This window comes from Malania oleifera, chromosome 10 (assembly GCF_029873635.1).
Source record: "Malania oleifera isolate guangnan ecotype guangnan chromosome 10, ASM2987363v1, whole genome shotgun sequence".
Classification (NCBI taxonomy): domain Eukaryota; kingdom Viridiplantae; phylum Streptophyta; class Magnoliopsida; order Santalales; family Ximeniaceae; genus Malania; species Malania oleifera.
In genome coordinates this window covers 31,296,949-31,441,127 of record NC_080426.1, presented here as the reverse complement: position 1 = coordinate 31,441,127, position 144,179 = coordinate 31,296,949, and the positions used below count along the sequence as shown (strand labels likewise).

At 35.6% G+C, this 144,179-nt stretch overlaps 4 protein-coding genes across 5 annotated transcripts; 2 read left to right on the top strand and 2 right to left on the bottom strand.

Moving 5' to 3' along the window:
• Positions 1 to 1,521: 1,521 nt before the first annotated feature.
• On the top strand, positions 1,522 to 2,578 carry LOC131166109 (E3 ubiquitin-protein ligase ATL4). The gene has a single exon (XM_058124405.1). It carries the CDS (start codon positions 1,569 to 1,571, stop codon positions 2,457 to 2,459), a length of 891 nt encoding a protein of 296 aa, XP_057980388.1. The 5' UTR covers positions 1,522 to 1,568; the 3' UTR covers positions 2,460 to 2,578.
• Positions 2,579 to 17,359: 14,781 nt separating this feature from the next.
• LOC131166449 (uncharacterized) lies at positions 17,360 to 33,358 on the bottom strand. The gene is made up of 2 exons (XM_058125030.1): positions 32,772 to 33,358; positions 17,360 to 17,984 (listed from the first exon to the last, which is right to left on the bottom strand). The coding sequence occupies exons 1-2, from the start codon at positions 32,857 to 32,859 to the stop codon at positions 17,380 to 17,382; spliced, it is 693 nt and encodes a 230-aa protein (XP_057981013.1). The 5' UTR covers positions 32,860 to 33,358; the 3' UTR covers positions 17,360 to 17,379.
• Positions 33,359 to 72,519: 39,161 nt separating this feature from the next.
• LOC131166181 (10 kDa chaperonin 1, chloroplastic-like) lies at positions 72,520 to 80,589 on the top strand. 2 transcript variants are annotated; one of them, XM_058124505.1, is made up of 7 exons: positions 72,520 to 72,788; positions 72,901 to 72,959; positions 73,095 to 73,145; positions 79,496 to 79,561; positions 79,662 to 79,709; positions 80,021 to 80,050; positions 80,298 to 80,589. In XM_058124505.1, exons 1-7 carry the CDS (start codon positions 72,704 to 72,706, stop codon positions 80,364 to 80,366), a joined length of 408 nt encoding a protein of 135 aa, XP_057980488.1. In that variant the 5' UTR covers positions 72,520 to 72,703; the 3' UTR covers positions 80,367 to 80,589. The 2 variants fall into 2 exon arrangements, with proteins under 2 accessions (XP_057980488.1, XP_057980487.1); XM_058124504.1 differs by having other exon boundaries at positions 72,552 to 72,788; positions 80,021 to 80,589.
• Positions 80,590 to 88,513: 7,924 nt separating this feature from the next.
• LOC131166180 (protein TRIGALACTOSYLDIACYLGLYCEROL 4, chloroplastic) lies at positions 88,514 to 112,167 on the bottom strand. The gene is made up of 5 exons (XM_058124503.1): positions 111,716 to 112,167; positions 104,842 to 105,091; positions 100,639 to 101,020; positions 89,792 to 90,105; positions 88,514 to 89,015 (listed from the first exon to the last, which is right to left on the bottom strand). Exons 1-5 carry the CDS (start codon positions 111,985 to 111,987, stop codon positions 88,815 to 88,817), a joined length of 1,419 nt encoding a protein of 472 aa, XP_057980486.1. The 5' UTR covers positions 111,988 to 112,167; the 3' UTR covers positions 88,514 to 88,814.
• Positions 112,168 to 144,179: the final 32,012 nt, after the last annotated feature.

The window sequence follows — 144,179 nt, the reverse complement described above, 5'->3', positions numbered from 1 at the left end:
CCAGATTATCAATTAACCGATGAGATCAAATCAATTTCGACTTGCAAAATTACTGAATGGACACTCCATCGTTTAGCTTTGATTTTTTTTTTTTTTTATTACATAGGAACTCCTAATTATATGTTATTGTTTCTCAAGAAACATCAACCCTGTAGTTTACATTAAATGCCTACTAAAAATTTCACACTTAGACCTTGAAATTAATTATAGAGGAATTTGTAATAGAAGATAAATTATCTCATTTGCACAGTTCAATCATCTATGCAATCAAATCATTTCTCGAGTCAAGCCATCTTTTGATTGAGAATAGTAACCCATCTTTTGATTGAGAATAGGAACCCATGACAATACTCCAAGGCAATGATCATTTAGTACCAAAAATAAAAAAGTCGTGCAAAGACACATCTTTGGAGATTTGATCACTAGAAATTAGAATATTACATTACCCTTCGATGGAGGGAGGCCACCCATAATTTAAGCCATTGTTAGGTTACCATTTTCGTCCTAAATTCTTTCATTGTATGGTTAGAGGAGATTTTTTCAATATTTAACTCAATAATTCAAAATGTATAATTGATTCATTAATCAACATCAATTAAATTAAGTAGAACATACCTAAGATGATCCAAGAGAGTAAAATATACTGCCCCCACGGGCATGACGCGGTGAAAAGGCATCAGCACGTAAGAAGGAGCATTGAGGGTTCAATTCCAGGAAAATACACTCACGGAACGAGCGGTACCTGTGGATGGTGAGAATTTACTCTCTGAGTCAGCTGAGACCGTAGATGGTGAGAATTTACTCTGTGAGTCAGCGGGGACCGTGGATGGTAATGAAAAAGTATCCCGGGGGTTGGGTTGGCCAAATGTCCAACTGATACACGGAAGTCGTGTCCGCATTCTAGACTTTACCTGATCAGCGAGACTTAAGGGGAGGACGCTGATCCGTAAGTTTGGTACCGTACTAGGGGATTCAAAGGACTTGTTGGTGGCTAGAGTTCCCACATAATAATAATAAAAAAAGTAAAATATATTTATTAATTTCTCCAACTTGTGACATTAATCCTCACTAGGCTTCCACTCAATTTCTACTCAATTTAAAATATATAAAACATTGAGAATAATAAAAATTATAGTGCATTCTTTCTTACTTGGTCCAACTTCCCAAATTAATTTCACGGAACTTTCATTTGACTAAACAAAGAAGGAATTAATTAATAATAGTAAGCTTGCAATAAAATATTTTCCTCCATTTTCTCGGAGCCTGTTTTCCCAAGAAGCAAACAAATCTATTTTGTTTCCATAATCATGAAAATATGGAATGGTCTCTCAAGAGTTCGAAATTATTACTCAACCTTAAAGGCAAAAACCCCCATGACAAAATTCCATTATGGGCTCATTCTTTTTTTTTTTTTTCCTTTCCCGTCATTAACCCAAACACCAACCCCTCACGTGCACATCACGTGCATCTTTCCCCTACCTATAAATACTGCATTTAAACTCTCTTTCAGACCTTACGCCCATGGCTGCTCAGTGATCTCTTTTTCTCTCTCTACTCTCTCTGTCTAGATGAATCCCGGAGGCTTCGCCATCGCCGCTTTCGTAATTTCCGGCGCCGTCATCGTTACATCCGCCATCTACTTCCTCCTGCGGCTGATCTCTAACCGATGCAACCCCGACGACGACGACCTGGCCGTCGTCCCCGCCGCCCCCAGCTTCCTCAGCTCCTCCGGAAGCAGCCGCGTCTCCCCTGACGCGCCGCCTCTGGTCGAGGCACTCCCGGCGTTCACGTTCAGCACAGTCACCGGCGCCGCCAAGGACCGCGACTGCGCCATCTGCCTCGCGATTTTTCAGCCGCACGATCGGCTCCGCCTGCTGCCGATCTGCTGCCACGCGTTTCACGCCGGCTGCATCGATGCCTGGCTCGTCGCGAACCAGACCTGTCCGCTCTGCCGATGCGCCATTCACGCCTCCGAATCGGATATTGCGAAGCGCCTACAGTCGCTGTCGGAAAGCGCCGTCACCGGCAACGAGAGCTTCCGTGTCGAGATCGGCAACGTCAGTCTGCCGCGACGACCGGAGGACGATGCCGGAGACGGTTGGAGGTCTTTCTCCATTGGTTCGCTCCGTTACGTCGTCGATGAGGAATCAGAAATTGCCGCCGGTAGCGTACATCGGGCAGTTTTATCAGACAAGGACGAGGATGCCTCTCAGGGCCCAGAGCCGCCGGGACCGGAATTAGCGGGGGAGGTTGCCAGAGAACGGAGCTGGCTCAGGGAGTACGTGGAGAGGTTGGCTTCGACGGCGTCGTCATCCTCGTTCCGGAGTTCCAGCAGGTTCTTCACCGGAAGCAGCCGCCGGACTGAGACTCCCGCTGTCGACGTTGCGCTCTGCGACCTAGAGGCAAACCGGATTGGACACGAGATTAGTGAGATGTTCCGGTGGTTCTCGAGCCTATGATCATGTTGAGGTCAATTTAGTAATTTCATTTTCATTGTGGATATCATAGATAATAACAGTTTTAAGGCTTACCCTGCCATACATTTTTTTGAAAAATTAAACATAAAAATTAAAAATTCGCTTCCAGTGATTGTTTTTGAAGATAAGTTCCTTGCAAATCATTGGTTTTGAAATCGCATATATTTGAATTAAGCTTAGGAACAATTTTTGTTTTTCTGAGAAGAAATGAAAATTAATTTCATATAAAGTAATTAATACTTTTATTATTTTGGAAAGAATTAAATAAATAAAATATTATTTTTAGAAAAATTTAAAATTTGGATTTGTATTGGATTTGAATAAAATTTAATATAAATTATATTAAAATTTGTTCAAAAATAGTAAAATGAAAATTCAAAAATTAAATTTGATGTTCATGCAAAAAAAATATGTTGTGAAATTATTTTTCTTAAATTTTTGTTGTACTAAAAGTGAAACAAAGAACTCAGTCAAATGCTAAATTAAGATTCTTCTAATTAAATGATTAGAGTTTGAATCTTAATAGTTATGATTTTCATTTGAAATAATATTTTAATATTTAAGTGTAGAAGGATGGCAAACTATTGAAAACATGTTCATAGAGGTTTAATTTTTAGTGATTAATTTTTATTTATAGTGGGAATTGAATTGGGGGTCAGATCATGGCATGGCTTGGACTATATATTAAATGGAGATATAAATGGAGCGTCTCAGTTCTTATGAGTCCATTTAATATATATACCCGCACAGATGCCGATGGGGCAGCCCATATTCATTACATGGTGCATTCATTCCCCCTCCCATCTACTGTTATTTTATACCCCAAAAATAAAATCTTATGCTAAAAATGGCCTTTCCCCCTTTTTAAGGTTTATATATACACTTTCATTTCTATCTTTGACCCTTGATTTTAGGAACATCATCTTCTCTCCCCTCCATTCAAGCATAAATGATTTCTCCTTTTGGAAAGAAAATAGATTTGTCCCTTAAATTTATGTATTTATTTTACTCTTTTTACAATTCCTAAGCGTATTACTTTTAATTTGTAAATTTATTTCTTTCTCATCTTATTGCAATTTGCATTTTTCTAATCAGGATTAACTCCAACTTTTTCTAGAGATGCTAATTTGCTTGTCACCCTATGAGAAAAATAAAGAATTCGTCTATATGTTGCCCTAATTTAATTTACCATGCATTAGGATATGTTTGTACACTCCTCCAATTGGGGCTGTCTGTCCTGCCAAACATTCAGTAAGGAGGTACACCTAATTTTTGGTTTGGGAAATTTGTTACAACATTAATTAGTGGGTCGATGTGTCCAAATGGAATGGAGTACGGTCTGCCATTGGGTTTTTAATTTCTAGGACTCATTGTGTTCATCCAGTTTGGTCAAATAATAAATAATGTACTTTGACCTACTTAAGTAAATCATTATTATTGTCCATTAACCATTCTCTTCTATATATATATATATATATATATATATATATGTATTTATGTATGTATTTTTTTTCCTTTGAGATGGATTCAACACTGTCCGAAAATCCAAACTTCAAACTTTTTCTTTATCTTAATTTTGGAAGAAGTATTGGATTTGATTTTATGTATGTTTAGACAAAAAATAATATAAATTATATTAAATTTTGTCTAAATTTATCGAAATCTGAATTCAAAATTTGAAATTGATGCAATAATATACATATTTGATAATATAATTTTGTCATTTTTAAATTTTTTAAAGTACATTTTCTACAGTAACATAATTAAAACTCTGTCATTTTATAAAAATCATGATTATATCTTTGATATTTTAGTAATCTACATAATATTTTAAGTGATCTTATTTATGAAGTTTTTGTCAGCAGCTAACTGTAATTTAATTGTATAACAATATTTGTATCCTATTTTAGTTGAGAATGACTGTTAATAATATGAGTAGCAATTTTGCATGAAGTTCTAATAACAACTTACACTTTAAATGATTTTAGGTTAAGAACAGTTTTGCACTATGAGAATGTAACTTTCTAACTAAATTACTTAGGTTTGGTTTAAAATTTAATATTATATTAAGATGTCCCGAATAAGCACCTAGTATTTTAGTCAAAAAATAATAAAGAAATTTAAGGATTGTGAGTCGCTAAAAGATTTAAACTTTGGAATAATGTCGGGCCAAATTATGATTTTTATTAAGAGAGATGTTATTTAGATTTAAGCAAAATCACGAAGTAATAGTAGGATATGATAAAAATTTAAAATTTTTATTAGAGACTAAATTTTTATTGTTATAAAAAATAATATGACAATTGAAAGATAGATATTTGACAACCCAATCTTAGACAAATTTGACCATTTCTTTTATGTAGAAATTTAATTAATATCAATGATATTATGAAAAAGTAAATACAATGTATACTATCTATACTTTCTTGCATAGTATAAATATAAATATATACAAGGTTAGAGTAACTCGAACACAGTGGATCTATACTTTAGGAAATATTCGAGTTGAATTATCCGGTCTAATTCTTAAAAATGTGTTCTCGAAAACATTGAGTACCTATATTTAAAAGCTCATTAGAATTTTACGAGTCAAACCATCTTAGATTTATTGACAAATAAATGAGGCTAAAGGTTCAAATCACAAAAATAATTTCTCCCTCGTGTAAGTATAAAACTGCGCATCTTGCCCAAAGTCTCGATGCCTAAGAAATCTTATGCCCTAGGTGCTATTATACATACATACAAAATAAGTATTTAAAACATAAATTTAATTAATTTTTTTGAGAGAGGTTCTACTTGGTGGGTCCCCTGAGGGGCCCACCATTCATGTGAAGCAAAAAAGTACATTAATGGGGTACTCTGTATTTCTTCCTCATTCATATAATTAAAAACTTGAATCATAAAAAATTTGATCTACTAGTGCAAAGACACAATGCCATTTTATTGACATCTCACTTCCCACTTTTATGGTGTGCAGTTGAAAATTCAATGACTCTAGCCAATATTAATATATATAACCAGTGACGTGGCATTAGTACGGAATAGTTGTCAATAATCAAAAATTATTTTTAATTATAAAATTACACGTAATAATTGATTTTATATATTTTCATTTTTATCTCAACAATCAAATTCTTAATATATTATATATTATCATTCTATTCATTGACATTTTATGAGCATGATATATTTTTATGGTTCCTATAGATTTAGGCCTCTCATTGATCATTAATATTCCACCGACTCAATTTCCATATAAGGTATTGAGTTATATAGGCATGCGTGCACGCACATACATACACATATATGGGATTTGACTATTAATTGACTAGTTACCTGCCAAACTTACACATGAAGCCCAGAATGAAAGCTTCCGTGGAGGGGGTATCATGAATGAAACATATATGAATCATAGATCTACTCCCAAAAAAATCATAAATGTACCTTTGATGATACTCATTGACATTCTTCTGAATAAGTGATGTATGACTCCACAAATATATATATATATAGATGTTTGATCTTGCCAAGGTGCCTCCAATATTTACTCAGGAAGCCTAAAATGGAAGCTTTAGTGGAAGGGCATAAGGTTACATATTTCATGAATGAAAACATGTATGAATCATGGTTTTGGTTGAGATGGGAATAAATTTAACTTGACAGTACTCAAAAGCAATCTTCTAAATAAGGGAACTGTATGTGTTCTGTTGAGGACGTGACTCATATTTTGGATGGAACGTATGCATCGGAGGAGGGTATCGTGAAGCGAGGAACAATAAGAGAAGGTTGCAGGAGGCAAACCATCAACAATTTGGTCTAATCGTCAACGGTTTCAGGATAGTCTGTAGGGAATTGCTCTCGGGTTAAAACTGTCGATGGTTTGGCTAAAACCGTCGACCGTTGCGCTCACACACATCTCGAAAATTCAAATTTGACATTAGTAGATTGGGACTTTTTGGAGGATTTTCCTCGGGGGGATCGCTACAAAAGTGTTTTAGATTGAGTAAGACAAAATAAATTATTTACAATGTGTGGCAGTATGAGTTTCGTTATATCATAATATGCCCATTTCAGTGATAATACCATCTGAGAAAAATATACCAATTATACTCATAATCATATAGATATAAAACATAAGCTTTTATAAGTTTTAATTTTATTTTTCAAACTCATTCACATGCAACCCATATTTATCAGCGAAAGTTCCCGAGGATAGGAGAAATTACACGCCCATATATGTAGCTCCCTTATGCTCTGATATCGTTTGTAACCTTACCCGATTAATTCGGGTGAGGTTGCAACTGATATTTATTAGGACACTCGCCTTACTTAGTAAGTCTTAAAGCAGAGAGTTTTATTTTTCCCTAATTATTTATGTTATTAAACTCACACTCTTTCATTCTCATTTCCATTTCACATCTAGCTCATGAGTGTCCTCAGTAACCAATTCATTTGTCGTTTGTAACTCATGGATGCCCTAAACATATTATCCACGCCATGCTTCCTCCCATGGTCAAGGTTGTGTAGTCCGAAGACTGGATCTAAACCGTGGTTAGCCTACCCAGTTAGATCAAAATAAGAACTCTACCTGTCCATTTGTAATACGATTGGCCTGACTATCCCTGGTTCGGACCTAGGGGCAAAACTACCCTTCTCACTGACTCAATCGACTATCACGTCACACTCTCCACGAGACCGTGTGGTTGTACTAACACCTTACTAGCAACAGTACCATACTCTTTATCAACAATCGTCCATCAGGGTTCTCATTTCCACATTTTATTATTCACATTTCATATTCACATTTCAGTATTCACATTACAATATTCACATTCTCATATTAACAATTCAACATTCACATTGTAGTATTCACATTGCAATATTCACATTTCATATTCATATCTCATCTTATAATGGTATATATATATATACAATATTCTCATCATTTTTTGTTTACTTCTCATATTTTCAATACACATTCCATTCTCATAATAGTATATATCTCATTTCGTGTATTTCAATATTTCTCAATAAAATATATCATCATTTCATATTTCCCCATTTATCATAGAAAATATTTCTATATTCATATTTCATATTCCATTACTTGTCAGTAAAAAATACACGTTGGTATAACATAATTCATCATTTCATATATTTCACATCTCAAAACATCACAATTTAGTATGATTCATATGCCATACAATTTTATCTGATATTTGTATTATAATAATAATTTTAGGCAAAATATCATATTCTCATTGTCACATATTAATTCAACCATTATTTCTCAAAATAACTGTTATAATTTATTCCTTTTACCTAGCTTACTGAGAGGCCCATTAAAACCCAAATCCTATGCCCGCGGCGTCCAAAACTCAAAACCCTAAAATTCACATCTTTCCTAGATCAATCAACTCATCTCCCAGAATATTTCTCATTTAACACTTCTTAGGCCCTATATACTCCAAATAAATACTTAAATCCTAAAATACCATACTTACCCTAATTTTGGAGTGGTGCCCAAGAATTCCAAATCAGCAATCCGCTCCGGTTAAGTTGTAGAGAATTTCCCCACGAACCCCGTGGTAGCTTCTGATTGTCAAAATGGGTTTAGATGGAGCGAAAATCGAAGAGAGAGGGAGTTAGGTCCATAGGGTAGAGAGAGAAAAAAAATATGCTAAAAATGACGAAGGAGTTATCTATAGGCCAGACTTCGTCGACGAGTTAAAGCGATTCGTCAATGAGCTAATGAAGACACTTCGTCGACGAGGAGGCTGGTACGTCGACAACTTTAAATTCTCTAAAATTTCCTAACTTTCGGTATCTTCTCGTCGACGAGACCTAGAGGGACATTAGTTGACGAAAACCATTGGTTCATCGACAAACCCCTGCTGATCCCTATTTTTCTTTTTTCCTTCTCTTTCATTTATTTTATCACTTTCATAAATTAAAATTTTCCGAGTATCTACACTTATTAATATATATTTTTACTAAAAGATTATCATTATTATTGTTTGCGGAAAGGCCTTGAAAGAAAAACCCTAGGTTCTCCTACCTCTTATTGAAAAATATTTTTTAGAAATATTTTTTATTGGGTTCAAATCTTTGAAGTATCTTATCATATACATCACTTTCAAAGATTGCATAATTATTTTGAGAAAAACTCGTATGTTCTACTGAGCATAAAGTGTGTACGGCTTGGTTCCACTTGAAAAGTGAACTGAGGTGACTCCGCCTTATAAGAAGAACTGGCTGTGGTTCTACCTTGTAATTGAGTTGGAGAGACTCCGCCCCGTAAGGAGGAACCATTTTGGCTCAACTTAGTAATTGAGCTGAGGTGACTCTGTCTCGTAAGGAGAACCGGTTGTGGTTCAGCCTTGTAATTGAGTTGGGGAGCCTATGTCCCGTAAAGAGAAGTGTAAATGGTTTCTTCTCCACCCGTTAAGTGAGCAGGGTTAGTGGAATCCTTGGGTTGCTGACCCAAGGCGGAGATATAGGCTGGTTTGATAGAACAACGATAACAAATCCTCTTTCTCTCTCTCATTTAATTTTTCGCACTTTAATTTCTACGAGTGTATAAATATTTATTTCTTGTCATAATTATTTTTCATACATGCTTACATTTTAAATGAGATATAATGTGGCGAATCTGAAATGTTTAATTTAGCGAAAAAAAATTTAATATTTAATTCACCCCCCCCCCTCTTGGGATCACATCATTCCCATCATTTAGGATAAGCTCTGTACAAAGATTTTCAAATTCATATCTTAATTTTTTAAATAAATATTAAAAATATAGTTTTGGTTAACTTTGGTTAAATTTAATTAATATCAACGATGTTATGAAAAAGTAAATATAGTGTATACTATCTATACTTTCTTACATAGTATAAATATAAAAATATACAAGGTTGGAGTAATTCGAACACATTAAATGTATAGTACTTTAGGAAATATTCAAGTTGAATTATTCAGTATAATTCTTGAAAATGTGTTCTTGAAAATATTGAGTACCTATATTTAAAATCTCATGAAAATTTTACGAGTCAAACATCTTAATTTTTTTTAAAAAATAAGTGAAGCTAAAGTTTCAAATCACAAAAATAGTTTCTCCTACATTGATACCTGATATCATAGGTCGAATATTTCACACTTTTATGAAAAAACCATGTGATGCTAAGTAAAACACTTTTATTTAACTAGCGAGTCTATTGTTTACCACAATCCATCCACAAAACACTTTTAATGGAGTACTCAGGATTGACCAATAATTATATATATATATATATATATATATATATATATATTTTAGTGTGAACAATATTTCTTCTTCATTAATATAATTAAAAACTTGAATCATAAAAATTTTAATCTACTAGTGCAGAAGACATAATGCCATTTTATTGGCATCTTCATTATCTCACTTGCCACTTTTATGGTGTGCTGTTGAAATTCAATGACAAGTGACTTGGCATTTGTATGGAATAGTTGTCAATAATCAAAAATTATTTTTAAATAAAAATTACACGTAATATTTGATTTTATTTAGGTCATTTGAAAGGTATTCTAATGTCCAAATGTAACAATTTAAGGTTGATTTAGCTTTCTTTTTTTTGGATAAATCATAAAAATTAAACTATTTTACCAAAAATTTATTATTTTACTACTCAAGAGATTTTACATTTTAAAGTACATCATCTACTATAACCCACATAAAAAAATAAAATAAAAAGGAGATCGAGATAATTAGCAATGTTTATTATGTGGGAATTGGAGTGTATTGTGAGTGAAATGAAATGAAAAATTATACGTAATTCGTACAAACTATAGTTTAAAATTTGAATTTCATATTTCTATAGACAAAGTAAGAGTTAGAGATTTAGAAAAATAACGAGAAAATATTTTGCAACTTTTTTTCTATATATATTCGGAAATTTGGAAAATAATATGACATTTTTTGTCATTATTGGAAATATATATATATATAAAAATAAAAAATAAAACAATTTTTACAACCAAATAGTGTCAAACTATTTATTATTATTTGTTTATTTCATACAAGTGTTGTAAAAATAATATACTAGCTAACTTTTTTACAATTTTTTGAAAAAATAAAATAGAAAATGAAAACTACTTTTTACAACTAAATAGACCCTTAACCTTTCTCTTTTATAATCGAAGTTAGAAGCATAGAATATACTTTGATGGAGTCATCAAGGCACACAAGGATGTGTCATGAATGGAATACAATTTTGGTCATAGAATATCATAAATATTTTTTGTTAGACACTCAAATGAAAATCTTCTAAATAAGTGAAGTATGACTCGTTTAATACATTGTTATTTTCTCCTACCGACGCCATAAAAAAAATATTGCATTAGGGGTTGTGACCTCCTCGCCACTCTCATGCAATGATGGCACAAAGTGGCTACCTCAAGGAGAGCTTAAAAACACATCAACATCAATAATAAGGAAGGTAATCAGGTAACGTGAATACCATATCTTTATATGTCTGTCTCAGATAACATAAAGTAGCATAGAATGTTAATGTCAATATTAATCTATTGATGACTTTAACTTATCAAAGCATATGTGCTTAGATTGAGATCTTGTTTTGAAGGGCAAAAATGACAATAGCAAAACCATTTGAGATATATTTCCTCAACAATCATTCTAGTTAGGAACAAAAGTTGTTGGAAAGGATCCTTCTAGTATTTTTACACAGTCAAATTAGTGTGGCAAGATAGCACTTAGTGGAGTCTTGTCGCCTTATCCTTACTAGTGTGCTTCCATTGGGATTTGGATCTCTAGCTCATGTGAGGTGAAGGTGCTATTGAACTTTTAGAAATATAATAATTAAAAAAAAACAACAACAACAACATACACAAATACTAAGACTATTACAATTTATAGGTTTGGTGAGCATTTTATTTGAGGTATTGGAATAAGAAATTGATGTTATATTTGATTCACAAAATAAAACATGGTGAAAATGAATTAATATATAAGACTATTATAATTCATTAAAATAGTATTATTTTAAGTGAAATGGTTTTAATTAAATTCTAATTAACATGAACAAACTATAAATACTTATTCTCAATTTTTATTATATTAATGTATATTCTTATTCTATTTTAGCTAGAATTAAACCAAAATTTTCACAATCATTTACCTTAAACCAACATTATGTTACATTATTTCCTTAATTGCTATATTTTCATGCAAATTGTACTCTATGCTTGTCTAACCAAGTGAACCACCTTGAACAAACAATTCATTGAACACGCTAATCTTTTAAAGATTTAGTTAAACCTATTTGCTACTCTTTCTCTTTGTCCTTTTAGTAGTAATGGCTATTTTATCTTTTGGGTCCGTTTGGTTTAGGGGCTAGGTTAGGCTAGGCTAGGTGTCACGGGCTAAGCTTGTTCAGGGCATTATGCTTGCCTATGACCGCTTATCTCGTGTGTTTGGGATGGGTTTCCATCATGTAAATACTAGTGTAGGGTTATTTCTAGTATTTCTTTCATTGTAAGCCAAATAAGGCAGTATGACTCCTCGGTCACTTTGATGTTTCCTAGTGCTAGAGTGAGAATGGCCTAGAAAGCTCTTTAGGGGAGGGTGAGTGTTCATCAATCATTGTAAAACTCACTAGCAATTGTCAACATGCTTAGCCTACTTGCCTCCCTCGCTAAGTACAACATGTCAACGGAGGATTTGTTAATGAATTACGTTTGCTTCAATATTTATTGCTTGGTTGCCACGGCTTTCATGAATTGATTATTATTTCCGCTGCTATCTGATTGAATGTTAATGAAAGTGCTTCGTGGATGAATGTTGGTAAACAAAAGGCTGGCTAGTTAAGCAAGAGTGCTTTAGCTAGCGCTGCACGGCCCTTCACAACGGTGTGAAAAAGGCGGACCGTGACATTTGGTATCAGAGCCCAAGTCGGTGACACTTGGTGAGAGCCCAAGGTTGAGTTGCTACGTGAATTCGATTACCTTCGTTGTTGGGTTTGGAAAGCTTTGGTAAGTGATCATGGCACCAAACAATGCTGAGAGGATCAGCGTGCTGGAAGCACAGGTTGAAGAGTCAACCAACACTATGGCCGCGGAGGTGGCCCAGATGAGAGAACTTGTTGATGAAGTGAGGGGATCACAAAAACATCAAGCAGGTTTGATAGGCGACATGTCAGAGGACTTTCGCCACACTGTGGAAACTTTGCAAGCCCGGATGGCAGATCTGGATGCAAAGGTAAACGTGATGGTTCTTGCTATGGGGAACTCCAACACTCCGGGAGTTAGCAAAACCAAGGTGCCAGAACCCAGGACGTATGGGGGTGCCCGAGATGCCAAGGAGTTAGAGAACTTCTTGTTTGATGTGGAGCAGTACTTTCGCGTTGTGAGGATGGCCTCAGAACAGGCAAAGGTGGATACTGCGACCATGTACTTGGTTGGTGATGCCAAACTGTGGTGGCGTACCAAGTACAGAGAAATTGAAAATGGAAACTGTGTGATTGATAGTTGGGCAGACTTGAGGAGAGAGCTCAAGGCCCAATTCTTTCCTGAGAACGTTGAGTATAATGCAAGGAGAAAACTGAGAGATCTCAAGCATACGGGTTCAATCAGTGAATATGTGAAACAATTTTCTGCTTTAATGTTGGATATTCGGGATATGTCGGAGAAGGACAAGTTGTTCTATTTTCTAGAGGGGATGAAACCGTGGGCAAGAACTGAACTTCATAGACAAAGGGTTCAAGACTTGTCAACTGCACAAGCGGCTGCAGAACGCTTGACAGACTATGCTGGTGATGAGACCACTTCGTCTAAACGGTTTGGCGAAGAGGGAAACGGTGGAAAGTCTTTCAAGAATGGCAAACCCAAGAGTGGGGGAGCCGACCCTAATTCATCAACCTCACAGGAAGCTTCGTCATCTCGAGGGTTCAACACACCCAATGGAAAGGGGAAGAGTAAAATTGAGTGTTTCTTGTGTCGAGGTCCTCATAGAGTTTTTGAGTGCCCTCACAAAGCATCACTTAATGCCTTACAGGCTTCCATTGTAGAACAGGCAGTGGAAGACGATGGGGAAGAGGATGAAGTCCCGAGGGTGGGCTTAGTGCGGTTAGTGAACGCATTGGAAAAGCAGGCAAAAACACCGAAAGTTACACGAGCAAAAGGGTTAATGTTTGTGGACTTGAGGATAAATGGGAAGAGTACTCGCGCTATGGTGGATACGGGAGCTACTCATAATTTTGTTTCGCAGTTGGAAGCAGGAAGACTCAACTTATCCTTAGAGAAGGATACAGGACGCGTGAAAGCAGTTAACTCTGTAGCCCAGCCTACTCTGGGAGTAGCCAAGCAAGTGGCTATAAAGCTTGGACAGTGGGAAGGTCATGCGAATTTCACAGCGGTGCCATTGGATGACTATCCAGTCATTCTAGGAATGGAATTCCTAATGGGGACGAGGGCAGTGCTGATGCCTTCGGCTGGTTCCCTGTGTCTGATGGGAGATCACTCGTGCATGGTGCAAGTCGTTGCAACGAAAGGAGACGAAGGAAAGTCCTTTTCAGCCATACAACTCAATGAAGGATTGGGTCAGGGTGAGCAGACACGTCTAGCCACGGTGGTGGTAGACAAAGAAGTAGGCCAAGAGCTGGAGCCTACGACCATCCAAGCGGTGTTGGATGAGGATAAGGAGGTGTTGCCGGATAAGCTGCCTCACAACTTGCCTTCACGACGGACTGTGGAGCAAGAGATCAAGTTGTTATCAGGAGTGAAACCACCTGCTAAAAGGCCATGTTGGATTGCGCCTAGAGAGATAGTAGAGTTGGGGAAGCAACTTGATGAAGTGGAAACGGGATGCGTTCGCCCTTCCAAAACACCGTTGGGAGCATCGGTGTCGTTTCAAAAGAAACATGAAGAGCATCTAAGGAAGGTGTTCGACAGGCTGAAGGGAAACAGTCTGAATTTGAAGAAGGAGAATTTCTCTTTCGCTCGGCGGAGCAACAAATTCCTTGGTCAAGTCGTTGAACAAGGTCGTATTCGGAGGGGTATGGAGAAGGTAAGGATGATTCAAAAACGGAAGATCCCCACGACAGTGAAGGAGTTGCGTTCCTTTCTTGGCCTTACTGGATACTGCAGGAAGTTCGTTAAGGGGTATTCGCGGAGAATGACTCCAATGACAGGACTACTGGGGAGGTATTATTAGCCACACACGCGGGATGATGTGGTTGATTATACCAAAACTTGTCTCACTTGCCAACAAGACAAGGGGGAGCGGAAGAAGTATGGTACTTTCATGGCCGCACCAAAGTACTGTTCGGCAGAGGGGACGACACAATTGTTCCTTGTGACTATTGTGAAACATTGGGGTTTTCCCCAAGTTATTATTTGTGACCAAGATTTAATGTTCACTGACAACTTCTTAACAGGGTTTTTCAGGATATTCAGGTCACATCTTGACATCTCTTCGAGTTATCATCGACAGATAGACGAACAGATGAAGAGATTCAAAGAGCTACTAGATGAGTACTTGCGCCATTGTGTCAATGACAACCAGAAGAATGGCGTGCAACTACTTCATGTGGCTCCGTTCTGTGGCAACGCCCAAAGGAGCTCAACAACCAACAAGAGCCCTTTTGAGCTTGTTACAGGCCAGCTACCGCTGTTACCTCACACAGTGGGCAAGCCGTACAGACGAAAGAGTCTCAGGGCGTACATCTTCACCAGTGAAGGAGGACAGAATGTAGAGTTTGCCCAAGCCTATCTGGAGAAAGCTTCTAAGCAGATGAAGAAGTGGGCAGATCAGGAGAGAAAACCGCAATTTCATGTCAATTGCCTCAAGCCACTCAACGCCAACACCAACGACCTGAGCAGAAGTCAGTCAAACAGCGCAGAGTTGAAGACAGTGTAACCTGACAGACATGATGTTGAAGAGATCCTTGCAAAAAGAATGTTCATATCCTCAAGGAAGAAGCGGCAGAAGTTCCTAGAAGAGTGGAAATGCCTTAATGACAAAGAAATCAGCTGGATTTCAGTGGAAGATTTGAAGCCATTCGTGGACAAAGTTGAAGTGTACCTATCGCCAAAAGTCTACGAGGCCGTCAACCGCATAAGTGGGGGAGAATGTCATGGGCTAAGCTTGTTCAGGGCATTATGCTTGCCTATGACCGCTTATCTCGTGTGTTTGGGATGGGTTTCCATCATGTAAATACTAGTGTAGGGTTATTTTCTAGTATTTCTTTCATTGTAAGCCAAATAAGGCAGTATGACTCCTCGGTCACTTTGATGTTTCCTAGTGCTAGAGTGAGAATGGCCTAGAAAGCTCTTTAGGGGAGGGTGAGTGTTCATCAATCATTGTAAAACTCACTAGCAATTGTCAACGTGCTTAGCCTACTTGCCTCCCTCGCTAAGTACAACATGTCAACAGAGGATTTGTTAATGAATTACGTTTGCTTCAATATTTACTGCTTGGTTGCCACGGCTTTCATGAATTGATTATTATTTCCACTGCTATCTGATTGAATGTTAATGAAAGTGCTTCGTGGATGAATGTTGGTAAACAAAAGGCTGGCTAGTTAAGCAAGAGTGCTTTAGCTAGCGCCGCACGGCCCTTCACAACGGTGTGAAAAAGGCGGACCGTGACACTAGGCTAGGCTAGACCCATGACTCTTAACTCGTGTTTGGTGCAACACAATGGTGCTACAGGGCTGGCTAAGAAGATTTGGCGAGCCCCTTATCTAGGATTAGGCAAGTGGTCCTCTCCCACAAGCATACTTTAGTTAGCCAAGAAAAGGAATGAAATGGACGATCATGGCCCCCATCATCTTCTTTTCTTGAGCTGAAATGTTGGATATAGTCTTCTACTAGGCTAGTACACTTATGTGCTACTCAATCCTTTGCCCTCTCTCCTCTTCTCTCTTTCTCTTTGATTTCTGGACCGTCATGGTTCTCTCAAAGACGACATTGGAGTTCAACTTCTTCACCTTAATATCTCTCTCTAATTTCTGATTTTGATCTAATTGATTTTTCCCATTTGATAGTTAGAAAGTAGTTTTTGTTGAAACTTGATGGTGATTGAGATGATGGATAGGAGAAGTTGATTAAGGAAGCAATGTATCAGATAATAAATGACGAGCTGATGTAGGAAGGGAATTCATAGCCAAGCTTGGTGTATTTCATCACCAAAATATTATGCATGTATGTTGGAAGACTCGTGACCATCAACTCCCCGCGAAGAGCCCAAGACAACGGTGTTCAGAGAACATAAGAGCTAGAGATCAGCGCATGAACCTTAGAATGCTTCAAAACTTTTATATATATTTTCCGATGAAAGGATATTTTGATTTTCTAAATAATTAGCCCATTCATGAATGTCCCAATTCCAATAATAAAGATCGCCAATTTAGTATAGTCCAATTCAATCTAATCCAGTCCAGTAATCCTTAACTACCGAACCAAATGCACCATTTGTTAACCAAAGAGTTACATAACCCGTTCCTCAGTTCAATAAAATTTTCTATCGAGAGAAAATAAAATAAAAGACCCATGTTATAAAAGAGAGAAATACACTTTACAAGAACACCAGGCTGGGGCAGACCTAGGTGTTTAATGTTAAGCCTAAATATAATCTCCAATTTTTCACTGAATTCTTGCATTGTGTTTGGTAGTAAGGAAAGTGGAAGAATGGAAAGTTATTTCCTACAATGGCTGGGATTCACAAGAAACAAAATCGTGTAATTCAGACAATAGATAAAACTTTCCTTGCTTCCACTTTTTCTTTATGCCAAACAAAACACTGCATTAAATTGTTGCAAAAATATGCATTTGGAAGGATCCTCCTAGTATTTTCTATAAACAAAAAATGTAACAAAATCCCGTGAGAAAGTGCTTATAATTGTCATGGCCAATTGAAGTACAATAGTTGCAAAAGATGCAGACATAAGAAACCTATGGTGAATGTATTTATTAAGTACAAATTGGTTTTCTTCTGTCCCCCACTGCATGGAGTACTGGATCCACTGAAGCACCCTTTCTTTTGCTTGATCCCCAGACCAAGATCTTCAAGAACAAATGTAGAATTTGCCTGCCCACTACTGAATAAAACACACCAAAGGAAAGTCCCTTTGTGCCCTCCAATCAAGCCTACTCCTACCTCAGTATGTGTTTTATTGCTCAAAAGGGAGAGAGTTTTCTTGTCTCGAACAAGAGCTTGTGAAAATGCTAATGATGGCTCAAGGTACTTGGATTGACACCCTACAATGTGGCCAGATACAGAACTAACAGTAGGCAGCTCCACGCCACAATTGGGAGCAAAAACTTCAGTAAAATCATCTTCTGATGGTTCACAGTGTACGGTATTGTTGCTGCTAGTGCAGTTCTCCTTGCATTCATCTACATACTGCAATGCCATGCACCCGAGACCCGGACTGTTGTTTAATTTTGGAAGCTTTTGTGCAGTTCTATTCTCATTTATTATGCTAACAAGGTCATTTGCAGGATTCCCTGTCCAATAGAAAAGCATTTTCCATGCAAGAGAATGCACGGATGATGGATTAAACATGTAAGAAAAGCATTAAAAAATGTATACATTTCTGAAGAAATTAAGAATGCATATGTTTATTCATTAGCTAATCATGCATTGGTCTTTATTATAGAATCTATGAAATTTTGTTTAGGCATACTTCTTGTTCAAAATACAGAAAATGATTTTAGCAACAACAATGATGTTTCAAAAGTCAGGAATAAGCACCACACCAAGGGGGAAAAGGGGGTCAGCTATAGGCACGACAATGACAACTTTGTAAATAGATTCTTTAGTCCTTGCAGACATTAAAGAAATATACCAGTTTATTATAGTTCCATACGTCCATAATATTTTTTTCCAGTCATGTTTTGATGAAATATGCATGTTCTTGCATAACTTGATGTGATTCTAAAAGGCTTGAAATCAATTTTAGGCATTAATCAGACAAAACTTACAATGCAGGAGCCCATGCAAACACATCTAGTAGGTTATACAAAGAAATTTTAGTCAAGTAGAAATGGCAACATGTGTCCCAAGAGGATGTTTCCTCATTGAGTACTTTTTATTAAGATACTTGCATTTGACATGTAATTTTTGTAGAAATCAATGTGCATGTGACTATTTCACCACAATAACAGGGACTTCCCTGTTCTTCTTGATTTCCTGAATGTAATTCAGTGACTAGTGTTTTAGTTTTTTGTTCTTTTGTGCTATATTTGAATGGCATCTACTTGATGCCCTGTTTGTCTTTAATAAAATTTCTCTGTTGATCCAAAAAAGAAAAAAAAAAATTAGAATTTGATGAAAAGGCACGGTTCAAATTTTTTACTATTATTTGTCTTGAAGGTAGGGGTGTAAGTGAGTCAAGCTTACTCGCAAGCTAGTCGGACTCGACTTATCCCCTAACTTGACTTGACTCAATTCTACTCGAGTTTGAGCTACTCAAGAATTTTAACGAGTTGAGTTCAAGTTCAATAATAGTACTTGAGTCGAGTTTCAAGCCTAATTGAGCATTTTAATTTTATTATTTTTATATTATATATTCATATAATATATATTTTATAACTACATTTAACATTATATATATTTATATATGCATTTAATATTAATTTAAAATCGAGTTGAGCTTAATCTAGTCGAACTCGAGTTTTATGAACTTGTAGCCAAGTCAAATTTGAGTTTAAAAATTATGAAATCGACCAAGTTTGAGTCGAGTTTCGAGCTTATCATTTTCGAGTTGAGTTGAGTTCTAGTATTTTATTGTGTTGACTCGACTCGATTCAACTACACCCCTACTTGAAGGTACCATTTTGTGCAATGGGATCATTATAGAACAAGGATTTTTGACTTCAACAAAGGAAAAAAAATGGAGTGATTTCAGCAATGGGGCATCCAAAGATGATTACAAGCAAAATATTTAATGGACTTCAGTTCCAGCCCAATTATAAATCCACCATTTTCCTCCAGCTTTTAGCATATCATAAATTTAGTAAAATGGTCAACAACTTATAAAAAGATTCATTAAAGGGCAACATGGGGTGCCATCTAAGCACAAAACAAAGCAAGAAATGTATCAACTATTTGTTGAACACTAGGACCGGCGTGGAAAAAAAAAAGAGTATGAATTTACCAACAAATGTTGTTGTTAGACTACCACTTTACCTAAAAGCTTAAGCTGATAGGTTCAAGCTTTAACACTCCCCCGCACGTGCAGCCCAACAGGGCGTGGAAAGAAACACATGATAAATAGCACCCATGGTAGAGAACACAATTTTTTTTTTTTTTTTAAATACCAAAGTAAATTTGAGCAACAAGACTAGAACCCAAGACTTCCTGGTAACCAGCTCTGATACCATGTTAGATGACCACTTTACCTAAAAGCTTCAGTTGTTAGGTTGTGGGCCAACTGGCCAACAATGCATATCAAGCTTTAACAATTGTGATGTCCACTCAGTGCTCAAGGTGGTTGGGTTCAAGCTCAATAGAAAAAAAAAAAAAAAAAACATTAAGACTACTTTTTTAAAAATAAAAATAAAAAATCAATGAATATGCATCAAAGTACAAAACACGAACTGTTTAGCAAGCAAGCTAGTTAGTCATTTCCCATTCAGGCAGTATCTTCCATCAGGCGACCCACTTTGTCCAAAAGATGGCTAACTATTTTTATATTTTAAGCCTTGGACACATTCTTTATCCTTGTCCAACGAGTTTAAGTAGCTGAATAAAAAATTGAATAACTACTCTTAATCTCATAGGAGACAACAAAATACAGGAAATCTAGCATGAGAGCGATGACATTAGTTCCTTACCAAGAAATATGCAATGGGCACTCTAATTAAGGGTTATTTCTCAACAAACGTGAATCTTGAACACAAATAACTACAAAACCACCTGAAGGTCCGGAACCCTGGCTAAACAGTGTTCAAAGAAACTTCTAACAATCCTCCAGCGCTACCTGGGCAGTTCACTTGTTCTTCCAAACTGTAAAAATTATTGTTCTGGACACCTTTTGGGTGACCTAGAAGGACATGTTTTGTGTTCATTCCAACAAAAGAGACCTAAATTTGTTGTGTTATCCTTGCAGTGTTGCCTACTTATGTTGTCATTCTAGACACCAAGATGTTTTTTTCCAACCCTCAGACATGAAATCCATTATGTTAAAAATATTCTGTTAACCCATGTTGTCATTCTGCTAGGAGGAAGCTATTCAATCTTAAAAATTGCTTTTGTGCAACCATGTTTATGGGGGCTATTATATTATGCATTCACAAATTATCAAGGAGCAAGGATGTGGTAGACTATCAAATTGTACCTGACAACAATCAAACATGGAACAGACTGGGAAAATCTGAAATTCCGGTTGGTTGTGATGTTACAACTGCAAGGCCAGAACAGTTCCAAGGTATGCCAATAAACTAATGAGCTACTATAAGCTATTCAATCTTAAAAATTGCTTTTGTGCAACCATGCTTATGGGGGCTATTATATTATGTATTCACAAATTATCAAGGAGCAAGGATGTGGTAGACTATCAAATTGTACCTGACAACAATCAAACATGGAACAGACTGGGAAAATCTGAAATTCCGGTTGGTTGTGATGTTACAACTGCAAGGCCAGAACAGTTCCAAGGTATGCCAATAAACTAGTGAGCTACTATAATTAAGAATGCAATAGAGGAGAGAAGGCTGCTGTTGGTAGGGAACTCTTCGATAAAGATCAAGATTCAGAATGAAAGGAAGCTTCAGTTTCTAGTATTAACAGCTAGTGGGATAGGTTTCTCAAGATCTCTATTATTTCACACTAAAATCATCCCCTGGTTGATCTCAAGTGTGGAGGAGATAACTCAGGAGGAGCAAAGAAAGGAACTTGCAACCAAAAAATGGGGTACGATAACCTACTATACCATGTTTTTATCAGGAAATTTAGAGGGGGTGTCTTGAGATTAGTGGAGAAGGTTAAGGATAAAGGAGTATTCTTTTTAGAATGGACAAGAAAAAGGAGGAATGCTTCAAGCTCAAAGCTGCAATTTCCAGGCTAAGGACTTCAGGGCTAAGGCAAACGAGCAGCAAGGAAGCAAGAAATCACAGTAAAGTGGAATGGAAAACAACTACGAGCAAAACATACTCCCAAGTTGTGCAGGATAGGAAGTACAATACTGGGGGAGAATGTAAAATAAAACTTAAAAGACGCTGGTATATTCCTGGAAGCTGGCGAGTAGAGTACTATGGAAAGAGAGAGGTCCTTGAAAGGGTGTGCCTGATTGGCAGATTTGATGAAGGATATGCAAACCTGCAGGAGCTCAGTAAATGGTGCGTGAATGAGTGGGACATCAAAGGCAATTTTCGGATTAAGAGGTTGATGTTCAATCAATTGCTGTTCGTCTTTGAGAATGAGAAGGTTGCAGATGATGTGTTATACTCGGGTAAAAGGGTGTTTCACAACAAGTTTCTGAGACTTAGAAGGTGGAACTCGGTTGCTCAGTGTCACAAGCCAAGAGAAGCAAGAGCATTCAATCGGCTAATCATTGAAGGACTGCCCTTTCATATGAGAGGTAAGGGGATATTAGAAGCAATAGCAATTAGCTGCGGGGGACAAGATAATTTGCAGAACATAGATTGGCAGGAGGAAAGATTAAGAGTCCAAGCGAGAGTTTCAAAGGTCATACCAGAGTTTGGGGGACAGGATAATTTGCAGAACATAGATTGGCTGGAGGAAAGATTAAGAGTCCAAATGAGAGTTTCAAAGGTCATACCAGAGTTCGTGTTTATTGAAGATGGGGATATTGCATATAAGTAAACCTGAGGGTGGAACAACATGTCCCCATCCTCAAAAACCCAGCAAGGGTAGCAGAACATAAGCAGAAGAGTTCCATGGAAACAAGATTCTCAAAATTGGTGATGAAAGGAGATGCAAATACCAGGAAGGTCCTCAACAGCAACAATGAAGAATCAGCAATAAACATAGCAGAAATCAAGTACAGGCGAGATGCAGTGGAAGGAGGAGGAAGAAGAGGAGTGCGCGACTACGCCCATGAAGGGCAAGCACACCCACAGATTTCCAAGCATATTCGGGTAGGTGGATTAGGTGGCAGAGCTGTCTCTCAATCACAGCTGAATTCAAATCCAAAATTGAAGTTGCAAGAGGCGCCTAAAAGCTGCAAGAGAACTGGGCCAATAAGGAAAGAGTGGAGACCCAAAAGCAGAGATGAAACGCAGGCCCAAAACAAATTAGTGGAAGCCCAGCAGCTGAGTGAGCAAGGCAGACGCCCACCTCTTTACTGACATGGCATGACAGCCCAACACCTCTCGGCCAGGTATGTCTCCCTAACAAATGCAATTATGGACTTGTGGATTTTTCCAATTTCAGGATTAATGTAGAACAAAACAGAAATGAATAAAGAACAATTGAAAGGGCATTAGAAATCAATAAGGTAGTTGGTATACAGGGGGGATGCAACACTGAGCTGCGGGATTTATTCAACCGAAGTGAAGAAGGCAGAGAAGCCTAGAATACTCTTGCAAATATTCAATGAATACCAGAATAATCTCTTGGAATGTTAGGGGTCTAAATTGCAGGGTAAAAAGAAGTAGAGTCAGGCAAATGCCGGGGATATGGAGGTCAGTCATCATTTGCTTTCAGGAAACAAAAATGGAAAGCTTAGAAAGAAATACAATGAAAGCAGTGTGGAAAGAAAATCAGGTAGATTGGGCATGCTTAAGTTTGAAGGGAGCTTCGGGAGGGATTTTGATTGCATGGAAATCGAATGCCTTTAAGCATAAAGAGATTATCAGGGGAAATTTTTCCATCTCCGTAATCCTTCAGAATATTCTCAAGGGCTGGGAATGACTTCTCACGGCTGTGTAGAGGCCCTCCAGTGATCAAGTTAAATCGAATTTCTGGGCTAAATTGTCGAATGTAAAAGAGAAGCTAAACTTACCCCGGTGTGTACATGGAGACTTCAACGAAATCAGATTCCCTAACGGAACACTAAGATGCAACAAAATCACTAAGGCTATGAGCTCCTTCTCTGAATTCATTTCAAAATGGGACCTTGTTTACCTTCCTCTTAATGGGGCTAAGTTTACTTGGTCAAACAACCATGAGGTACCAATCATGTCATGGCTGGATAGATTTCTTGTCCCAACCGAATGGATGGCTAAACACCCTCGTATGTGTTAGATTGCCCTTACTAGATGTACATTAGACCATAACCCAGTATTGCTAGACTGTGGACAGATTAAATGGGGAAATGCACCATTTGATTTGATAACAGTTGGCTCATGATTGAAAGTTTTCCAAGGTTGATAGAAGGCTGGTGGAAATCATTCGAATTCAAGGGATTGGCAACTTTTGTGTTAGCCCCAAAATTGAAGGCACTAAAAGCAAAACTGAAAAATGGAGCAAGGAGCACTTAGTCAATGAAAAGCTGCAGAAACACTGCTGAAGGAGATGGACTTGGAATAAAATGGAAGAAGAAGGTTCTTTGAGTGGTCAGAATAAAGCTTTGAACGAGAAGGCTGAGAAAAATCTTCTTCAACTATTAGATTGTGAAGAAGCTTCTCGGAGGCTTAAATCCTGAAAATTGGCTGAAGGAAGGAGATAAAAATACAAGATATTTTCATAATATGGCCTCTTTGCATAAATGAAGAACTTTATATCAAGGATGGTTATTAAAAACAAGGAGTGTAAAGAGTTTGATGACATTAAATCAGAGGCCTCAAAAATTTTCCAGGATCTTCTACATGAACCTTTTACTTGGAGACCTAGTTCGAAAGGTGAAATATTTGCTTCCTTGGCTGATTGCATCAGAAAGAAATTGGAATCCCCTTTTACGGAGGCTGAAATTTGGAGTGCTGTTAACTCCATGAATGGGGATAAATCTCCTGGACCAGATGGATTCACATCAACCCTTATCCACAAATGCTGGGGTGTTATGAAAGCTTATTTTGTCCTAGCTTTTCAGGAGTTCTTTGAGAAGGGAAGATTTGGAAGGAGTTTGAATGCTACCTTCATTGTAATTGTACCGAAAAAGGGAGAGGCGGAGAATATCAAAGACTACAGGCCCATCAGCTTCGTTTGTATCTTCTACAAAATCCTTGCAAAGGTTCTGTCAACTAGGCTGAAAGAAGCCATACCGTTGAGCATTTCTAATAAGCAACTAACCATAGTCTCAGGAAGGCAGATCTTGAATGCATCTTTCATTGCAAATGAGTGTATAGACTTTTTAAGGAGGCATAAGAAGGACAGCTTTGCATGCAAACTGGATTTGGAAAAAGCAGTTGACCATGTGAATTGGGAGTGTCTTCTTAAAATCATGGAAATCATGGGGTTTGGAGTGAAATGGAGGAATTGGATAAAATGGTGCATTTCCATGGCTTCTTTTTCGGTAGGAGAGGCTTGTGGATTTTTTAAAAGCTCCAAGGGGCTTAGACAGGGTGATCCGTTATCCCCCTTTCTATTTGTCATTGTCATGCAGGCATTTTCAAATATGATCTCCAAAGCAATCATCAGAAATCTTTTGAAAGGAGTAAATATTTGAAACAAGACAGATTCTATCAACTTATCTCACCTGTTATTTGCGGATGACGCTTTGATATTTTGTAGCAGCTTAGCAACAGAATTTAAGAACTTGCTAGCCATTCTTCAATGCTTTGAAGCGGTTGCAGGATTGAAAGTGAACCTAACCAAAAAGCCTCATTTTCTCGGTAGGATCTTCTGAAGGTGTTGATGAGATGGCAAGAATCTTAAAATGCAGATTGGGATCCTTTCCTACTTCGTACCTGGGCCTTCCCTTGGGAGTCAAATCGTGCTCTCTACGTATTTGGGACCCAATAGTGGAGAAGATGGAGCATAAGCTGGCTACTTGGAAATATAAATTTCTCTCATCTGAAGATAGATTGACTCTTATTAATTCTGTTCTTTCCAATCAGCCTATTTATTTCATGTCAATCTTTCCTATGCCAAAGAAGGTTACATGTATCATCGAAAAGTTGAGGAATTTCATGTGGAAAAGCTCGTCTGAGGATTTCAAATATCCTCTTGCGAACCGGAGATTGATATCACAACCAAATTTAGGGGAGGCCTTTTACAGCCTTTTTACTCCCAAGCCTCCCCTAAATTTCATCCGGAAAAACTCGTCTGAGGATTTCAAATATCCTCACTGAAATTTAGGTGAGGCTTGGGAGTAAAAAAGCTGGAGTTTATGAATAAAGCATTAATAGGGAAATGGCTTTGGAGGTTTTGCAGGGATGACAAGTCACTCTGGAAGAAAGTGATCTGCATCAAATATAGGTACAATAATGATGAATGGGTTCCAGTTTTTCCTTCTGGCAGTCAAAGATGGGGATTGTGGAGGAACTTTGTCAAGCTGAAGGCAGTCATTTGGGATCACATTACGATTAAAATTGGAAACAGGAAAAAAACAAAATTTTAGTTGGACAATTGGGCTGGAAAGTCTTCACTTAAAGAAATTTCCTAAATCTTTTTAGTCTGGCCCACCAAAAGGAAGCCAGGGTATCTGAGATTATGTACTTGTCCAATAACAATCTTTTTTGGGATGTGTCCTTTTTCAGGCAAGTTAAGAGGCAAGGAGCTTGCCCAAATGATTGAGTTCTTTAAAGTTCCATATGAGTCTAAAATTAATATGGGGGAATCAAACATGTGTGCATGGGAGCTCACCAGTTCTCAGACCTTCTTGATGGCCAGTCTGTACAATCACCTTTCTCTAAAGAACTATCAGATTGACATTAATGTGCCTCTTAAGGCATTATGGAACCCCTTCATCCCCTCAAAAATCAGTGTCTTTTGCTGGCTAGCAGTGAGAAACAAAACCCTCACATTTGATAATCTGCAAAAAAGAAGTTGGCAAATGGTGTCCAAATGTATACTTTGTAGGAAGGAAAGCAAAGAAGTGAATCATCTATTCCTACATTGCTCTTTCAAAAGGCAGATTTGGGAATCAATTTGGCATCGGACGAAATTGCATTGGGTTATGCTTAGTGAGCTGTCTTCACTATATAGGTGCTTGGAGTTTTGCCAGAAGTAAAGGGTTTATCAGAAATTTTAAACTTGCAATACCAACTACCATCTGTTGGGAAATTTGGAAGGAGAGGAATGGGAGAATCTTCCGGGAAAGGTACTCTTAACACCTCCATAATCTCTCAAAAATGTATGTCAATCCTTCATAGCTGGAGTCGTTTAAATTCAAACCTGAAAGCGTTGAACTAGGAGGAATTTGAGTCTACTATCTCTGCATTGGGGGGCTGATTTGTAAGCATTTTCCCCATCATTTTATGTAGAAACTCGAACCTGGAAAATAAAGAAATGAATAAGAAAAAAAAGAAAGGAAAATTTAAAAAGGGCAAACAGAAGGTTTCGTCAATGAATCCCCTGCTTTTGTTGACGAATGTCCTTCTATAGTTCGTCAACAAATTTCAAGCGTCGTCGACGAAGAGATACCGAGAGGAATTTCAGGTTCATCGACGAACCCCTTCTTTCGTCAACGAATGTCCTTCTACAGTTCGTAGGCGAAGGTCCCATTTCGTCGATGAATCATGCCGAGTCAAAGGGGTATAAATAGAATTTTAGGTTGCTTCTTTATTAAGAAATTTAATTAGTCTTTCTCTCTCTCTAACCCACGAACCCTCACCCCTTCTCTCTTCAATTTTCTCGTTGTTGGTCGCCTAATTCGATGATCGGAAGCCACTGCGAGGATTTAGGAGAAATTCTCTACAAGTCTAGCGGAGTGGATTTTTGATTGGGACTTTTCAGGCACCACTCAAAAATCAGGGTAAATAAGATATTTTAGGGTTTAATTGTTGATTTGGAGTATATAAGGCCTAGGAAGTGCTTAACGAGAAATATTTTGTGAGTTGAGTTGATTAATTTGGGAAAAATGTAATTTCAGGGTTTTGATCTTCAAACACCACAGGGTGTGGATTTAGGGTTTCTAGTAAGCTAGGTAAGCGGATTATATTATGTCAGTTAATTTTGAAATATAGACCGATTAAATTACATATATGATTTTCTGAACGAATTGGGTAGATGAAAGGATGGTTTTGACTATTATCTGTTTTGGGGAAAATTAACGTGATTGGTTTGAAATCTCCTATTTTCTATAAAATAAACAGTTTAAGTTAAATAAAACCCTGGAGATGTTCAGACCCTATTTTCAACAATTTATGTTTTTTCCCGTCAATTTATTTATTTATGATCTATCAGATAAAAAATGTGTGGCATGAGAACAATTTCTAAATGGTATATATATAAGTAGAATGTTTTTACTGATAATACGAGATATGATATGATGGCCGGGGGCCGAGATTTAATATGACAACTGGGGGCCGAGAGTTAATAAATGACAGGTTTTATATGAAATGAGAATAAAGCAGTTTTTATTATGTGAATTGCCATATATGATTTTAGAGCCCTATGAATATGAAATGTGATGTTATGAGCACGGTACAGTAGCAATATGTTGGCAAAGAGTGCAATCACACAGGGATGATAGTGTGATGATGGATAAACGATTTGGTGACCTGGGTCACAGTACTACTTCGAGGTTTTTGCCCGAGGGGGCCCATCCGAGGCAGTTTCTGGATGACCATACGTAGGCGCAATCGTACTTACTACCTTTTCCGACTCAGTTATGGTTGATCGGCCATATGTTCAGTCCAGCCTTTGGGCCGCACAACTCATCATAGAGGGAAACATGTCGTATGAGTTTATGATAGCATGATGACACTAATACAGCAATCCAGGTTGTATCTTTTATGCATATATGAGCAAATTTACTATAAAAGGGCTATATTGAGCCCACGGTTTATTATTCAAATTTATGTATTTTCAGATATACAGTGTAGTATAGTTTAAATGTCATTTCATATTCAGTTAAAATATGGAAGTTTTATATTCACACGAGAACTCATTCTAGCCACACACTGATAGTAATATAATCCGTCTTACTGAGAAGTGTCTCACCCCATCATACAAATTATATTTTTCAGGTCCTTCAGGGAACTGTACCTAACTTACCTTGGGGCAGGGATTAGACTTCTGGGAGTGGTTATCAAAGCTGGTGAGATACCAGATGTCTTATTTTGTTATTTTGGGATTGTAATATATAGATAAATAGTGGTGTATATGTATTTGGGATTAGATAGAACTCTGGTAAAAGTGTTTGGATGTTTTTAGAAATTTTCTGCTGTATGGTTTAATTACAATAATGGCAGGTGCACCCAAGATTCCCGGGTTAGGGCGGGTTGCTTTTATATATGCTACAGGTGGTATCAGAGAGAGATATATATATAGATATTTGTATGTTTTAATTAGCACCCCGGGCCTACGTGGCGGGTTAGGGCGCTACATTTTAGATGCTACTAGATGTATTTTTGTGGAAGCAAGCTCCTTTGTAGCTAGCTTCGTCTTGCCTACATTGGTTGTATTCTTTTTTGAGGTCCAAGCGTCTTGCTTGGCCTTCCTTTCTAATGCATCACCTTTTTTCAAAAAATAAAAATAAACTAGCGAGCCATTGACAGATCAGAGGTGATCATGTGTTGCTTCAACAGAAAACAGGAAGAATGGTTACAATAGAGACTTCTTAGCCACCTGGTTTAGTTGAGGAAGGTTGATACCACAATGGCCTACGTTAGAACTGATAAGACACCTCATAGTTTAGAAATTTCTTGTTGCCATTACTTCTCTATTTTTTTTGCTCATCAGAATGAAGAGGGATTGCACCAAGGAGGTCAACAGCATTTTTTGACCTTCAAATAACCATCACACAAACCAACAGCAGCTACAGAATTTTTTGGCAGTCTGGCTATAATACTGATGGGATTGTTAACAATCTCAGCCACTCAACCTGCACATCAAGTTGAATTATCCAAAGCCTTGTGTTATGAGGGTGTGTGCTAGCTAGTGATGTGGAAAAATTGTGGGTCCAATAGTGCCTCAATGAAGAAAACTTCATTGTATTCAACAATGGAAGTACAATTAACTATTTGAGGCTCACCACATGTCTTGGAAGCTGAGAGATTCCCCACCTCCCTACCCATAACACCACCTCTAATGTCAAAGAGTTCATCAGCCTAGATTAATTTCTAAGTGGTCAAGAGGCAGCCATAAGCCCACCTAAGAAGTTCAAGAGAAAACTGAAATTTATGAGGATAAAAAATCAAATATTAGTATCACTTGTGCAAATTGTTGCATAATGTAGCCTCATGATTACAAAAAAAAATATTAGAAATTTTTTATTCTTCAAAATGGACATGAGTCGTGACTTTTCTTATTAAAATAGGGCGCTAGACTTGACTCTAGATATCATTGGTGCTTCTAGGATGAAAATTGATGTTGACTTCTGAACGAACTTGGTTGTTGAGACTCCCAACGAGCTTCAAGAAAAGCTGCCAACCACTAGGAGTCTAGGACAGATATGTTTGTCAATGACATTAGTCTTCAACCTCAGTAATTTCCATTTCAAACTCAAAGAATGAACAACAATTAGTTGCTCCAGAGTTTGTGCTGAAAATTCTTTAACTATCGTTGTTGAAAATCCCCTTCAGATGATTTCTCCTCCATCCAGTAAATATGTGCATATCCCTAGCATCTTCTCCCTCCACATCTTCTTTAACCAAATCTAGTGATAGGTTTCCATCTTTATAAAATAAGTACCAAATGAATATTTGATTTAGTTTCCCATAGATTTTGAAATTAAATTGACCTCTTGTTTGGAGCCCTTGTTGGTTTACTGGAGGACATTGGAGCCTTCTATGCTACTTGCAGTTGGGGGCTCTTCTAGAAACTCTTCCATGGTGACATGCAATGCAGTTCATGTGACCTCTTCTTCATTTCCTACATGTTCAACTTTGCTCCCGTTCACTCAATGTCCAGTTTTCTCTATCAAGGGGAGTTTGTTGAACAACTATCAATGGAGAACTTTAGATGTTTATCTTGTAGCTATAGCTTCAGAAATTAGGATTTTCTTTTAGTTTGGACAATTTTGGTTATTTAAGAATTTAATTCGTTTAGGGTTATTTTGTGTATATTACATACTTTAGGGTAATTTTGTGCTTATTTGTTTTAGCTGTAACATTGGGTGTATAAGGACTCAGTACATGAGGCTTTGAAAACCCTAAACAAGTGGAAAAAAATAACATGCAAAGCCACCAGCCAAATAGAGCGGCATCTGCCAGATAATGGATCTCCCACTTTGATACAATTGTTAAGGTGTTAAAGACTAATTGAATCAACATTAATCCAGAATGCTTTTAGAAAGATGTACTAGATTTAACAAAATGGAAAATTAAGCATCAACAGATATTAAACATTTATTAAATCTAATTTTAGTTAGTTTTACTTTCCCAATGTTAAATGAGATAGTCTATCATTTTCACAATTGACCACCTCTAGGAGTGCTACCTTAAAAATAAGGACAAAAAATTTAATGAAGTAAATATTTTCCATGTAAATAGCAATTTAATGACTTTACATGCCAAAATATTTCCAAAACATGGGGATTTATTGTTGAAGGGGATTGAGTAACACCGGGTATATTGTAAATAAAAGTATTTTTGGACTAAAAACTATATCAAATGCACTCCTTTTCATTTGTTGTTCCTAATTGCGTAGGGACACGCATCATTTAATTAGACATACTCATTATTAGTGATTTACAATAAAATAAATATTTAAGAAGCCATTTAAAAGTGACTTTATTCATCATGTAAATACCACAAATGAACTTTAAGGGAAATCTTGCTGAATTATAAGCATCCTTACAACTGATGGTAAAGATTCTGTCTCCCAGCTGAAGATTCTGTGATGTATTGATGAAATCATGTGTGTTGTAAATGCAATATGAAATGTTAAAATTACATGCTTTTGAGAACTAGAATTTTGCATTGGCTTCTTAACAGAAACAAGCTCCTTATCATGATTTTTTTCCCTTTTCTTTTCAACTGTTTTCAAGGAAAGATTGGATAGGGCTCAGTATTATTTCAAAGTACTCAATAAACACACAAACTAATGTAGCAGCTACAAGAAGGAAAGGTTTAGTTATACTCATAAATACTTATAATATTTTATACTTTGTGGAACTCGAATTATCTAAAGATCTGCGAAAGCAAGCTGTTTCTAGTGTATGCAAGATGCACAATCCAAGCATTTCTTTGAACTAGTGATCAAGGCTGAATACAAAACCAGGGGTCGCTATACCCATATACCCATTATTTCATCAAAATATGAAGACTGTACATTTAATTGCTTAGTTATACTCATATTAATACCAGTTGCGCATCACTGTTCAGTTAATAGCTTATATTAAGTATAGTATCATTGGCTCATTAATTAGGCTCACCTATTTTATTAAAGGAAATTATTGTCTTGTCCCCTGTACATTTTTTTCCCAACTCCTACCGGTACATTTCATCAACAAAAGAGGACTTGAATTTATGTTCATCTATCTACTATCAATTCTGTACCTACTCAATTTGGTTCATGCTCATCAAAGATATGGAATACATATCAAAAAACAGTCAAGCAAACTTTAATGTCCAATAATCTTCTCTCTCAAATATTAAATCCAATAGCAACATCAAGAAGGTGTTTTTTTCTTGTCTATTAGCAACCTAACTTGCCTGAACTACACAGCAGGGTAGCCTACTCCCATCTCAAACCCCTCCCACACCTTCCCATAGTTTTACCTCTAACATGGATGTAGCACGCTCAAACCATTGGGTCGTCCCCTATCAGAGGCTATGAAGGGCATTCTAGAACATTCAAAAAGAAGGCCCTTTTTACAGAAAGCAACAGAAACTGAAATTTCTCTCTCTTCTATTTTCATAAACCCAGATATCATTCACATGTCAGTCCAAAAACCTAAGGAAAAAAAGGATATATATTTTTTTCCCTTTTCGACATTGTGCTGTGTGGTTCAGAAAACAGTTGTCTTGTTCTTAATTCATTGGGTGTTATTTCTGGAGGCCCAGATAATAAAAATATGAAATTATCAGTTATTTTCTTTCCCAGTACTTTCTCAGAATCCAAACAGAAGATGAATATATAAAAAGAAACTAAACCCTTCGAGACTTCTCACTACCACAGCACTATTAATAAGCATTGTTTTAAACCTAATCAATGAGATGTAGCAAGTCTGAAGAACAGTCAGAAGAAGAAGCCCCAAACGCAAAAAGACAGCTCACAGAATGGTAAAATAGAGTAAACATAGTTTCAAATCCAAAAAAGACAAAGAAGCTGCATCTTACCATGCTCCTTGGAGAAGACAACCCCAACCCCAACAAGCAGCAAACTACAGAGAACAATCCACTCGCAGCACCACAGCCTCTTCACCATTTCTAGCCCCAAAATGGCAAACAGAAAACAAACCCAATTTTCAGTAAAGGGTCCTTGAGGGAGAGTATAAAATGCCCTTGTGAGAGATGCAAAGGAAATGGGAAAGAAAATGGAGTGCAATTTTCCCAGAAAATAGAAAAGAAAAGAAGAGACATGATTGAGTACTGCAGTGAGTGAGGACAAAAGGAGGGACGGCAGTGGTCCCAAGGTAGCCGTTGTGTGAGTTGCTCATAGGATTGCTTTCTGCATAAAATGGAGAGAAGATTGGAAGATTGACTGCAGAATTTCAAACCCTAGCAGTGTGGTGGGCTCCGCCTCCTCCATTGTCAGATTAGGAGGGAAAACAGGGAGGGTTGTTTGGGGAATTTGGGATTTTCATGGATGGCCCACTTTCTTTGGATCCGGAGAAAGCATTTGCAAAGTTGCCCTAGCACCGAATTAGGGTCTGAAATCAAAAACCCTAATTTGTGCAAGTCAGTGTCATCAAAAGAAGAGTCATGAAATTGACTATTAAAAAAATTCAAAATTTATAATTTTATAAATTATTGCAGTGGGCCAAAACTCAAAAGTATAAAATATTTATCAAAGATCATAATTTGAAAATTTTAATTTGGAATTAAAAAAAATCATTTCTATAATTTACTACTAATATGTCTGTTTTTTTTTTCTCTATAGAGTTATTGATGAAATAATATAATTTTTTTTCACGATTAACTTTTTTAAAAATGTTTTTTGAAATCATCTTATTTTTCATTTTTATCTAAATTAAGTGGGTCATTATGTGTAGGACATAAATAAAAAATTATCAATCATATAGAAATATTATCTTACTTCTTATATAGCAAAATAAAAAATAAAAAATAAATAAAAGTTTTTATTAAAGGATCGTTTTGAAAATTATATTATAAATATCGTATCTTTTCAAAAAATATAATCTTAGTATAAAAAACATATCGTTATCATTATCTTTCCATAGTACATTTTTTCATGTCCATTTTATTTTAATTTATTTTTTTAAAGATATCTAGCCTTTGAATTTATTTTTTTTCATTCAAGTTCGACCAATTCTATTAGATGATTGACTAGATCAAAAATAAAAAAGAACAAAAACTAAATATAACTTAGACCTTTAATTGTTTTTATGTAGAACAATTGAAATACGACAACCACTTTTTAATTTAATATAATCATTTAAGTATTCTTTTTATTTTGTTTGAGAGTTTGGAGTTTCAATTTTCTATTCGAGTTTGCATGAATATTTTTTAAAAAAATCCAATACAATATTATATTAAATCTAATTAAATTTACACAATTCTAAATCCAAAACCAAAATACTGCATTAGTGTAAAACTTTTCTATCATAAGCTTATGCCTCATTTTGCTGCAGAAAATATTTTTTTTTATTTCAGTTTTTATTTAAAAAATTATGAAAATTTGCTGCAGAAAATATTTTTTTTTATTTCAGTTTTTATTTAAAAAATTATGAAAAAATTTAGCTAATTTTTCATTTTACAACGTTTGAAAATAAATAAACAACAAACAAATTTTTTATACTATTTTCTTGAGAAGACAGTTTTATTTTTCTTTTCCAATTTTTCAAATAATTGTAGAAATATCACTTTATTTTTCAATTTTCTAAATTTATATAAAAAATTTAAAAATATTTCTCATTATTTTTCTAGATTTTAACTGTTACTTTGCATATGGGATAAATTTTAGATTTTGGACTTTTATTTGTTGTAATTTTGTATGGAGTTTCTTCTAAATCGATGCAAATCCAAATTCAAATCTCAAATTCATTATTTCAGATGTAACTTATATAAAATTTAAAAAATAGTTAAAAAACAAGTTGTCTTTTGTGATTCTTTTGAAATGTAAGTTTTGTATATTTAAACAAACTCTTTATTTTTATTTTTTAAAAATCATAAAAAATTAAAAAAAATAATGTAATTTTTTATAATTACTTAGAAATTGATACTTTTAAAAATTAAAAAAATATATTTTTCACAACTTAATAGACCCTTGATTTTCTTCAAAAAATAATAATAAACAATTGCAATTACGAAAAAATTAGAGAGAAAAAGTGAAAAGTCACACACTCCAACAAAGTAAAAATCATTACGATGATCTTTAGTAGCTTTAGTTTGTTAGACCGGACACATTTTTTTTTTTAACATTGTGTAAAGCTCTAAATTTTTGGTTTTGGAAATAAATAAATTAGTTTTCTTGGATTCAAGAATTAAGAAGATGTGTATAAGAATAGATTAAGGAATATAGTTATATGCGCTCCTACGGTACACAAAGATAGAGTGACAGAAAAAGGTCAAAAGCAAAAAAACTAATGTGCTAAAAAGCCTAGAAGTATATTTTTTTCAATATATATATATAGCATTATTTGAATACATTCAATAAGATTTCTTAGAAAGATGTCATTACTGATTTATCTCTATTTTCATCAACATTTCTTCAATCTCTAGTTAGTTTTCATACTATATAATTTCAAAAGTGTACTAAATAAACATTTCTTGTATAATTACATTGCTAGGAAATCACTTGACACAGAATCTTCACCTGTTGTCCTCATTTAATAAGTTCATCTTCATTTTATTGTTATCAGCTTAGTTGCTAAATTATTTGCTCGACCACCATTCCTCGTGTATTTCGAAAAAAAAAAAAAAACATAATTTAATATAAACAATGCCCCTGAGATCTCCATATTTGATTTCAAGAGAATACTAATTTGTCACAATAATCATCTCTTTAGGCATTGAAATATGTTAGAAAACTAATAATATAAAATGATAAAACTTAGATACAAAAAAAATAAAAATAAAATCACAATTCAAAAATAGGTTGAGGCACGAATATCTCACTCTCTTTAAGGAAATTCATGTTCTTTACGGTTTATTCGCTTAGCGCACGAACGGGTGCAGCAAAACTCATCAAGACTTGTTTCCCCTAACATGCAACAGCCTAATTTGAATCGTATGACTCTCTAATTTCGCACAAATGTAGGAGTCCAATGCTCCACAAAAAAACACCTTTCTTTGCTTGTCAAACTCTCTAAACTCAAAAAACAGGATGATATGATGAGAATGAAGAGAAGAGATTAGTGTATTGTGCTAATGACTCAAGGGTCTATTTGTAGGCACAAAATGACCCTTCATTCTCCATGTACTTAATAAATATGATATGTATATATTAAGTAGATACAAACCTATATTCAAGGTATATTTATATAATTAATCTTATGCATTTATGAAATACATGAATGAATGGCCATAACCTAGTCCAAGGTACATATTTTTTTTCAAAATAATAAATACACTAACAATACAATAATAATATTAAAATACACTAACAATTCCCCCCGCATTTTAATATTATGTATGTACCATGCATGTAGAGAATTTAACAATCAAAGATGAATAATTATGTATAATGAAGGTGTGTTCTGCTTCACTTAGCGAACAATAATCTTTACTCCAGAGTCAGTAGTGGTCTCAGGCTTGAACTATGTCTGCTTAAGAGAAATAAAGTATTACTGCTCACACATAATCATTTAGGTGTTGACATAAGCTTTAATAGTAAGCACGTTTCGGCCTTTTACTAATCCTAGTTTCATAAGCATATTTGAGAACAAGCCCAATTTTCATAGAGAGCAGCCCCACTTCCACACTCACATAGGTGAAATCTGTCAAAGGTACTCCTGTAACTCTGACACCCCACTCATAACAGATACAGATTATCATTAGGAGTTTTTAAAAACTCAATCTCCTCTGTTACAGGATAAATGCACTTACATCATAGTGATGAGTTTAAAAATAATAGTGCATTTCTTACGACCACCATATGATTCGTTCTTCCCATCGAACCCAATTATAGGATCTCTGGTCCTTGGGATAGGTATGCTCATATATGGTTCATGATTTTACGATCTTTAATCCTATCCCCCTCAATGTATTTAAGACCCTTTCTCTGGCTAAGACCTTAATTAATGGATCCGCAATATTTTTAGAAGATTTTATGTAACTCACTTCTCTTCATGAAAGATAGCATCCCCTGATTCAAAGATTTCTCAATGTCTAAAAATCTATAGGTCGTACTATGCATAGAATATCCAATAAAAACACAAGTAGAAGCTCTAGCACCTAATTTAGGTCCTTTAGGATCTGTGAGCCTTACAAAGGCTAAACAACCTCAAACTCTAAGATAATATAAAATAGGATTATGCCCCTTCCAAAGTTCAAATGGAGTAACTTTGGTCTTTTTGTGTGGCACTTTATTCAATACATGACAAGTAGTTAAAATTGTTTCTTCCCAAAGATTAGAGGTGCACCTGATTCTATTAGTATGGCATTAGTCAAACCTATTAAAGTTTTATTCTTCCTCTCATCTGTGCAATTTGATTTGGGTGAATAAGGTGAAGTAACTTCATGGATTATTCCTAAGGATTCTACAAATGAGTTGAATTCAAAATATTCATACTCATGACCTCTGTCACTTCTAATTCTCTTAATTTTTCTACCAAACTTGTTAGCCTTGGTGGCTACATGTTCTAAATTGTATTGTTTTGATTATAATAACCCATTAGTGGTTCTTGGTAAACTTATCTTTGCATAATAAGTTATGGTAAGTCAAACTCAATTGTAAAGACTAAGCAAATTCTTAATAGGTTAGACATCATCCAAAAAGGGGAGGTTGTTAGCCTCGGGGACTACATAATCATGTTTATCGTGTTTTGATGATATTAACCTATTTGTAGTTCCTAGTGTATTCCATCTTTGCAGATCATGTTTAGTACAGGTTCTAGTGACAGGTTCATGAAGTACTGGATCAAAGGTAAAGATCGAATCGAGTAGACGTCGAGTAGGAAAGATCATACAGACACTCACTCAGTTTGGATTCAAGCACACCCAATGAAGATTGAAGTAGAATTGTTTATTTGTAATGGGGAATGTTTGAGGTAGCTTATTTTGTAACTGTTGTGGTTTTTTTCTTGCATGATTTATGAGCAAGAGTTGAGCAATTTGCATATGCTTATTAGGACACTTGAGTTTATAGGTTATCACTAAGTCACAAACTCAATACTCATGGTTTTCAAAGATAAAACAAAGAGTTTGACAAAACATCCTATACTTAAATATGTTTTCAAATGGGACAAGTGTTAAGTGGTATTTGTGTTATGATATTTTATATACTTAGTCCAAAACAAGTTTTATGTCTAAAAGTGTAGAGACCCAAACCTTAATAAGCTGGGTTCTTCGACAAAGGAATTACACTCGTCGATTAAGTCCTTCAGAGCCTCGTCGATGAAATTCAGAGCCTCGTCGACGAGCAAATACCGAGCGGGTTAGAAAAATATCCGAAACTTGGGTTCGGCGACGAAGGGATGGCTTCGTTGACAAGCTGTGTGGTGGATTCGTTGACGAAGACGCCACCTCGTCGACGAGTTGGACTTGATCAAAGGCCCTATAAATATCCATTTTAGTTGCTTAGAAGCTAAGTTTGCTTCCAAAAGCTCTCTCTCTCTCTCTACCAACGAAATTTCTTTCTCTCTCTCTCTCTAAGATTCTTCGTTGTTAGATATCCGTCTCAAAAAATGGAGGTTCCTGCGTGGATCAGGGGAGGAAGTTCTACAATATTAGTGCATCAGATCGTTGTTTTGGAGATTTTTGGGTTTTCCCAAAAATCGAGGTAAGGATCTGATTTCAGTTTTGATTGGATATTTGGATAGTAGTAGAAAATATAGTAAGATTATATTATGTGGTTTTTAGGTTTTGAGGTTCCGGATTGTTGGTTTGGATCGTTTCGTACGAAGTTTCGTTTCGAGTTAAAGGTAAGGGAAAATTGATTACAACAACATTTTTGGAAAAACTAAACCGCTAAAATAGCTAGTTTATATTATTATGTATGATTTAACTGCTTATTTGCTAAATTCTACCAAGTAGAAATGCCGGTTTTACGATTTTACGATTTTTGGTAAAAACGAGGATTTTGGCGTATGATCTCCAAATCTTATGAAAATCACTTATTTGCATTTATATTATAATAGGAGATGCTTGAATCCTTTACTTTTCTTTTTAAATGAAGTTTACTGAATTTATATCATTTAGCGGATTTTTGAACTAAACTCGTGTGATATATGTTGAAATGGAAATGTATGAATTTTCTATACTATTGATATAGATTATGGGAACGGAGTTCCAATTTATTATACTGAGTATGTGGCAAACAAAGGTTGGTGATACACCGAGCTGTATCAGTAAACAAAAAGAGGTAAACTGAGTGGATAGGCACCGGTTTGAACCTAATGTGATTATTTGAAATTTGTGAAAATACTAGAATTGCACATGTTACTATATTTTGCTATAAATTGTATATATGATACTGGAACCACAGCTTGTGACCAAAAGAAGTTGAAAGAAACTTCAGTAAAAAAGGGTTGAAAGATACTCCAGTTCGGGGGTTGAAATAAACTCCTAGGGCTAGGTACTGATGCTGGCAGTACAGTGCAACCATACATGAGAAATTAGTAAGGGTATGTTAGATGGTCGACCTGTGAGGAGTTAGTAAGCTGCTAGTAAAAATAAATTTGGGGGCGATCGAACTATAAAGATGCTCGCCTTTGTCTGCACAAACAAGACACTGTCAGAGGCAATCAGTGCACAATCCGTACCACGGGGTAAACAGGCAAATTGTCATATCAAGTTGGAGGTGCTCTAATAATCATATGCATGATTTAAATACTTGATGTGCAGATAAATGTTATGTGTTACAGTATTATAAAAAAATGTTTCAAATGTATGAGTTTGTATGAAAATGTGCATATATGCAGTCACACACTGTTGTAACACTATTTTCCTTACTGAGAGGTGTCTCACCCTATTATACAACCTTTGTTTTCAGGTCCGTTAGTACGTTGGTCCTAATAGTTAAAGGGACTGGGGAGATTGTATTTTGGTTTAGCTTACACAAGCATTCAAACCATATATTATACTTGGATTAAGGTCCTTACTGGAGGATTGTAATAACATAATTTATTCTATGTCTGGATTTATGTACTTATGGATGTATTAGTAAGCTCTGGTATAAGTCTAGTAGAAATTCCAATGAATGTTTATGTTTTTCTGCAACATTTACATTGTAATTATGTATGGTTTACACCTGTAGGTCCCTGTTTAGGGCGGGTTGTCTATGTATCTTGAACAGGTACAGGTATTTTGTATTTGGGTTGACGGTGCTGGTCTGTATAAAGGGTCGGGTTGTTACATAAAGCCTCAATAAAATTAAGTATATATTCATAAGGACAAGTTTTAAATCATATGAGTGTTATAATTTTTTACAAACTTGGTCTTGATTGGGTTTAGAAACTTTAGTTATACACTTATCAAATTTTCTGAATACCTTTTGGTATTTGGGGCATAACTTTTGCTAGAAAAGTCCAAAAAGGACAAGCTTAGTGTCTATGGAAAGTTAAGAAAGAATCCCACAACTTTTATGTTGATGACCTTTTTCTGATTTGGGGCACTCGTCGACGATTGGGTGCAACTCGTCGACGAATCCATACAGAATGTTAACGATTGCTGGCAGAGTGCTACTAGTCGATGAATGGGGGTCACTAGTTGACGAGTGAGGGCCACTAGTTGACTAACGAGGGTCAATAGTTGACGAGTGGCGTTGGGATTTAGTCCCCAATGGCTAGAAAATGGCTAGTTCTCGAGCCAATCAAAGGGGGATCACTCCCAACGGTTAGATAATGTTTAGAATAGGTTTTTTGCTATAAATACAAGTTCTTAGACTTGTTTAGTAAGGCTTTTGATCATTATTGGTGAAAAACATCTTTAAATCCAAAACCTAAGCACTTTGTACTTTACATTTTAGTTATTCATTTCAAGTGCTCATTCTCTCTTACCTCTAATCTTGTGTGATTCAATCCTTGAGAGAATTGTGTGAGGTTTGATTTGTATTCAATATTAGCTCATTTAAGGAGCATCTCCTTGCATTTCCATCATCTTGTTGTAAGGTTCTTTATGAACCGTTTGGTGAAGGCTCTTGGTGAGCGTGGTAGGGATTTGTTCCCTAGTGTAGGGATTTGTTCCTGAGTTGTGAGACTTCTCCATCGGTGAAGAAGTTTATAGTGAAATCCTTGGGTTAGCCCCAAGGCGTGGACGTAGGCTTGGTGCTGAACCACGTAAAAATATCAGTGTTGATCTTTCTCTCCCTATAGTCTTTATTATTTGTCTTGTACATAATTTACATTCCATATACTATGATATAATTGCTTGAATCTTGTCAAACATTTTGTTTTGTAGAGAAAATTTTAAATATGCGAAAAGAGTCTATTCACTCCCCCTCTGACTCTATACTCCTGGGCTGGTACGCTTAATAAAACTGATTTTCAACTTTGAGAAGGAAATTTTGAAATTTTACAAAAGCATCACTTTTATTTTTCAACAAATACACATGCGTAAACTTTGAAAAATCATCAATAAAAGTGATTAAATATCTATTTCCTCCACGAGTTAAAATTCCTTCAAATTCACACAAATATGGGTGAATTAAGTCTACTAATTCAGTATTTCTTTCAATGCTTTTATAAAGCCCTCTTGTTATTTTAGCTTTACTACATGATTCACATTTTTCAAAATCCTTATCAACATTTGGAATTAATCCCAAACCACTCGTGATTCCTACATATCTACTATTAATATGATATAAACGAGCATGCCAAAAATTTAGCGAAGAGAGCATATAAACAGAACTTGGAGATGCTATATTGTTATTCTCAATGCTAAATTCAAACATACCATCACAAGCATAACCTTTGCCCACAAACATCTCATTCTTAGTAATTAAATATTGGTCAAATTCCATGGTTTGTTTAAACCCAGCCTTGTTAAGGAGAAAACCTGACACCAAATTCTTTCTCATGGAAGAAGTAAAGTATACATCTTTTAATACTAATACTCTTCAAGAAGTAAATTCAATTCGACGTCACCACTTCTAAGTACCTGAGTGGTATGTGAATCACCAAGTATAATAGTTTTGGGTTCCTTAAAAGGAGTATACACCTTAAACCAAGATTTATCATAACAAACATGCTTATTAGCACTTGAGTCTGCCTACCACCCCTCAATACTGTGGACCATATTTATATTAGTAAGCATTGCCACAAATGGTTTCTCAACTATATTAGATTGAGGAAAAGACCCACATTTTCAAAATTTGTATATTCGAGCAATATGCCCACTTTTGCTACAAACATAACAAACATTGTTGTTTTGCTTGTAAGGGGGTACTTGGTTCAAATTCTTTTGATTAGGATTGCCCCTATTCATTTTTTGAGGTCTACTTGTTAGCCTTGGTGGCTACATCATCATTGTTTAAAGTGTTTTAATGATATTAACCTATATATTTTTCCTAATGTTTTCCTATCTTTGCAAATCATGTTTAGTACAAGTACTCGTACATGAAGTACTGGATCAAAGGCAAAGATCGAACTTAGTAGACGTCAAGAAGGAGAGATCAAATGGACACGTACTCGGAAGGACCCAAGCATGACCAAAGGAATCTTAATGTAGTCTTATATGTTTTTGGGGAGTGTTTGAGGTAGTCTATGTTGTAACTCTTGCAGGTGTGTTTCTTGCATGATTTCTGAGTAAGATTTGAGCAAATGCATGAATATTAGGATACATGAGTTTATAGGATTGTACTAAAATCACAAACTCAACTTTCATGGTTTTCAAAGTTAAACTTAAGAGTTTGTCAAATGAATCCTAAACTCAAATATGTTTTCAAAGGGACAAAGTTTTCAAATACTTGGTCCCATTAGTGTCAAAATAAGCTTTTGTCCTAAAGGGTTAAGAAAGTGAAGAATATTTTATAAATGACATATTAAGCATATAAGATATCAAAACAAGTTTTTAAATGAGTTTTTATTATCAAGATATCTTATATTCAAGGAAAAACTCATTTGGACAAGTATTAAATTTTATTAGACTTAATATATTTCATATACTTTTGTCCAAGAATATTTTAAGTGATTAAAAGGCTTTTTGATTGGGTTTAAAATCTCAGTTATGCACTGATCATCTTTCCTAAACACCTTTCGATATTTGGGGTATAACTTTTTATAGAAGAGTCCAAAAAGCATGATCTTGGTGTCCTTGGAAAGTTAATAAAAAATTCCACAACTTTTATGTTGGTGACTTTTTTTGATTCAGGGGAATGGTCGACCATCAATTCCAATAGCTACTTTTCCTCCCATGTCAGGTGAATGGTCAACCATTGGAGGGCAATGGTTGACCATTTGGGTGAATGGTCAACAAGAGAAAGTGAATGGTCAATCAGTAGCCTCATGTCCAGCGCTGTAACGGCTAGAAAAGGCTAGTTTTGTTTGAGAATTGCTCCTAACGGTTAGTTAATGTCTATAAGGGCTTTTTGGTTATAAAAACAAGTTCATAGACTTGTTTAGGATGATTTTGATCATTTATACAAGCATATAGTGAAAAATATCTTTGAATCCAAAACCTAGGCACTTTACATATTTTTTTATTCATTCACAAGTGCTCAAATTCTCTCTTTCTCATTTATCTTGTTTGATCAATCCTTAAGAGAGTTTTGTGAGGTTTGATTTTTATTTGCAATTAGCTCTTTGAGGAACATCATTTGTATACCCATCTTATTGTAAAAATTCTTTGTGAACCAACTTGGTGAAGGTTCTTTGTGAATCAAACTTGCAAGGCATCTTGGTGATCCTTGTGGCTATTGGTGAGCGTGGTAGGGATTTGTTCCCGAATTGTAAGGTTTCTTTGCCAGTGAAGGAGATTGTATAGTGGATTGTGGAATCCTTGACTTGGTGCTAAGACGTGGACGTAGGCTTGGTGTCAAACCACGTTAAAACCCGATGTTAAGCTTTTCTCTCCCTATTCTTTATTTTATTATTTGTCTTATGCATGATTTATATTTTGTATAGTGTGATATGATTGTTTGCCATCTTGCCAAGACTATTGTTTTGTACAGAGAAATTTTTAATACGCGAAAAAAGCCATTCACTCCCCTCTGATTCTACATTGTATATCCGCTGCGGGGCACACGTATATACTCCACGAGTTATGACATCTAACAAGTGGTATCAGAGACAAACGCTTGAATTTAACGGAGTAAAATCCAGAGCATAAAGATCAAATGGAGTATTTGGCGAGTACCTCCTCCTAAGGGCAATTTGTGGCAAGACCGCCATTGTTCAACGGTTCAAACTACCCAACTTGGAAAAATCGAATGACTACCTTCATCAAAGCACACAATTTCAAGATGTGGTGGGTCATCTCAGAGGGAGACTATGAATTCAAAAATGCCAAAGGTGAACCAAAACAACCTAAAGAGTTGTCTGAAATCGAAACTAAGGTTAGTTGAGCTAAACTTTCAAACCAAAAACTTTCTTTATTGTGCTTTAAGTGATGATGAATACAATCGTGTTTGTGTTTGTGAGTCGGTAAAGAAATATGGGAAAAACTTGAAGTCATATGAAAGTAATTCACAAGTTAAGAAGTCCAAAATTCACATCTTAGTCAATGAGTATGAAATGTTTAAAATGGATGAGGGAGAATCCATCACATTCATGTTCACTCGGTTCACACACATCACAAATGAACTAAAAGCACTTAGTAGAACTTATTATATGGAGGATAATGTTCAAAAAGTTCTCCGATCTTTACCAGAGTCATGGCATGCAAAATCCACTGCTATTGAGGAGGCAAAAGATTTAACCAAAGTCACACTTGATGAACTTATTGGGTCACTTATGACTTATGAACTTAAGAAAAATACGACTTTGGATCCTAAAAAGCCTAGGAAGGATAAATGCATTGCTTTTATATCATCTAGTCCAAATTGCAAAGAAGATCTTGAAAATGATGAAGATAGTAAGGATGATATGAAATCACTCGTAAGAGACTTGAGGAAATCCCTTGTAGATAAACAACACTTTAGGAATAAAGAAATAATCAAAAACGAGAAAGAAGCACATCAATGCTTCATGGCCAACGAACATGAAGAAGAAGGAACAAGTTTGGAAGATGAAGATGATACTCCTTCTTATGATGAAATAGCAGAAACTTGTGCTAAATTGTATGATGAATTAGTCTTAGCAAAAAGAAAAAACAAAAATGTTGATAAAGAGCTTGCTATGGTTAAACCAAGGGAGTCCTCATTGAAAGAAGAAAATGAAACTTTAAAAGTCAAAATCAAAGGCTTGGAAGATAAATTGTCAAAATGGAAAGGAAAAGAATCTTGTCTTTGTTTCACCTCAAAAGAGGAAAAATATTTCTCTTAAAAAGGAAAATGAGGAGGTTTTAGAAAATGCTCAAAAATACCATGGATCTTTTCAATATGGGGTAAAAAATTTGAAAAATCAAATTGAAAATGTTTTTAAGGAAAATGCTATCTTGAAAAAGAAAAATGAAAATCATAGTATTGCCACAAGAGGGAAAGAAAACTACAAAAAGTCTTTGAGAACCAAGAAAAAATGATTCTTACAAAAAGAATTTTAAAACCTTTTATAAATCACATCATTATGCCTTAATAAGCAAAAACACTGCAATTAAGTCAAGACCCTCACATGAAAACAAAATTTGTCTATATTGTGAAAGAAATGATCATATTAGATATTTTTACCCATTTAGAGGAGTTAAAGGCAAAGAAAGAAAAATGCAATGGGTTGTGAAGAAAAACCCATTGGGACCCAAGGAGGAATGGGTACCAAAAGGAATCACATGAATTCCTTGAATTGTTTCCTTAGGACCTAGGGTTAGAAAATAGGATTTAGGTAGAAACTTAGGAGAAGTGGAATAAGTGTTGAGAAAGTAAATTGTCTTTATGATAAATAAAAACACTTATTTTTAGGATTGAGCTCAAAATGTGAATATTCCAATTTTTTCTTTTAATTTGTTTAAATTATTTAGCAGGAATTCATTTTTAGAATCATGCCAATATTAATGAATTCAAATGATAAAACTAATATAATGCTTGAATTGTAGATATCCTTATTGATTGGTTTATTCCTTGTTGAAGGTATTGGCTATTGTTTATGGGATGATATAGCATGTATTCAAAGCTTATTCTTTAGGAATAAATTTTTGAGTGACAAATGGAAAAAATCTTGTTTTTCTCTTGTGAATTCCTAAGGTTTTGAATTTTTTTTTTTTAAAAAAACATGCTATGATTTGTTTTGATGATATATGCTCTTGTTTGGATGTTTAGTAGAATTCTTAAAAGCATTGCAAAATATATCCCATACATTGACTTGAGCTTTAGTGAAAGCTAATCATAACAACTTTTGGAAAATTTGCATTGAATGATTGATCTACATCATATGATATTTTCTTAAAGATCATCATCCATGTTCTCGCAAGAAAGTCATTCTTGATCTTCCAATATTATGGTTTAGCAATTTTTTTTTGCATGTGTTTAGCACACACTCACCTCACCACCATGGTAGTATATATTTAGGGGGAGAAATTTTTAGTTATAAAGTACCTCTCCTTTTGATGATAATCAAAGGGGGAGAAAGACATTTAGTGTTCCATTTGTTAGGAACAAGATGTTATGTGTGGGGGAAAAGTGAAATGCATATGGGGTAGAATGCATTTGGTTGTATGAAAGTTATAATTGCTTACTTGTTTTATTTTGAATGAACTTTCAATCTTATGCATTGTATGTTAAAGCTCTAATAGATATGAAAAAATAGTTTAACCTTATATGCGTATAGTACGTAAGGGGGAGCATATTTTAGTCCCATTTTAGAATATGCATAAATTGAAGGGGAGCTTTAAATTATACCCTATAGGAGAACATCAATGGTTTGCCTTCATTAAAAATGGAGAAAATGTTAGTCTTAGAGGCCACGTAAGCTTAATTGTATTGTTTTGATGATAACAACTCATTAGTGGTTCTAAGTTAGCTTATCTTTGCATATTAAACCATAGTAAGTGAAAAACAAGGTGTAGTCCCAAGAGGGGGGTGAATTGGATTTAAAAAAAAAAAATTTCTTTTAATTCTTTTTAAGAATCCCTAACCTCTTTTAATTCTTTTAATGAATTCTTTAACTTCTTGTTGATTCTTCAAACTTTCAGCAAAAACTTATTTCTTTATTTAATCCACAACAACACAAACATTCAATCATTCAAGTAATCAATCAACCAAACAATTTGAAAGCAAACAACCAAACCAAGATTAAAGTATACAACACTTTAGTAATGTAAAAACTTAAGATAGTTGTTTGTTTATATAAGCCCCGTGGATATGAATTTGATTCAAGCCATGTGATTGATGTAATCCCATTGACAATGAATTAGCTTTCTCAAAATGATTTTCAACAAAACATTCACACTCTTTCCAAAATTCATAATTCAAATAAACTCCTAGTTAGTTTATCTTTGGGTGTAAACTAATTAACGTACTCCTTTATGGTTTCCACAAAATATGGTTTAACCAACGTACTCCCTTTCGGTTTCCACAACCCAAATCTAAATTAGTCTTTAATTTTACTTAATTTCCAAATTTACGTAGTATATATGATTAAGAAATTAAATCATCCACGCAATTTATATGTGCTGAAAATAAAGAGCAAGGGAAAGAGAGAGTGAGACCACGACTTTTACAAGGTTTGGCTTATACCTAGCTTACGTCCTCACCTTTGGCAAACCACCAAAGGATTCACTAAAACTAGTTCCTTTGCCGGGTGGAACAACACCTTTTACACACTCCTTCGATTAGGCTAAAGCTCGCCTCTCCGAACAATATACCCTCGTTCGGTCACTCCTTCAATTAGGCTAGAGCCCGCTTCTCTAAGCGATATCCCCTCGCTTAGCCAACGATCCAAACACCTTGAATCATCCAAGAACACTGGAAGAATACAAAAAATAGCTGTGTACAAGAACACTCTCTAAACAAAGTAGATTAGTACAAATTCAGCACTAGGTACTTCAACAATTTAAATATCAATAAGAAATAGAATTGAAGCTCAAATATAGAATTCACCAAGAGTTCTTTAGTGATTGAGAAAACTCAGTATGAGAACCATAGGTTGGCATTTTAGCAGCAATTCAGATGATTTCCCCCAGCAAGAGTATGAGCAATAGAGAATTTTGAGAGAGATTGAAAGATTTAATACAAGTATGTTGTGTATTTGCTTGTGTATTAATTTCTTGGGATTAAGGTAGTATTTATAGGCATTTTAGGATTAGTTTCCTTGTTCCCCAAGTTACTTGGAGTGTCTCCCAAGTTTTTATAACATTCACATTTGAAAAACCAATTTTTAGAAATTTCTCGTTAAGTTCAAAAATTTGAAATCCCGTGGAGTCAGTCGACTGGATAGGTAACTGGGTAAGCAATTTTCACAGGGTTAGTTGGCTAGACAGGCGGCTGAGACCCTTCTGTCTGTCAGAAATTAAATTCAGTAAATTATCAGTTGGCTAGCTCAACCACGTTCAAATATTGTCAGTAGGCTGAACATTGTCAGTCGGCTGACTAAGTTTAGTTCATTTGATCAGTCAGCTGGGCGGCTCATTTACAGTTACATTCTTTGTCAGTCGGCTGACTAATCCTAGTTCATAATGGTCAGTCGGCTGAACATGTTTTTTGTCGCGGCGTCCCGGCGAGCAAGTGTGGCCCGGGCGGCGAAATCAAAAATCAATTTGATATTTTCATGGAAAAACATGGATATCGGAGTCGCCACTAACCTTTAGTGCAGTTAGAACACATGATTACTACCCCGTTAGGGGTAGAATCGGTCTATATTACCAGAGTTGGGGTCGGGAGTTCGGTTACGCGAGGGGAAGGTACGAGCACCCCCTACGCGCCCGTTCTTAAGAACGGCACCTAATTAATTTAAAATTATCCCTAAGTTAATCTAATAAATCTTTACATTACTCCTTTTTATGAATTTATAAATACATAGGAAAATAAATAAATATATACATCTATTCCCTCAGAGCTTAGGGTACGTGATGCCCAAAGGCTAATACCCCTTGCAATTAAATCATAGGGATAGTAATTAAGAAAATACACCCCCAATTTTTGAAATTGTATTAAATTTTTTATAGGAAAATACTAACATGGGAGGTTTTTAATATATGGTAATAGAGTAATAAGCCTCACATACCTACTAACATATTATGAATGTCAAAATAAGTAACTAAATACTATATATATTAATATACTAAGAATACTTAATACTAAATATAGTAAGATTCTAATAATGATTAATACTAAACATATTAATATACTAAAAATACTAGGATACTAATAATTAATACTAACTATATTAATATACTAAAAAAAAAATAATTGATGCTAAACATGTGATTAAAATGCTAATTTACTAAACATATAATATCCATTAAACCCTAAATCACTAAATATATAATATTAAAAAGAAAATAAAAAAATGCTAAATATGTAATATTTACCAATATGCTAATATGTGATATACATATAACTAAAATTATTAATTTACATGTAATATCAATAAAACACCAAGCTTAAGATCCTAATTTACTAAATATGTAATATTACCTTACTACTAAACATGTAAAAACCCTAACTTGATAATATATCATTTAACATTTACAATGGATACAACAAAAATTTAAAATTAAATATTAAGACACACTTTAACCATAACAATTTTGCAATGACAACAATGATTATTAAATAATACATATAGCCAAAATACAAACATGGATATCAACTTAACAAATATTAAAAATCCTATAACAGTAAAAGTTTAACAAGAAAATTCTACAAATATAATCATAAATACTACAAAAGATACAAACATGAATATCAATTATTAAATATCAATGTTAAATAAATAAGTATAACAATAAAAAAAAAAAAAAAACTACCCTAATTACACAAATATTAAACATACAATAATGACAAAAAATAATCCTAAATATGAAAATCAAACACTTAAGATTGCCACAACAATAATAAAAACCCACAACGTGAATATAACAACAAAAACCCTAATCATGAATATTTAATATTAAAAAAAATACAACAACAATTATACAATAATATTAAATATTTAATATGTACAACGAATACAAATATATGACCTTTAAACACAAACTCTGACGATTAATATTTCATAACAGTAATAAATTTATTAATAATAAATTCAAAAAGAAACAATATAAACATGAACATCAGCTAAAAGATCTCACCACAATATTATATATGTAACAAATATGATAAAAATTTAAACTTTAAATATTAGAACAAGTTTAACACAATTAATATAATGGCAATAATAATATCCAAGCAATTTACTAATAACAATATACAAATAATAATAACAATATGATCAACATAAAAAAAAACCTTCAATAACAATTTTAATATATATATATATAAAGAATAAAATAAAGAAAAATTTAAATATTACAACCTAAGGCGTGTGTGTGCCTGTATTTACAGAGGGACTCACCGGGGACTTACCATGGGGGTACCGCCGAGGCTGAGGAAGACAGGGGTTCGGGTCCTGCTGTACTGTGGCCGGAGCAAGGGAGAACAAGGTTGCAGCGGCAAAGGGGCGACTGAACGTGTGCGTCGGAGCTCCTCGTCAGAGGTTGGCCGTGGCTGTGCTCTGCTCAGCTGGTAAGTTGTTGTGGTTCTAGTGCTAGTTCGTGGAGAGGCAGAGGAGTTTGGTTGGCTGGAACGGCTGGAGGAGGACTGTTGCAGAGGGTGGCCGGAGTTCATGGAGGGTGGCGATGGTCGGAGTTGACGCTGCTGCTATGCGGAGTTGTCAAGCCGTGAGTTGGCTCTGCCGGAGCGTGGCTGAGGTCGATTGGTGTGGTGGTTTCTCACGGCCGTGAAGTGTTGCAGAGAGTGGCCGAGCGGCCCGCTGGGGACTGCTGTGCTGGTGGGGTTCTGGCCGTGTGGGTTCCCTGCGGCTACTTGTGCGTGAAAGAGATGGGGAGAAACGAGAATGAAGGAGGAAGAAGATGGAGGGATGGTGAGGTTTGTGATTAGGGAGAGCCCCGGAAGGCCCCCGGGGAATCCCTGGGTAAGAAGAAGAAAAGCAGAATTTTTTTTTTGATTTGGCTGCGTGCTCCTGTGCGCTGCCCCCCCCCCCCCCCTTTTGGCTGGGAGAAAGAGCCTATAAATAGGCTCCTCCACCCCAAAACCCTAAATCACATAAATATAATAATAATAATAATAATATTAATAATAATAATAATAACAAAATAATAACATAATACTAATAATACCAAAAATAAATAACAATAATAATAATAGTAAGAGAGATAAAAATACTAATGATAATAATAATAAGTAAATAAATGATAATAATAATAATAATAACAACAAAATAGTAATAATACTAATAATAATAATAATAAAGATAATAATAAATAAATAATATTAACGATAATAAAAATAATAATAATAATAATCAAGAAAAATAAAAATAAGCAAAATAATAATAAAGTAATAATAATAAAAATAATACCATAATAATAAAATAATATCTAAAATAATAATGTAAATAATAATAAAAAATACTAAAAATGATAACAAAAAAATAATAATAATAATAGTAATAACAAAAATAAATAAATAATAATGAGAATAAGAATAATAATAATAATAAATAAAAATACTAATAATAATAATAATAATAATAATATTTAAAAATAACAAAGGTAATAATAATGAAAATAAAAATGAAAATAATAATAGTAATATAATAATAATAATAATATTGGGCCTGGGTAAAAATGGGGTGTCTACATTTTCAACATATTACTTGTGTCAGTCGATTGAGCCATTCCAGGGTGTTTTGGTCAGTCGGCTAACCAATCCATTCTTTGGTTTTTCATTTTTAGTTTTTCAAAATTAGTTTTGCTCTCTTGATTTGATCTTTCATAAAACATTTTTCAGGGTTTTAAAATAGGTCTCTAAATTCATGTATTTCCCCTAAAGAGCTTCAAAATATTTCAAATGATATTTAAACATTAAAGCACTTACCTAAAGACTTCTAAGACATTTGACATTTTGAAACACTCAAGTCTTCATGCTTGTTTTGCTTTGAGCACTTTGCTTTTCTTTTGGATCTCTTACTTTGCTTCTTTGGTTCCATCTTGACTTCAAGCTTTAACATATCATCTTTAAAACCATGCTTTTGATTCTTTAAGTTTCATTTGATCTTTGTGAGCACTTTGACCTTACTTTCACATATATGAGCCCTGAAATCATCACATAACCAAATATGTTAAGTTCTACTTGTTTGTTAGTATCAAAACAAGATTTTAAGCCTTGTAAGGCCAACAGTAAGTATAAATACGAATGCAAAGATTAAGTAACTTAGTAATAGGATAGACATCTTCAAAAAGGGGGAGAATGTTAGCCTTAATGGCTACACCATCATTGTTTAAAGTGTTTTGATGATATTAACCTATATATTATTTCTAGTGTTTTCTTATCTTTGCAAATCATGTTTAGTACAAGTACTTGTATATGAAGTACTGAATCGAAGGTAAAGATCGGACTGAGTAGATGTCAAGAAGGAAAGATCAAATGGACACGTATTCGGAAGGACCCAAGCATGACCAAAGGAAGTTTAATGTAGTCTTATATGTTTTTGGGAGTGTTTTGAGGTAGTCTATGTTATAACTCTTGCGGATGTGTTTCTTGCATGATCTCTGAGTAAGAGTTGAGCAAATGCATGCATACTAGGACACATGAATTTATAGGATTGCACTAAAATCATAAACTCAACTTTCATGGTTTTCAAAGTTAAACTTAAGAGTTTGTCAAATGAATCCTAAACTCAAATACGTTTTCAAAGGGACAAAGTTTTCAAACATCTTGGTTTTATAAACATTTTCACACTTGGTCCCATTTGTGTCAAAATGAGCTTTTGTCCTAAAGTGTTAAGAAAGTCAAGAATATTTTATAAAGGACATATTAAGCATATAAGATATCAAAATAAGTTTTCAAATGTCTTTTTATTATCAAGATATCTTATATTCAAGGAAAAACTCATTTTGAAAAGTATTAAACTTTATTAGACTTAATATATTTCATATACTTTTGTTCAAGAATGTTTTAAGTGATTAAAAGGCATTTTGGTTGGGTTTAAAACCTCAATTATGCAACGATCATCTTTCTTGAACACCATTCGGTATTTGGGATATAACTTTTACTAAAAGAGTTTAAAAAGCATGATCTTGGTGTCCCTTGAAAGCTAAGAAAAAACGCCACAACTTTTATGTTGGTGACTTTTTCTAATTCAAGGAAATGGTCGACCATATCAGGGGAATGGTCAAACAGAGCAGGGGAATGGTCGACCAGATCAAGGGAGTGGTCAACCAGCAATTCTAGTAACTATTTTTTCTCACATACCAAGTGAATGGTCGACCATTAGAGGGAAATGGTCGACCATTTGGGTGAATGGTCGACCAGTGGCCTCGTGCCTAGCGCTACAACGACTAGTTTTGTTTGGGAATTGCTCCCAACAGCTAGTTAACGTCTATAAGGGCTTTTTGGCTATAAAAACAAGTCAATAGACTTGTTTAGGATGGTTTTGATAATTTATATAAGCATATAGTGAAAAATATCTTTGAATCCAAGACTTAGGCACTTTGCATTTTGTTTATTCATTCACAAGTGCTTAAATTCTCTTTTTCTCATTTATCTTATTTGATTCAATCCTTGAGAGAGTTTTGTGAGGCTTGATTTGTATTTGCAATCAGCTCTTTGAGGAGCATCATTTGTATACCCATCTTATTGAAAAGATTCTTTGTGAACCAACTTGGTGAAGGTTCTTTATGAACTGAACTTGCAAGGCATCTTGGTGATCCTTGTGGCTATTGGTGAGCACGGTAGGGATTTGTTCCCGAGTTGTAAGGCTTCTTTGCCGGTGAAGGAGATCGTATAGTGGATTGTGGAATCCTTGGCTTGGTGCTAAGGTGTGGACGTAGGCTTGGTGCCGAACCACGTTAAAACCCAGTGTTCAAATTTTCTCTCCCTACTCTTTTTTTTACTATTTGTCTTGTGCATGATTTATATTTTGTATATTGTGATATAATTGCTTGCCATCTTGTCAAGACTATTGTTTTATAGAGAGAAATTTTTAATACGCAAAAGAGTCATTCACCGCCCCTCTGATTCTATATTGTATATCCGCTGCGGGGCACACGTATATACTCCACGGGCTATGACGTCTAACACTACTGTTATTTTTCATATTTCTCCTCTTAGGCTTTAATTGAGGGTTTTTAGAAAAAAAGGCCATTGGGCAAAGTATTATGTTTGGAAGCAATAAAATTTACCTTTGTGCTATTATCGTTATTCGTATTACCACTTTCTTGCATAATTGCATCTTGCCCTCTTGCCTCCTCCTCTATGCGAATTTGAGTGATCAAGGTTTCAAAAGACATATCTTTCTGTTTGTGGCGCATGCTCTTATGGAATTTTCTCCAAAATGGGGGCAACTTGTCAATAATTCCAGCCACAACAAGATTATCTCCAATCTTGATCCCTTCCGACGTAACCTCTGCCACTATCATTTGAAAATCTTGTGCTTGCTCCACAACTAATTTTTTGTCCACCATTTGATAGGAAAAAATCAGCTAGCTACATATTTTTTTGCTTTTGCCTCCTCAGTATCATACTTATTCTGCAAAGCTGTAACGCCCCGAACCCTTAAACTCGGGTCGATGCATTATACCTGATAAAATCCATATTCTAATATCATTTATGCAGCGGAAAACATAACTATAATCTTCCAACAACATAATACCAAAGTTTTCTAACCCTATCTAAATTTCACAATATCCATCCAACACCTGCATTTCCATAAATACACAAATCTCCAAAACAATTCAGTATTTTCACAATCATTCCTTACTCAACAATTTTAAAACATAAAGACATAAAATATAAATATTTACATTCTCCAAAAACATCATTAAAATGTTTATACCATTTTTCTTATATCTCCCAATAATGCTATAAAAACCTCGAACTCTCTAAGCTCGATTTCAAAGAAATCCTAAAAAAAAGATAAATTTATATTCGGGTGAAACACATCTCAGTAAGGGAAGAAACAATATATTAAAACTATATGTGGCCAACATGAGTTTATAATCAACATAATATTTAACATTTAAAAATCGTTAACATAATTTTTGAAATCATTCTCTGATCCTATTCAAACACATGCAAATGTTTAACCCACGAGATTACCCGAGGATAGGGGTGATTACCCGCTCATACAAGTAGCACCCCTCTGCTATGATATTTAGGCAACCCAAAGGTCGCAGCTAAAGCATACTAGGGCACTCACCTTACTCAGTAAGCCTTCAAGTGATAAATTGATCTCGTACTCACACAGTTCATACAAAAGTTTATTGGTGAAGGCCCTAAGGATAGGGAAATCTACCCGCCCATATAAGTAGGTTTCCTTTGCCCTAGTACGTTATGCGGCTACTGCCACATCTGTAGCTACTAACGCACTCGCCTTACTCAGCAAGCCCTCAGGCGAAAGGTACGTCTCGCACAATCGTAATATGTTCTACGTACATACATACTTTTAATATCATAATGCATCATTCTTTCTATCATTATTCAATCATACACATTCGTTCATATTCATGGCTTAACATTGCATTGCATTTCACTTTAAGTGACTCTTTTCCATTTTACATTGTTCACATTTCACATTTCATTTCCATTTCATTCATTTCCCTTTTCATTTCATTTCATTTCATACCCAACATCTTTCAGCTGTTTTACCTAGTATTTTCAGCTGTCATACATTTACCTAACCACTTTCAGCTGTTTTACCCAGCATATTTCAGTTGTTACACATTTACCCAGCCACTTTTAGCTGTTACACATTTACCCAGCCACTTTCAGCTGTTACACATTCACCCAGCCACTTTCAGCTGTTACACATTTACCCAACTACTTTTAGCTGTTTTACCCAGCATATTTCAACTGTTACATATTTACCTAGCCACTTTTAGCTGTTACACATCTACCAAACCACTTTTAGCTGTTTTACCCAACATATTTTAGCTATTTACATGGTTGCATTAACACACACAAGCAACATAGTTCATGTCATGTTTTATTCACAGTGCATTACTTACTTAACCTGCATCTCATACATTTAACATATATTTGCACAGAATCTTATGCCACACAGTTTAACAGTAAAATTCATACATTACCAGTAAAATAAGTCAACCAACATTCAACATTTATATACTGAAAATACTTTTCATTTCTTACATAATTACACTAAAAATATTTTTCTACTTTCATCCGTTCATTTTCGCATATACATATCTAATAAACAGCCTTAAACTCGAAAAAAATACAATTTAAACAGTTGACATTTTACCCATATTGAAATATATACACGTACATATAACACAATTTATTTTTCCATTAAATTCATAAAAATTCTGATTTAATATATATTTTTTCCCTTACCTAGTTTCTTGAACTACGCTAACAAGAACTCTGAAAAATACCTACGGCACTCACCTGGACCCTGAAACAAAAATTCTAATTCCATTAAATTAATCCTAAATAAAATATTTATTTAATACTTCATAGGCCCTTAAATACCCAATAAATAATTATCCTCTTAAATTTAGTCAAAATTTTCAAATCTCACTCTCGCTTTGGAGTAGGGCTTAGAAAACCCCAATTGAAAATTTATCCACGTTAAAATGACGGCAATCGCGACTAGGATCACGTGGTGGTACCCGATTGTCGATTAAACAGCAGATTTAAAACAAAATTGAGAAAATGGAGAAAAATTACCTTTCCCCAGGAGTAGTGCCTAAGCCGCTCTCATGAAAAATCTACTCCAATAGAAATGTCGGCAACGGAACTAGGAATCCAACGATACCTTCCGTTTCCCGATCCGCCGCAAATTCATCGAGAAATTGAGAGAATGAGAGAGACGGAGACGTTGGTGGCTGGCGAAGGAGAAATAAAATTTTAGAGGTGGGGTTGCGTGCCTGCGCCTCTGACTTCTTCTTCTTCTTCTTCTTCTTTCTTCTTTCTTCTTCTTTAGTTATCTTTATATATATATATATATAATATATTATATTATAACATTATAGTATTATAACCTTTTTATAAATATATAAACATATAAATATCATATATTTAATTTAATTAATTCAATTAAATAACGATTAATTAATTTATTAATTCAATTAAATAATAATTAATTAATTAATAATTAATCTAATTTTATTTTATTTAATTATTTTTTTTCATACTATTCTTTTTATCTGTTCATTTATTATTTTATTTATTATTATTTTTTTCTAATTATTTTAATCATTTTGATTTTTCGAGTCTTTACAAAAGCTTTCCAAATTTTCTTTGCAGAAGAGTAAGTAGTATCATAATAATTATAAAAATTATCGGCTAAACAATTTAAAATGTAGTACTGACATTTATACTCATCTTTTTCATATTGTTCCTGTAAGGAGCCGAACCTGAGAGGGTTCCTACATATAAATTTTTCAGCGAACGCAAATAAATCTAAATTATTTTTATTACCAAAACACTAATTAGTTTTATTACAAATATGTCTCAACTATTAAAATGTAAATATCTAAAATTCTAACATACACAAACATATTCTAAATTGTATTATATTATTATTATTATTTTATTCTATTCTACTCTTTCTATTCCCATTCATGCACTTGCTATTCCAGATTTCTAGTACACTCCTCAAAATGATCTGAAATGTAACATAATGATTAGGGTGAGACGACGCTCGATAAGTAAATAAGATTATTATTAGTGTGTGGCCAAAATGAGCTTTCATAATTTCATAAAATAATGTTTAATACTATAACTTCAAAAAATGCTTTTAAAATAAATGTAAATTTAAAAATTTCTACCTAAAAACTTTTGTCATCAACTACAATAATAAAATTTTATAATCATATACTATAACTATTAAACTGAACTTTTTAATTTTTAAAACTATAACTATAATACTCAATCATGTATATATATATATATATATATTTTCCGTATTAAATCATTAATTAGGCACAAAAATGCCCCTATTCACATAAACATATACTTTTTCTTCAATTCATCAATAGTTCTGTATACGTAATTAAATATGCATATACACGTACTGTAAAAATCACTCTTAGGCATGTTAATCGTAAGTCATGTTTACCCCCATGACTGGGTTGTGCGGTCCAAAGATTGGACATAGTTGGCTGACTGACCAAACTAATCAACGTACGTAAACATTAAGTAAGATCTTCCTTATTAAGTCCTAATCCGGAATCAGGTGTGCACTTAAGAGAAATTTATTAACATAAATAACCACTCTGTAAACAGTGTGGGTGCACTCTGATCCGTTTAAACTTTAAGTTGCAGTACTGAGCATCTGTAACTCTGAACTTTCGTTGCCATAAGAGATTTTAAAATCATCTTATTATAATTTATGCTATTTAAAATAATATCGTGAAAATTTCATCTTTACTCATATTTTTCATGATACATACAACGTAAAAATAAACTCATGCCACACAATTTTTGTGTTAAAAATATTTATTTATTTATTTTTGAATAGAAAGAAATGCTGAAAATTACCCGAGTAGATTAGAACATTTCTTAACTCAAAAATAAATACAAGTATATTAAAAATAAAACTGGTATAATTAAATATGTGTAAAAATAAACTTAGGGAAATTTCATGAAACTAACAAACATAATCGAAATTCACTTATAAAAAAAAAAACTTGGGTATAAATTTTAACTAAAAATTTAACATAATCAAATTTACTTACCTCTTCTTTTACCTTGTGTTACGAATACAATAACTATCTCTAAGAAATGAAATCGGAAAGAGTGGATGAGTGAGAACGTACTAAAAAATTCTCTCCCCACTACTAATTCTTTCACTCACTAATCATTCTCTTCCTTTAAAATTTTTTATGAAAAATTAAGGTTGAGAGCTTCCTATTTATAGGAAAATTTGGGGGATGAAAATAGAATTTGTAAAGGTGTAAGGAGAGAGGTAAAATTATAATTTTTTTAAATTAAAGAATGGACATGGGATGGGTTAGGTATGAGATAAGGATGAAGGTCATGTGGGAGTGTTTGCCACCACTCTCCTTTAATTAATTTTTAATTATTTATTTATTTTTTAAAATTTTTTTAAAAAATCATTGTTATTATTATTATTATTATTATCATTGTTATTATTTTTAAGGCATGTTTTAGTATATTTTTTTAAAAAAATTAAATTCGAATTTTGAAAACTCATGTGGGCCCCACATGGTCTTGTGGGCTCCACACAACTTCGAAACCCAAGTGGATCTTACGTAACTTTAGTAGTTCTCACACGATTTTATGAGCCCTACATAATTTCGGGACTCATGTGGACCCCACACGACTTCAGAACTCATATGGGTCCCATATAGTTTTGTGGGCCCCACATAGGATACTTATATTATTATTATTATTATTATTATTATTATTATTATTATTATTATTATTATTATTATATCTGTCAAAACACTATTTTGTGTATATATACTTATTTACGTATACAAATAGTGTTTATCCTGTTTATCCTATGAAACTCCATTTTGACCAGGCCGACCTCCAAGGAGCGACTGAGCCGCAATGGTTTCTGAGCACTCGCTAAGATAAGGTCTTTCTTAGATATCAAACTTGAAATCAAGGAACACTTCTATATTGATATTAACTTAATGATCATTTTTATTATTATTATTTTATTATTATTATTATTATGCTTTAATCGTATTTATATTTTTGGGTCATCATAGATCCAATTTCTCGTGGTGATCGACCAACTCATCTTCATTCATTTTCTTGGTATTAATTTTTTTTATCCTTCGTGGTGAGAACATAAGCAACTTTGAAGAGACTAAGGTATAAGAGTACCTTGCCATTCCACCTCTTGAAGTAAGCTCATTTAAATCAAAAAGGCATGTTAAGATCTCCAATATTCTCACTTGGTTTCTCAACTGTAGGCTCTATATTTTGAATCTCCTTAAAATTTTTAGAAAACTAATAATACAAAATGATAAAACTTAGATACAAATAAAATAAAAATAAAATCACGATTCAAAAATAGGCTTAGGCATGAATATCTCGCTCTCTTTAAGGAGATTCAAGCCCTCTACGGTTTATCCGCTTAGCCCACGAATCGGTGCAACAAAACCCCTCAAGACTTGTCTCCCCCAGGATACAACAGTCCGATTTGAATTGTATGACTCTCTCCAATTTTGCACAAACGGAGGAGTCCAAAGTCCACAAAAAATACCTTTCTTTACTTGTCAAACTCTTTAGACTGAAAAGAAGGATGATATAATGAGAATGAAGAGAAGAGATTGGTGTATTATGTTAATACCTCAGAGTCTATTTATAGGCATAAAATAACACTTCATTCTCCATGTACTTAATAAATATGATATGTATATATTAAGTAGATACAAACCTAGATTCAACGTACATTCATATAATAAATCTTATACATTTATGAAATACATGAATGAATGACCATAACCCAATCCAAGGTACATGGTGTGACGCCCGGAATTTCATATCATTTTTTTTATACACAATAATCAATAAGTCAATCATCTGCCACATCACAAACTCTGATATCATATCAACATAACTCGACTTGAAATAGAGTATCGAGTAATCAAACTATCTTATACAAACATACCTAATAGCGGAAGTCAAAATTTACATACTATCCAGAATACAGATACTAGAGAACTATCCATCCATATATACACATATCTATACACATCTCCAAAATCAACAAAAGTCCCTAGGGGATTACACAAACACATCCCTAACACAAAACACTTACCTTAACTATCAAGGTACCAACTCCCTTCTATCTCGGAGCTTTATCTCCTGGTTTGTTACGGTTCCATGAAATATTTAAATATTTGGGTGAGACACCTCTCAGTAACACGGAATAAATTATTTACAGTGTGTGACCATGAGTTTAGTTATATCATAATACACTCATTTTAATGATTATATCCTTTGAGAAAATATACAAATATGTACTCATAATCATATAGTTATAAAACATAATTTTATAAGTTTTGATACCATTTCTTATACTCATACATATACAACCAATATTGATCAACGAAAGTACCCAAGAATAGGGGAGATTACACGCCCATACATGTAACGCCCCTCTGCTCTGATATCATTTGTAACCTTGCCCGATTAATTCGGGTGCGACTACAACTAATACTTATCAGGGCACTCACCTTACTCAGTAAGCCCTCGAGCGAAGAGTTTTACTTCACCCTAATTATTTTTGCCATTAAATTTACACTCCATCATTTCTCATTTTCATTTCACAATCTAACTCATGAGTGTCCACCAGTAACAAATACACATTATGTCTGTAACTCATGACCGCCCTTAGGATATTCACATCGTTATGCTTGCCCCTATGACCGGGTTGTGCGGCCCGAAGGCTGGACCTAACTGCGGTTAGCCTACCTAGTTAGATCAAAATAAGAAATCTTTCTGTCCGTAGTACGATTGGCCTACCCACTTGTAACGCCCCAACCTAGGTCTGTCAGGGAGCACTGTGTCTCTCCTCTTCCACCTAGACTAGACAATAGGGGTGCGGACCTTATCAGACTAATGACTGGCCCCATAGACCAACACGTGTCATTTTCAATGTGTTTTGTCCCCACTCACACACTTCCTAAGAAAAATTCCCAAAATGTCACCCATCCCAAGATTACTCCAAGTCAAGCACGCTTAATCGTGGAGTTCTTATGGGAAGGCTCCTGAAAAGAAATGTGCAACTTGTTGATATGGTAGTAACATCAAATCCTTTTTTAGTCTTTCTTCAACGAGGTATTACATTCTCCCCCACTTACAAAACACAACGTTCTCGTTGTGAACCCACATTTCCAAACCCAGGCGATGTGAATCTCATCACACTTCCAATTGGATAATGTCTCTGATACGATTTTGTAACGCCCCAACCTGGGTCTGTCAGGGAGCACTGTGCCTCTCCTCCTCCACCTGGACTAGACAATAGAGGGACCTTATCGGACTAATGTCTAGCCCCACAGACCAACATATGTCATTTTCAATGTGTTTTTTCCTCACTCACACACTTGCTGAGAAAACTCCTCAAAAGGTCACCCATCCCAAGATTACTCTAAGTCAAGCACGCTTAATCATGGAGTTCTTATGGGAAGGCTCCCGAAAAGAAATGTGCACCTTGTTGATATAGGTAGTAACATCAAATCCTTTTTTAAACCTTTCTTCCACGGAGTATCACACCACTCCTGGTCCGGATGCCAGGTGGCAACACTACCCTTTTCACTGGCTAAATTAACTGCCATGCCACACTCTCCACGAGACCGTGTGGTTGCATTTTCACCTCACTAGTAACGGTACTGTGCTCTCTATCCAACAATCGTTTATGAGGGTTCTCATTTTGCATTTCAGTATTCACATTTTAATATTCTTATTTCAATATTCTCATTTCAATATTCACATTTCAGTATTCTCATTTCAGTATGTTGGTTCATCTTATCACATCAGTAATATTCTCATCATTTTCTGTTTCATTCTCATCATATTAGTACACATTCCATCTCATAATAGTATATATCTCATTTCACGTATTTCAAATTTCTCAATAAAACATATCAATATTTCTTATTTCCTCGTTTATCACAAAAAACATTTCTGTACATATGTATCATATTCCATCCCTTTCCAGTAAAGTACACATTTGTATATCATAATTCATCGTTTCTCTACAAAACAATTATGTATTCCACTTTTCATCATTTTCCATATAAAAAACTCATATCATCACAAATATAGACATAAAACATAACTAAGTTTCCCTTATCTTCATTCCTATATAAAACATTTCAATATACATACATACATACATACATATCATAGTCTCATTGTTCTCAGTGCAAATCACATATCCTAGTATAAATTTGTCATATCAAATTTCTCATGCCACACAATTTTTAACTAATATTCATAGCATAATAACCACAGGCAAAATATCATATTCACATTTTCACATACTTGAAATCATCTAATTCATTTCCCAAAATAGCTGTTATAATTTGTTCCCCTTACCTGACCTACTGAGAGGCTTGATTAAAAACCCTAAATCCATGCCCACGGCGTTTGGAACTCCAAACCCTGAAATTGCATTATCCCCAGTTCAATCAACTCAACACCAAAATATTTGTCATTTAATAAATTCCATAAGCCCACATACTCCAAATAATCAATTAGACCCTAAAATATCATACTTACCCTGGTTTTTGGGTGGTGCTCAAGAACCCCAAATCAACAATCTGCTCTGATTAAGTTGTAGAGAATCACCCCTAATGTAACGACCTGAATAAAAATGGTATTTAAATAATAAAAGAAAGGGGAAATGGAAGCCGGAAATAGAAGGAAGCAGTCGACTTTGTCGATGAACGCTTTGCGTTTGTCGACGACATTGAACTTTGGAACGAATAACGGAAAAAGGGGATCAGCAGGGCTTCATTGACGAATACACGGGATTCGTCAACGAAGGCTTAAGAGAATTCGTTGACGAATACAGGGGACTCGTCAACGAAGAAATACCGAGAGGGGGTTTGAGCCGACTGAATTTCGTCGATGAAGGACTGAATTTCGTCGACGAAATTAATAAAAAATTCGTCGACGAAGGACGGGCTCGTCGACGAAATCCCCTTTTCTATAAATATGGTAAAATCCAGATTTTTAAGCTTCTCTAAGAAGCTAACTCTCTCTCTCTCTCTCTCTCTCTCTCTCTCTCTCTCTCCCCTTCGGTTCTCTCCCTTTTTTTCGTCGATTTCGGGCCAGATCTTCGCCAGATCGACAATCCAAAGTCACCATGACGCTCCTGGGGAAGTTTTCTCTAAATCTACCGGAGCGGATCGTCGGTGAAAGTAAGGTGGAAATCATCTCAAATCCAGGGTAAGACTTTCTATTCAATATTTGGACTTTTGACAGTTGAGAAAAGTGTTATACACATAGAAATATCGAAGTTTAATATTGAGAATTTTCATTTCCAAGAGTGTTGAATTGGGAATGTAGGAAATCATTCCTAAGTTGAGGTAAGACTTTTAAACTGAATTTGACTTAGTGATAGTTATAAAAAATGTTGTACGTACGAAAATACTGAACTTTAATATTGGAAGTTTTCATTTTCAGGGTGTTGAGTTAGAAACCCTGCGGGTGCGGGGCAGTTTTATTAGGAGCTTTCCAGGAATCAGGTAAGGAGATAAATTAAGCTAGTTTTGTTTTGAGAAAATGCATGTAAATATATATATATAGTATCTGGTTTCAGGAAAAATATATATATATATATATATATATGATTTATATTTGGGAAAATACTTTTTAAATGATGTTATGTTGAATACGTGGAAAATATGTTCAGTGTGGCATGAGTATAAAACGTTGTGAAATACTGTTTTCTGGAAATGTGAATGATACGAATTTTATGATGGAAAACCGGCGTACAGGCCGAGGTTTTTATATGTTTTGCCGGCATACAGGCCGTGCTATGATGTGTTTGCTGGCGTACGGGCTGTGTTATGTTTGCTGGCATACGGGCCGTGCTATGAGTGTAGTAACCGGGAAAAAAAATAAAATTTTTTTAAAAATAATAATAATAATAAAATAATAAAATAAAATTAATTAATTAAGTTAACAAGTAAAATGAATAGTATGATAAGGACAATATATATATATATAAAAGTAATTATGATATTATATATATATATATATATATATAATAATAATACAAGTTTCTTCAAAAAAAAAAAAAAAGCTTTGAAAAGTCAAATAAATTCAAATCACAAGCTTAAGCTTTGAAAAGTCAAAAAAAAAATAAAATTCCAATTTGAATTGGATTCATTTGGTGTGCGTGAGTGCACTCTTCTCTCTCTCTCTCTCTCTCTCTCTCTCTCTCTCTCTCTCTCTCTCCCTCCTACGACTCTCTCTCTCTTCAATTCTGGACTAGTTTTACGCCGGATCGACAAACCGAAGTCACCACGACGCTCCTGGCGAAGTTCTCTACAAGTCTGCCGGAGCGGATCGTCAGGGAAACGAAGTTGGATTTCATCCCAAATCCAAGGTAAGGCTTTATATTCAATATTTAGATTTTTGACAATTGAAGGAAGTGATATACGTGTAAAAATACTGAACTTTAATACTGAAAATTTTCAGTTCCAGGGTGTTGATAGGGAACGTTGGGAATCATCCCTAAGTTGAGGTAAGACTTTTTAAGTCGAATTTGACTTAGTGGTAGTTATAGAAAATGTTGTACGTACGAAAATACTAAACTTTAATTCTACGAGCTTTCATTTTCAGGGTGTTGAGTTGAGAACCTTGTGGGTACGGGGAAGATTTTCTTAGGGGCTTTTCAGGAATCAGGTAAGGGGATAAACTAAGCTAGTTTTGTTTTGAGAAAATGTATGTATATATATGTAGCATTTGGTTTCAGGAAAAATAAATATATTTATATATATGATTTATATTTGGAAAATACTGTTTAAATGATGATATGTTGGATACGTAGAAAATTTGTTTAGTGTGGCATGAGTATAAAAATATTGTGAAATACTGTTTTTTTTTTGAATGGGGACGATATGGATTTCTATGATGGAAAACCGGCGTACGAGCCGAGATATTTTTATATGTATATGTGATTTGCCGGTGTATGGACCGTTCTATGTGGATGAGATTTGCCGGCGTACGGGCCGTGCTATGTGATTTGCCAACGTACGGGCTGTGCTATATGATTTGCCGGCGTATGGGCCGAGCTATGATAAAATGTGTAATACTGGCGTACGGGCCGATGATTTTCATGATACACGTATATATGTGAAATGATATGATTGATGTGAAAAAAAATGATATGAGATATTTATGTATCACGGTTTTAGTATATGTATATGATATCAGAATCTGGTTGGCTTGGTCTAGGCTAGCACTTGCACGGTACTGTTGCTATGTGTCCATGGTCCTCGTGATCATGATATCTGTGTTAACGCTGCTGTACGAAGTGGTGTGAGATTGGATGGTCGATGTGGTTATTTTCAAGAAGTGTGCTGTTATCGCCCCTGGTGTACGGACCAGTCTGGGTAGACCCATCGGACCTACAGACTACTGTTTGACTTGGCAATGGTCGGTCAACCATTGTCAGGTTTGGCCTTCGGGCCACACAACCCAGTCATGTGGGGGTAATACATGACAACAACCAGCTAACCTACCAGGATTGTTTTATGTTATTATTAGTGTATGAGATAAGATATGTTTATGAAAATGCAGTATATTCTGCTATGTGTTGATATATATGTATGTTTTCCCAAATTTGATAAACAATATTGAATATGTCATGTATGGTATATGTAGAACACATAATACTCATGTTGCCACACACTGGTATTAGTTTATTTCTCTTACTGAGAGGTGTCTCACCCCTAAATCTTATTAACTTTTCAGGAGCCCCGGATAGGAGAGCGGGAAAAGCCCCGCTGATATAGTACGGTCTATCTACCCTTTTTGAAGGGTAAGTTTTGTAGGGACAGTTAGATTTTGTGGGAAATGTCCCTAGGTTTTATTTTTGAGATGTATATACTGTGAGATAGTAATTGTAGTGACTCTGGTATGTGTTATGCACATTATGATGAGATGTATACGATTTTATGCTTTCTGCTGCGTAGGCTTCTGCTGTATGTTTTGTTATATCCCTGGTGCCCACGGGCCCAGGTGGATTGTGACCTGCTGAGTTCGAATGTATGATGTGATGATAATTTATTTATATAAAAAAAATATATATGTGAAAAAGGAGCAGGTCGTTACAATGAGACTGTGATTTGCTAGCGTACGGGCCGTGCTATGTTTGCTAGCGTACGGGCTGTGCTATGAGACTGTGATTTGCCAGCATACGGGCTATGCTATGTTTTGCTGACGTACGGGCTGAGCTATGATAAAATGTGTAATCCCGGCGTACGGGCCGATGATTTTCATGATACACATATATATGCAAAATGATATGATTGATGTGAAAGTAAATGATATGAGATATCTATGTATCACGGTTTTAGTATATGTTATATGATATCAGAACCTGGTTGGCTTGGTTTAGGCTAGCACTTGCACGGTACCTTTGCTATGTGTCCATGGTCTTCGTGATCATGATATTTGTGTTAACATCGTTGTACGGAGTGGTGTGAGATTGGATGGTCGATGTGGTTATTAAAGAAGTGTGCTATGATCGCCCCTGGTGTACGGACCAGGTCTGGCAGACCCATCGGACCTATAGACTACTGTTTGACTTGGCAGTGGTCGGCCAACCATTGTCAGGTTCCGCCTTCGGGCCACACAACCCAGTCATGTGGGGGTAATATATGACAACAGTCAGCTAACCTATCAGAAATTTTTTTGTGATATTATTATTGTATGAGATGAGATATGATTATGAAAATGCAGTATGTTCTGCCATGTGTTGATATATATATGTTTGTCCCAGATTTGACAAAACAGTATTGAATATGTTATGTATGGTATATGTAGTACACGGAATACTCATGTTGCCACACACTGATATTAGTTTATTTCCCTTACTGAGAGGTGTCTCACCCATAAATTTCATAAACTTTTCAGGAGCCCCTGATAGGAGAGCGGGAAAAGCCCCGCTGACCTAGTGCTGATTATCTGCCCTTTTTGAAGGGTAAGTTTTTGGTAAGAACAGTTAGATTTTGTGGGGTATGTCCCTAGATTTTATTTTTGAGATGTATATATGGAAATACAGTGGGTATAGTAACTCTGGTATATTATGATATATGGTATTTAAATGCACATGATTGTATGTTTCTGCTACTTAGGCTTCTACTGTATGTTCTGATGTATCCCTGGTACCCACGGGTCCAGGTGGATTGTGACCTGCTGAGTTGGGATATGAGATATGTGGTATTGGTTATAATATAAAAAAAAAATGTGGAAAAATGAGTAGGTCGTGACACCTAAATCCTCGTAGCGATTCTTGATCTTCGAATCGGGCTAAAACGAAGCCGAAATCGAAGAGAGAAGGTGGGTTGGTCGTAACCTAGAGAGAGAAAGTGAAGAAGGAATAAATTTCACGCTGAAAAATGATTTTAGCCTTTGTATAGACAAGTTGTCCATGTGTACTCGTCGACGAGAATATAAGCTTTGTCGATGAGTCAATGAAGACCGTTCGTCGACGAAATCAATGGGTTTGTTGACGAACCCTGAAAATCTGAAATTTTCCCTACTCTCGGTATCTCCTCATTGACGAGCGCAGGGCACTTGTTGACGAGTCCCTACTGCTTCGCCCTGCAAATTTCTTCCTTTATTCTTTTCTTCCCCTTTTTTTTTCTTTTCTTTCTTTTTCCTTATTTTCTCATAAATTAAATTTTTTGGGTCTCTGCACATGGTTTTTTTCAAGATAATAAATATAATAATATTATTATAATACACTAACAATATAATAATAATGTTAAAATACACTAAAAAAATATAGTAATGTGGCATATCCACATTAGTTTTGAGAATCATTTGGAAGCACTAATTAATAAATCATAAAGGGCGTCCTTGGGCCATAACGCTCTTTGCTTGGCAAGGGTAAGGGGAGGGTTGTCACAGTATACGTAGCCTTACCCCTACTCTTATGTTGAGAGATCGTTTCCTTAGACTCGAACCCATAACTAACCGGTCACGCAGGAGTTACCTTACCATTAATAAACCATGAATTGAAAAAAGTGTTAAATTATATTATTGCTAATAATAAGTATTGAACTGAATTAAATATGAAAGTCATTAGTACTATTTAGTTGGATCCAAAAAAAATTATTTGTTAAACGTACTTTTAAAATAAAATAAAAATATTTAACTACTCACATTTTTAATAAGTAGTGTTTTTTTTTAAAAAGAAGCTGCCTATATTTTAAGCCTTTAATAAATTTTGCTAGCTAATCTTGTATGTGCAAACAAATAAAATAATTAAATTATAAGAAATTACAATTCAAGCACAAAATTTATTTTTATTTATAGTTATAATAGTATATTGTTAATTTGAGTAAAATATATGAATTACTTAAACTTATCAAAAATATAATTTCTAGTTCTTACGTGACTATAAATATATTTCTCTAAAAATATTAATTATATAATTTATTAAAATATAATTTTAGTTTTAAACAATATATTCAATCATATTAATATTTACCTTAATAATAATTTTAAAATTAAATGTATAAAATTATATATTGGATTTATTAAAAAAATTTCATATATCTATGTACAATCATATAGAAAGTTGTATATTTAATATATTAATTATATAATTAAATATTCTTATTAAGGTAATTATATATTTTAATAATTTGTAAATAAAGTAACTATATTTTAATGGATATGAATTATACTTAGAAATTATTGATATAATTTACAATTCTTATAAAATAAATGTAATTGTCCCTCATGTTAGAGAACATGTACTCTTCAATAAGAATAACAAAAATCCAATAAAATGTTACTCATTAATGAAATCTTTGAACAACATATATTGTCATGACTATGTATAAAGTGTCATGTTTTGACTTGTAAACTGTGTTAATTCTCTAATCAAAATTTAGAATTGAACATGCGTAATTAAGTTAGACATAATATTTTGATACATGAAGATAAATGTATGCAAACATATAATCCTTGACTCTCGATGAAATGAATGTGTGTTACTTGATGTTTCTTACTATAATTCAAGAAATTCTACGAAAGAGTGAATAAATAGATAATGAATTCTCTAAACTAAATGAAATTAATATCATAGTCAAATATTTGAGACGTTGCATCAAGCAAGGAGTTTGATAGTAACTTTTACATCCTTGTTAAGTAATAAGGAACGGGTCACATATTAATGGAATGATTCTTTTTTTCCCCCTATTTTCGACTAATTTAGATTGTCATATTGTTTAACAAATTCTTTAACACCTTTTAGGAGTAAAAGGAGGTGAGGAGATAATGCAAAATTGAGATCCAATGCCTACCCATCTTACAAGTATATGGGCGGTGGTCCTAGTACACAAGGGGTGCCTTTTGAATAGGAGATGTAAGTCAGAAAAATTGTAGAAATCGTGGAAGCGATAAATGAAGGAGGTGACTAAAAATAGATCAGAACATGAAGAAATGAGGGAGGTAACCGAAAGTTGATTAGAATATGAAGAAATGAGAGAGAGAGAGAGAGAGAGAGAGAGAGAGAGAGAGAGAGAGAGAGAGAGAGAGAGAGAGAGAGATAAAAATGGGTCAAGAGCCAAAATTAGATAATTGATCACGTTGTGTGAATGTTTAGAAATGTATCCTTGCATTTTGTTACATGTCTATTGATATGCAACTTGGTCAAATTTCTCGAACCCTATGTTTGGAGACAACTTGAATTTGGATTTAGTTGAAATATAACATAAAATTGTATTAAAATTTTTCTAAATCTATCAAATTCAAATTCAAAGTCCAAAAACTCATATTCCCAAATGCAGCATAAGGTTACAATATCCTCTGATTGATTACCCTTACCTAAGCCAATTCATGATCCATCTAAAAAAGTAGCACCCCAAAAGGTTTCCAACATTTATTACATATGACAATTTCATTTTCCTATTAGGGGACACCCCTTCTTTTGGAAATGCTCTTGCGGTCAACTTCTTCGATAAATATTCTCTATTATAATTAAGCTTAACCAAATTTACGATTTTGTATGACTTTCTAGGTCAATCCATTCTTTTTTGGAAACCTCTATGTCACCAATTTTATACAGGGGTGATCAGTAGCTATGTATGTTGCTCGTCTAAGCGATCTTGTGAAGTAACCTTCCTTTCTTGCTTTATGGCCAAATTGTCACCTTCATCCTTAACCAATCGCATGCCAATGTCTAATTCATCTTCCATGACCTCTTAATTGTTAATTCAACCAATCACAAAGCTACCTCTCAACGTTCTTAGGGTGCACAAAGACGACTTGCACACATAAATTAATACGCACCACTTTGTGAAAAATGAATGTCTTTGAGAATTAATTTGACACAAGTGTTCTAGAAAATAGAGAGAGAGAGAGAGAGAGAGAGAGAGAGAGAGAGAGAGAGAGAGAGAGAGAGAGAGAGAGAGAGAGAGAGAGAGAGAGAGAGAATTAGAAGGTATTCTAATTCAACTAATTTAGAGAAAATGTTCTAATTAAGATATTAATGAATCATACTGCTAAATTAGAATGAGCCTCAGGGGCAAAATATATAATAAAGTTAAGGTATGAATAAGAACGAGGTTTAAACGTATAAGATACATTTAGGGAGAAAATGGTCTTTGGGAAATTCAAGTTGGAGCAAAACCATAAAGGGCTAAAATTTAGAAGGAAAGGTAGCTGCACCGTGTCCCTTAACCCTTATTTAGGATGTGAGGGGCGTAAAGGAAGCTAGCTATACTCAGTAGTCATATATGTTTTCACAAATGTGTTACATTTTGAATGATTTGTTAGCAACTTTTATGTTCTAATAATTTCTCACAATGTTATCAAAATAATATAAACTTAACTTTGTAATCTTCATAATAATAAACAAATGAAAAATAATTGAATGGAGTCATAATCAATTAGGCTCAAGATCCATAATGATGTTAGGCAAACATAATGCTACTTTCATGGTCAAAGGTAAAACTATCACTACATTTTTGTTTCTCCCAATTTGGCTCCTCTTTTTTTTTTTCTTTGATTTACATAGGAACTCTAACCACCAATGAGCCCTTCGAACTCCTTGGTGCAGCACCAAACTTACAAATTTACACCCTCCGCCCCTAGGTCTCGCTAATCAGGGTGAAGTTCGGACGCGGACACAGCTTATATGCATCAGTTGGACGTTCGACCAATCCGACTCCTGGGATACATCTCCATTACCATCCATGGTCCCGTTGGCTCACAAAGAACTTTTACCATCCACGGTTCCCGCTAGCTCACAGAGCGAACTCTCACCATCCACGATTCCCGCTGGTTCACAGAGTAAACTCTCACTATCCAAAGGTATTGTTGGCTCCGTGAGTGTATCTATCTGAAATTGAATTCCTGAGACTCCTTCTTACTTGCTGATTGCCTTTCCACCGCATCATGCCGTGGGGGCAATTTGACTCCTCTTTTTCTTTTACATAAGAGGGTAAGCAATGTGCTTGCACTCAAAAAGTTCACTATTTTTTTTTGTAATTTCAAAATAAAATATAAATTAAATTTGCTATAAAGAAAATAAATATACTTCTTAAAAGCTCAAATGAGCTAGACAAAGAGTTTTTTGTAACTGGCCAACAAATAAAAAAAATCTACTCTATTAATTAACGAAAAAATTAGATAATTCTCAATATGTAATTTTCCTAGCTCTACTAAGAATTCCTATTTTCTTTTACAAATTTAATATTAAAATAAAAGTCCCAATTAATGATTAAATTAATAAATTAATACTCATTCAAAATTACCCAAAACGCCTTCATTATTCTTTCTAAAATTTAGAACTGTATAAAAATAGTTGCAAATTTCCCGAACTCTCTGGAAGCTAGACTACCCGTGTATTTCCAACCAAACAGCGCCTTATGCCTGTCCTCGTATATAATACATTCTTGTTCCTCCCAAACACTCCCGGTAGCGGCTTCCAAGCTCAAGCTCTCTTTCCGTCCTGGTTCGCTCTGCTCCGCTCTTATCCATGGCGTCTGCGTTCATTACAGTGGCAAGACCTTTCACCCCTCACAAGGCCAATGTCCCGTCTCTCTCCAACCAGAAGCTATCGGGTCCGCTACCCTAACCCGCCATTCGCTTCTTCCCATGTAGTTATCGTCATTTTTTTTTTTATTTTTTTTTTCTATGAACATTTTTGCATCTGGGTCGTCAATTCTAAAGCAGGGGTAAGAAGAAATGCTCTCAGAATCAATGCGGTTGCCAAGAATTGGGAACCCAACAAGGTTGCTTTCTGTTCTTAGTAGTTATTGCCTTCTATATTTGAATCGAAACTTGTTCTTAATAGTTATTGCCTTATACATTTGAATCGAAACTTCTATGGGTTTGGATTGTTTATGCTTACTAGCCTTATTTTGCAGGTTGTACCACAAGCTGATAGAGTCCTGATTCGGTTAGAGGAGCTGCCTGAGGTATCACTATTTGTCCTTCCGTTCAACTTACTATATTGTGTATCTCCTTCTCTTTATTTAATAAGTTCTGACAGAGAAATTAGCTTGCGGATGTTTGTTTGCACAGAATTTGAATTAAATTGAAATTTTAATTGTGTACCGGTTGGCAGCGTTCAATTGAAATTGATTGTAGCGTTCAATTGAAATTAAATTGAGACCCTAAATTCTAAATCACATATTGTTTCATCAGCTTTTCTTTTGGAATCATAGATTCATAGTGCATTTAGAATTTCATGTTTTCCAATTCCATTAGACTTATTTTGCATTTCTTACATTTTTTTCCCCTATGGAATTTAAGAACCGCATGGGAGTAGACAAACCTTGTCCTTCTGTCAGCAAAAACAACTTTGGCAGTCCTATCTGTCTATTGCTCATGTGAGGACGCTGGCTTGATTGTTATTCCTTCAAGTGATGCATTTGTGCAATGAAATGGGTTTGAATTCAGCTGCAATGAAAAGGAACCACCAAAATCACCTATCTTCATAGGTCAAAAATTCAAATTTTTTTGGGAAGGTTGCATTTGAGAGACCCATTACAGATGCTAAAACTTCAGTAAGATATATTTGAAAAAAGAAGGGCTATCATGCGTTAGTGGCATGTACCTAGAAATGGGTGTTGGGTTTAGTTTCTTACCGCCAACTTTTGAGGAACAAGATTGATTTATTAGCCTGATTATTAACTGTTTTAATTGATGACAACTGACTCTGATTTTTCTCTTCATTGCAGTTGACAGCACACAGCAAACACCTAAAAATGTTTTTTAAGTTGCAGGAACTTAAATGTACAGTGACACTTCACATTTTCATTATTTGTTCTATAAGACAGCACAACTGTTTTGAACCTTATATTAGGATTGAAGATTTTTTATTTTGGTTAGAAATGGATAGATGGTTAAGTTGTAAATTGATTCATGGGATAAGTATTGTTCAATTTAGCAGGCCTTTCAATTATTCTATTGAGTATATGGAAGAATAAATCTACAAGCTCAAATAGCCTTTCTTTGTGCTTGCACCCTAAAAGAAGGGTGAAAAGAAAGATGCTTTTTCCTTTGTGTCCTGCCTCATTTCTAATGATTGGTCTTGCCCAACTCATGTTTAACTCTTCAATTCAAGCTTACTCTTTATTATATGTGGCTGTTTGGTATATAATTTAGTCCAAATGATGTTTTTAAAACATTACAATGCCCATCAACTTATGTGATAAATTCATGATTGATTTTATTTCAATTTTCTCATTAGGGATGGGCATGGTTTGGTTAACTGAACCATACCGCCATCAATTGAGCCTAAGTTTTGGTTTTCTAGAAAATGTGAACTGAAATCGAACCATTTAAAATTGTTAATTAAAATTTGGTTAACCAGGCTTTTGACTAACATCCATTTGTTAAACGAATCGAACAAAACCAAATTTTCAAATACAATTTAAAATTATAAAGTCACTACAATACCATTTTTTCTTTCATGAATCCTTTTTTGCCAATTTATATGATCATAGGCAGTTTCTCTCGACAAATTCAAGGCTATAAAATCCTTTAATCTCATTTCAAGTTATTTTAGGTCTACCCGTTTTACTGCCTCTTATATTAACTAACTCACTCTTCCTCATTGGTTTACTATGTAGCCTACGTTGCAAATGTTTAAATCATTTGAGTCGTCCCTCCCTTTCCTTATCTTCTATAGGAGTTAGACCTAACTCATCGCGAATATGTTTATTTCTTAATTTATCTTTTAGCGTTACACCACTCATCCTTCTAAGCATTTTCATCTCAACAATTTTTACTTTTTGGATATGTTGTTTCTTAATTGCCCAACAATCTAATCTATATGACATAGCTGGTCTTACAATAGTCTTATAAAATTTTCCTCTTAATTTTAAGGGTATTCTATGATCATAAAACACACTTGAAGCACTTCTCTATTTTACCCAACTTACTTTAAATCTATGCATTACATCCTCTTCAATTTCTCCCTCAGCTTGCATAATAGATCCAAGGTATTGAAATCTACTCATCATCAAGTTTAACTCTGTTTCCAGTATTCCTCCTACTATTACTGAAATTACATTTAATATATCCTGTCTTATTTCTACTTGTCCTAAAGCCTCTAAATTCTAAAACTACTCTCCATAATTTTAACTTAGACTTTACTACACTCCTAGTTTCATCAATTAAGATAATATCATTTGGAAACAACATATACTATAGTAGGTATACTGATATTGTTAAGGATATATACAATGGAGTAATGGCTAGTGTTAGGACTATAAGTGGGGAGATTAGAGAATTTCCAATTACAATAGGTGTCCATCATGGATCTACCTTGTGCCCTACCCCTTTTTTTTTATTTCTAAAATTCACTACAAAACTTCTCTTGGTACCCTATCATAGGCTTTCTCTAAGTCAATAAATACATAGTAATCAACATGTTAATTTAAAATATTCGTCATTAAAATTTAGGCATCAATTTTAGTGCAATGCAACATTTTTTAATTTAAATTATTAAAATGTTATATGATATTACATAATATATATATTTTAATATATGTTTATAGTATATAAGTTCGGTTTAGTTAATTGTGGTTATTGAATTGGCCAAATTGAAACTGAATCAATTACCAAAAAAATAAAAAAAAATCCCAAACCAAAGAAATAGTTAACTGATTTTTTGGTTTGGTTTGGTTCATTTTTATGGTTTGGTTTGATTTTTCAGTTTTTCTTGCCCACCCCTAGTCAATATCATGTTCTGTCTCTATTATATTTTGAGATGACTACTGTATAACAACCATTATTTTTCTATTCTATAATTTATTTACTGTGCTATTTTTATTTCGTTTGGTAAGCAAGCTTGATTAATACTTGTCACAACAATGTCAACCCTAATAGCAGGTTCACAATGATAAGTTATGTTCAGTTTGCAGAATAACTGTTCCTTGGAATAAGATTATAAGATGGAATATAGGGAAAAAAATGTAGAGATAGGAAATCTATTCCTTGTTTATTTTGAATTATTTCATCCTATATGTAATAAGGATGGAGATAGTTATTCCCATGGTGAAATTTGAGAATAGTTATTCTTTTTCTATTCTTTGGTACGAATTCATAAAAAGTTTCATATTGTTATTTGCTTTACAGTAACAACACATTTTTATATTACTAATTATAACTGATCTAATATGATTAACCTATTCCTAGGAATAGACATTCCTAGAACCAAACATAACCTTAGTGTTTGTCCTGTTTTTAAATCTTTTTATTGTCTTTGCTTTTCCACTTTGGCACTAGCAATTATTTTTATTCCCAAGCCTGCAGGAATTTAGCATAATCTTGAACTACTTATTGAATAATTTAATTAGTAGCGTTTGAACTTATGTTGTAAAGGCTACAAAGCATTCCCCAAATGATTATAATGGGGAATAGGTGCTAACAAGATAAAGTATCTGTGAAACATTAATTGGAAATTCTCCAAATTTTTGACATAATTGCCCTTGATCTTCAAGCATTTAGCATCTTTACATAAGTTGGCAGGCCTCCAAAAGGTGCAGTTTGTGCAGTAGAATGGCTATGAGATTCGGCAGCAATAAGAACTAATAAATAACCATAACTTAATGTTAATTTTATGTCAAAATGTGCTCTTGAGGTGTTAATTACATGTTCTACAGCATTGTATGGATAGAATGTTTGGCAACTAAGAAGCGTGTAAGAAAGTATGGATAACTAAAAGAGAAGCCAAAGGTGGACAAACTTTACGAGATAAAATAGGTGAAGGGCAGCTAAGATGGTTTTGTATGATGTAGACAAGTGTTTTGGAGCCAGTCTGGGTGGTTTGATCGGTCTGCCATCTTTTTTAATTGATGACATCTTCATGATATATTTATATAATATATATATATGTATATGTAAAATGTAACAAATATTCTTTATATCATCAACACCTTATGTTTTTAAAAAAAAAATAATTTTCTGATGTGAAAAACATTTTTCAATAAATAATATTTGCAAATAGATCAAACCACTCCCTTCTTTACCTGTTTTTACAGGTTTAATGGGGGTTTGTCTAGTTTGTTGAATGTTTTGGTTAAAGGGTTTACTTGGAGGAAGGTGGGCTCAGTTCTTAGCCTGTCTGGTCCTTCCAGTTATAGTTTTAAAAACAGTTAGGACACCAAATAGCTCACTGCTGAAAGAGTGGTTTAATTGTCATTAGGGGTTGAAGGAGGGGAATGGGTAGAGTTATAACAATTTGGATGAAGCTAGTATGAAGTATTTAATTGTACTTGACTTTTGAAAGATGATGTGCTAGATCAACTTGACTGGTGGAAAGGAATTCATACAGCTGATCCTACCTGGTGGTGCTAAAGGCTTTATTGTTGTTATTGTTTGTTGTTGCCAACTCTCTAGAGCAATGTGGATATGGTAGCATTAACTGAGACTTTTGAACTTTAGATCAGGTCTGTGGATATTCACATTGGGTAAAAATTTGAAGAGCTGATAATATTGTGAGTCTAGCTGGGTTGGGATAAGCATTGTTGAGTTTAGCTTGCTGGTGGTTGCAGTTGTGAATGTACGGAAGAATACATCATGCACATACACAAAATAGGGAAAAAGCTATGCTCTTCCTTAGTATTGAGAGTTAATGATGAAGTTCAGAACTCAAGTCTGTACTTCTGTTTGCTTATGTCTAGGGATACCAGTAGATATTTCCAGTGGTGTTTTAAAAAGTTATAATGTTTATCAGTGTATGTATATTTATATTGATAACGAACTGCCCTTCCACTCATCCTTTTTTTTTTTTTTTGGGGGGGGTGGGTTGGCGTTACCCTGAGTGCAACTGGTTGGACAATCCATGTTAGTGGTTCAGGGTTCATGCCTCCACCAATTACCTGTGCGGCTGGAAGAATTAAGTGAGGACCAAGCTGCCAGAGTTTCTTGATACTGTTTAGATCAGCCTTAGTCTGCTTGTTGGTTTAATTTACAGAGAAAGATGCTGTAGTTGCTAATTCTAAAAATAGTGCTAGATTGAGGCATATAAGAATTGAGAAATTAAATGGGATAAGGGCCATGTCTGACACAAGTGTTCATCTAAGTTGATCAATGAAAACCTACAAGGAAAAACATAATTTTGGCGCTGACAGTTCTGGAAATCCTAAAGAGGGTATTCTTGAAACCTCTGCAGGACTGGAACAATTTGGAGTTAGTCACTACAGGAAGGGATAATGCCAGGTGCCCATGTTGAATTCTTAAAAATTCGTTCATAAATTTTGTTTAATGTTCCTATAAAGTCATACTTCTAGGAAACTTGTCTGGGTTTCTGTGAAGCAGGTTTTTCTGTGGGGCTCTGGACTATTTAGTTTTGAGTTTTCGTGTGCTTGCGTGTATGTGTCACGGGCCGAACACTTCACACTTTGTGAAGGATTGTGCGACACTAATTAAAGCACTCTTGCTTTACTAGTCAACCAAAGTCTAATGCAGTTTACGACAAGAACAAATTCACAGCAATTGGATGAAATGTAAGTGGCAACAATAAGCACTTAACGTGATTATTAACTCTGCTTCCGTAAGCAGCGTGTGTTTAGCAAGGGAGGCAAGTAGGCTTAACACGTTTACAAAGCGCTATTGAATTTTACTAGATAGATGAACACTCAACCACCCCAAAAGAGTTTCATATGTTACTTTAGCTCTGGTACTAGGAAATATCAAAATTTTTGAGGAGTCATACTCCCATTCTATAGTAAGACATTGACACACTCGATTAACAAAATCTATACAACTATTTGTATGATGATAACCCATCCCATGCACACAAGGCAAGTAGTCACAGGCAAGCATAATGCCTTGAACAAGCTTGGCTTGTGACGGTGAGTGAGGAGGGCAAGGATGTTGGGGAGAGGAATAATAAGGAAGAAAGACCATTTTGTGCAACAGTTGTGTTGCATGTGAGGAGTTCTTGGTCAAACTGATCTGTGATAATGTAGTATAACCAGAGAATCAAAATTATTGTTCTTGCCTTGTTGACACTCAGTACAATATATGGCTGTTATCGTGCCAAGGTGATCTTTAAAGCATTGTTGTTTTGATGGTGTATATTTTCCCTTGTATGTAGCCTGATAAGACTCCTTTGATAGAATTTCCTTCCTCTTTGCATTAGATGCTCATATTTGTTCTTATTATTCAGGAATATACACTTTTTGTGACTTCTATTCCTTTGATAGAATTTCCTTCCTCTTTGCGTTGGTTGCTCAGTTCTTATTAATCAATGTGTGTACTATTTGTGACATCCAATCTGTCATACTCATGGATGAGTGTTTTTGTGCTGCAGAAATCAGCTGGGGGTGTTCTGCTACCTAAATCTGCTGTTAAATTTGAGCGTTACCTTATGGGGGAGGTGGGAGAATAGACATGTGTTGCCATGCAGACTTAAGGGCAATATTTTTTTTTAATGTTTATTTTAGTAAAATAATTTTTTTTTTTCTTTCTGGGTTCAGATTCTCTCTGTTGGTGCTGAGGCTAGGGAAGTAGAGGCTGGAAAAAAGGTACGAAATAATTGTGGACCATTTTGTTAATCTCATTGTGGTTGAATAACTTGTATCCTATGTTTAGAGAGGTCTTGAATTTGAATTTGTATTGGATTTGGATAAGATATAATATGAAATTGTGTTCAAATCCACTCAAATCCAAATTCAAAGTTTGAAATCCATGCTCCCAAACGCACCTGTAGTACCCATATTCCATAATGGTTTGGCTTTATTAATGCACTAGCAACTTTATTTCTCCCCGTTCGATGAATTTTTAGCTTGTGTAGTTCGTTAGCTTTATCTAAAAGAAGGAAACACTTCTTTGGCAGGTTCTTTTCTCGGATTTACATGCCTATGAGGTAAGAGGTGTTGCATTGTTGGGATGTCTGCCATTTTACTCTTTATGTTTAAGACTCCCTTTTATTGGCATTTTTATTATATAGAGTTCCCTATTTTCCCATTAACTTGAGTCAGCTGACTCAAGACCGTTGGCTTCTTTAAATGATGCAATGTTTTTAAATCTTATTTTCCATCCTCCTCATCATTATTGTATCACGCCTAATACCATGGGTGTTTTATTTATGCACTTGGTGGTGGCTGTGTTAGGTGGATTTGGGAACTGATGCTCGGCACTGCTTCTGCAAAGCAAGCGAACTGTTGGCTGTGGTTGAGTAAAGGTTTGGTACTCCCAGCCACAAAGATTTTATGAGGGATCTGGCTCCCTGTGACAACAGTCAGTCTGTTATGTGCTTGTACTGAATTACAATAGATGTTTTTGCCTTGCATGCTAGCTATTTATTTGTAGAAAAACCAAAATTTTGCAGTTCATACCTAGTCATTTTTGCCCCACCTTGTGGGATTTTCCGGCTCTTCAGATTGATGATGACTTCTTGTGGTAGACTGATGGTGCATTTTCTGTTTATGGCTTTGCTTTCTTTTGTGTCTGTAGCTTAAACTAGTCCAAACTGTGGAAGCTTTAAAACAACCGACCATTCTCGAAACTTGGCAGAGAATTGTCTCAAATTTTTCCAAATAAATATTTGGTGGTGGAAATATTGCAGAAGTCAACATGAAAAATGCTTTGCTGCATAGACAATAATCATCGAGGTTGAGACAACCATCCCCATCTTAACTATACTATTATATCAAATCTTGAATGCTTTTCTTATAAATCCTTGTTATACATTTCGAGTTGTGTGACTATAATCTTTGCCCACTTAGGCTGCTCTATGGAATTGAAAGATCCAAAGTTGTGTGTCGTTACAGGCACGATAGTAGCAGCTTACCTGGACAAATGGAGGGTGTCCCAAAACTTCAATCGTAACACAATAGTCACAAATAGCAAACTCAAGCTAAATGCTCAAATACTAGGAATCCAGTAGTCCTCTAATTATTCTGATTGTTATATGCTGCATGTTTGGTACATATGAATGGAACAAAGTCTTGGGAGGGGAGGAGAGGGAGAATGAAATATCAAATTTATATTTCATCACTCTCTATTTAAATTTCCATTTCATTCTTTTTTATTTTTTCTTTTTTTTTTAATTTCATTTCATAAAAACCAAACATGATGTTATAAACCTAATCATTGTAGAACATATCTTATAAACTGAATGCCTACTCCTCTTTTGTCTAACAAATTACCTTTTGAAGTTCTCTTTTCTAAACTTCCTTTTTGAAATCAATTACTCTCTATTTAGTTGTTTGTGTTTTGCATCGACTTTATCTTCCTCTTGTAACAAGTTTGATTCTCAAGCTTAGAAGTGTGTATTCCTCAGTTATCCTTTTGCTATTAAAGGTTACCGATTGTTTGATCTTCACTCCCATGAAATTTTTATTTTTCATGAAACCCAATTTCCTTTTTCATCTCTTCCTTAACACCTTGGTTTCTCCATCGAACACCTTGGCTTCTCCATCTAATTCTACTTCAAATGCTTCTAATGTTCCAATTTCTATTCCTCCTCGTCGTTCTACTCGTATTCGTCATACTCCATCATATCTACGCAATTATCATTGTAATTTGGCAAATGTTTCACAACCCAGCCCGTCTATACTTCATTGCTGTCGGCCTTCTTCAAGTATGCCCTATGATCTTAGTTCAATTCTTTCACATACTTCACTATCTCCTTCCTATCACTCTTTTGTTCTTAATATCTCTTCCACTGAGGAACCACAGTTCTATCATGAAGTTGTTAAGCATTCTCATTGGAGAGATGCTATGGCTGCTGAGGTTAAGGCTCTTGAAGAGAATCATACATGGACTGTCACTGCTTTGCCTCTCACGCATCAACCCATTGGTTGTAAATGGGTATATTGGGTTAAATATCGTTCAGGTGGTTCAATTGAACGTTATAAAGCCCATTTAGTAGCTAAAGTGTATACTCAATGTGAAGGTCTAGATTATATTGAGACTTTTTCACCGGTTGCTAAGCTTGTTAGTGTTCGGTGTTTACTTGCCGTTACTGCCTCGCGGAATCTCTTTGTTCACCAGTTTGATGTGAATAATGATTTTCTTCATGGTGATTTGTCTGAGAAAGTGTATATGAAGCTTCCTCCTAGTTTTGTAGCTCAGGGGGTGAATATGGTTTGTAGATTGAATAAAAGCTTGTATGGTTTAAAGTAAGCTTCACGTCAATGGTTTTCCAAGCTTACATCAGCACTTTTCTCTTATGGATTCATTCAATCGAAAGCTGATTTATGCTTGTTTACTCTTGTTGATGGTGCTGATTTTACAGCTCTTCTCATCTATGTTGATAACATTATAATTGCTAGTTCTAACATGTCTTGCATTACTACCATTAAATCCTTTCTTGATGAGCAGTTTAAGATTAAGGATCTTGATTCGTTACGTTATTTCTTGGGTTTGGAGGTACCTCATTCTTCAAAGGGTATTTCTCTTTGCCAACGGAAATATGGCCTAGACATTCTACAAGATTCAGGTCTTTTAGGATGTAAACTAGTTGCTTTTCCAATTGTGCAAAATCTCAAACTTACCAATGAAGATGGTGAGTTACTTGCTTATCCATTGTCTTATAGAAGGTTGGTTGGTCACCTGCTATATCTTACTATCACTTGGCCTGATCTGACCTATAGTGTTCAAATTTTAAACCAATTTATGGCCAACCTACGTACTCATCATTTCCAAGCTGCTGAACGTGTATTACGTTATCTCAAATCTAGTCCTAGCTAAGGATTGTTCTTTTCTCGTAGCTCAAGTCTTCAACTTAGTGCTTTCACTTACTTGAATTGGGCCAGCTGCTCTACAACTTGAAGATCTCTTATTGGTTTTTGTGTCTTTCTTGGTTCATCTCTCATATCTTGGCGTTCTAAAAGGCAAACGACAGTATTTAGATCCTCTGCTGAAGCCGAATATAAGGCTATGGCATCTACCACATGTGAGCTGATTTGGCTAGTATCTTTACTTAAGAATTTCCATGTTTCTCATTTGCAATCTGTAGTTTTATACTGTGATAACCTAGCTACCATGAACATTGCATCGAATCCAGTTTTCCACGAACGAGCGAAACATATTGAAGTAGACTACCATTTGGTTCGAGATAATGTTCAGTCTGGTTTTCTTCATTTGCTTTATGTGCCTTCGCGTCATCAACTGGCAGACTTCTTTACCAAAGCTTTGGGTTCAGTTGCCTTCTATTATTTACTTGCCAAGTTGGGCGTGATTAACATACACTGTCCAACTTGAGAGGGCGTATTATGAATAGCAGCAGCTCACAATTATCCTTGCCAACTCATTAATCAAATTTATCAATAGTTTAGTTATTGAGTTGTTAAGTTTTCTATTATTGATCAAGTAATTGAATTGTTAAGTTTTTTATTATTGATCGGTTCAATTACAGCTGTATATATAAATCTGTTCTAAGCTACTATTTATGTAATGAAGTTGAAACACTTTTATAAATTTGATAATAAGTGAGTTCGAAACCAGGTGGAGAGCCCCATGAATAAAAATTAGGGGTGTTCAAAATCTTACCCTAAGAAAATGGTTTCAAATAGTTTATGGGGTTAGTAAAGTTTCAATTATATATAATCTAAATATATAGGTTGGATTTTGGATTTAATGTGCAGCCTGTTCACGGGATCCAAACTATATGGCAAAGACATAATAATAATAATAATAATGGGACCCAAATATATTATTGCTTTTTATTTTAATCCCAAGTGTATTCTTTTACTTTATTTTTTCTTCTTTAAAATAATTAAAACCACTAAACCAACCTAACTTAGTCGATAACTAATCTGACCATAGTCTTAATAGTTTGATTTAGAATTGAATTATTTTTATTTCAACAAGGCTAGATTCGGTCAGACCAATGAACACTTTGTAAAATAAAATAAAAATTAAGAAAATGCTGCAAAACAAAAAACACTTCAAGACACGTTACAATGTCATTTTTCTTAAAACATTATTTGTTCCTACCAAATCGGTGTGTATTGAATCAGTAAATATATTTTCATGATACAATAAAGTTCAGAATATAATATGATATCAGCTTCCGTTATACACAAACAAAAATTGATCATAAATACCCTTAAAAGAATCTAAACAACTTTCTGGAATTCTAATTTGTGAAAGCCTTATGAGAGAAGATATATTCTATCTTATCATTTATTAATGATTTTTCCTTTTTCACTCTTTTGAATGTGGGATAAACTCACATAGCATTAAATGCTTTAAAAAAATACAAGAATGGAAGAGTTTGAAAACCCAAAAAATCGATTATTTTAAAAATTATTTGAACAAGAACTAATTGAGGCTAGGCAATTAAGAGATGCATAATCCATTTCTTTATCCCATCACTTGTGATCTTCTGTTTTCAAACATGACTTGACATTACAATTCATTTGAAGGAAATTGTGGGAAAAGGATAATAGATTAATTTGCAAATTTAATTCGTAGAGAGAGAACCAAACGGGAAACTATACAGGCACGAACCATAAAACTTAACATCAACACTACTCCGACCTATATCTTCTAATCTTTATAATAGTTTTGTTGATCAGTTTATTTAGATTCTCACTACTCTTAAAGGTTACCTCACTCCTAAGTTTTCATACAAAATATACATAGTCTCACATCCCCACACATCTTTTCGATCCAAATTACATCCTCCCAACCATAGCTCCAGGTATTTTAGGTGATACCCTCCAAAGAGCTTTCCAAAATAGTCCTCTCGATTGAACATTGGAAAAATAGATGATCTCTAGTCTTCTTCCTTTGATTCTTACATAAAACATAGTTAACATCAGTTATGTTGTCCTAGGAAAATATTTTGTCCTAGATCGAAAGCCTGTTCGAGGCTGTTAGCCAACATGAGAGAGTTCCATTTTAGCGTCTGCTTTTTTGTATTTCTTAAACATCTTTATATAAATATTAATTTAATGATAAAAATAATATAATAAAAGCTAAATAATTCATAACTAAATAAAAACTATGAAATAAGTGAATTATAGCCTATATTTACATTTCTTTTTTTTGTTATCTATCTTTTAATATTCAAAAAAATTTTAATATAATTTTATATATTATCTTATCTAAATCCAATATAATTCCAAACTCCAGCCCTCCCCAAACATGGGATTAGTTTAAATATGAAAAATACTTAAAGCATTCTCACCGTTTGTCCAACAACTACCTAGTTTCTTGAATGCTGATTTGAACAACGTAAGAGGCTCCTCCTAGAACATATTTTGCAGTAATTCATATTCCAACATTGACATCAGGGTTGTTCAAAAATATTTAAAAGTGAATCTGATCTGAATCAAATTGAAAATTTGATTAATTGATTTAATGATGTACCTTTTATTAATTACGCCAAGACACTAGAACTTTGGTGCAAGCTTCTCTTCTTAATTTTTTTTTATTCCTATCGATCAAGTATCAATTTTGCGAGAACTATTTGATCTTCTCTCTGCTTACTCACTTTTAGGCATAGTTTAGTGATGAAAATTTACCAAACTTGGTTGAACGGTGAAAGAGATCAAGAGCCCTATAGCTTTGTAAGTGACTCAATCCATTAAATAGTCATAAAATATATACATATTTTTTCTCTTTCTCCATCTAAGGTAAATATACCTTGAATTACCTTGAATTAATGTGATATATTCTTTAATGATATATTGATTATGGAGATTCATGACTTTGATCAATGCATCTCCACTATTCCAAGGTATCTTGAGAGACTGTTCATTAACGATAAGGATACATGACTTTGGTCATTATATTTTGTACAATAATAAATATGGTACTTGATTTTGGTCAATATACCTAATAGTTTCATTCTTGATTAATTATTTATATATGAGTATATACACCCTTTATGATCATAAAGATCACACACACACACACACAGACATATATATATATACACACACACACACACACTCTTTTTATTTAAATTAGCATTTATTATACACTTAACAAATAACTAATAAGTCATAACAAGAAAAATTAAACTATTCGCTTATGTTCATATCATAAATTGGTTCCACGATAAACATAAGATTCATTTTCTATCATTTTCATTTTAACAATTTGCACATATATGAATTACAAATTATCAGTCAGACTCAGAAATTTACATCCTCATTATACATTTTAGTTAGTCGTTAGTACTTTAATCAATGGATCTATTATCATTATTGTGTTCAATCAACAATTTTCATCTCAAATCCTTTCTCTAACAATGAGGTTTCTCAACTTTATGTGTTTTGACTAAGGATTGAAAATATTAAATTTTTCAATAACTTTATTTTAACAAAGGTCATTTGAGATAAATCAAGTATTCTCTTAAATCTATCATGATAAATTTCAATGTCTAACAAAAATGAGGCATCTCTCATGTCTTTTGTTTCAAAGTTCATAAAGAATATCCTTTAGTTTCACCTACTAAACCAAGATTACTAATTGTGAGTAGCATATAGAATTATCTAAAAATATAAACTTGCTAACTTATATAGAATTATAAAAAATATAGACTTGCTTACATGATCTTTAGATGTATACATTCATCAATGCACTTGCTTTTAAGTCAAAGGAAGTAATGGTATCATGAAATTTAAGATACCATTGATGGGAGACCTATTGCTTATTTAAATGCATAAATGAATTTCTTTAATGTACACACTAGTTGCCATCGTAAGCTTTCACAGATCACTAACCTTATTGTATTTCTTAATCCTCAAAGTTGTCAATAGTATACCTTCTAATACCTTATTAGAAGTTTGAAATTATTTCCCAACATATGTCAAATGTTCACTCTTTTATGGAACCTAAATTTGACTTGCAAATATTTTTTACAATTTTATTTCTCATTATCATATACATAATTTGTTAGGTCACTTGTAACTTTCATAAGACCTATCTCCTGAACCAAATTTATGTTAGTTGGTTTTTGAGGTACACCAATATGGAGACAGAGATTTAAACCTAAATATTCAAACATGATGAGTATTTGCTCCTTTCAATATAAGAAATTAGAATCCTTCAACTCACGAATATTAGACATCTAGCTTGAAAGTAAAGCTTGAGTAATTGCTTTAAACATGCCAAGAGTTACTAAAAAATCTCAACATGACATTAAATTATACTTACATTGAGTTATCCAATGCATCATCATATTCATCCTTTAGGCTAGATATTGACATGTCATTTATTCACTCCACGATATTTTGTGGATATAGGCTATGATGTCATAAAATTTGTTTTTCAATTAAGAAAAAAATTATAATCAACCAACCTCAAGAAACATATTAAATGAGGGACAAGAATAAAGAATGTTCTAACTCATTTCTCAAAATCAGGAAAAACAGGAAATACGACTGGCTTTGCTGATGATGGCCATAGTTTTGTTAAATCAAAGATAGTCATGATAGGCCTAGTTACAAATACCCACAACGAAATTGAATCCTTTAGTTCCTATTTTCTTTTTTTTTTCTTATTGGAATTGTACTATTTGGATGGGTGATGTGGTGATTTGATAAAAAAATGTAATCATTGATTATAAATTACTATATCCTTAGACATGAAAACAACTCTTATAGGTTTATAAGTTTCAAACTTTTTGCTCTAATACCACTTAAAAAATTTCCGTGAAAAGGATCTTTAACATATTTTATGAACCAATCAAGTAAAGATATAGAAAGTAATTCATAACATACCTTGTATCATTTGCATCGAGATAGTCAAACTTTGATGCAAGTATCTCTTCTTAATTTCTTTCTATTCCTGTTAATTATGTACTAATTATGTAGAAACTACTTGATCTTCTCTACCTTTACTCGCTTTATATTTTTGATTTAGTGATCAAACTTTTACTAACCTTAGTTCAGTGGTGAGGGGGACCAAAGAGCCTTTTACATAGCTTCACATGCAACTCAATCCATTAAAGAGTCACAAGTGTATAAATTGTTTCCCCTCTGTGCGAGGTGAATGCAGATTCAGTTAATGTGATACCTTAATGATACGTAAATTATGGAGATTTATGACTTTGATCAATACACCTCCAATTCTCCATCATTCCAATGTTTTTGGAAGACTTTTAACCTTTGTATACAATGAGTTTGTATCTTGTACAGTGATAGATATAAGTATAACAATTCACTTTCAATATATTATCTATTCGTATTCTTATTATTATATATGTACATATGCACCCGATATGATCATGACACTACAACTGTATAAAGTTCCAATACACCCATTCACTGGTAGGAACATTCAAGCTTACCTCTTTATTACCATTACAAGATTGATACTGGAACCTTCTGTGAACCAGAATTATAAACAGAAAATATGGGCCTAGTTGGGTAACATGCTAAATGCCATACTTCATCCATTTCATAACACATTGTGGAGGCCAAGATACTTGAGAAGCCTGCTAAGATCATACATTGTGAATGCTAGACTCTAGAAGGCCTTAGTAGCCAAATTTATCCCAACAAGAACTCTCTTCCTTAAGACTCTTTTTCCACCTTCTGCTGCACAACTACACTATTCTAATACCGAAAAAAATCCACACCTAAAATCCATGCAAAATTTGTTTTCTCATTGAAGTTTTGGTGTTCGATACAAGAACAAGATCACCATGAAATGGTCAATACAAGTTAGAACTCAAATAGGCGCAACTCTACCATCCCTTCTTTCCTCTTTGGGGAATACCAAGCCACAACTTTTCCAGAGCGAAGGAGCCTTAGGGAGTAACTGAGGCTGTATATGACATCCTCAATGTGTGATGGGCCGCATCTCCCTAATGAAGAATCGAGCAAACATTGGGAATCAACTCGAAAGACAAGTGGCCCAGCAACCTGTATGGACAAAGCCCCAAAGTTGAGAATTATGGTCTACCAATACGAGAAAAAACTGAAGAATTATTAGCATGGCTTTAATTATTTTCTTCTTTATTTTTAAATTTCCTAAGGCTGCATTTTGGGGGTATAAATTTTAGACCTGGGATTTGGATTTGGGTGAATTCGGACAAATTTCAATACGATTTTATATTACATCTTATTCAAATCTAATACAACTCCAAATCCAAGTTCTCTTCAAATACAGGGCAAGGAAAATTATATTTTCTACACCTTTTGAACACTAAAAGACTTCTGTCACGCTTCTTTAACTTACTTTGAACACAATAATCACATATGATATGATTTATTATTTCATTCAAAAAACCACAACAAATGACGTATTGGAACTTCAGAAAATCTACAAATTGTTGCATCCCTTCTTACATTTTCAAGACTGCCCCATGTTTCTGTTGTCATTTACTTTTCTAGTTAGAGACCATCATATTGGAGCAGGACCCTGTTTAGGAAAATTTTTAACGCATTCCTCGACTGGAGAATCATTTCTGGTGGAAGAAGTCATTTTCTTTGGAATCAGTGTGATACCTAAAAACCTCTAGTGGGTCCAAATGGTTTGGACTCAGGTAGACTGAAAAAGGCATACAACCTTTTGGCAAGAACATTCATGTTCACGTCCATGTTTCATAAATTTTTGCAAAGGAAATTTTATCAATCTGTTATTTGCATTGATGATTGGTTCAACTTTTAGAACATGAAATGATAAGGTGTTAAATTACCTGCTGTTGGAAGATCAAATTGAGCCTGGGTGAAGATAGTGTATTTTCTGCACTAACAGTAGAGGTCCTGAAAACACCGGAAACCCTCTTGGCTAAACCCAAAGCTGAACACATGTCCAGGCGAACATCTACTCGGGTTAGGTCACCAAACAGCTTCCTAAATTTCCCATGTTGGAAAGTACAGCAGATTGAGCCAAATAAATCAGCATTGAAAGAACTCTTCTTAGCTCCCATGGAAATTATGTCCCCATTTCCAGTTGTCTCACCAGCTAGAGAGCTCTGCCCACTGCCAAACCAGGCTGCACAGGTGCCACCTTCCAAAAGACAAAAACGAAAGAACAAATAAAATAACCTTCTTTAAATTAAAATAGTAATAAAAGTAAAGGAAACAAATATTGTTTTGAGCATTAGAACAAACATGCCCACTGATTGCATATTAGCATCCAATTGATTCTATCATTGTAGAGACCCAAAGAATTATAGTAATTAAATAATAAAAGAAAAAAGAGAAAAGGAAAATTCAAAAGGGACTCACAGGGTCTCATCGACGAATGCAGGGCGCTCGTCGACAAGCATCCTTCTTGGGCTCATCGACGTGGACACGTGTCTCATCAACGAGAATTTACCAATAGAGCTGATTTTAGGGCCTAAAACTCGTCAACAAGGGTTAGGTGTTCATCAACGAACCCCCTTCTTGTACTCATCAACGAGATGACGTAGCTCGTCAATGAGGCCATGTGGACAAGCATTCTATATGAGGCCAAAAATCACATTTCTGCGAGGATTTCATGCAGCAATTCCTCTCACTCTCTAGAATTAGTCTCCCCCTCCTTTCTACTATTCCGACTTTATTCTTCGCCGGTTCGACGATCGGAAACCGTCACGCTACTCTTGGGAAGATTTTCTTCAAGTCTGCTGTAATAAATTGTTGGTTAGGCCAACTTGGACACCATCCCAAAACTAGGGTAAGTTGATTATTTGAATATTTTCAGTATTACCAGACTTATCTGAATTTAGATTTTATGTTGTATAGGAATACATTGGTGTTTTGTGGAATAAAACTAGGTTATTATGTTTTTAGGATTAGGGTGTTTTTGGAACCCAGCAAATAAGGGTTGAGGACCCCAACGGGTATATATCTAAGAATTCAGGTAAATTATAGTTTAGAAATGCTGAATATGTGGAGTTGTGGAAAATATGAATGTGATAACTATTATGGTAAATTCAGTTGCGTAACTGGGAATTATATGGGTGTTATTTCAAGGAGTTGAAAATTATGAATGCCGCATGCATAAGATTGTTAAGTAGTAGCTAGAGCTAGATAGCCAGGTAAGGGGAATACATGTTATGCAAGCCTTATAAGACATTTTATCAGTATAATATAGTAATTGATCAAAGCATGAAAATTATACAGTTTTACAAACCATATTTATAGAGTTTTATTGAATTGTGTGGCATGAGAAATACTGGAATATTATAGAATATGTTATACAGTTTTACAGAAGCATGATCACATAGCCTACAGAGTTATGAAACATAACTTATACAGTTTTATATACAGAGTTACAGCTATAACAAAATTATACAGAAAAACAGTTTATATGATATACAATATTTTACAAAATCATGCTTATACAGTATTTTAAAAAATTATTATTGCGTAGTATATTTCAGAACAAGAATGTACAGTATTTTACAGAGTTGATTATATAGTGTTTTATTACCATGATATACAAAATATAGAACCATGATTATAAAGAATTTTATAGAGTCATGATATACAGAATATAGAACTATGATTATACAGAATTTTATAGAATCATGATATATAGAATATAGAACTATGATTATACAGAATTTTATAGAATCATGATATACAGAATATAGAACCATGATATACAAAAATACAGATTATACAAAATATAGAGTCACGACATACAGAATAAAGAATTATAGTTACAATATTACAAAGTATACAGATATACAATTATTATAGCGTCATGACTATACAATTGATATAGAATCATGGTTATTACAGAAATACAGAATCATGGTAAAACAGTTAGATTTATATAGAAATATTATTATACAATATAAGACCCTGATAAAATACAGCAGTTTACAGAGTACGGTACCGTTGCGTTACAGTATAGACAGTGCAACCGTACGTCTCAAATAGAGTATGGTACAGCCGATTCTGCCCTCAGGTAGAGTTGTGAGCTCCCTGGGGTCCGGACCAGGTGGAGCAGGTCTTTCGTGTTATAGGCATCAAAATATGCATACAATTAGGCTAGCACTAGAAAGCCAACCAATGTTTAGCCCCACCTACGGACCACACAACCCAGTCATAAGGGGATAAGTCATGACATATAGCCATCTAGGAAGAAGTTTACAGATATATACTTTTGTATGGTACACACAGAAAGCAAAGATTACTTATTATAAATAGAAGTACTTTTGAATAGATAACTCAAAAATTTTCATATTCTATATGATATAAGCATATGTTATTATACAGATGTTTTTCTTGATGTATATCATATACAGTATTAATTAAATGATATGTTGTCAACTAACTCATATGCCACACACTGTCCAGCTTAGATACAATAATAACAAATGCCAACACGTTCTACTCCTTGGCTTCGGGTTTTGCGATTTACTATAGTCCGACTAGTACCACCTAGTCCATTAATCCACCAGTGGCTACTCCAATATCTAGCCAACTATCTCGATACCCACACTGAAAATCATATGTGTGGTTGCACTATATCCAATATATATAAAGCAACAGAACCGCGCTTAACGTTGAGCTTTTTAAGGCTCTCTTATAACGGTGAGCATTTTAGGGCTCTCATATAATGGTGAGCTTTTTAAGGCTCTAATAGTAACAAACTGCGGTTTCCAAATATCATATATACAATTTACGGTAAAACGAATTAAATTGTGTTACATTCACAAATCACTTGTACAGTTCCAGTATTTTCACAAACTCATGCAATCGTACTGTGGCATAAACCAGCACACAACCTCTCGGTTTAACCCTTTTTACGTATATAGCGTAGTATATAACCGGCACCTGTTTTCCACATTTTTCACATAGCAAAATGGAACTCCAGTTCCCATAGTTCATATACATATTTAAACAGATTCACATATTCCATTTCATATCTTATGTCACACTCATTTGATCAAAAATCCGCTATATTAAAGGGTTCAAGCATCTCCTACGTTAAGATTAATGCAAATAAAGAAGTTTTGAAAAGCTTGGAGATTATACGTCAAAACCCTCATTTTTACCAAAACCGTAAAATTGTAAAACCAGCATTTTTACCTGGTGAAACTTTGCAAATAAGCAGTCAATACGTGCATATAACCAAAAGTTAACTTTTTAGCGGTTTAGTTTTCTAAAAATGACTGATGTAAACAAATCCTCTTACCTATTTCCGAATTTCAAAACACAAACTATACAGCTCCCAAAATAGCGAATCGGGTTCTCAAAACCTATAAACCGAAGAACAATACTTTAATACAATCCTATTAACTACCGATCTACCAGATCATAAACTAAATCAGACCCTTACCTCGATTTCGGGATAAAACCCGAAAATCCTCGAAACGAAGATCCAATTTGCTATAATAGTAGAGATTTTCCCCCTAATCCGCGTAGTAACGTCGGATCGTGGATTCGGGTGACGAACAACGATGGAATTGAAGAGAGAGAGAGAGTTCGCTAGTTCTAGTGAGAGAGAGAGAGAGTGTTTTGAGTTTCTTAGCCATGAATCAATGAAAAATGATATTTATAGACCCTTGACCTGGTTAAACTTGTCAACAAATGGTACCTTTGTTGACAAGACACAGAAGGCTCTTCGTCGACAAACCTCTGTCCTTCGTCGACGAACCCTTGTCCGATATTTTTCCTATCAAAAGGGATCTCTTCGTCACCAAGGTTCTGAATTTCAGCAACGAACCGTAGAAGGGCCTTCGTCGACGAGAATCTTGGCTTCGTTGACAAAGCCTGCTAAAATTACCTTTTTACCCGTTTTCCTTATTTTACGGGTTCAGGTCTCTATAACGCAACCTTACCTTGCATTTTTGCAAGAGGGTATTTCCATGCCTTGAACCCATGATCTCCAAGTCACACAGCGACAACCTTACAGTTGCGTTTAGGCTCCCCTTCGTTATCATCATAAAGCAAATGACAATTAAATTATTTTATTAACATGAAAAGGCAAGAACTAACTATTTTCAAATTTCACTACAGGTGTGTCTATCCCTATTCCTTTCCATGTTAAATGGAACAACACAAGCTTTTGCATGAGTAGTCTTTTCCTAAATTATTATACACCTACACAATTTTTATGGCATGTAATGATAGTTTGCAAAAAGCCTAGTCATAGAAATGGACATCACTCAAGGCAAGTGGCATCAACCTTCCGCTGATGGTTTGTTAGGAAAGAGAAAATTAAACAGAGAGAGTAGATAATTCTCTTAGGTTACCATTTGTTTGTAGAATGTCTATTTCTAGGAAAAGAATAGTCAAAACATATGGATTTCATAGCTTACAAAGGAGGATGTGTTGTCATCATAAAACAAATGACAGTGCAAACTTCTTTAAAAATCCATAACATGAAAGGCAAAAAATAAATGACTATTCTCAAATTTCACCACGAGAATATCTATTCCTATCCCATTCTATGTTCGATGGAATAGCACAAGTTTTTGGATGAGTATCTTATTTTTATTTTTTGTAAATTAATATGTACCTAACACTTTATTACATTCCCATCTTACTCCATTCTACTCCTAGGAATAAATGTTTTCCAAAATCAAACTTAACCACATAAATAATCACAAAATAATAATAAATTATGGGCATAACTCACACAAGGATTATGCAAACTTCTTTGGATAAATTTTCTTCAACCCAATGTCTATATTAAGATTTTTATCCTCCTACAATGGTGGATATAATATCATATCACTGTACTTGAAATGCAGCATGACAATATCACAAGTAAAACCTGGAAATTGGAATACTTTATGTTAATAGCAAGTGGAAAAATCCTTCAAACAGTATCCTTCATATCCCTGCTCACACTTTATTTTTAGAACATTCTAATAGACAACAATGGCAGATGTTTTAGTACCTTCTAGAAAATCCATTTCATTCTTTCATATTAGTTCCACAGTTCCGACAGAGACAACAGAGCTGGTGGAGTGAAATAAAACATCAACAGGGAATGAAATATTAACATACAGCTGAAAGAAACCAGCAAATTCTACTGCCATGTTTTTCAATTCCTTTTAAACAAATCAAATTCTCAAAATTGAGAAAATCCTCCTGACAGCAATACTACACACTGATCAGAACCTGATGAAATCAAATTCCTTGTTTAGAAGTAGATTTATTTGTTCAAGATACTAGGTTTTAAGAATTTATATCACTTCTCTCAGCATTTAAAAAAATTATATCACTTCCAGTAGCATTTGATTTTGCTTTTACAGTTTATTCAAACAAGAAAACCAGCAGATGGGCAATCAATTTACACATTAACCTTAAGAGGCTAAGAAGTGAACCTGGCATGCTTCCAGCTTGATGCATCAGAATGAAAAATAAATAAAAAGGGCAGCCTGGTACACAAAGCTCCCATGTATGCGGGGTTTAGGGAAGGGGCGGACCACAATGGGTCTATAGAATGAAAAAAATATATGTAAATAAATTTTTAAAATAATTTATAAAAAATAAAAATAAAAATAATAAAAAACATGAAAGTGGAACCAAAGCAACATTTGTCATTGGACACAATAAGAATCCAATGTATGTTGCAGCTTTGTGGGAGGAAACATATGCTAAAAGGGCCAATTTATGCTGTAAGAATATGTTGCAGTAAACTCCTTGGATGACATCAAATCAAACATAAGATAGATGAGTGTGCAGCAAAGAATAAAAATAAAAATGAAGAAAAAGGGCAATTAGCGAGGCAGCTACTCTACCAATAATTCCAGATATTGCTCCATGAGGCTCGTGAAGACGAACATCATATGAAGGCCGTAGAACTGACCCTTGTCTGTCTTTATGATGAAATCATCTTGTGTTTCCTTTTGCCTCCAAATATCCTTGTGTTAGCCTTGGGGGCCACATAATCACATTTAATATGTTTTGATGATATTAACCTACATGTTGTTCCTAGTGCATTCCATATTTGCAAACCATGTTTAGCACAAGTTCAAGAGACGAATACATAGAGTACTAGATTCAAAGGCAAAAATCGGACCGAGTTGATGTTGAGAAGGAAAGATCAAAAGGACACTCACTCAGAAAAGACCCAAGCACAACCAAAGGAAGCTTAGTGTAGAATTATATGTAATGGGTGTGTGTTTGAGGCAGTTTATTTTGTAACTCTTGCGGTGTTGTTTCATACACAGTTTTTGAGCAAGAGTTGAGCAAACGCACATGCATCTAGGACACATGAGTTTATAGGATTTCACTAAAGTCACAAACTCAATTTTCATACTTTTCAACGTTAAATTAAAAAGTTTGTCAAAAGAATCATAAACTCAAAATATGTTTTTCAAAGAGACAAGTTTTCAAACATCTTGGTATTATAAACATTTTCATACTTAGTTCCGATTGTGTCAAAACATGTTTTATGTCCTAAGTACTCAAAAAAGTCAAGTATATTTTCATAAAGGACATACTAAGCATATAAGATATCGAAAAGAATTTTTAAATGTGTTTTCATAAATAAGATATCTAATATTCAAAAGAAATTTCTTAAGGACAAGTTTTAATTATATTAGTGTTATAATCTTTTACAAACTTGATCCTGGTTGGGTTTAAAACCTCAGTTATGCACCTATCAAATTTCCTGAACGCCCTTCGATATTTGGGGAATAACTTTTGCTAGAAAAGTCCAAAAAGGACGATCTTGGTGTCTTTGGAAAGCTAAGAAAAAATCTCACAACCTTTATGTTGATAACTTTTTCTAATTCAGGGCACTCTTCAACGATTGGGTGCCACTCGTCGACGAGTCCAGGCAGAATGTTTACAATTGCTGGCTGATTGCCGCTAGTCGACGAGTGGGGGTCACTAGTCGACGATAAGACGCATCGTGAACAGCGTAATAATGGCTAGTTTCTTTTGAAAATTGCTCTTAACGGTCCAATAACGGCTAATAAGGGTTTTTGACTATAAATACAATTTCATAGACTTGTTTAACATGGTTTTGATTATTATTACAAGCTTATAGTGAAAAATATCATTTTATACAAAACCTAGGCACTTTGCATCTTTGCCATTCATTCACAAGTGCTCAAAGTCTCTTGTTCTCTAATCTTGTTTGAATCATTCCTTGAGAGAGTAGTGTGAGGATTGTTTTGTATCAACTCAAATTAAAGGAGCATCATTTGTATTTCATCTTCTAGCAAAAGGTTCTTTGTGAATAGTTTGGTGAAGGTTCTTGGTGAACCAACTTGCAAGGCATCTTGGTGATCCTTGTGGCTCTTGGTGAGCGCAATAGGGATTTGTTCTCAAGTGTAGGGTTTGGTACCCGAGTTGTAAGGCTTGCTACGCCGGTGAAAGAGTTTTATAGTGGATTGTGAAATCCTTAACTTGGTGCTAAGGTGTGGACGTAGGCTTGGTGCCGAACCACATTAAAATACAGTGTTAAGCTTTCTCTCCCTTCACTCTTTAATTTTTATCTTGTACTTGATTTTCATTATATATTGTCATATAATTGCTTGAAATCTTGCCAAGAGTTTTGTTTTGTAGAGAAAATCTTGAATTTGTGAAAAGAGTCCATTCACCCCCCCTCTGACTCTATATACTCTCAAGCTGGGACGTTTAACAAGTGGTATTAGAGTGAGGCACTTGAATTTTTTGGAGTAAAATCCATAGCGTAAAGATCAAATGGAGTATTTGGTGGGCACCTCTTCGCAAGGACAATCCGTAACCAAACCACCATTGTTCAACGGCTCCAACTACCCAGCTTGGAAAAATCGAATGACCATCTTCATCCAAGCACACAATCTCAAAATGTGGCGGGTCATCACCAAAGGAGATTATGAGTTCAAAAATGCCAAAGGAGAACCAAAACAACTTGAGGAGTTGTCGGACACTGAAACAAGGTTAGTTGAGCTCAACTTCCAAACCAAAAATTTTCTTTATTGTGCTTTAAATGATAATGAATACAATCGTGTTTGTGGTTGTGATACTGATAAAGAAATATGGAAAAAACTTGAAGTCAGATATGAAGGTACTTCACAAGTTAAGAAGTCCAAAATTTATATTTTAGTCAATGAGTATGAAATGTTTAAAATGGATGAGGGAGAATCTATCACATCCATGTTCACTCGATTCACACACATCATAAATGAATTAAAAGCACTCGATAGAACTTATTCTATGGAGGATAATGTTCAAAAAGTTCTCCGATCTACCACGAGTCATGGCATGTTAAATCAACCGCCATTGAGGAAGCAAAGGATCTAACACAAGTCACACTTGATTAGTTGATTGAGTCACTTATGACCTATGAAATTAAGAAAAACTTGACTTCGGATCCTAAGAAGCCTAGGAAGGATAAATGTATTGCTCTTAAATCATCTAGTCCAAAATTCAAAGAAATGCTAGAAGTTGATAAGGATAGTGAGGATGATATGGAATCACTCATTAGAGAATTTTGGAAATTCCTTGTAGAAAATAACACCTTAGGAAAAAAGAAATAGGCAAAAATGAAAAAGAAGCACATCCATGCTTAACGGCAAATGAAGAAGAAAATGAAGTAAGTTTGGATGAGGAGGATTATGCGCCTTCTTATGATGTAGTAAATAATTGTACAAAATTGTTTGATGAATTACTTTTAGTAAAAACGAAGAACAAAAATATTGAGAAAGAGCTTGTTTTGTCAAAACAAAGGGAATTTTCTTTGAAAGAAGAAAATGAATCCCTTAGAAGGGAAAATGAAGAGCATAAAACTTTAGAAGTAAAAATAAAAAGCTTTGAAGATAAATTGTTAAAATGCAAAGGCAAGGAACCTTGTCTTTGTTCCACCTTGAAAGAGGAAAATTCTTCCCTTAAAAGAGAAAATGAGAAGCTTATCGAAAAAGCTCAAAAAGACCATGAATTTTTTCAAGAAGTAGGAAATTTGAAAAATCAAATTGCAATCTTGAAAAAGAAAAATGAAGGTCATGGTAAAAACATAAGAGGACAAGAAAACTCAAATAAATCTTTAGGAGCTAAAAGAAATATTGTTTCCAAAAAGAATGTTAAATCTTCTTATAAATCACATGGGTATGCCTCATCGATAAAAAATAATGCAAATAAGTCTAAACCCTTGCACACAAACAAGATTTGTTTATTATTGTGAAAGAAATGATCACATTCGTTATTTTTGCCCTTATAGAGGAAATAGAGGCAAACAAAAGAAGTTAGAATGGGTAGTGAAGAAAAACCCATTAGCACCCAAGGAAGAATGGATACCCAAAGGAAACACGTGATTTTTGAATTTTTGTTTCCTTAGAACCTAGGATTAGGAATTAGGATTTAGGTAGACTTTACTTTACCTAGGTAAAAAGAATATGATGACTAAGATGTGCTTAAAGGATAAAATCCAAATTTATGCATTCTAAAATGTTAAATTACTTTGTTGGGAATTCTTGATGATCAAACCAATGTTGATGAATGAAAATGCTAAAACCAATATGATTTCTTGAATTGTATTCATCTTGAAAATTGGTTTATTTCCTTTTATTGGCTATTATTTATGGGATGAAATAGCATGCAAAGCTTGTTAGTTAGAAATAAATTTTATGGGTGATAAATGGAAAAATCTTATTTTTCTCATGTGAATTACTAAGGTTTTGAATTTAAGTTCAAAAGCATGCTATGATAGGTAAATCCATCTCTTATGGAAAAGAGATATATTTCTTAGTCACATGATTTGTTTTGAGATATATGTTTGTTTGATACATAGTTTGAATATCTAAAACATAGCATACATGAAGTTGAGTTTTAGTAGAGCTAATCATAACAACATTTGGAGAATTAACATTGAATGATTGATCCAAAAACAAATGGTAATAAACCTTAAAAATCATCATTCATGAATAAGTAAGGAAGCTAATCTAGGCTTTTTAGATGTTATGGTTTAGCACCAACTTTTGAAATATGTGCTTAGCACATACTTACCTCACCACCATGGAAACCAATTTTAAGAGGGAGAAATTATTTTAGCTATATGAATAGCACCTCTCTTTTTGATGATGATCAAAGGGGGAGAAGTTTTGTGGTGTTAAGTGTTAGGTGTTAGGGAGAAATGCATGAAGGGGTAAAATGCATATGGTGATATGATAAGTTCATTTTGCTTAAAGTTTTATCTTAAATGAACTACTGTACGAATTGCATGTTAAAGCTCTAATGGATATGAAAAATATAGTTGAATGTTTATTATATGCATAGAGTAAGAGGAAGCAAATTGTAGACATGCAATATAGTAAGGGGGAGCATATTTTAGTCCCATTCTAGAATATGCATAATTTGACGGGGAGCTTTAAATTTTACCCTATAGAGAACACCAATGGTTTACCATCATCAAAAAGGGGGAGATTGTTAGCCTTAGTGGCTACATAATCTTATTTGTTATGTTTTGATGATAACAACCTATTAGTGGTTCTAGGTGAACTTATCTTTGCATAATAAGCTATGTTAAATACACACACAAATGCAAAGATTAAGTAGATTCCTCCTTGGATGACATCAAATCAAACATAAGACAGATGAGTGTGCAGCGAAGAATAAAAATAAAAATGAAGAAAAAGGGCAATTAGTAAGGCAGCTACACTACCAATAATTCCAGATATTGCTCCATGAGGCTCCCGAAGACAAACATCATATGAAGGCCGCCAGAACTGACCCTTGTCCGTCTTTATGATGAAATCATCTTGTGTTTCCTTTTGCCTCCAAATATCCTTGCTCTTCTCATAAGATGCGGCAGCTTTGGCATAAACTCCAGGCATTAGAGTAAAAGGTACCTTCCCATTTGTGGCGTTAATAGCCTGGGGATCACCACTACTTTTGTGTATACCAAGACGGTATCGCAATCCAGATTCAGAATCGAGGGAAGACATATCTAAGGATATTGATGTAGGCACATCCCAATATCCTCCATTATGGTCAATAAACAACTCGGGCCAAGCTGCCTCCATTGTAATATCATGATGAGGAAGCTGCAGATATGCAAGAAAAGGATAAGAAACACAGCTTGCTTCACTCTCATTCACTTTAAATGGAACAGAGAGAGAGAGAGAGAGACTGCAAGATTGGGAGTTTTGTAAATGTTAAAATCTATGCAGCATTGCAGCCTGTACAACACATGCCTTTTTTTTTCGGGCTGAATTATGGTATCCTAGGTTTTGCAAGTAAAAACAATATAAAATAATCTGCATCTTATTTTAATCATAATATTATGATATGTTATTACAAAAACAATATACACAATATTGTATATATCATACACAATATCTACAACATACACCTGTACATATTACTCACCTTAAAAGGCTTAAACTATAATTTGCTCTACAAATACTCCACAAAAGATAATAGTGTAATCTGTGAAAAGTAGATGAGAGACTTTCACCCCATTGCCTCTTCCTATGTTACTGGTTAGTGGTTACATTATGTAGTGTTATTGCTGTGTGTTATTACTGTGTTAGCAAGCATAAGTTAATGTACGAGTTAGTAAGGGTATTATGGTCATTGTCATGCAGTTGGCATATATAATAAATAGAGAGAGAGATTGGCATATATAATAAATAGAGGAGCATGATCCCTAAGTGTCCTAGCCGCCACCAAACCAAGGGCCAGTAATCCCTGCCCCTAAGGATCTTCTTTAGGAAAAAATATCCACATGCATGCATGTCAGTTTGCAACAAACTGCTTCATTATTCTGAGTTCATTTGTTTGGACTTCCAAATTTTAAGCACACTTTGCTTCAGTTTCTTTAACATGGATGAAATAGGACCCTTAAGAATTAACAATCTATGTACTATAGATGAATATAGTTAGTATTTTAATATTTTTTCAAGGAACCAACCAGTTTTATGGTTCATAATAGGGATTAATTTTCAAGCATTTACCATAGACCATGTTAGCGTTGGTATTTGTCATTGTAAAGATCATTGTAGTCATTGTTATTGTCATCACTGTTTGTTTAATGGATTTTCTTTATGCTATTTCTCCACAGACAGCTTACATTAACAATATTACTGTTACTTGATTTTTCTAAATGGACTTCCTTTATGCTAATACTAGGAATATATCTATTTTGAGCTTCAAACACTGGTTTTTTTTTTCCATCTGACATACTTCTCTGCGCATGCATTCGTTGCATGAATACAAATGTAAAGCATGAATGCACTATTGCACGAACAAGATGCGATTGCAAATATTCAGATGTTTATAAAGGCTATTGCATGGAGGAACTGTCATATATACATATATGCATATATGCATGCATGAGCGTACAAGTTTGCAGCAGATCTTCCCAGCACATAGAACTTGGTGTGTAGCTATTTTCTTTCTTTTAGTGATGTTTATTAGTTCCAGGGATTCATAGTCTATATTAGTTCCAAGGAATCAACTCAATTTTGGAGATTTGTATTTTTAGCTCACCATGTGGTTGAGAGCATGGAGTTTGGACCTTCGATTTAGAGTTGTGGATATATACACAATGTAGCACAAAATTGTATGGAGTTCCATCCATTTCCACGAAAAATCCAAATCCCAGAGGAAAAATTTATGTTTCCAAACATAATGTTATATTAGGCATCCCTTGGTAACTACTAAAACGCATGATACCACCTCATGTGCCCTTCCAGCTCAACATGTAACAGGTCCTATGTGATGTTATTGCATGGAAATTGTTTCATTAACCATAATTGGTCACAACATTGTCACTTCACTTGGGTTCTTTGGAATAATTTGTTTGGTATTTTTGGCGAAAACTGTGCTTGCTCCTCTTCAGTGGAGTTTTCTGCATTATTATGTTCAGGGGGTTTGGTGAGGGGAAAGAGAGGCAAGTTTTGTGGTGGTACACTAACCTTGCTATCGTTTGGTGTATGTGTTTGAAGAGAAATGCCAGAATTTGTAAGGCTGTGAACACTTCAATTAACTGGCTATGCAGCAGAGCATTTCTTGCATCACTTTGGCATTTGGAAAATAGCTTCTTTCAGCATGTATACTTGCAGCAGGATTGGTTTGCTTTCCTGCATTACGGTTGTCTTGTAATTATTTTCATTTTCTCTAGCTGTTTCCTTTTGCATAAGGAGCATATCTTGTCATCCTCGTTTGATTTTCCTCTTCATTGTACCCTTAACACAATTCTTTGTTCATTAGAAATAATAAAAAGACCACCTCCCCCCCCCCCCCCAAAAAACAATTTTTTTTAAAAAAACTGCCAGAAAAAAACATAAAACAATCTCACTCTTTTGTCAATTTTAAAAAATTGAATGAGATACATTCCCAGGTCAAAATATTTACATCGTAGTTGTCAAATCATATATTTTATGAAATGTTAATTTTTATATCATCTGCATCTTGTATTGTATAAAGAAAAATATTAAAAATGTATGAGTATGAACTATAACGTAGAAAGAGAAGATTATTGGTATTTTAAAAAAGTATGTACAATTTTCAATAGTGTATAAAATTTGAGTCACTAATATGTCCATCATGCTCATCTTGCACAAATCACAACTCCAAGCAACTCACAACTTCTATCTCATGCTCAATGTTTCTTCTAGTACATGTCAAACCTCAAAATTTTCTCTTTTAGAATTTTTAACTCTTCTTTCTCCATTTCTCTACTTAAAACACTAATGTTACATTTGGTTTGCAAAATAGTTATTTTTTGGAATAAGATGGAATACAATTAGGAATTTGGGAATATTCCTTATATATTCCTTGTGTATTCCTTATTATTTCATCCAACGTGTAAGGAATAGACATTCCCATAGTGAAATTTGGCAATAGTTATTCCTTGCTTACTCCTTGATATGGATACGGAAAAAGTTTCACTTTGTTATTTGCTTTACAGTAACAACATATTTTTTATATAACTAATTGTAACTAAATTATTCTTAGGAATAGGCATTCTACAAACCAAACATAACCTAGGTCAAGTCAATGAAAATTAGATTGTGAATGAGACAAATTAAGAAACGTCTAAAAAAATTATTTTATTTTTGGCAAATGTCCATATTATTTTTTTATTGTCTGTGTAGAGGGCATATAATTTTTGTCAATAGTGTAGGATGCTTTTCATGCTATGACATAAATTTATATTCTACACATTTTTTAAAATAATGAATTGCATTATTAATTTTCCATACTAGAAGCAAATTCCAGATCTCCCTTTGCATGCATGTATTGTGTGCACAACTGTGCATTCATAACTCCCCTACCCAGCATTGCACAAGTGCACAACTATCCATGGGGGACCCATATACATGCCAGGTACAGTCTAAACACAATCACATTCTGGCAGGCATGGGTTGATATGTAAGTGCCTAATTTTTACAGTTGCTCCTTGCATGTTCACATCAGGTTGCATTCATGTACTATGACCATGTTCATGCAACACAAGCACATAAATAAAACAGACTCTCCAAATAGACATAATCTAACTTATTTCTGCCATTGACTCTAATATCCATTACACAACTTACCAAAAACATATCCATTACACTACTTAAAGCAAACACATTTGATAAAAGGGAAAACAGATTGGCAGTCATAGATTTAAATGTCAACATAAAATATTAGTCTAATTGGGGAAGGAAGTTATAGAAAAGGTGCAACCAATGCAATGATATTTTTTTAATATAAAACAAGATTATTTAATTACTAACTACTTAGAATAGCATTGCATAATAAAAACTAAAAAATGAAAAGAAATATGACAAGATCTAAATCAAAACAAAAGTAAAAATCAAACTTGCCAGCAATGAAATAGAGGTAAAAACAACTGAGAATGGAACACACTTGCCTTGTGAAAGAGCATTGCTTTGGTGCGATACCCCTTCCTCTCACCATGCCCCTCCAAACTCAACAGTAAGGATGATGCAGAAGTTAGAGGAATTTGTGAACATAGACCCAGTGAAAAAAGTGACTTGTCAAAAAAATGCTTGGTCACATCTTTAAAAGCAGGCACCTCCCACTCATCACCAGCAGACAGCTCAGCTTTAATAGAGGATATCAGCTTCTTTGGACGAAACTGCCCAATGAATGCAAGCCACCTACACTAACAAAGTTTTTTTTATGACATTCGCATCAGTACATCACAGAATTAAGAATGTGTGGCAAAGCAAGGCATCCTCATAAAAAATGCTAAATAATATCTCATCCTTTAGAAGTGTCCTGAAACATCAAAAAATTGGACAATAGACTCACTAATCCGATGTGGCATATATATAACATTTATAAAGAACTGGGACCATTAAGCAAGACACAATTTGGAAAATGTTTCGATAAGTCCATTGAGAAAATTTCTCTCTTGAATCAACCAAATATCAATCTTTGAATGATTAGAAATATTCAAAATAGAGATAATGACACTGTTACAAAGTGAACTATCTCAATCAAATTACACCATAGAATTCCTTCTTCTTTCTTTTTTATAAAAATGCAAATTTATTGAGAAGAAAGATAAAAAGAGCATGAGGCATCCTCCTAGAGAGACATATAGAGAATAAATGAAAAGTCACAGGTAATTATATTATTTATCCTTCTGAAGGCAATATAAGAAATATCCATAAAAAAGAAAATTGAAAATATCAAATAAAATGTCTCATTCTTACAGGAATGTAGACATTTTGTATAAACTTTGGATAATGGTGGAAGGATGACAAGTCTTTGATCTCATCCAAATACTCAATGAGTGTGTGTAGATTCTAGATTGAATGAGGAATAGCTGGACTTATCTGCAAACTGGACATTCAAAACACTCAAGATTATGCAAATTGGAAGTTTCTTTTGTCCATGAAGAAGATTTTGGGATTATGCAGTGTAGATGGCTTTATTGGTGCATTTCCACACCTAGCTTTCTGTGTTGTCAATGGTGCTCCTTCGGGCATTTTCTTGTCGTGCTAATTGAATTCATAAGTGTGGGGTAACAACTGCATTCAATCCATGATCAAATCACGCATAAATTCACATAAAATCTACAATATTTTTTTCTGGTAAAAACTGCAAATTTGAAATGAATTCTCCAGTCAGCCAATCATTTCATGCCATGAATGCGCTTTTTTTTTTATAAGAAAAGAAGAAGCATTTACTAGGATACCAAGGCAATGCAACACAACGACAAAAAAATTTACAAGGAAATGGCGTAACGAAATGAATGGCAGCCTGACTCCTGAGTATTAACAAAATGCTGCCTTGTTTGCTTCTCACTATAACATACAGTGCACTAACCAGTACATGCGGGAAATTAAAATTTGCTACCAAGAAGATTCAAAACATTGTTACAAAGACAGCTAATGGTATCACTGCCGAACCATCTCGAGTTACTGTCTTCTTTCACGTTTGCTTTTCTTTATTTGGGTCTAAACAGTTTTTAACCCAAACATATGTGTGAGTTTCGTGAGTTTTTTTATTCTGTTTTTTTCGTTAACTTGTGAAGACACTCACAATCACATATGCTCCCATCCCCCACTTGCTCTGCAAATTAGTTACCACGTTCTCAGCTTATAGAGGTCAAAGATAGGACGATGCTCATATCCTCTTTCTTTTTGTTGGTCATGGACATTTCCCGCATAGTGATGGATTTATTGGTAACTGAAGTGGCAAAGGTAAAAGAGGTGAGATCCTGATCTCGCATCTCTTCTTTGCCAATAACACTGACTTTTGCATTGGGACACAGGGTGGGGGTCGTGGGGGGGCATTGCACCAAGCATGGAAAGTAAATGTTTTTTCAACTTCTTTTGTGATTTGGACTTTAGAGCAATCTTACGGCTAACAAATGAATGGCACAAAAAAGTGAGCTGAAGTCATCAAAGGGCAGTGACTTGGACTCTTTTGGCTGATATCTTGAGGTGAAAACTTGCCCAACTTCCTAACACTTATTTACAACTTCTTATCGAATCCAAATTTGAAGGAAAGACAATGTATGACCCAGTAATCGGAAAATTTGAGAGGGAACATTCTAGGTAGAAATTAAGTCTCTCTCTCTCTCTCTCTCTAAGGGATAACAGAAAGTGCTTGTCTCCCATCTTCTTATCTCTGTCTCCTACTTCCAAGTCATTTCTTCAAAGCTTGAGGGCTTCAAAATTCTCTCTCTCTCTCTAAGGGGTAACAGAAAGTGCTTGTCTCCCATCTTCTTATCTCTGTCTCCTACTTCCAAATCATTTCTTCAAAGCTTGAGGGCTTCAAAAATCTCTCTCTCTCTCCCTCTCTCTCCTCCCTACTTCCCATCTTCTTTCTTCGAATCTTGAGGCTATTCAAAGAAGATTTCCTCCAGGCATCTTTAGTGATGATTCCGAAACTACCCAATGAAGTCATATATTGTCAAACAAACTCTTGTTAGGAGGAACAGTTCAGAATCAGAGACCTTGCTCTTTTCAGCCAAGCTCTTCTTTTGGGAAGTGGCTTCAAAGACTATGGCAGTTTGACACAATTCATGGGGCAGGGTTATTGTGGGGAAGTACAGAGCTGATGGAAATGAAAAGGATTTAATTCAGGTATACAAAGTTATGGGATATGGATTTAGAAACTTTTTTTCCCTTTTAAATAAAAAAGATCTAGAAATTTCTTTGCAAGAGTTGAGAGGACTTCTTTTAGTTTATCTCCTTTATAGTGGGAACCACCTCTTCATTGTTCTTTCCACATCATGCACTGTAGGGAAACAACTATTGTCACCCAAGTTCCCTTCCAGCTCAACTTGACGGCTAACAAAAGAAGCTGCATATGTTGGGAAGGATAAATTCTTGAAATGCGATTCTAATTAGAAATGTCCATTGGAATGGGAGATAACAATTTTTTTCTCATAATTCAAAGGCTTTTATGTTAAGGCGAGCAGGGGAGAAAGAAATGAAGCTATATGGAATTTTGACTAGAAGTGAAACAGAGCAGAGGAGAAAGGAATGAAGCTAGATGGAATTTCGACTAGAAGTGAAACATTCTCCACTAAATCCTTCTTTCTCGCCCCCTTTGCAAGGCACAATGATTGGGGTGGGGATAGCTTACTCTAAAGGAGATTTGAAAGATCAAAGTGCCTGCAAAGGTTACCTTTCTTACATGGGACTATAGGAGACAACTTGGAAGCACATTTTGACATTGGAGTCTTGGATGACTTGCAAAAGGAGGTGAAAGAGTTGGGATAATTTGTACTTTCTGCACAAGAATGAAGGTCAATCACATTCTCATTATTCTTCACTGCTGGCTTGCCAGAGGACTCTGGAAATTTACTTTTGCAATGATGGATATTTGTTGAGTATGCTCCACGACTGTCAAAAATGAACTCTTTGAATAACAAGGGCTGTTCAAAAGAACATGCATGGATAAGGCTAAGTCATTGGCATCACTGGCTACTTCTTAGACTTTATGCATGGAAAGGAATAGAGTTGTTTGAGGGATAGAGGCTCCTTTTCAACCTTCAAAGGAGAAGCAATTTCCAACAATTTTTTGGTGGGACTTGGGAGAAGGCTAATACAGCATCACGGGCTTATTTATAGATTTGACATAGTGAAAGAAATAGAGTTGTTTAGGTATAGAGGCTCCTGGAAATCTCAAAACATCTTTTCGGTGGAAAGGCAGGGTTATAGTTCTAATCATAATGATTTTGGCAATTTGGTTCACACCATTATTTTCTCATATTTTTGTAATTTGTATTCTCAAGTTCCTAGCCCTGCATTCCGGATGAAATTTGAGCATTTACAGATTAAGAAAATTATGGCTCATAATGAGCTCTTCTAATAGATATTGTGCTATTCATAACCACCAGTAGAACTAATTAAATCACATCAATAACGATGACAATAATGTCAACTACTAAGCTTTATTCAAAAAAAAAAAAAATCAGTGGTGATTCTTGATCACCCTCTTTGTCCTACCAGCACCATCTATCTTAATCAAATCATCCTTCCTTAATCCACACTTTATTCTCTGCTGCAGGTTTCCAACCATCACTAAGCCTTACTCCCAAGTATTTGGGGTCTACAACATGAACCCTTTGTCATTATTCAACTCGATTCAAGGCAACCCTTATATGAAACCAAATTTATTAACTGTTTTTTCCTACTGTCTCAACCCAGGTTCTTGAACTTTCTTGTCTTGTGAGGGACTCTTTCTCAGTCAAATCATCCTCCAAAAATATGTATTTATTCTTTGCTGCATAATTTCAACCATCTTAAACACCTCTCTTCTCTTTAGTTGAGGCTAGCTGTACAGCTGCGCAATAGTTTTTTTTTTTTTTTCCCTTTTAACAGTAAAAGTTGCCGAAATAATGAGAACACTAAGGTGGTTGGCTGGAATATCACTAAATTTTCTTTTTTCCATAAGTATCACTAAAATATAAATTAAAGAACTAAAACAATTGTGGTAAGTTAGGCACAGAACTTGTGAACACGGTTATCAAAATTCCAATCGGTATCTACGATCCAGATTTGCCAATCCAAATCCCAACAAGAAATTAATCAAGTAGGATCCCACTAGGATCCTATCTAGATCCTTAGGATCTTTGAATCATGATCCTACTTGGGATCCTACCAATTCCACTTGTGCAATGGAATATGGATTTCTTGTTTAGGATTTTAAAGAGAAAAGCCCAATATATATTTTTACTAGCTCAAACACTTCATACTTTTGCAATAGACACAAATTTTGGTCTAGTTGTCCGTAGTGCATCAAAACTAGGGCAAAATAACAAGCATACCCCAGGATTTATTCAGTCCCAGTTAAAAGAGCAGCCAAGCATCTCTTGAAACCTCTTCCTTCAAAATAGAAAGCTCTCTAAGAGCTTAGAATTCATGATAGGCAGATCGCAAGTTGTCTATCAGCAGGCTAGGATTGTTCCTTCTTTTTCTGGCTAGGATTATTCCTTCTTTTTCTTCTTCTTCTTTTCTTTTTGACTAAAAAAAAATTCTTCTTCCTTCAAAAAAAAAGCTTTTCTTTTTCTTCTTTCTTCCTCTTCCTCCTTTCCTTCTTCTCCTTCTTCTTCTTCTTGTGGTTCATGACAAACCACAAAAGCTGAGAATTTACATCAGTTCATTGAATTAAGATTAGCAATTTCTTCTTCCTTTTCTCTTCATTCTTTTTGCTTTTCTTTTTAATTAAATTATTGAATATACAAGCTAGCATCAGCTTGCCCTTTGCAAAGCACTTTGCAATTCAAACTATTTTTTTTAGGGTCAAAATTGTTGAAGGAAAAACCTGCTAGGTGCTAGCTAGAAAGCTACATTCCTGAAATTTGCTTTAAGTTCTTGAACTTACTATCAAGTTTTTAGGCTTATTTTATTGCAAGTTTTCATAAAACGCCAAAAACATAAATTTTTTATTTATTTACATTGTGGGTAGAATCTCACGATCCATGATCCCATCCTATGATACAATCCTGCGGATCCCCCAACAATCTTATGTAGGATCCCAATTCTAACAACTTTGCTAGTGAAAGATAAGATAAGTAAAAGGTGGTTGAGATAGCACCATTAAGGAGGAATGAGCTAGTCAAGTGAGTGGCAGTAGAAGGGTCTGAGTTAGACCTAGAATAATTTGAAGTGAGATAGTGAATAAGGATTAAACAACCCTCAAACTTAGTGACAAGATATTGCCTCGGATCACGTAAATTAGGAGAAAGGATTCATGTAGCCGCCGCACCTAGTAGGAAAGGCTTGGTTGTAATTGTTTGTAGTTATTGTTGTAACCTACAAGCAGTCCACAATCCTATAAGTCGTAACCCCCCAAAACCACTTTCTATTCTAATCATACTGTTTCTTTTCTAAGCACCTCTTGTGTCATGACCACTAATGTCAACCATCAACCATTCCATTATTTCCTTGCCCATAATTACTAGATTTACATTCTACATACTTTGTCTTGGAAACGTTTATCTGCTTAATGGCCTCAGTTGATGTTAAACTCTTATTGGTCCAAAATTAAGTGAAGCAAACTTGTTTAACATGATCTCTTGACACCTCTTATTCCATTAGAAATAAATTTTTTTACCCAATTGTTCTGAGGCATTATCAGACACAAGTACGTGTGCTCTTGTCTCTCACAAAACAAGATATGCTCTGTGTACGTGTGCATCTGCTTGTGTGTGTGTGGGGTGGGGGACGGGGAGTGTTTGCTATTCCTAAGCTTAATTTGATATTACCAAAATCTCAATCCCCCCCCCCCCCGGTCCCATTTCAAATTCAGGACTCTCTCAAAGTAAAATTTAAATTAAATAAACTCCCTGGCTAACATAAGTTTCGGTTGTTTGAGTATTAATTCTCAAAACCAATCAACTTAAGTTTGATATTTGGTTTTGCAGGGCATCAAGTAATCTTTGCAGTTGAGGACAGTGCAATTTGGTGAGAACTTAAAGCAGCTTTGGCTATGCTCATTGGCTTGTCAGGCATTATTGGCTGCTTGAGAGACAGGATATAAGGGGGAAGGAGGAGGAGGGGAGGAAGAAGAAGAAGACGACGAAGAAGAGGAGGAGTTTAGGAGAAAGACAGAGAGAGAGAGTGCAGGTAGTATTTGTCGTTCGATTTGGGAAAAGAGAAAAAATCTTAATAAGTTATGTGCTCTCTGCTGTCTGTCTTTCCTAAATGAGCAAAAACCCAGCCCTATTATCCCATGTACAGATATTCTTTCTTATCCAGCACTTTCTCAGAAACCAAACAAAATGCAAACAAATTTGAGAAAGATGGGTGCCTTACCAGTCGGAAAATTCTTGTTTGAAGAAGACAGACTGTAGAGAGAAAGAACCGAGCCCCTTCCGAGAGGGCGGAGAGTAAGAAGGGATGATACCCAGAGGGAAGCCATTGCCGAGGAGCGCCAGTTGCTGAATCCTGAGAACCCGGCCGGCTCTAGCGCCGTCCAGAGGGAAGGGCCCACCGGGCACGGCACGGGCGCACCCGTCCAGGTTCTGAGGACTGGCGATGTTGAAGTCCCAGAAGGCCGCGTCCATTGCCGATCTCAGGTTCGCCATTTCCGTTTTCTCGGCGGGTTCGGCTCTGTCTGTGTTGCCTTATCTGTGCAGCTGCATTTTGAAATGAGACGGCTGAAGCAGAAGCAGGTGCTGGACCTCACTGGGTTTTGGGTTTTGGGGTTTTGTGGCCCTATCCCTATGCTGCTGAGGGCTGACTCTAGTTGTAGACCGTAAGAAAATGGAGTACTTGTGTTCATATGGGTGTCTTTTATTTTTTATTTTGTGTAGTGAAAAAATAAATTATAAAAATATATTTATAAAAAATAAAAATTAAATTTTTAAATTTTTAATTATTTTGATAGACTATTGTCAAAAATTTTAATATTCATAAATAATTTTTTGGATTAAATCATTTATTTTATACACTTTTAAATTAGAATGAAAAGTAAATGAACGATGAATTTATATATAATTAAATATGAAATATGCATACATTTTAAAATGTAAAGTAAAGCCAATTACAAAATATTTTACAATTTTTCAATTGTCATCTATAATAAAATTATTGTTATAAAGTAAATTTTGAAAGTATAATAGTTCTTATTTTTATTATAATATTTGTTATTGTAAATTTTTTAATTTTATTATTTTAATTATATTTTTATAATATTATTTGATTTAAAGATGAAAATTAATATTTTTAATTTTTTTTAGTTTTATAAATATAAACCAAACAGATTGCTAGTTTCTAATTTTTAATTTATATTTTAATTTTTAGTTTTCGTTTCTAATTTTCATTTCTATAACAGCTCATTTGATTCAACGAAATAGCTATTCATTGAAATAAAAGATAATATAGTTCAAATTTTGGAATCAAGGAAATAGTTATTCCTTATATATTTCTAATTATTTCATTTAACATGTAATGATAAAAGAATAGACACTCCCATAATAAAATTTGAGAATAATTATTCCTTATTTATTCATCATTATGCACTCATCAAATGTTTCACATTATTATTTAGTTTATAATAATAACATAATTTTTTATATAACTAATTGTAACTAACCTACTAAAATTAATCTATTTCTTAGAATAGGTATTACACAAATCAAACATAACCAAAATTTTTACAATAATATCCACAAAAAAAAAAGGATAGTCCATTGCTCAAAACTCTCGCGTATGTGAGGTATGGGACTTCGAAGAAGGGGCGAACCATAGTGGGTCTATACCAAATGACATCCTAAAATTTATAACTAAAGCGACTATAATAGAAAAATAATTCAAACTTAAGTTAAACAGTATTAGATGTGATTCAAATCAACTTAATAATCTAATAGATTGGATCGAGATAGAAATTTAATTTTTTCTAAAATGAATAAAAATAGAAAAGTATGAGTGAAATTGAAATCTTACAAAATATATGCAAGTAATTTAAGTGTCTAATGGCTTGAAACATGAAAATTGGACCAAAAAAACGTTTCTCTAAAAAATCTTATTATCAAAGCAATACTTATTGTCACAACGTCCCGAAAAAAAGGTCTTGAAAAAAAGGTCCAAAATGATGAGAAATAATAATATTTTAAATTCAATGGAGTCGCTACTTACCAGTATATGCCTAGGTACAATTAATTCACCTAATTCACTTAATTACTACTTATTGATTTATTTCTAAACTAATCCTAGGTCAAGGAAATAGTAATCCCAGACTGCATTTATCAAAGTTGAAATCGAGAGTTTAGTTATGCGAGGGGAGAGTACTAGCACTCCCTATAAACCCGTTAACCATGAATTATCTCTAAACTCAATCTAATGGCCTTTAATTAACTCCTTAAAATAATAAATTTTTAAAATTTAAAGCAAAATATAAAATAAGGTGCGATTTATGAATGTCTAATAAGACCTCCAAATGAGGGGATCTTATTAGATAAAATCCCCTCAAAACTAATATAAGTGAAGTATGAAATACCTCTTTACTTTTTGTTTGAACATTGAGATGCACATGTACACAAATAAAATATATATAGATAATAAAATCATAAGTTTTGATAAAAATATAAATATAAATCTTTTAAACATTCCAAGATTTTTTCAAATTTTTTTAGAATTTTCCAAAATAAAAATTAGCATTTTTTCTACAATTTTTTAGGATTTATAAAAAATGTTTCCTTCATTTTTGAGATTTTTATTTTTCCATTTGTTGTTATCCAAGTCAAAATAACTCAGATAATTTTTATTTATTTTATTTTATTTTTAAAATATTTATCTTTATTTTTATGTTTTTTTTATTTTTCTAATTTTAAAAATTAGAAATTAATTTTAAAATTAAATAAATGAATTAGCGGTTTGAGGACAAATCAGACCGATTCAATGAGTCAAGTTAGGTTGACCCGATTGGGGAAAGGTGGTTGGCTAATGGCTACGTGTCAGCCAGTAATGGTGACACTTGACACTATTTTTTATTATATTTTTATATTTTTTTTAAAAATTATGCAGTAGGGTAATCTCGACATGGCATCACTTGCCATGTAGTAGGTCCCGGTTGGCTCTAGAAATTTGACAAGGATTGCTGATGTGGCGGCAATTCATCCTCCCAGAGAAAACACACATTGGACGCCCAGAATTGCGTCACACATTCTCTAAACGCGCGATTCTAGATGCGTCACATGTTATCGCCCGTACGGTGACAAGTGTTCCACTAATGGTTTGTTCCTTTTTTTGAAAAAAATCAATGTAAAAACTATTTTTTCTTTTTTTTTCCTTGTCTCTTTACTCCCTTTTTCTTCTCTCTCTTTTCTCCCATTCTTCCTCTCTCCTCTCTCTTGCACTATTTGCTCTCCCTCTTCTCAATATTTTCTCACCCCAGATCTCTCTCACTCTCTCTTTTTTTCTGTCTTGCTCTTTCTTCAAATTTCTCCTTCTCTTCAATATTTTTATTTCTTTCTATTTTTCTCCCTTCTTCTTTTTCTCTTTGGCTCTTGCTCGTTCTTTTTCTTTGTTCTACCTTTTTCTCTCGCACAAATCTCTCTCTCTCTCTCTTTCTCACATCTAATATCTCATCTCTCTTTCTCATTTTTTTTTTTTTTGCAGGTTTCAAATGGTGCGCGTGGTGTTAAGCTCTCTTGTCCCATCTCCTATATCCAAAGGTAACCCTCTCAAATTCCTATCTCATTTTCTTAATTTTTATTTTCTTTCCTTATTTTCTTTGACTTTCTATGACATTTCTCACATTTTCCCGCAAGCCAAGCAAGGGTTTAGAGGCTAGTTGACCTGGGCATTAACCCAAGTTAGACTAGGCTTAGGTTGGGTGTAAGACCCTAGTTAAGTTGGAGTTGCAGGTCCTGGGCTTAGTCAAGTTGGGCCTATATGTTGGAGTAGGCTTAAGGTCGGGCTTGAGTGGGATCTTTTTGGTGGCGAGCTTTGGTTGAATCAGTTGGATAGGGCTATAGGTTGATTGGCTTAAATTGAGTCAGACCCAATTAGTCATCATGTGTTTTGAGCTCAAATTATAAGTGGATTATGGGCTTAGGTCAATTATGTAATGACCTACTATTTATTTTCCAGTTCTGATTTTTTTTTTTTTTTCATACTATAAAATTTATAATGCTCTGATACCTACTAGATTAAACCAAACCATCAACCTATGCAGGGAGAAGCGGAATTCATATAAACACAATCAAGAAAATATACAATACCAGAGTGCTAAAATGTTCCCCAAAATATACATATATGATTGTTTCCCAAAATACCCTCAACTGGGCTAAGGCTATACATAAATACTCCCAAAAATACTCACTCTACTGACAGGACAGTGCTGAAATCCCTCTATCTACAAGCCTGATCTGCTCGCCTACCTGAATCACCTAAAAAATGTTAAGGTAATGGGATGAGACGACGCTCAGTAAGGCGAAATATGTTATTGCTAGTGTGTGGCAAATGAGTTACAATACCGAGAAGATTTGTTTCTATATAATCATATATAACTAAATCTATAAATATAGTACAAATAATATAACCACCACCTTCCCATGTTGCTTAACATAATTGTATTTTAGGTTTCTATACATAATACTTTTAATATATATATATATATATATATATATACATATATTCCCTATTTCTGTGAAACTGTATATACATAATAATAACTAAAAATTTTCCTAGATGGATAACTGTATGTCATGATTTGACCCCTCATAACAGGGCTGTGTGGCCTGTAGGCGGGATCTACCCTGACTGACCGACCAAGATAAACCACTATACTCCATCAGTCTGATCAGGCCTCCTCAACCCATATCTAATGGGGAGTCTGTCCATACGTGGGCATCTGATCGACCTACTACCACGTATTATCTAAATAGGTGGTTGCACTCTATTCTATATATAGCAACGATACCATGCTCTGTAAACTGTATCTGTAATGGTCCATGAAGGTCTAATACTATATAATACATCTCTATATATAACTATCTGTTTTACTATGATTCTGTAATAACTGTATCTAACATGACGTTGTGATAAACTGTATCTGTATCAACTATATTTCTTAAATGAACTGTAAAATTATATGTCATGGTACTGTAAACTGTATAATCACGGTATTCTGTAATTACTATAAAACATTTCCATTGTCTGTATATTTTGTAAAACATAACTCTAAAAAATACTGTAAAGCATGTTGTTGTACTATATCTATATTCTCAAGCCACACAATAATTTAAAATATATTATTCATAATTAATAAAGTGAATAAAGTTCTGCTGTGAATAATAACCTGGTAAAAATATACATTTCATACTGAAAATCGTTGTAGAACTACCTAACATAGCATATTTTCCTTACCTAAATTCTGCTAAAATCCCCCTATTATGATGGGTCCTACACCCGCAGAGTTCTCCACTCAACACCCTGAAAACCATATATCCCGGAACAAAATATCACTATTTCTACGTCTACAACATTTCTTACAACTGCTGGAAAGTCAAATTTTGCTTAAAAGACCTTACCCTAAATCTGAGATGAAATTCAACTTCGTCCCACTGATGATCCGCTCTGGCATACTTGAAGAGAACTTCCCCATGAGCGTCGTGGTGGCCTTAAATCATTGATTCAGCAGCTAACGGGGCCAAAATCGAAGAGAGAGAAGGGAGAGACCATAGAGAGAGGAGAGAGAGAGAGAGAGAGAGTTGCTGTGAATTTTCTGCGTAAAAATCCAAGTTTCAGCTATTTATAGAGCCGGATTCATCGACGAGTCATGTAGAAAGTTCATCGATGAACCTGTGCCCTCGTCCACGAATTTCAGCCTTCAAAAAATCATCTCTCGGTATCTTCTCGTCGACGAAACTTGTCTTCATCATCAAGACCCTCTTGTACCCTCATCGACGAATCCCTTGTGTTCGTCAACGAGAACCTAATAAATTCTCTTAGGTTATTACATCCCAAAGTGCAACGTCATCGACAAACGCTTCGGCTGCCTCCTTTTATTACTGTTTCCATTTTCCTCCTTCTTTATTATTTAAATACCATTATTCTTAGGGTCGTTACAAGTTAAGTTTTTAGGCCGAAGTTAGTTTTAACTGACCCAAGTCCACATTGACTTGAGTCCAAGTGTTTGGGTCAAACTCAGGTCATTGGACCCAGGTTGGGTATTCGGGTCGGTTGTCTTGGATCTGGGGCATTCGAAATTGGGTTATTAGATTCAGATGCAGGTATGGGTATACAGATCTTAATCTGGATCTAAATTTTTGGATCCGAGTCAACCTATTTAGATGATTCTGTATAGATTTTTCAAGTTTATTTGGTTAAAAATTGACTTCTTTTCAAGGATTGCTCAAATAAAAACTCGAATCATAGAATTCAATTTTTAAACATGCCTAGAATTAAATTGAGCAACACAAAATTTAAGGAACCAACTTCTTGTTTCAAAATGTTGTCTTGCTTCCTTTTTTGTCTTAACTTTTCCTGAATCTCCTTTTGCCAATTTCGCATTGTTTCTGCAATTAAAACTCCTTGATCTTCTATTTTCCTTCACCTTCACAATTCCAAACACTTAAACTCTTAGCAAGTCTTTTCTTAATTATGCAATAAGCAATTCCTTCATTTTCTTTGTATCGGTTTCTCAAGCTTTGTGTTTGTCTGTTTTATTTGTCTATATATGTCTATGTGTCTTCCTTCTCTCATAAGCCCACTGTTTATAGGTAAGGGAAATTACTCAATTCAACATTGATTAGATCAATCAACACCTAATTTGATCAATCAAATTTATTTCAAATTGACTCACATGTTTTAATTCACAATTCTCATATGTCTGCTTGTAGAATTTCCTTTTGTGCTTGCACGTTTAAAGGTGAAGATGTTGGCCCACCATCTTTATTTCATTTTTTCCTATGTGTGTGTGTGTGTGTGTGTGTTTTAAATCAATTTAAAACTTCATTTTCCCTATTTTTTCACACTTTATTGTGTTCATAAATTTTTCTAAATTTTGTGTTAAATAAGTCTTAGATAAAATGGGGTGTGTAACGCCCCGACTCACCACGTGGGGCCCAGGGTGCTACTTTAGTAATATCTATATTTCTGATACCATAATCATCATATAAAAGCAGCGAAAATAATTTAAACATCCTCAAATACATTGCTAGAGTTCTAGACTACCATTATCTACAAGGGTCTCAAAGCATTTAATATTACAACCCAAAAATAAAAGATAGAAACCAACTTCGTCCATACAAACCACGCACATAAACTAGACAAACTAAACTCAGCCCCTTTAGCATGGTAAGTACGATCTCTGATATTTCTTAAAAAGTAAAATGATAATTGGGGTGAGACACCTCTCAGTAAGACGAATTAAGTTAATATCAGGGTGTGGCCAACATGAGTTTTAGTAGAATAGGAAAATATTCATTTCTCCATTTAATTAAAAATAGCATTTGCAGAATTGTACTCACACCTATACAGTTAAAAATACACATTCATTCCCACAGTGTAAACCAATTCAATTAATAGATAACACCATTTACACAAATCACATATATGCGTAGAAGACACCCCCTAGGAAAAACGACATGATTAACCCCTATGACGGGTTGTGCGGCCCATACGCTGGACTTAGCATGGGTGATCAACCCAAACAAAGTCAAAGTAACCATCTGCAAGTACGTCTGCAGGCATTTGCAAGCTCTGCTGCAGGTCCGATTGCCTTACCACTTCCTGGTCCAGACCCCAGGGAAGGTACAACAACACTTCGCAGGCCAACTGGCTAAAACCACCTACACTTCCACTACAGTGTAGTTGCACCTGGCCAAATAACTCACTAGCAACGATATCGTGCTCTCAATACAACCAGTCCTCAGGGTTCTTAAACCATATCATGCAATTTAAGTAATAAAAACCATAATTTAAGTCTCATTTTCATCGCTCAATACAAAATCTATCATATCACAACTCAGCATACTGCCGTCATATTAAAACTCGGCATACCGCCGTCATATCAAAACCCCACCCTACAGCCATCATATCACACTTCCAATACTTTCCATAACCAGTATAGATCTCAATTTTGCTGTAATTGTAAGAACCCGAACCGTGATAGGTGGGTTTAATTAATGAAGAGAGGGGTAAAAGGGTAATTAAACAAGCTTCATCGATGAAGCCAAAGTTCATCAACGAAGGCCTCATATTTCTCATCGATGAGGAGTAGGTGTTCGTCGACGAGGAGAAGCCGAGAGGTATTATGAAGTGCGCCAAATTCAAGGCTTGTCGACGAGGAGAAGTTAAGGGATTTCAAAAAATAGGAAATCCCAGGCTCGTCGATGAGGTCATGGTCTCGTCGATGAGAAGACTACAAGGTCTTGTCGATGAGGACGCAATTCGTCGACGAGAACTGCTGAGTCAAGGGTACTATAAATATCCATTTTCATTACTTCTCAGCTAAAAAATCTCATTTTCTCTCTTTATCTCTCTAGAAACTCTTCCTACTCTCCATCTCTCTAGATTTCTTCATCTTTTATTGTCTGATTCGACGATCCGAAGTTACCACGAGGATCAGTGAAGGATTCTCTACAAGTTCTGCGGATCGGAAACTCTTTTCGGAGATTTTCGAGTTTTGTCGAAAAATTGAGGTAAGGCTCGATTTTCTTTTATGATCTGGTTGTTAGGTAAAGAACGAAGTCGTGAGTATATTTTGTACTACTTTTTGTAGGTTTTGAGAACTCGGCTCGCTATTTAGGAGTCGTAGAGTTTGGGATTGGTCTTTTGGGGGAAAGATAAGGGAATACAATTTATATTGGTTATTTTTGAAATCGGACTCGGTAGAACTGTAATTCATGGTCTTGTGTGCGTTCTGGTTACTCATTTGGGGGGATCTAATGGGTAAAACTATGGATTTTTCATGATTATAGTTTTAGGAAAAAAGGGGTATTAGGCTGTATCCTTGGTTTTGTTGAAAACCGTATGTATATGATGATTTATACTATGATATAAGGATGGTCGTGCATTGACTTATTTAAACTGTATGTATTTGGAAAACCATGATTTTAGATTATCAAATGGGTGTGGTTTGTTTGGTTATATGAGCATGCAAGGTTGTGTTTTATTGAAATGCAGTCAGAACTGGGTTCCAAATTATTCCAGGTATGAAAGAGTATCTGGCTCTATATCCGAGGGTGTGTGTTTATTGCCTGCCATGTAGGCAAGAGTGTATAACTCTATATCCGAGGGCGTGAGCTTATACCGGCTGATCACCGAAGGGTGTAGATCCACCAGTTAACGCCGTTATGATGCCATGGGAGTCTGAGACTAGTCATGTGCCGGTGGTGCTGCGTATCGCGGGTTGGCTACGGGCTAACGCCAGATATCGCGGATCGGCTTCGGGCCTAGGGGTGTGACGACACCGGGTAGATCATAGGCGTGCATATGCTTGTGTGTACGTGTATGCATTGTACTAGAACTGCATTGTGAAAACACTGGAAATGCTTTTAACTGTGTATATTTTGCTGTCATGATAACACTCAAATGCCACACACTAATGTATCCTGTGTTTGCCTTACTGAGATGTGTCTCACCCTATTGTACGTACAGTTTTACAAGTTTTTCGAGTAACTGGAACTAGCGTCCCAGTGTTGGGAGCGTAGTGGTCGGTGTATTGCGGGTAGCGCTTGGGTAAGTGTTAGGACTTCTGTTTCACAGGTTGCTGTTTTGGGGTATGATTGGCACCCGATTGTACGTTTTGTATGTGTGGAGCCTGGACACTGTTTCTTGTATAGACTCTGGTATGGTACCATGCTTGTATAGAAAGACCTTATTTTCGCTACGTATATTCTATTGTGTATGAATGTGTATAGGGTGCCTGGTAACCCCACGGGGTCAGACCCTCATTCGTTGTATTGTATCTTGGATGATTTGTATGATACATGGACGAGTTAGATTACATTTTCACCCCTAGGTCCCATTTCTAGGTTCGGGGCGTGACAGTAATAGCATACAAATACTTAAGTTCAGTTACACAGTACAACGATGTAGATTATTCTCATGCCACACGATTTTAGTATTAAAACATAATCAGACAAACAACCAGAACGCATTTCATAATAAACTTAGTTTGCTTTGATGAAAACCAGGGCCTGATCATCTCCATGGTTCAATTTACTTAACATATATATGCATAGTTATAGGTTTTTATAAAAATGCAGACGATCACCCCTCACCTGTTTTGTTTCCCAATTTACGTGTATGATAACAAAACCTACGAATTCAACCGTTCAAAATCCTTCACAAATTACCATATGAAAATCTCATATTTACAAACTTAGTTTTATACGGTTAGATTTCGAGACACCAACTACAACTGTGAATATACATACATATAACGTAGTTTAATCGGTTCAATTTCAATAAAAACCTGACATAACTTAATCCCCTTACCTGTTCCTGAAAATAAGCCGATTACGTTCGGAAAGCGGAAAACCCTAGCTTTCAAACCCATCGCCGAAAGTGAGTCTGCAGTTGAGAGAAGAGAGAAAAATGATCAGGGACCGATGACAGAATCCAGGTGATCTTAGAGAGAGAGAGCCTGTAATGACTCGAAGAATAATGACATTTAAATAATAGAGAGGAAGGGAAATGGAAACAAAAATAGAAGAAGGTAGTAGACTTTGTCAACAACATTGCACTTTGGGAGTAATAACTGAGGAAATTTATCAGGTCCTCGTTGACGAACACAGGGGATTCTTCGACGAGGGTACAAAAGGGCCTCGTCGACAAAGACAAGTTTTGTCGACGAGAAGATACCAAGAGAGGATTTTGGGGAAGTCTGAAATTTGTCGACAAAGGTGCATGTTCGTCGGCGAACTTTCTACAGGACTTGTCGACGAGGTGACGTGTCTCGTCGATGAATCCAACCCTATAAATAGCAAAAACCCAGATTTAAATATAGTAAATTAAGGAAAATCACACTCTCTCTCTATCTCCCTTCAATTTCTCTCTCCTCTCTCTTCGATTTTGGCTCTATTGCTCACTGAATCGACGATCTGAAGCCACCACGACGCTCCTGGGGAAGTTCTCTCCAAATCTGCCAGAGCAGATCGTTGGTGGAAGCTAGTTGAAATTCATCCCTGAGTTGAGGTAAGGATTTTTATGCCAAATTTGGTCTTACTGTAGTTATAGGAAATGATATTCACGTGAAATTACCGAAATTTAGTTCTGCGAGTTATTATTTTCAGGGAGTTGAACGGGGAACCCTGCGAGTGCAGGACTGAAAATTTTAGGGGGTTTCTTTAAGTGTTAGGTAAGGGAATAAGCTAAAGCAGTTATTTTCCATGCAAATTTTTATTATTTATCAGTAAATTAATTTTCAGGAAAACATGTATTATATTTGTATATTATGAAGGAAATGCACATTTAGGAAAATACAACTATTATGTTGAAATGTATATGTATGTATGAGATGTTAGAAATTATGATTTTAGAATATAAAGTATGGTTTTATATAGTAAATGTGTGGCATGAATATTACTTTACGTGAGAAGTATTATGATATGACTATGTTATGAATGAAGCATGTTTTCAGGAATATGAAATATTACAGTACAAAATGATGCTGAAAATACATGATAATCGATTTATTATTTAGAATGATATGTATGAGATATTCGGCGCAAGGCCATGATTGATAACCGATGCGAGGCCGTGTTTTATGTATGACTTCAGCACGAGACTGTATTTATGAAATGTCTGGCACGAGGCTGTATTTACGAAATGTTCGGCGCGAGGCCGTACTTATGAAATTACAGAAATGCTATCAATCTATTTATGTTAAATGTTATATTATCATGTACTATATGTTATTAGAACTCGTATGTTAGTTTAGTTCAGTTCAGAAGCATGGTACCGTAGCTTATAGATCAGATATCTATGATTAGATTGGTGCTAACCACCCCACAAAGGGGTGAGAGATGGATAGTCGATGTGGCTTTCAGTGTAGAGTGTAGACGTCCACCTATCAGTCCGAATCAGGGTGTGGCAGGCTCATCGTACTTACAGACATTCTTAACTCAACAGTGGTCAGCCAACCATTGTCGGGTCTCGCCTTTGGCCTACACAACCTGTCATGGGAGGTAGTATATGACATCAGCTAGCTATTTATCCTGGGTATGTTTTCAGTATTATTGTTATACCAGACAGTTATGATTAGTATGATGTATTAGAAATATGAAAGTATACGTTTTTGTAGTTATTGAATGATGAATATTTTCTGGTATGATGATTGTACTGTATATCTATATTGTCATTGAGTATTCATGTTGCCACACAGTTGTATTTAGTTTATTTTCCCTTATTGAGAAGTGTCTCACCCCCGAACATTAAATGATTTTCAGGAAATCCATAAGGACCGGCAGGCCGTGGCCGCCGTTGAGTTTATTGAGTTAACCCGCTGGAAGGGTAAGTGTTGTGCTAAGATCAATGGTTTTTGTTGTAGGATCCTAGGGAATACTTTTTGGTGTTTTTGGGAATTTTGGAGATTGTATATAAATATAGAACATGATGGATTATAATTAACTCTGGTATTATGTATTCTATGGTTTTGAGAATGTGATTTATATTTACTGCTGTCTAAATTCCGTTGTGTATGACAGGTGTCCCCGCTACCCACGGGTTCGAGTTGACTATTTTAATTGTCATGTTTTATTATATATATTAAGATAAGTAGGTCATTACAGAGCCACCTGAGAGAGTGAGAGTAGAGAAAGAGAGTCTCAAAAACCTTAATTAGTGAGAGAGAGGAAGGAAAATTATGAAATAAAAATACATTACTCACTACTTAAGTAAGCCTGCCCAGAGGAAAACCGTCGACTATTTTCTTGGCATTTCTAAAACTATTTACGGTTTGGAAGTTCACTGCTCTCAGTTGTTTGTAGTCGTCAACGGTTTTTCTTGAGCTTAGTGAAACTGTCAACGGTTTAGGGTCCTGCCAAACCGATTTCCTCTTTCTCTTTTCCTTTTCCTTATTTCTCTTTTATTTATTTTATTTTTTTTCTTTTCCGAGTTCGGGTCCCTACAATCCCCCCCTATAAAAATTTCGTCATCAAAATTTGCTAACCATTATCAGTCACACCCTCTGGAATTTTCTTTAATTAACGATCTAACTCTACAGAAGAGTTGGTAGCCACCCACATAGCAGCCCCGTCATAAGTTTATTAAATACCCTTACTTATGGCAGAGGAATGTCGTGGTTATACACAATGTCTCGAGAGATTACAATACCCATAAAAAACTCTCTCAAAGACCATCCATCATATACTAAAACCATAAACACACTGCTAAAACTTAAACAAGCCTACTTTACACAACCTATATACAAAATCGAACACTTACTCTTGTGTTGTCACACTGACCTGTCTAGCGCTGAGTTTCTCTGAAAAGTTGTGGACATTTTCGTTGTATTTCTTATTCCAATTCCCAAGAAGCCTCATAAATTGTGTGATTCTACCACAACACTTTCACTAATGGTATTTTCTCAGTACGCAATTCTTGTATTTTCCGATCTAAAATATGACTTGGTATCTCCTCATAGGATGGGGTATCTCCAACTTCTAAGAATTCATAGCTTATCAAGTGCGAAAGATCTGGGACGTACTTCCTCAACACCCATATATGAAAAACATCATGAACCCTAGATAAAGCTGGGGGTAATGCCACTGGGTAAGCAACTAGACCAATTCTCTCCAGAATCTCGAATGACCCAATGTACCTAGGGCTCAACTTACCATTCTTTCCAAACCTCATTACCTCTTTCATAGGAGTAATTCTCAAAAATATCCTATCACCTACCTCGAACTCCAGCTCTCGCTGGCGTGTATCCACATAGCTCTTTTGCCGACTCTTTACTGTTTTAATCCTTTTCTTAATGATCTTGACCTTCTTAGAGGTCTACTGAACAAGTTCCAACCCCAACATCTGCCGCTCACCCACCTCATCCCAATACAACGGAGATCAGCACTTTCGACCATACAATGCCTCATATGGTGTCATCCTAATACTAGCCTGATAACTGTTATTATAACCAAACTCAACTAACGATAGATATCGAATCCAACCATCCCTAATATCCAGCACACACTCCCGCAGCATATCCTCTTGAATCTAAATGGTCTTCTCGGATTGTCCATCCGTCTGTGGGTGAAATGTAGTGCTGAAAGTGAGTTAAGATCCCAATGCTTCCTGCAAACTCTTTTAGAACTAAGAGGTGAACCGTGGATCTCGATATGAAACAATAGATACCAAGACGCCATGAAGTCGGATTATCTCCTGCACATAAAGCTCTACCATCCTATTTATGGAATAACTGATTTTAATAGGAACAAAGTGAGCGGTCTTAGTCAGATGATCCACTATTACCCATATAGCATTTTTTCCACGCACTACTGAAGGCAACCCCGTTACGAAGTCCATAGAGATATGCTCTCACTTCCACTTAGGAATACCAAGTGGTTGTAGTGGTTTCGCTGGCCTCTGGTGCTTTCACTTATTGGCACGTCAAACATTGTTTCACGAACTGGGCAATCTCTCTCTTCATATTGCTCTACCAAAAGGATTCTCATAGATCTTTATACATCTTCAGTTTAGCATACAACTTTTTCTCCTGCAAAATCTGTAATACTAGCCTCAAGTGGTCCTCATGCTCCTCCGAACCCCTCGAGTGTACCAGAATATCGTCAATGAACACCACTACAAATCAATCCAAGTACTCATGGAAAACCCTGTTCATCAAATCCATGAACACCACCGAAGCATTCGTTAACCCAAATGGCATGACTAAAAACTCGCAGTGGCCATATCTGGTTCAGAAAGCTGTCTTTGCTACATCCTTAGATCTAACCCTCACCTGATGATACCCTGACCGTAGGTTAATCTTCGAAAATACATGCGTTCCCTGCAGCTAGTTAAAGAGATCATCTATACGAGGTAAAGGATAGCGATTCTTAACAGTTACCTTTTTAATCTCACGGTAATCAATGTACATCCGCATTGACTCATCCTTCTTCTTCACAAACAGTACTGGAGCTCCCCATGGTGAAACACTAGGTTGAATGAAACCCCTATGTAGTAATTCCTGCAATTGCTCCTTCAACTCTCAAAGTTCGACTAGAGCCATCTGATACGGAGCTTTAGAGATTGGTGCCTTGCCAGGCTGCAACTCTATTGCAAACTCCACCTCACAATCCAGAGGTAAATCGGGTAAATCATCTGGAAACATGTCCGGGAACTTGCTGACTGCCCAAATGTCCTCGAGTCTCAACTCATCCTGTAGCAGTTCCTGCACACAAGCTAGGTACCCCTAACATCCGTCCAAGAGTAACCTCCTCACTTGTAGTGTCGACAGAATCTGTGGCGCTGGACGCACACATGATCCCAAAAATTCATACTCCTGCTCCCCAGGAGGTCTGAAGACTACTACCTTCCTACGACGGTCACTCAAAGCATAACTGGAGAATAACCAATCCATCCCTAGAATGACATCGAATCTTGACATGTCGTATACCACAAGATTCGCAGGTAGCAGCTTCCCCTGAATTACCACTAGGCAATCTGCCAAAATCTTCCCTCAGAAAGATACACTCCTAGGTGGCGTAGTAACAGATAACACCCCATCCATGACTTGGGTCTTAACCCCACACCGCCACACAAAATTCACAAATATAAAGGAATGGGTTGCACTCGAATCAAACAAAGCAGAAGCCTTATTTGAAAGCAATAATAAGGTACCTGTCACTACATTCCTTACAAGCTCAGCGTCCTCTGAAGTAAGAGAGTATACTCTAGCCGGAGCTGTATTCATATGAACGGTTCCCTGAGGTATTTGGTTGTTCCCTCGGTTCACACTAGATGCAAGCACGTCTCGCTTCGGTGTGCGACAATCACGAAACATGTGACATGGCTAGCCACAATTGTAGCAGTTACCCCCAAATGGCCGGCACTCACCCTCGTGCCATCTGTGGCATCTGGTACAACATCCACTAGTCTGGTTCATCTGAGAATCCTAGCGCTCGGTATTCTGATGGTAGTCCGAGTCCTTATTCCTCTTTTTCCACGATCCTTGACAAGATCCTGTCTGAGGACCAGAAGGTACTGTCCTCTTCCTCGATTTCTGATTCACCTCGTCCTTTTGGATACCAGTCTCAATCACCATGGCTTTATCCACCAACACCGAGAACTCGCGGATCTAAAGCATACACACTAGTCTACGAATATCCTTCCTCAAACCCTTCTCGAACCTCCGAGTCTTCTCATACTCACTCAAGATCAAACACAGTGCAAACCGGCATAGCTCTATATACCGAGCCGCATACCCCTGCACCGTCATACTCCCCTGAATCAGAGCAGAAAACTCATCCGCCTTCGTATCAAGTACTGAAACAAGGAAGTATCTGTCAAAGAACACCACCTTGAAACGGCTCCACGTCATCTCCTCAGGACCACCCTTATGCTTTTCCAATAGATTTACTGCAGTCCACCATCGACCTACCTCCCTAGATAGCTGGAAGGTAGCATAGAGGACTCGCTGCCTATTCGTGCAATGCAGGACCTTCAAGATCCTCTCAATCTTCTCCACCTAGTTCTCTGCTATCGTTGGGTCAGGTCCTCTAGAGAACGTCGGAGTATGCATGTGTGCGAACCTCTTAATGGTGCACCCCACAGTAGTAGAAGAGCGCTCACGTCTCCTCACACTCCGCTCGATCTCCTGTAACACGTACTTCGTCAAACCTCGAGGAACAGAAGGAGACTCATCACTCGCTGTCTCCTTGGAGCCACTTCCCAGGTCATTATCCTTGGGCTCCATTGTAAGAACCCGAACCGTTGTATGTGGAGTTAACTTTGTAAAAGAGGAGTAAAATGGAAATTTTGCAGGCTTCGTTGATGAAGCCAGAATTCGTCGATGAAGGTAGTAGGATTTCATCGATGAAATTCAGAGGTTCGTCAACAAAGGAAAGCCGAGAGGCGGAAAATTTGAAATATCAGACTTGTCGATGACGTCGCCAACTGCTCGACGAAATGCTGGATTTTTCGTCGACAAAAACACTTTTCGTCAACGAAATCCCTTGGGTCAAAGGTCAATAAAAGGATATTTTGGGTTTCTTCATTGCTAAGTTTTGGATATTCTCTCTTTCTCTTCGATTCCTTCACTGTTTGTCACCGAATTCACAAATCCACAATTATAGCGAGGATCAAGGAAGGATTCTCTATGTTTCTATTGGATCAGAATCTCGATTTGACCGTTTTTGGGTTTCGGGCCAAAATTGAGGTAAGGCTCGGTTTTCATTTCTGATTCGGTATATGTGTAGTAGTATGGATTATAAGTATGTTTAGTATTGTGGGTTGTAGATTTCGGAGTCTCAGTTCGTAGTTTTGAGGACCATAGAGTTCGTAGTTGGATTTTGGGTTAAGGTAAGGGGATTCTATTTATATCAGTTCATTTTTGAAATCGGGATCGGTAAGCCTGTAGGCTACGAACGTATGTATGTTTTGGCTACTTATTTGGGGAAATCTATCGGGTAAAAACATGGGATTTTTGGGTTACAGTTTTCAGGAAAATTAGGGATTTCGGGTATCATCTCTTGTTTGTTTGGAAAACTGTTTGTTTGCTTTAAAACTGTATTATTTTGGTGACCGTAATCCATATTTGCATAAACTGTATACTTTAAATTGTAAACGATATCATTTGCCGTAAACCAAATAAGTGTGGTATGTTTGTATGGATGTATGTAAATGTTCCAGGTATTTGTGAAAACAACTATGTGGCTGCTTATTATTGTACGCTGAAATGTATAGGAACGTGAGTTCCAAAATGATTTCAGGTTTTGTCAAACGGCTAGGGGCGGCTAACTACCATACGCCGTAACAGCTAGGGGCGGCTAACTACCATACGCTATAACAGCTAGGGGTGGCTAACTACCGTACGCTGCGCCATGTATTGGTTAACTACCGTGGGCGAGAGTGGCTAGCTCTATATCCGGGGTGTTAAATATCACCAGTATGTGCCGGCTGGTCACTGGTGGTGTGATCTACACCGTATGTAGCAGTGGATTCACAGTGGGTCTAGGTCAACGCAGCGTAGTTTGCACGTGGTAATGTAATCGAGGATTAGACCAGGTGACCTTGTGCAGTTGTCTATGTAGAAATGGATTCACTATTGGGCCTGAGTAGGAAATCTTCGTAGTTTCATGTGTTGGAACGTAACCACTGTGAGACTAGGTAACCATGTGTAGTTGCGAATAGTGTGACGACACTGACCGTATGTATGTATGTATGTATTTGAGTATCATATGAACTGGAATGGGTTTTGTGAAAATACTGGAACTGTATGGAAATGTATGGAAATTGTTTTGAAACTGTACAAATTGTTTCAACTGTATCGTACGTATAGTGTTATGAAGTATGTAGAATGACTCTAGTATGTCACACACTGATATAACCTTTTTTCTCCCTTACTGAGAGGTGTCTCACCCCAAATATATATATAAATGTTTTTCAGGTCCTTCGAGTAGCCGAAACTAGCATCCTAGCATTCGAAAGCGGGGGTGTGGTTTAGCTACAACTAGTGCCTGATAGGTACGAGTTTTGTAACCAGGTTGTCGTGATGGATTTTGTAGACGTCCGTAGTATGTATGGTATTAGTAGGGATGTATAACCTTGTATGGTATAGACTCTGGTATGGTACAGTTTATGTGAGAGTAATAGTTGACATGATTAGGTCTATGATTGTGTTAACTGTGTACGATATAAGAATTCTAACAGATTCCTATTCTATTTTTAGTATGGAGCCCAAGGATAATAACTTGGAGAGTGGCTCTGAGGAGACGGCAAGTGATGAGTCTCCTTTTGTGGCTCGGGGTTTGGCGAGACAGGTGATTCGAGAAATTGGACGGAGTGTTAGGAGACGCGAGAGTTCTCCTACTGATGCGGGGTGTACCATTGAGAGGTTCACAAGCATGCACCCTCTGGTATTTACGGGAGGACCTGATCCGATAGTGGTGGAGGACTAGATTGAGAAGAATGAGAGGATTTTGGGAGTCCTCCACTGCACTGAGAAGCAGAAGGTCTTGTATGCTACCTTCCAGTTGACTGGGGAGACAGCGGTGAGTCTGCTTGAGAGGCAGAGAGCTGGTCCATCTGATATGACATAGAGTCGCTTCAATGAGGTATTTTTTTATAGATACTTTCTAGTCTCCACCCGGGATGCGAAGGCTGATCAGTTTTCAGGCCAGACACGGGGGACTTTGACAGTGCAGAGGTATGCTTCCAGATATATCGAGTTATCTCGATTTGCGCCGTACTTGGTTTCGAATGAGCATGAGAAGGCTCGGAGGTTTGAGAAGGGTCTAAGGAAAGACATCCGCCGTCTTGTAGGGATGCTACAGATTCGTGAGTTCTCTGTTTTGGTGGATAAAGCCACCATTGTTGAGACGGACCTTTAGGGAGATGAGGTGGTACAGATTTAGGGGAAGAGGCCAGTATCTTCTGGTCCTCAAAGTGGTCCTCGGTAGGGGCCGGGGAAGAAGAAGAAGAATTATAGCTCTGGGTATCGGTAAAACACCGAGTGGCAGAGTTCTCAGGGGGATCCATCCTCCGCACTGTGCGTGAAGTGTCATAAATGGCACGATGGCGAATGTCAACCATTCAGGGGTGTCTGCTTCAACTGTGGCCAATCAGGCCACATGGCGAAGTACTGTACGAAATAGAGGAGGATTATGCCTGCACAGAGCCAGACCCGTAGGAGTAATCAGATGCCACGAGGGAACCATTAGGAAGCCACGGATCCGACGAGAGTATATTCACTTACTCTAGCAGATGCAGAACATACTGGGAACGTGGTAACCAGTACCATGTTATTGCTTTCGAATAGAGATGTTGTTTTATTTGATTATGGGCAACCCATTCGTTTATATTTGCTAGTTTTGTGAAGCTATGTGAGGCGGAAACCTGTATGATGGATTCAATGTTATCTATGACTACACCAATTAGGAGTGTAACTATATGTAGTAAGATGTTAGGAAACTGCCCAGTCGTGATTTGGGAGAGACTGCTACCAGCAAATCTTGTAGTGTACGACATGTCGGGTTTCGACGTCATACTGGGAATGGATTGGTTGTTTTCCAATTATGCAGCGATTAACTGTTGGAAGAAGGTAGTAGTGTTTAGACCTCTTGGGGAATATGAATATGAGTTTGTGGGATTGTGTGTGCATTCGGCACCACATATTTTATCGGCACTACAAGCAAGGAGGTTACTCTTGGACGGATGTCAAGGGTACTTAGCTTGTGTGCAGAAACCACCGCGGAGTGAGTTGAGACTCGAGGACATTTGGGTAGTCAGCGAATTCCCGAATGTGTTTCCATATGATTTACCCGGTTTACCTCCAGATCGTGAGGTGGAGTTTGCGATTGAGTTGATGCCTGACAAGGCACTGATCTCTAAAGCTCCTTACCGGATGGTTCCAGCAGAACTTCGGGAGTTGAAGGAGCACTTGCAGAAATTACTGGACAGGGGATTCATTAGACCTAGTTTTTCGCCCTGGGGAGCTCCAGTATTATTTGTGAATAAGAAGGACGGGTCGATGCATATGTGCATTGACTACCGTGAGATCAACAAAGTGATGGTGAAGAACCGTTACCCTTTACCTCGTATAGATGATCTTTTTGACCAATTGCAGGGAACACAGATCTTTTCGAAGATCAATCTACGGTCGGGGTATCATCAGGTGAGGGTTAGATCTGAAGATGTAGCAAAGACTGCTTTCCGAACTAGATACGGCCACTATGAATTCTTGGTTATGCCGTTTGGGTTGACCAATGCACCGGCAGTGTTCATGGATCTAATGAATAGGGTATTTCATGAGTACTTGGATCAGTTCGTAGTGGTGTTCATCGATGACATTCTGGTATATTTGAAGAGTTCGGAAGAGCATGAGTACCATTTGAGGTTAGTGCTACAGAGGTTACGAGAGAAGAAGTTGTATGCTAAGCTGAAGAAGTGTGAGTTTTGGCTGAATCAGGTTGCGTTCTTAGGCCATGTGGTGTCTAAGGGTGGCATTTCCATTGATCCCAGTAAGATTGAAGTTGTGGTCAACTGGGCTAGACCGAAAAGTGTGTAGGAGGTTCGGAGTTTTCTGGGACTGATGGGTTACTATCGTCGGTTTGTGGAGGGTTTCTCTAAATTGTCTGGACCTCTAACACGGTTGGCTAAGAAGGGGGTGAGGTATGACTAGACTAGTGATTGCGAGCAGTGCTTTCTCGAGTTGAAGCACCGACTGGTTACTGCTCCAATATTGACCATTCCTTCGAGGGATGAGAGTTTTGTGATTTATAGCGACGCGTCCTTGAAGGGTTTGGGATGTGTGCTTATGCAACAGGGAAAGGTGGTAGCTTATGCTTCTCAGCAACTGAAAGAGTATGAGAAGAATTACCCTACACATGATCTAGAATTGGCTGCTGTAGTTTATGCCTTAAAGATCTGGCGACACTACCTATACGGTGTTTAGTATGAAATTTTCACTGACCACAAAAGGCTCAGGTACTTTTCACGCGGAAGGAGCTGAATATGAGGCGGAGGCGATGGCTAGAATTGATTAAGGACTACGATTGTACGATCAGCTATCACCCAGGAAAGGCTAATGTGGTAGCAGATGTGTTGAGTCGGAAGTCAGAACATGCAACAGTGAGTGCAGTTGTAGCTCAGTATCATGTTAGGTGAGACCTGGAAAGCCTTGGCGTAGAGTTGGTGTTTGGTGATCATCAGGCTTTCTTTGCCAGCTTGGTAATCCAACCAACCTTATTTGAGTGTATTAAAGCTGCACATGATAGTGATGTAGAGTTAGCAGAGATTGTGGAGAAAGTGCAGCAGAGTTCGGCTGCAGATTTTAACATCTCGGATAGAGGTGTTGAGGTTTGGGACCAGGCTGTGTGTTTAAAATGATGAGGATATCATAAGGACGATTCTAGAGGAAACGCGTCGTTCTCTGTATACGGTACATCCGGGTAATACGAAGATGTATCGGGATTTACGCGAGTCCTTCTGGTGGAGTGGTATAAAGAGGGATATTGCTTGGTTTGTGGAGCAGTGTCTGACGTGTCAATAAGTGAAAGCTGAACATCAGAGGCCGATAGGGCCGTTGCAGCCTTTGCCTATTCCGGTATGGAAATGGGAGCATATTTTCATGGACTTTGTTACTAGATTACCAACAGCGCTTCACGAGCAGAATGCTATTTGGGTAATTGTGGACAGGTTGACGAAATCTACTCACTTTGTACCGATGAAGGTTAGCTACCCTTTGAGTAGACTAGCTGATATATACGTGCATGAGATTGTGAGGTTGCATGGAGTTCCGGTGTCCATTGTTTCATATTGGGATCCGAGGTTTACTTCTCGATTTTGGAAGAGCTTGCAGGTTGCATTGGGGACGAAGCTTACTTTTAGTACAGCGTTCCACCCCCAGACTGATGGATACTCGGAGAGGATGATACAGATCTTGGAGGATATGTTATAGGCTTGTGTATTAGATTTCGGTGGTAGTTGGATTCAGTTTCTGCCACTAGTGGATTTTACCTATAACAACAATTTCCAGGCTAGTATAGGGATGGCACCGTTGGAGGCTTTGTATGGTCGGAGGTGTCGATCTCCTTTGTATTGGGATGAGGTCAGTGAACGTTAGGTTTTAGGACTTGAACTTGTACAGCAGGCGTCTGAGAAGATAGGATTAATCCGGGAGAGGATTAAATCGGCTCAGAGTCAGCAGAAGAGTTACGCGGATGTTTGCCGCCGTGAGTTGGAGTTCGAGGTAGGGGGTAAAGTATTTCTTAGAATTGCTCCAATGAAAAGAGTGATGAGATTCGAAAGGAAGGGCAAGTTGAGCCTGAGGTATATCGGACCATTCGAGGTACTTGAGCGAGTGGGTCCTGTAGCCTACAGAGTTGCACTACCTCTAGCACTTTTGAGGGTCCATGATGTGTTTCACGTATCTATGCTGAGAAGGTACGTGTTGGATCCATCTCATATTATTAGTTACGATGAGTTGGATATTGGGGATACTTTAGCATATAAGGAGATACCTATTCAGGTTCTGGACCGTAAAGTTCAGAAGCTCCGTACGAAAGAGATACCGTTAGTGAAGGTATTATGGCGAAACCATGAGGTAGAGGAGGCTTCTTGGGAACTAGAAACGGAAATATGCCGGAAGTATCCATAGTTGTTGTAACGCCCCGAACCCTTAAACCCGGGTCCGGTGCGTTATACCTGATAAAATCCCAGATAATCCATTATCCATAATATATATGCAGCGGAAAACATAACCATAGTCTCCACATAACATAATATCAGAGTTTACTAATTCTAACTACCAACCATAATAAATTAATCATTCACCAGTATTCAAATATATACATGTCTCTAAAACATTATCCACTAATACCAGTAAGTTTCACAACTATCCTTTCATAACTAACTTAAAACATAAATTATAAAACATAAAATATACATATCAAAATTAACATAAAAATATACCATTTTTCTTATATCTTCCAAAAAATGTTATAAAATCTCGAGCTCTCAAAGCTCGATCTTGAGAAATCCTGAAAAAATGAATTCATATTCGGGTAAGACACATCTCAGTAAGGGAAGAAACAATATATTAAAACAATGTGTGGCCAACATGAGTTAAATAGATATCATTTTATTTCATTTGCAAATCATCATATAACATTGAAATCGTTTTTTGAACCTAACAATCACATGCAAATATTTAACTCATGACATTACCTGAGGATAGGGGTGATTACCCGCCCATACAAGTAGCACCCCTCTGCTCTGATACATTTAGCAACCCGAAGGTCACGATTTAAGCATACCAGGGCACTCACCTTACTCAGTAAGCCCTCAAGTGTTAAACTGATCTTATACTCACGCGTTCAACAATAGTTTACCGGCAAAAGCCCTAAGGATAGGGAATTCTACCCGCCCATACAAGTAGGTTCCCTCTGCCCTAGTACATTATGCGGCTACTGCCACATCTGTAGCTACTAGTGCACTCGCCTTACTCAGCAAGCCCTCAGGCGAAGAGTGTGCCCTGCCCAAACGTAACATGTTCTACATACATAAATACTTCTAATTTCATAATATATCATTCTTTTCTATCATTATACATTCATGCACATTCATTCCTATTCATAACTTAACTTTGCATTTCGTTTCACTTTAAGTGACTCTTTTCCATTTACATCATTTACCTTTGTCATTTCATTTCATTGTCATTTCATCGTCATTTCATTGCATAACATTTCATTTCATTACTTCGTACTACAACTGGTCTTTAGCCATCATCAGTTAGTCTACGTAAAAACGTGCTAGATCTGCTAACACAGCTCCTTTTAGCTGTCATCAGTTAATCTACACAGAAGTGTGCTAGATCTGCAAACATGGCTGTCTTTCAGCTGTCTTACATTTACATGGTTGCATTTAACATACACAGGCAACATTGTCCAGATCATATTTTATTTTCATTGCTTTACTTACTTAGCCTACATCTCATACATTTAACATATATTTGCACAGAATCTCATGCCACACAATTTAACAATAAAATTCATACACTACCTGTAAAATAAGCCAACCAACATTCAATGTTTATATACTGAAAATACCTTTCATTTCTTACTTAATTATCCTGAAAATATTTCCCACTTTCATCAGTTCATTTTTGCATACATATCTAATAAATAGCCCTAAACTCGGAAAAAATATAATTTAAACAGTTGGCATTTTACCCATACTGAAACATAGACACGTATATATAACACAATTTATTTTTCCATTAAATTCATAAAAATTCTGATTTAATATATATTTTTCCCCTTACCTAGTTTCTTAAACTACGCCAACAGGGACTCCGAAAAATACCTATGGCGCTCACCCGGACCCTGAAATTAAATTCCTAATTCCAATAAATTATTCTTAAATAAAATATTATTAAATATTTATTAGGCCATAATTCCTAAATAAATAATAATATCCTTAAATTGAGCCAAATTTCTAAATTTCCCAAATCCCACTCTCGCTTTAGAGTAGAGCCTAAAAAACCTCAATTGAAAAATTACCTACTCCAAAATGACAATAACGACGATTAGGACCCGATGGTAGTGCCTGATCGTTGATTTAACAGTAGATTTAACCAGAAATTAAGAAATTGGAAAAAAATTACCTTTCCCTAGGAGCAGTGCCTAAGCCGTTTCCACGACAAATCTACTCCAGTAGAAATGTCAATGGCAAAGTTAGGAACCCAACGACACCTTCCGTTTTCCGATCGATTGAGTATTCATTGAGAAATGAGGAGAGAGGGAGTGGCGGAGACGAAGAGGCGATGGAAATTGAGAGAGTTGCAGAGAGAGAGAGGTCTGAGATTCAACTTTCATCTTCTTCTTTCTTTTTTTTTTTCTTTTTTTTTCTTTTACTTACTTTATCATAATACTATTATATCATATAAATATATATATGTGTACATTAAACTAACATATTTTATATATATATATATCTTTATTTCAATTTTTTTTTTTACTATTGTTTTATTTATTTAATTAATTTAATAATATTTAATTAATTAATTAATTAATTAATAATTACTCTTTTTTTTCATACTATTTTTTTATTTGTTTATTTAATACATCAATTTAATAGTGTTTAGCCACTTAATTAATTAATAATTTAATTAATAACTTTTTTTAATTAAATTTTTTTTCGAGTTATTACAATTGTTTTGAGTAGTATTTTGATAGCAGGGTAGTATGAGTATGTATGTATGTATGTAATACTCTGTTATTGTATGGTATTAGTGGTTAGTCTTTGGGTGGGTCTTGTTGTATTGAGAACTCCCGAGACTTTGTATGTATGTAACCATGGTATATTTCCTCCACCATAAGTGAGGAAATGTATGTATGTATAGTAACGGGACTGCGTATAAATGGTTGTCGTATTCTCTAGAGTGTGTATGTATGTATTATAACGGGGCTGCGTATAAATGGCCGCTGTGTTCTCTAGAGAATGTATGTATGGATGGTGACCGTTTGGTATCAGTATATATGTATTATGACAGCTTGGTATCCTCTAGAGTACGTATGTGTCTATCCTAGTTTCGCTTTAGAGTGAGTATGTATGTAGTAGTATGAATGTGTTGTAATGAGAGATTGCAAATTTTAAGGACGAAATTTTTGTAAGTATTGGAGATTGTAAGAACCCAAACCGTTGTGTGTGGAGTTGACTTTGTAAAAGAGGGGTAAAATGGAAATTCTGCAGGCTTCGTCGACGAAGCTAGAATTCGTCGATGAAGGTAGTAGGATTTTTGTCGACGAAATTCAGAGGTTCGTCGACGAAGGAAAGCCGAGAGGTGGAAATTTTGAAATATCAGACTTCTTCGACGACGTCACCGACTGCTCGATGAAATGCTGGATTTTTTGTCAACGAAGACACTTTTCGTCGACGAAATCCCTCGGGTCAAAGGTCTATAAAAGGATATTTTGGGTTTCTTCATTGTTAAGTTTTGGATATTCTCTCTCTCTCTCTCTCTCTCTCTCTCTCTCTCTCTCTCTTTTCAATTCCTTCACCGTTTGTCTCCGGATTCACAGATCCATAGTTATAGCGAGGATCAGTGAAGGATTCTCTACGTTTCTACTGGATCGGAATCTCGATTCGAGCGTTTTCGGGTTTCAGGCCAAAATCGAGGTAAGGCTCGGTTTTCATTTCTGATTCGGTATATGTGTAGTAGTATGGATTATAAGTATGTTTAGTATTGTGGGTTGTAGATTTCGGAATCTCGGTTCATAGTTTTGAGGACCGTAGAGTTCGTAGTTGGATTTCGGGTTAAGGTAAGGGGATTCTATTTATATCAGTTCATTTTTAAAATCGAGATCGGTAAGTCTGTAGGCTACGAACGTATGTATGTTTTGGCTACTTATTTGGGAAAATCTAATGGGTAAAAACATGGGATTTTCGGGTTATAGTTTTCAGGAAAATTGGGGATTTCAGGTATCATCTCTTGTTTGTTTGCTTTAAAACTGTATTATTGAGGTGACCGTAATCCATATTTGCATAAACTGTATACTTGAAATTGTAAACGATATGATTTTTCGTAAACCAAATAAGTGTGGTATGTTTGTATGGATGTATGTAAATGTTCCAGGTATTTGTGAAAACAGTTATGTGGTGGCTTATTACCGTACGCTGAAATGTATAGGAACGTGAGTTCCAAAATGATTCCAGGTTTTATGAAATGGCTAAGGGCGGATAACTACCGTACGCCGTAATAGATAGGGGCGGCTAACTACCGTACGCTGTAACAGTTAGGGGCGGCTAACTACCGTACGCTGCGCCATGTATCGGTTAACTATCGTGGGCAAAAGTGGCCAGCTCTATATCCGGGGTGTGAAATATCACCAGTATATGCCGGCTGGTCACCAGTGGTGTGATCTACACCGTATGTAGCAATGGATTCACAGTGGGCCTAGGTCGACGCAGCGTAGTTTGCACGTGGTAATGTAATCGGGGATTAGATCAGGTGACCTTGTGTAGTTGCATATGTAGCAATGGATTCACTATTGGGCTTGAGTTGGAAATCTTCGTAGTTTCATGTGTTGGAACGTAACCGCTGTGAGACTAGGTGACCTTGTGTAGTTGCAAATAGTGTGACGACACTGACCGTATATATGTATGTATATATGTATGTATGTATTTGAGTATTGTATGAACTGGAATGGGTTTTGTGAAAATACTGGAACTGTATGGAAATGTATGGAAATTGTTTTGAAATTGTACGAATTGTTTCAACTGTATCGTATGTATAGTGTTATGAAGTATGTAGAATGATACTAGTATGTCACACACTGATATAACCTGTTTTCTCCCTTACTGAAAGGTGTCTCACCCCGAATATATATACAAATGTTTTTCAGGTACTTCGGGTAACCGAAACTAGCATCCTAACATCCGGAAGTATGGGTGTGGTTTAGCTACAACTAGTGCTTGATAGGTACGAGTTTTGTAACCGGGTTGTCGTGATGGATTTTGTAGATGCCCGTAGTATGTATGGTATTAGTAGGGATGTATAACCTTGTATGGTACAGACTTTGGTATGGTACAGTTTATTTAAAGAAAGACCGTATTTCGCTGCATATTTTGATGAGTATGGATGTATGTATGTATGTATGTATGTATGTATGTAGGGCATCCGTTCACCCTACGGGGTCGGACCCTCTTTGTATATGGTATCATGTATGTTTTAATTGTTACAGAGATAGGTTAGGTTACTTAAATTCACCCCTGGGTCTCATTTCTGGGTTCGGGGCGTGACATCCATTCTATAGCACAATAGGAATCTATCAGTATCCTCGCGACACATACAATTAACACAATGATCTACACTAATCGTGTTAACCACTCCCTACCAGGTCCAGGTCTGTCTTATCACACCGACACGAAAGTCATCAATGATCTGCCCTACTTTTACTGGAATCGTCATCCCAGGAAAAACATAGAATACCGTCGACAAATCCTAGTCTATCAACTGAACAATCCTCAACCAACTCTACCCATATCCACATCCTATACTCTGGTATGTACTCACAACTAAGCCTAACCAAGTCTACAAGATCTAGTAACCTGGTTAGCTCTGATACCAAGCTGTCATGCCCCGAACCCGGAAATGGGATCGAGGGGTGAAAATGTAATCTAACATGTCCCTGTATCATACAAATTATTCACAGATATAGTACAATGGATGAGGGTATGACCCTGTGTGGTTCCTAGGCACCCTAAACACATCCAAACACAACAATATACGCAGCGGGATAAAAAGTCATTCTATATACATATGCAGTACCATACCAGAGTCTATATAAGAGCAGAAATAGGCTCTATCAGAAATGTACAAACGGGTGCCCAAATACATCTCAGAATGGCAACCCACCAAAATACAGTACACCGGCCACTACATTCCCTGCACCAGGACGCTAGTTCCGGTTACTCGAAGGACCTGTAAAAATGTACATACAGCAGGGGTGAGACACCTCTCAGTAAGGAAGAACACAGGTTATATTGGTGTGTGGCATTTAAATGTTATCATAATGCAACATACGCGCAGTTAAATGCAGTCGAGTACTAATTTTACACAGTGCATACACGCACATATACACATGATCAGCAATCCCGAGGTCGTCACACCCATCAGCCCAAAGCCAACTTGCGACATACGGCGTTGGCTCGTAGCCAACTCGAGAACACGACTCCATCGGCACATGGCTAGTCCCCGACTCCCATGGCATCGTACCGGTGCTAAACTGGTGGATCCACACCCTTCGGCTTGATCTGCTGGAATAGGCTCGTGCCCTCGGATATAGAGCCGGACCTCTGTCAATCTATGGCCAGCGATTTCATACGCCCTTGAATATAGAGTCGGACACTCTCAATACCTGGAACAATTTCGGAACCACGTTCCTACTAGCATTTCAACCATTCATACACCCATGCATGCTCATATAACCAAACAAACCACACCCATTTGGTAATCTAAAATCACAGTTTTTCAAACACGTACAGTTTAAAACAAGTCAAGGCACGACCATCCCTATAACACCGTATAAATCAACATATACATTCGGTTTTCAACAAAACCAGGGATGCAGCCCGTCGCCCCCTTTTTCCAAAACTGTAATCATGAAAAACCCATAGTTTTTCCTATTAGATCCCCCCAAATGAGTAGTCAAAACACACACAGGACCGTGAACCACAGTTCTACTGATTTCGATTTCAAAAATAATCGATATAAACACAATTCCCCTTACCTTTTCCCCGAATAGTAAATCCCGAACTCTGAGGCCCCTAAACAGCGAACCGAGTTCCAAAACCTACAACCAATAGTACGACATATACTCACAAGACTGTCACTTACAAAACTACCGGATCATAATTGAAAACCGAGTCTTACCTCAATTTTTAGCCAAACCCCAAAAATCTCTGAAGCGGAATTCCGATCCGTAGAACTTGTAGAGAATCCTTCCACGATCCTCGTGGTAACTACAGATTCACAATTCTAACGACGAACGACGAATAAATCTAGAGAGATAGAGAGTAGGGAGAGTTTTAGAGAAAGAGAAAGAAATATGATTTAGTTTTCTTAGCTTGGAAGTAAAGAGATTCCTATTTATAGCCCTTTGACTCGGGCGTCTTCATTGACGAAATGGTGTCCTCATTGACGAGGTCATATAGACAACTCGTCGACGATACAATGGATTCGTCAATGAATCCTGATATCTCCGTTTTCTCAAAATCTCTCAGCTTCTCCTCGTCGACGAGCCTCTGAACTTCGTCAACGAGACTTACATAGACTTCGTCGATGAACTCTGGCTTCGTCGACGAATCCTACTAAATTCCCAATTTGCCCCTCTCTTATTTATTTAAATTCATATATCACAGTTTGGGTTCTTACATGATGCAAGGCCATGCTTTACGTATGATTTCGGTGCAAGGCTGTATTTATGAATGTTCAGTGCAAGGCCGCAAATATGAAAGAAATTGGTACAAGGCCATATGTATGTATATTATTTCAAAAAATGCTATCAATCTATTTATGTTAGACAAGTATTTTATCATGTATTATATGTTATCAGAACCCAGATGATAGTTCAGATTAGTTACAGGAGCACGGTACCGTTGCTATATAGATCATATATCTATGTTCAGACTTGTGCTAACCACCCCATAAGGGGGTGGGAGATGGATAGTCGATGTGGCTTTCAGTGTAGAGTTGTAGATGTCCACTTAGCAGGACGGACCAGGGTGTGGCGGGCCCATCACACTTACAGACATTATTGACTCGGCAATGGTTGACCAACCATTGTCGGGTCCCGCCTTTAGGCTACACAACCTGTCATGGGATGTAATACATGACATCAGTTAGCTATACATCCTGGGTGAATTTTCAGTATTATCAGTTATATCAGAAATTTTATGAAATGTATGATTTATTAGAAAATACGAAAGTATATGATTATTCAGTATGATATGATGAATGTTTTCAGGTATATGGAATGTACTGTATATGTATAATTGCATCAAATATTCATGTTGCCACACAACTGTATTTAGTTTCTTTTCCCTTACTAAGAAGTGTCTCACCCCCGAACTTAAATAATTTTCAGGAAACCCAGAAGGACCGGCGGATCGAGGCTGCCATTGAGTCTGTTGTGCTACCCCGTTACTAGAGTTCTAGACTACCATTATCAACAAGGGTCTCCTAGCATTTAATATTACAATCCAAAAATAAATGACAGAAACCAACTTCATCCATACAAACCACGCATATAAACTAAACAAACTAAACTCAGCCCCTTTAGCCTGCTAAGCATAATCCCTACTATTTCCTGAAAAGTAATATGATCATTGGGGTGAGACACCTCTTAGTAAGACAAATTAAGTTTATATCAGGGTGTGGCCAACATGAGTTTTAGTAGAATCATAAAATATTCATTTCTCCATTTAATCAAAAATAACATTTGAAAAATTGTACTCACACCTATATAGTTGAAAATACACATTCATTCCCAGAGTGTAAACCAGTTCAACTAATAAATAACACCATTTACATAAATTCACATATACGCGTAGAAGACATCCCCTGGGACAAACGACATGATTAACCTCCATAACGGGTTGTGCGACTCGTATGCTGGACTTAGCATGGGTGATCAACCCAAACAAAGTCAAAGTAACCATCTGCAAGTACGTTTGTAAGCATCTGCAAGCTCTGTTGCAAGTCTGATTGCCTTACCACTTTCTGGTCCGAACCCCAGGGAAGGTACAACAACACATCGCAGACCAACCGGCCGAAACCACCTATACTTCCACTACAGTGTGGTTGCACCTGGCCAAATAACTCACTAGCAATGGTATCATGCTCTCAATACAATTATGCTCACAATACAACTAGTCTCCTGAGTTCTTAAACCATATCATGCAATTTAAGTAATAAAACCTGTAATTTAAGTCTCATTTTCATCACTTAGTACAAAATCTGTCATATCACAACCCGGCATACTGCCATTGTAGTAATCCTAAAAAAAAAAATTAAATTAAATTATAATTATAATTATAATAATAATAATAAAATTAATTAATTAAATTATTATTATTTAAATAATATAATATAATATTATAATGATATATATATATATATATATATGTAAGTTTATCTTAAAGTAAGTTATATAAAGCTTCTTCAGGAAGCTTCTCTGCGTCCAATTTCAAATTGGATTGCAGAGTCAGTCCTACGCCTCACATCTCTCTCTCTCTCTCTCTCTATTCGTCTGTCTTCCATTTCTCTCGTCTCCTCGTCTTTTCTTTACCACTCTCCTCCATCTCGTGTTCGTTATTCAACCGATCAAAAATCTAAAAATACTGTTGGGTTCTGCTCGCCGCCACCGACATTTCTACTGGAGCAGATCTGTTGTGGGAGCAGTGTAGGCATATCTTGTGAGGTAAGGCCAAATCTCAAACTTACCTCAATTTCTCTTAAACTATAAGCCCCATTAATGAACGGAAATTGGCAGGAGACTCGTGGGGAGATTCTCTACAATTTAGCCGGAGCGGATTTTCAAATTGGAGCTTCGGGGTACCAATCCTAAATCGGGGGTAAGTTTGATAATTTATACTTTATTAGGCT

Bases quoted from the DNA above. Each gene is read 5' to 3' on its own strand.
- LOC131166109 (XM_058124405.1), top strand. From the start codon at position 1,569: ATGAATCCCGGAGGCTTCGCCATCGCCGCTTTCGTAATTTCCGGCGCC.
- LOC131166449 (XM_058125030.1), bottom strand. From the start codon at position 32,859: ATGGTGAAGAGGCTGTGGTGCTGCGAGTGGATTGTTCTCTGTAGTTTG. The intron at 17,985-32,771 runs GTAAGATGCAGC...TCTATTGGACAG, and splicing joins TGTCTTCTCCAAGGAGCATG to GGAATCCTGCAAATGACCTT.
- LOC131166180 (XM_058124503.1), bottom strand. From the start codon at position 111,987: ATGGCGAACCTGAGATCGGCAATGGACGCGGCCTTCTGGGACTTCAAC. The intron at 105,092-111,715 runs GTAAGGCACCCA...TTGTTAGTGTAG, and splicing joins AAACAAGAATTTTCCGACTG to GTGGCTTGCATTCATTGGGC. The intron at 90,106-100,638 runs GTAGTGTAGCTG...GTCTTTTGGAAG, and splicing joins AGCAATATCTGGAATTATTG to GTGGCACCTGTGCAGCCTGG.
- LOC131166181 (XM_058124504.1), top strand. From the start codon at position 72,704: ATGGCGTCTGCGTTCATTACAGTGGCAAGACCTTTCACCCCTCACAAG. The intron at 72,789-72,900 runs GTCCGCTACCCT...ATTCTAAAGCAG, and splicing joins CTCCAACCAGAAGCTATCGG to GGGTAAGAAGAAATGCTCTC. The intron at 73,146-79,495 runs GTATCACTATTT...TTTGTGCTGCAG, and splicing joins GGTTAGAGGAGCTGCCTGAG to AAATCAGCTGGGGGTGTTCT.